The 122,941-nt window shown below is 41.4% G+C and overlaps 3 protein-coding genes across 8 annotated transcripts in view; 1 reads left to right on the top strand and 2 right to left on the bottom strand.

Annotated features, from left to right (window-relative positions):
- Positions 1 to 7,804: 7,804 nt before the first annotated feature.
- On the bottom strand, positions 7,805 to 54,980 carry DCLK3 (doublecortin like kinase 3). Of its 5 annotated transcripts, none has more exons than XR_006168619.1 (6): positions 34,160 to 34,229; positions 20,490 to 22,366; positions 13,319 to 13,451; positions 12,084 to 12,251; positions 9,390 to 10,762; positions 7,805 to 8,978 (listed from the first exon to the last, which is right to left on the bottom strand). XR_006168619.1 is itself a non-coding variant. In XM_042817632.1 (6 exons), the coding sequence occupies exons 2-6, from the start codon at positions 51,338 to 51,340 to the stop codon at positions 10,566 to 10,568; spliced, it is 2,397 nt and encodes a 798-aa protein (XP_042673566.1). In that variant the 5' UTR covers positions 51,341 to 51,546; positions 52,060 to 54,980; the 3' UTR covers positions 9,168 to 10,565. The 5 variants fall into 5 exon arrangements, 2 of the variants coding, with proteins under 2 accessions (XP_042673566.1, XP_042673565.1); XR_006168620.1 differs by having other exon boundaries at positions 7,805 to 8,365; XR_006168618.1 differs by lacking the exon at positions 7,805 to 8,978 and having other exon boundaries at positions 9,168 to 9,507; positions 10,335 to 10,762.
- A 106-nt stretch (positions 54,981 to 55,086) lies between these two features.
- On the bottom strand, positions 55,087 to 107,573 carry TRANK1 (tetratricopeptide repeat and ankyrin repeat containing 1). Of its 2 annotated transcripts, none has more exons than XM_042817628.1 (25): positions 107,517 to 107,573; positions 99,232 to 99,361; positions 98,670 to 98,808; positions 96,950 to 97,073; positions 95,442 to 95,592; positions 95,044 to 95,162; positions 93,106 to 93,189; positions 91,117 to 91,255; positions 85,499 to 85,630; positions 83,553 to 83,723; positions 80,814 to 80,966; positions 80,199 to 80,450; positions 79,221 to 79,397; positions 74,339 to 77,212; positions 73,525 to 73,724; positions 72,937 to 73,074; positions 69,163 to 69,306; positions 68,327 to 68,483; positions 67,648 to 67,736; positions 65,957 to 66,060; positions 64,278 to 64,410; positions 63,172 to 63,317; positions 58,192 to 61,262; positions 57,147 to 57,248; positions 55,087 to 55,981 (listed from the first exon to the last, which is right to left on the bottom strand). In XM_042817628.1, exons 3-25 carry the CDS (start codon positions 98,801 to 98,803, stop codon positions 55,869 to 55,871), a joined length of 8,907 nt encoding a protein of 2,968 aa, XP_042673562.1. In that variant the 5' UTR covers positions 98,804 to 98,808; positions 99,232 to 99,361; positions 107,517 to 107,573; the 3' UTR covers positions 55,087 to 55,868. The 2 variants fall into 2 exon arrangements, with proteins under 2 accessions (XP_042673562.1, XP_042673563.1); XM_042817629.1 differs by lacking the exon at positions 107,517 to 107,573 and adding an exon at positions 106,875 to 107,054.
- An 11,507-nt stretch (positions 107,574 to 119,080) lies between these two features.
- Positions 119,081 to 122,941, top strand: part of MLH1 (mutL homolog 1) — a 19,966-nt gene continuing 16,105 nt past the window's right edge. The window contains exons 1-5 of the mRNA XM_042817030.1: positions 119,081 to 119,221; positions 119,715 to 119,805; positions 120,085 to 120,183; positions 120,733 to 120,806; positions 121,807 to 121,879. Coding sequence (XP_042672964.1) covers positions 119,106 to 119,221; positions 119,715 to 119,805; positions 120,085 to 120,183; positions 120,733 to 120,806; positions 121,807 to 121,879 — 453 coding nt within the window. The 5' untranslated portion in view covers positions 119,081 to 119,105. The remainder of the gene's footprint in view (positions 119,222 to 119,714; positions 119,806 to 120,084; positions 120,184 to 120,732; positions 120,807 to 121,806; positions 121,880 to 122,941) is intronic.

The raw sequence follows: 122,941 nt of genomic DNA, 5'->3' as shown, positions 1-122,941 counted from the left end.
TTGACAGAACAAGGCTCCATGAGCCCATCCTTCCTGCCCCCCTCCCTCATCTCTGCCCAGGGCAGGAGAAGAAACCAAAGAAGGGACAGAGGCAGCTGCTCCTGGGGAGAACCACACTTCGGTTTAGACACAAAGAAGTGCTGAACTGCAGCAAGAAGGTCCAGCCCAGGTGTTGCATTTGGACTTTTTTGTCAAGCCTGGACAATCATCAGTTTAAAACAACAATACAAAAGAAAATCAAAACCGCAGAACAAAATAAACACATTTTCATTTTTAAAAAGAAAAGCACTGATTGTGTCTGTGCTTTAGGAACCTTAGAGTTTGCACGTAGGTTCCCGCGTCCTCTCCCTGCCTCCCGCACACAGAACGCACCCCGCAGCAGGACACGCTGCCCTCAGTGCCAGCCCGAGGAACAGCACCGCACTGCACACACCGCTGGGGCTGCCCCCTTGCTCTGCCTCAGCACCTTCTGCCACGTGGCGGGGATCTTTCACACACACATCATCAAGAAAACAGTCAAGAGCCCCCTTTAACTGTAGAAAAAGTAAATCAGGTAATCAGAAAGCTCACAGTATTTCACCTCTTCTCAACAATTAAGTGGTTAACGTATAGAAATGCTTGAACTGAAAATAAGAATTTTTTGTAAAATTGCAACTCCATTTGCAGCCAACATAAATGCATTCTCTGCAAATTTTCAAATGGAATGTAGACAGTCGCAATCATTCAACTCAAAATTCTGATCATTTCTCTTTACCAGACCTTTATAAGCCCCATCTGACCAGATGGGTGAGTTATCCCACCATGTCTTTGTTGCTCCCTTTTATATTTTAATTAAAAATAAATAAGCAAGTTATTATATACAACATATTACATACAAAGGCTGCTCTGAAAGTCCTGCATCTTATTATGTCAGCTCACAACATCAAAGGTGGATGTTGGGGTATGGCAGAAGAGGCTGAACCTTCCTGCCAATATTCCATTATATTTTGTTGCAATGTCATAGATGACAGCAGAGGGGAAGTCTGAGTACGTTTTTTCCTGACGTTAGCAGGTGTATGATGAACCTCATGTTAGAAGTACCAAAATAGAGAAAGAACAAGGGAGACAGAGAAAAAAAAAAAAGAGAGAAAGAAAGCAAGAGAGAGAAGGAGAAAACACCAAATTATCTACTTCATTCTTAAAGCGATGTGCAAATCTATTCAGATATCTTTTTCTGTCCTACACCATTAACTTGAAGGTAAGAGATGAGTTATCACTAAAGCATCATCTGCTTTTAAAACACAGTAGCATTATTGTATTTTACTTTGACACAAGTTGTGATTTCAAGAATATTTGCAGCGTAACATTTTTCAGCAAGTTAATACAGTATTAATATCTAAAGTATGCCCTCTCTTAAACATAATTTTTCATACTGCATTTCATACTGAAACTCCTGTCAGCAGTCTACAGCCATATCTATTTTTTAAAGCCGGGTTTGCAGGTTGCAGCAATGATGCAGACAAAAAAATGTTTCCACTGCAGCAACTACAGAGATATTTTTTGTTGTTCACTTTCACTGTGAATTTCCACAAAGATTACTTTTCATCAGCTACATTTTGAGAAAAGTTGATGGATTCTTTTGTTCATTTGTGAGCTGTAGTTTACACCTCATTTGTATATCCTTCAGGAAAAGTTTACCCAGGAGGGTCTCCAGAAGCTGCTCCACAGTGGATGTTTTACACAGTAATGGTAATGAGGAGTCTTGATCAGCTCAAGCCACTGTTAATACCTGAGAAAGTGATAGCAATCCTGCAGGAGAACAGACTTTACCCATCTCCCCTGTATTTCCTACCTAAAGCCAGCCTTGTTATGTCTCCCAAGAAGTGACTGTGGAGGAACAAAGACGTGCAGAGAGGCTGCTGCAAAGAGAAAGGGAATAAATAAGCTGCTCTCCAAACCCATTCTGTATGTGGGAGCAGTGAGCTAAGATTTTGTCAGAATACTCACTTTAGAAAATTAGAAAACTCTTTCCAGCAGCAAGAAGGGTAAAATTCTATTTCTGATTGCCTGAAAAGCATATGTGATCCTTCTTCATCAAGATGCTGACCAGTGCTTGTCAGCGTTGGCACAGACATCTTACCTTGGAACAGGAGCAGTGACCTCCTGAAATGCCTTCCTGCCTTCTGGAGAGTCACATTAAAGGCTGAGGGTGGGTTGACAGACAACAGGCTCTAAGATACATCTTCAAGCCCAAGATTTCCTCTTGGCAACCTCTGCCAGATCAGGTGAGGCCTTTGTGACTTTTTTGCCCTTCTCCACACCTTGGAGCTGTGGCACATGGTTTCAAACACTGGAGTGTAGGGTGTGGGAAGTGCAAGGAGGGAGCTGAGTTCAGGAGTTCCACACTGGATGCACAAAGCCAGGTGGATCTGCTCAGCATTCTTCTGACTCGAGTTCACTGCAGAGCCGTTGGCTGGCCAGGAAGAGTGAATAATACATAATGCTTATAATGTACACTGATATATTTATGTGGTTATAACTAAAAAATGCCATTTGTCAATCAGTCTCCAGCTGCCCTTATACTCACATGTCCTAGACACCCAGACAGAAGATGTTTCGTCTTTTAAGTATAATCTACTGGCACCCCAAGCATCAACTGCCATTTAGCTCTGCAGTAAGAAATGTTTATCTCGGTACACATCAACCTCAAGCAGCTTATATGACAACATCTTGCAAGAAGGCAAACCAACGTTCTTGAGCAGAACAAGAATTCAGAGGAGGAAGTCTGTGCCTTTTCTTGAAGACAGAGCAGCCTCCATGCATCCCTTGCTTCTCTCCCTCCCTTCCTATGGAAATTCCACAAAAAAAGTAGAGCAACATACGCTTTGTGAGGGTTGCAGAGCTGCTGCATGCAGTTTTGAAGCAGTAACTGCCTTCTGGAGGCTTCCAAGTGATCACCCCTTTACCCAGCTAGAGCCTCAGACATCTCTGACCAAAAGCTCTGAAGCTTCCTTTCTATGAACTTCTTGTGCTGAGCCTCACTTCGATGTCTGCCTTCAGATGCTGAACTTGCTTGGGGAAATCTATTTAATTAGAGATTTAAGTCAATTAGGATGACTGACAGCAGGATTTTGTCTAGCACACTTTTAATTATAAATGCAAACACTCAGCTGGAATAAATACCTGCCTCATAAGGACTCAGTGAAGCTTAATTAGTTAACGTTTGTGAAAAGTTCCTAAAGAACAAAGTGCTGTACCAGCACTAAGAGCTCTTCTTACCATTCCCAGTAGCTGAGGCTTCAAAGTTGGAAACAGAAAGGGTGAAGTGGAAAGATTTCAAGGAGAGTTGACCCTGCAGCAGTGCTGCTGCAGACCACAGCTGCAGGAGTGAGAGAACAAGCTTACGTCAGACTTTGCTCTAACAGCCTCTGCTCTTCTGTAGTCATGAAGTTTTCCTCGTGCCTCTGCCGGATGGGAACAGCTCCTGACCTCCCCTCCAGACCTCCACACCAGCCTTTTTTCCCAGCTCCTGAGCCATCAAGGGATGGGAATCAGACACATCTGGAGGCCAGCAGCCCTCCTTGCTGGTTCTGTGTAGGACAGCCTCTGCTGACTGCACAACTCCTGATGGCCAGGGCCTCCAGCCAATGATGACATTGCTCCAGGGAAGGAATTAAGGTTGCTTTGCTTTTACAAACAGCCTATTGCAAAGCCATTTACTGAGGCATCAAGGTGCTAATATCTTATTAATAATCAGGGGCTAAGTTCATTAAGGCTTGTGAGGATCCCCAGAACTACCATTACAGTTACTAGAAAGCCAAAGGGTAAGAAAGCTCCCTGTTAGCAAAAGACATCCACACACCTCAGCAACACAAACCATTTCTTTCTCTTCATACAAAGCAGCATGTTCAAAATGAGTCACGTTGGTGTTCAATATTAATTCTATCTTGCTAGTGGTGTTCAGCACTAAAAAAGATCACATCTAAAAACTAGTAACATTACATGAAAATAGAAAATGCTTTTTTAAGAGCACGCAGAACTGTCCTTTCCAACAGTGGAAATGGGTACGTATATGTGAACTGGGAAGATTTCAGTTTGGGATTCACAAAATCTAGTTTGGACATAAACTAAATAAATGAATAAATTCCTAGAGCAAAATTGCTCAGGCCTGCCAGCAAGGAGTCTTTTGCTTGAAAGCAAATCTCTTCCAAGCTTGCTTTTCTTCTACCAGTTCATCTGACATTGGAAACAAATTCAAAGGCAGCAAATCCAGATTCCTGATGATTTACCTTGCTGGAATGAAGTTGCTGAATTCTTTGCTATCTTGTTAATTGTCTAATCTGTACTGATCTCACCAGTGGTTCATGACAATACAAAACAATGACCTAATGACAGTTACTGTTAGCTCATTTTGAGTAAGGTATTCTTGTTTCTGCTACATGGAGAGGTAGCAGTAACAGTGGCCAACTGCGTGACTTCAGCAGCAGCTCCATGAATACTACAGAACAGCAGTCACACATCACAACATTCATATCATCAGCACAAACTTGCACTTGCCAGAGAAGCTGCTGACCCAAGAAACCTCAGGGGAATACTGAGCACCCTGCAGAAAAACAAGAAATAGTCAAACACAACTAAAGCTCAAAAGTTTCCACCAGCGTACATCAGTTGCAACCCAGTGAAATCCAAGAAATATTGTCAGAAACATTGAAATATCTTTTGATTTCAAAGTATGCATTTTCAAAGATGTTTGTGATGGAATCTGTAGTGATGGCAACTACATAGATTTCTATGGCACTAAACTCAGGTCCTGTCTTAATAAAATCTTAAAAAGACCAACAATCAGCAGGAGATGCTTTAAATGAAGAGCGGGATTTTCAAAGCTAATTATTGCAGAAGCAGAAAGCTTGTCAGTAACAGAAATCTTACCACTGTTACCACAGAAAGTGATCAGCTGAACCCTTTGATGCTAGTTTTTAAGTTCTTACCCTCAGAATTTCACTATATTAAAAACAAAAAGCAAAACAGGATCATTTGCAGTCACATTCAGCAACCTGCTTGGCAATTAAACAACTGATCGGTTTTTCTGGACATGAAGGGCTTTACCTGCATTGTTTTCCTTGTACTTCCTGAATCCCTTCTGCAGGTGAACTGTGCACCTAAACACAGTGTCTGAAATATTCTCATTTTACAACCTTACCAGACACTTGCCAAATTTCTGTGAGGATTTATCTGCCAGGAGGAGTTTATTACTGCTACATTCCAGCATCCAGCTCTATTTGTACCTTGCACATTAACTGTGTGAGTTATGAAAGCATTTAAGTATCAACTTCTATAAAATTCACTATCTACACGGTGGAGCAGTTTTGGTTTTATTTCTTTTGAGGGACTTAGCTCTGGTACCATTGTTAGGGAGCCATGATGCAGGTGGAGGATGTGAGCAGTTGCTATAGCATCTGCTTCCAACCAGCTATCCCCAGGGCACACTGAGATCACTGGGGAAGCATCGCAGGAACTCTACACACCAGTGAGAGTGATGACTTTTGTATTTATTTATTTCACTGGTTAAACCTTTGATAGACTTCTCTGCAGATTTGCTTCAAAAAAAAAAACAACCATCTGAAAAAAAGGGGCTTTTGTTGCAACTTTTTCTCCTGCTTTTTTTTCCAATTTTTTTTTTTTTTCACAGTCATATTCTTAGTTTCTTGGGGCTACTTTACACAGTTGCTATTTTTTTGTTGTTGTTAAGTACATTGAAATGACACACTGGAATATGTGCTAGCCTTTATCTAAACAGCCTTAAATGCTTACATTTTTAAAGGGAGCAGTATTAAACTTCCATTTTAAATGCCAGTCAGTAATAATTTTCAGTCACCCATCAGTCACCACATGCATTTGTCGGTAAGCTTCCAGCAAAACTGAAACACATAAAATGTATCTGAGCCATTTAGTTCCATCATTCCACTATGGGTAAGCTTATACGTTGAAGCTTTACAATATCATTAAAATAGTCAATGCTGCAAGATGTGTAGTTGCAAATGTCCAGCATGATGGAAGGGCACCTTTTGAGAAGTCAGTAATAGTTTTGCTAAAATATAGGTTTGCTAAACACCTCACCATAGCAGTTAACAATTGTACACTTCCATTTTCTGGAAAAATTCCCATCACTAAGATCTTTGACACTAAACATTTTTTATAATGTTTTACGCTCGTTTTCGTTCCCATAAGAAAGGCAGTCTTACAATATGATGTAGTCACTGAAATCTAGAAAGCATTACCAACACAGCAATAACAACACAGAAACAGCCTTTTGTATATGATGTGCTCCATTTTTCCAGTGGTTAGAAAGAACTTATTATTCTTTCTAATCAGTCCTACAATCCTCATTCAGTACAGCATTCTCCAAGAATTTCTGAAAGTTGATTGTTGCAGCATTTCTCTCTAGCAATGTACTGCATGGCTCTGTATTTCTAGCAGGCAAATAAATGCTCCCATTGCTTGGATTGCTGACTTGCTTACTGCAGGAATACTTTTTTCTTTTCTCTACATTTCTAGTTGTTTCAGTTCTTCATTTCACATTCCACATTCAGAAAACAAAACTTACTTGCAGTAACAGTTTAGGGTTGTTAACTTTTCCATTTTTCTAATTGCTATGCTTTCAAAACAGCTCTCACCTTAAAAGACAGAATTCTGCAGGAATACAACACCTGTTTATGAAGCAAGGCGCAGAGTGAATCAGCAGGCTGGATGATACAAGGGATCATCCTTTCTGAACAAACAACACACAGTAGTGACAAGGCTCATTTCAATAAAATATTGCTGGACTCTGACTTCAGCTATTAGCAACATGGGAAATACCCCTAACAACAAAGCATTAAATCAGTTTTAATTAGCCCCCTATATATATAACATTTAAAATGCAGAGCAATAAATTCATGTGGCTACCATAAAAGTCAGTCATTCTTAACAGCCTGCCGTCATTCTAAGAGTAGTGAGGTGGCTGTGGTCTCTTTAATGACCAATATGTAATAAATGAGAACACGTACAGGTTCTCACTAGCACACACTTCATTCCACATGCCCACATCCAGAGAAAAGGCAGGTTCTTCTACAACATCACTGATAGATTAAATACATTTTTATTTCTACAGTTTCAATCAAGATTACAGACCTGCAGGAAAAGAGCATTTTTAACAGAAGTCATACACAAGCAACTAAGAAACTCTCTCCTTTGAATCAGACACTCAAATAACTCAATTTAAAATACTATGCCTGTTTCCCCAAATGAAATCTATTTTTAAATAAATTTGTATCTAACAACAACAACAAAAAATCTTTGACAGAATGCAGTTTTGCAGAATAGCTGATGTCAGAAAACCATTAAATCTGCATCTCTGTATAAGCTCTAACCGGCACCATAGGTGTACCTGCTGTATCTGTTACTGCCATTTTGGCTGTGGGCTACAGGGACAGTGGAATCCTCCACTTCCCTTATCTATTTGGGAAGTGCATCTTGTGAAAGGTTGACAATTTGATTACACATCATGTATACCTTTGTGCACACCTACAATCACCCATTCTAGTGCTACAGATGGTGTAGAGTCTGGAGGGCAATACATGTGAGGAGCTGCTGAGGGCCCTTGGTTTGCTCAGCCCAGAGCAGAGGAGCTGAGGGGAGGCCCAATGGCCGCTGCAGCTCCTCACAGGGAGCAGAGGGCAGCGCTGAGCTCTGTGTGACAGCGACAGGGGAGGGAACGGCATGGAGCTGTGCCAGGGGAGGGCCGGGTTGGGGTTAGGGACAGGGTCTGCAGCAGAAGGCGGTGAGCATGGAACAGGCTGCCCAGGGCAGTGGGCACAACCGAAATCCATAGTTCAAGAAGTGTTTGGACAATGCTCTCCGACATAGGCTTTGAATTTTGTGTGATAGGGGCAGGGGTTGGACTTGATGACCCTTGTGGGTCTGTTCCAGCTTGGGATATTGTGTGATTCTATGACTTTTGTGACAGCTGTGGCTGGAAGCTTTGATTCCAAGTGTTGGCATAGTGAAAAGAAAACAGGAACACTGACTGGAGGCATGGGCGTTGCTAGGAAATGAAATACAGACGACCCAGTTCTATGAAGTGTATATTTGGATGTTGGTGTCTCAGAAGTTAAAGGACACTAAAAGCAATGGAAGAGGCATTTTTCTCAGTAGGAAAGAAAGAGGAGGTGGCAAAAGCCCTGAGAAGCACCCGGAAGCTTTCTGAGCCTCCAACCTGAAGAAGGAGGGCTTAGTGCCACATGTTAATCAAAACCAAAGCAGTCCCTCAGTGCTGCCACAGCAGCATTGGTGCTTACAGACACTGGTGGCAGCGCACTGTGCTGTCTGTATTTGATCAGGCTGGGACCTATAGAACGTGAGAGAAAAAGATCTTTGAAAAAAATATTACTTTCATATTCATCACATGCAACTCCTCTACCTTGAGCACCATGAATAAAGCTGTGGACAGGTTCTTAAAGGCAACTAAGAAACCTGTAACACAATATCAAAGCCCTAAGCTTAATTGTTGATAATAGTTCCGTTTTTCCCCACTTCAAACTTGATTCCTAAACTACTATATTAAAAATAAGTACAAAATATAATATTGCAAATCATAACCTGTTTTTCCATAGTTTCATATCCAAGACAGACAAATTAGCACAGGAGATGTTATTACTAGCAATCAAAGAACACAACACATTTGGAATATGAGGTTACACATAGGAAAAGCTCTCAAATTCATTCTTCTTTTCAAGAAGTCTTCTTAACTCAGGGCCTCCAAAGCAGAGGTATGACATGGAATATAAATACCACTTGGGCACACAGTACAGTTTTGATTTGTTTTACAAACTGTTGAATTCCCCAACCAGCCTCAATCCAATATGTATTAAAAATAAGTCAGCTTGACTGAAAACGCAGTTCTGTTGTATGAACCAAGTTGCCTCTGCTCTCTTTTCAATCTTGAGGCAAAACTGTCAAAGCTTGAAACAGAAACACAATGACGGCATCACACACAACTTAGTAATTCAAAAAGTTCACAAATGTTAGCACTCAGCAGAAATATTCTTTCTTATAGTTATGGAAGTGTTCTACTGATTCTAAAATGCCTCTGACGTCTGTCATTTTGAAATACCCGCATTCAATTCTAGAGACTATGAACTTGATGCTAGTAGAATTGGTAGTTTTATTGTGTTATTTGCTACCATACAACTCATGGACAAAGCGTTATCAGACAACTGAAGTGCTTTTTTGATTCGATTAGTTAACCAAAAGTTCTGAGATTCAAAAGATCTCCCAGGTCACGGTCTTTCTCTGGATGGTAACGTTCCCCACCAGACTTCTTAAAAACTCCAGTTATAAGTAACATAAGCAATGAAGCATTTGACACATACCTTGGGAAACCTTCCCATAGACTAACAAGAAATTGTTTTTCCTGAGTAGAATTGTAATGTCATTTCATACCATTGTGCATTCTCGTGGAATTGAGGAGATAGAGTCCTCAAAGATAACCTGGAAAAAAGGAGTTTGTTGAACTACACAGAAAAGTGTATAAAAGCAATTCAACTGTGAATCGTGTTGATAACAAGGAAACCATGAAGGTAAGAGCTAACTTAAGACAAAGAAGCAGCTTCCCAGCTCTCTATTCTCCATCAACTTGAAAAAGTCACAGATCCATGTGGATGGTTCCTAAGAAAGAATTCAGTATGAGAAGAAAGCTTGGGTTAAAATTCTACAAATATACTTTTGGGAAAAGAACTAATGCTTCCTCAGCACCATTAACTTCCCACTTTCCAGAACAGAAGAAAAGCACTGTAAAAGGTATTACAGTCTTGAAGCAGTATCAGCCATGGTATCTTCCCACTTCTTCTTGTAAAGAACTGAAACTATTGTACTATACAAACTACAGCAGTTTAACAGAACTCTGATCCTGAGAACACCCCATGAAAAGATGTTGCCAAGGGAGATATCATAGAATAGCTAATTTCAACTATAATGATTTCTTTTTCCCCTCACAACTTAATAAATAGTATTTTTTATCTTACATATCCTATAGCTAAATATTTATTCATTTATTTATATTTCTCTCACCTTCTAAATTGCTAGCAGGAACTGGTGAGAAATCAGTTCAGAGTATTAGCGCCAAATGTGTGAGCAGACAGCTATTTTGACAATGCTACAAACATAACACAACTTCAAAGCAAAAAGAAGAACTCATGAAAGAAGATGCCATATGAAAGGAGACAAGAGAAAGCATTTCACAGTCATCACTGAAGTTAGACAAAAAGAAACATTTGTAATCTAAAAAAGATATACATTAAGTTCAAAATAACAGATACCTTCTGGGAAATATTTAGTACCACTGCTGTCAGAGACACTTGCAAGTAAAAATACAGGGAGGTGGATGCAAATTTGACCTCTGTCCTTCTTCAGAATCTCAGAATCAACAAAAACAAAAGAGAGGCATTAGCAATTGCCAGCAAAATCCATAAACTAAAGGCCAAATCCATTTAGAAAACATAAATAATTTTTTAATTAATAAAAAAGAAGGGTAGATGAACTCATTGATTTCACGTGTCTTTATCCACAGCCTCCTTCCGGCGCTGGGTCCGGAAATGACGCTCAATGTTTATCGTTACTTCCCTTTGCAAATTTCTGTTGTTAGTTTTTCCAGCTGTTCTGATCCAAGGATGCTGAAGTACTTGCCGTGCTGTGTAGCGCTTCTGGGGATCCACTATCAACAGCCTGGTAATGAGGTCTTTTGCTGCTGTTATGAAATAAAGAGGGGAAAAGAAAAGCAATGTTATGATTCTGAGAGCTACGCCTAACAAAAAGGTCCTCATTTTTCTTATTAGTTTTATCATAATGCGTGTTCAAAGAAGGGCAACAAAGCTGTGAGGGGTCTGGAGCACAGGTCTTATGAGGAGCAGCTGAAGGAGCTGGGATTATTCAATCTGGAGAAGAGGAGGCTCAGGGGAGACCTCATTGCTCTCTATAACTATCTGAAGGGAGACTGCAGTGAGCTGGGGGTCGGCCTCTTCTCTTGTGTAACTGGTGATAGGACCAGAGGGAACGGCTTCAAGCTGTGCCAGGGGAGATTCAGGCTGGATGTTAGGAAATAGTACTCCTCTGAAAGAGTGGTCAGGCACTGGAATGGGCTGCACAGGGAGGTGGTGGAGTCACCGACCCTGGAGGAGTTCAAGGAACATCTGGATTTTGTGTTGAGGGACATGGTGTAGTGAGAACTATTGGTAAAAGGTGGATGGTTGGACTGGATGATCTTGTATGTCTTTTCCAACCTTGGTGATTCTGTGATAATGATATTTTTTTAATGGCCATCCCCCGGAGTATTGTAGCAACTGGATCTAGAACTAGTGACAGGAGATGTTAGAACTCCAGTACATTCTTTACTGATTCCAATCTCCCCTGAGCAATGACAGAAGAAAGGGAAGGGAATTTAATCGTGAAGGCATCCTGAAGGCATGTGGCTAGGTGTTCTAATTCATAGGAATTAGCATTGGGTATCTTGTCCCTCAAAGAACACAGAAGTCATACAGCACTGTTGAGCACGGTTTCTAAAAGATAACAGGAGAGGTGGGTTTTTGGGGTGTTGGATTTTGAAGAGTGCAGAAAAGACACTACTAGCCTGCAAGAGGAAAGAAACGACCTCAAAAATTATCTCCACAGAAAACTCACACTGCGTTCTGCAGAGCAAGAACTTGATTCTCAGCTTTTGAGATTCTTTTACACACATCTTTACAATAGTGCAACATAAGCCTGAAGATAATTTTGATGCCTTTTGTTCTTCAGGGGCAATTCTTACAAGTAAGGTGAGCAAAATCTTTGTTCTTGCCTCAGAAAGGGAGCAATCTGTTGTATAAATCAGACCTGATATTCATATTCACAGCAGATGCTACTTTGAGAGGATTAAATTCACACGTAAAACATGTAATCATATAAAACAAGCCTGTAATATACTCCAAAATCCACCAAAATCACTGTTCTGAAGAAAAGAGGAGTTTAATGTGTTCAAGCCACTCTAGGTAAGAGCTTTATCAATTTTCAGAACTGGTATACATGAATCTTACCTGCAGAAATATTGTCCCAGTATGGGGAAAGGAACTCATAGTGACCCAGCTGTATGATTTGAAACAGCTCTTCTTGATCACGCTCCTGACTGCGAAATGGGGGAAAACCACAGAGCAGAATGTAAAGGATCACACCAGCTGCCCACATATCTACTTCGAGCCCATAGCCTAAGGAAGAAAAAACAAATCACAGCTAATTACCTTTTACTGGAAGTTTTGGTGTTTTATTGGGGTGTTTTCTGGTTGTTTTAGTTGGTTTGGTTTTTTTTTTGTTTGGTTTATTTTACTTTTTTGAGGGAGGGTGGGGAAGAGGAAAGAAGACAGTGAAAAAAAACAACCTTCTTCTCATAATTGGTAAGGAACTATTTCTTTTTTCATTCCATCCTCAAAGAAACAGAGAAGCTTTGCCCAGTTTCTAAAAAAGATGAGGTCAGCAGAAGAATAAGAGGCTGGTACACCACACTTGCAAGCTGATCCTCCCTGTTAATAATCACAGTTCTCACACAATGCCTCTCTTCTCCAGCATGTTTCACAAGTGTTATCTAACAAGACCAGAGTCAACTGGGGATTAATTGAGAAACATGCAGGATATATTTCTGAAATAGCACTCTCATTATTTTTAAAAAGAAAAAAAAGAATTAAGAGAGTGCCAAGTTTCCACTGAAATGTAATGTAGTATGAGATGTGCAACCCAGCTCCACAGAACAAGACACAGAAATAGCTTTTCTTGAGTAATTAATAAAAATTGACTCCTTTCCAGGTCTGAATCTTTCTGGATATTAAATACCAAAAATTCTCTCTGATGTAAACCATGCTTTGGTCTGTGAAATAAGTTTAACATACACGTTCAACATCCTTGTGCACTATTACAGGGCCTTGAAAAACTGTTTGAGTTACAGACACGAAACAAGGGTGACCATCCTAATGTTCCAAGATAAAATTTTGCTTCTTTCCCCAATTTCAGCAATTGTTATCTATGATGCTGTAATGCTTTGTCTGCTTCAAACGCCTTATCTGCTTCAAAAATCACAGCTATATATCACATAGACCTTAATAAAGAAAATATGACTGATACCATGCTTGTATTTGTCAAAAGCTAAGAAATGTTTTATTCTTTCATAGATTTTGCTGCTAGCCAACCTACCAGTAGGTTGAAACATTCTGGAATATTTCCATGACTACAAGGTTAGAAGTAATTTTATGACTTGCCAGAAATCAGATATTTATACACTCACCCTTCTCAGCAAGTATCTCAGGGGCAACATAGGTTGGTGTTCCACACACAGTAAATATGGGTTTTGTAACCAGCTTTGCAAGGCCAAAATCTGCTAGTTTCAGTGTAGTAGACTTATCTGCGTTGTGCTGAACCTATACTCAATGAAAAAATAAATATTTAGTTTGCAGGCATTTCAAGATTGCCTGGTAGATAAAGGAAGTAGTACTTTTATAGTAAAGAGTAAGAGGTTCCAGTAACGGTACCTGCAAGTAAAAGAGAAAGAAATGGAAACCACATTTTGACAAACAGTATTCAGAAACTTTTCTCTTTCCACATAAATAGATGGCACATGTAGTTAGGAGGAAAAGCACTAATGGAAAAGGACAACTTTGCTCTACAAGTTCTGGCACACATTTCCAAGAAATGAAAAGGAAGAAGACCGAAAACAAAGGGGAATGAAGCACAGATTTATTTTTCCCTTTAGGAAAGTGAAGAGGAAAACTGTGGGCCTCAAGATGTACCAAGACAGGTTTAGAGTAGGCATTAGAATTTCTATACAAAAGGAATGGTCAGGTGTTGGAATGGGCTGCTCGGGGAAGTAGTGGAGTCCCCACCTCTGGAGAGGTTTAAGAGATACATCTAAGCTTCAGTGAAGGACACGGTTTAGCGATGGGACTTGCTAAGTTAGGCCCATGGTTGAACTTGATGATCTTGAAGGTCTTTTTCAGCCCAATTCTATGATTTTATAAAAGTGATATTTCCAAACACGCCACAGATTTTATGCAGACATCTGAAAAGTTTACCTGCATTGCAGGTCTAAAGTGAGAAATAGGGTTGAAGGAAGTGTTTTATTTTCTTTCCAAATTACTCTGCAAATACCTGCTGCCCTGAAAATAAGAGTCACCGTAATCACACAGTAAGAGCAGGAAAAACTGATCCAACAGAATGCTCTCCAACACGCCTTTCCAGCAGTTTCCACCTCCTGCATCCACACAGATTCTGTGTGCATGAGTGTTTAGCATTAATTTGTAATGCAGCTAATGAAACATTATTTTGAGAGAAAGTACTGAAAGGTCAAGTCATGAATAAGGTAGCAGGATAATCAAACACATCGGTATTTTTAATGCTGGTTACTGAAACTCAAATATTCTTTAAGTAAAAACAAAAACATTTTTAATGAGAAATTACCTGTCTCTAACTGCGAGGCAAAAGGACTTCACATGACTACAGGAAAACCAAGAAAATCTGTTTTCAGGTTTTGAACACACAGAGCAGAATATGATGTGACAGAAATGCTTCAGGCTTTAACACCTCATACTTTGCCATCAGGCAGTGCTTGAGGCAGCCAAAAATTCAAGATGCTCATTTATAACTAGGGGTACAGACAGGATAAAATTTGCACTGCCCTACATTACAGCCAATTAATTCCCATTTATCTTCCTTACAGAAGCTGTAAGCACTCTTCCAGTTCTAACTAAACAAAAACTTTCGAGGTTTTTTCCTGTTTAAAGAAAAAATGAAGTGTTTCTCAGTGTGAAGAAGAGCTGTGCAGACAAAGCTTCCGTAGGAGAAAGATAAAATGCTACCTTCTCTTTTATTGAATTTGTTAATTTCATGAAGGTTTTTTTTGTCATCACACAATGCAGGCTCCACAGCTAACAAAAATGAAAAACAACTAACAGTTATTTTCTAGAGCAGCATCTATCCACAAAATCAATATTTTAATCATGTGGTCAACAGTGGTAGAAAGTTACCAAAAAAAAATCACAATTGAAATACTCAATTTCATTTGTGCTACGTGAGCACAAATACACTTTTTGACCATGTATATGAGGATTTTCAAATTACATAAGGAAATGATGTCACACATGGAATTTCTACTAATATCCTGCACTGCACCAGCACTAATAACCCTGGAAAGTTTATACAATTGAGTTTTTTGGTTTGTTTCTTTTAATCAAATCAGCAAGGGGAGAATATACAGGTCTGAAGTCCAACCTGTAAAAGCCAGTAGTAATTTTGCTTGAAATATACAGTTACACTTTTTACAAGAAAGCCATAGCCCTAATCTCACATCGGAGCACAAGGTGGCAATACTGCACCACATGTTTGTGAGCACAAAAATCACTGAACTTTCCTTTTACTTCACCGAACAGCCAGGAACACCATGCGACGCAGATATATTTTCACAGCTTTATGATAATAATTTCTAAGACAGCATGAAATCTGTCAGCATGTCTGGAAACCTCAGCATAGAACTCCTCAGCATCCTCACTCAAAATAACTCAAGGGCAGCACAGACCAATTGGGCATACACTTCATCCCAAATGTTGTGTTCTCCAGTTCACCTTTCCATCACCTGGCAGCAAAACAGAAACTGAGGCAAATATGCTTTTTTCAAAGAAAGGCTTCTCAGGATATTCCCTCTTGAGCGTTTACTTACAGAGTAACACAGAAATCTCTTCTCAAAAGAGATCTAACCCCTGACTTCTGCCATATATGCTTTGAAATGGTGCAAAGCAAAAACTCTAACATTAGAGGGTCATACTGCCTTTACCACGATACCTGTTACAGCATCTGTATTCAAGACTACACAAAAACGGTTCCACAAGTTCTTTCAAAAGTGCTGCCTCATCTTACCTGCCTAAAGAGCTAACTGAGATGAGGAAGAGCAGCATTCAAATACACTTTGTCAACAGATGGCCAGCTTAAGCCAAACAAGTACTTGTGCCATTCAGCTGCAAGGTAAGCCAGCAGTGGTAGCCCCAAATCAAAGGGAATCAGAAATGCTTGCTACTCTCTTGAACACAGGATATCCAAATATTGTCTGTGGATTTCTAGCCATACACCTGAAAGATTGTATTATACTAACACAAAACAAAGCTTGTTTTCAAAAAGGGATAAATCTGGTCTTTTCCTTTTTTTCCTGTTTGCTGATAACTCCAAAGTTCTTGTTTGTTTTCACATCTACATTGGGAAATCCATCAGGGTGTTTAAAAGAGGACTTAAAACATTAATATTCCTCTTTATGCATGTGTGTTTAGTAGTCCAGATCCTCATATCAACATAATGAAATCAAGCTGATCCATGGGACTTCTTGTCTATTACAACAAGAGCTAAGGAAAAAGCACTTCTTACGCATTGGAGCTTTCAGTCATCCCACACTGGTAGACAGAAGAATCTCTCCATCTCTCACGAAGAAATATCTCAGAAAATAAGCTGCCTAGCTTTATCATACTGAAAGCACCCAGCAGGACACTTTTTTTCTTTTTTTAATGTCTTTATCAATGACTTAGACAGGCATACTGAGCACACCCTCAGCAAGTTTGCTGATGACACTAAGCTGAGCGGTGCAGTTCATGAGATTCAACAAGGCCAAGTGCAAGATGTTGCACTTTGGTCGAGGCAATCCCAGATATGCTACAGACAGGGAACAGAACTCATTGAAAGCGGCCCTGCAGAGAACTTGGTGGTCCCAGTAAATGAAAAGCTTGACATGAGCTAACATTGTGCATTTGCAACCTACTGAATCCTGGGCTGTGTCAGAAAAGGGGTGGCCAGCAGAGCAAGGGAGGTGACTGCCCCCCTCTGCTCTGTCCTTGTGAGGCTTCGTATAAATCACTTGTGTCCAGGCTGGAGCTACCAACACAGGAAGGATGTGGAGCTTTTGCAACAGGCCCATAAGAAGGCCGTGAAGATGATCAGAGTGCTGGAGAAACTCTCCTACAAAAAACGGCTGGGCTTGTTCAGCTTAGAGATGAGAAGGCTCTGGGAAAACATCAGTGCAGCTTTGCAGTATTTAAAGGGAGCTTATAAGCAGCAGGGAGATTGACTTTTTACAGTCTGATAGTGAAATGACAAAGGGGAACGGCTTTAAACTAAAAGAGTGGAGGTTTAGATTAGATATTAGGAGATCTTCTAGAGGGTGGTAAGGCACTGGAACAGGTTGCCCAGTGGATGCCCCATCCATGAAACCTATTTAATGCCAGGCTGGATGGAGCTCTGGGCATCCTGAGATAGCAGTTGGCAACTCTGCCCACAGCAATGGCATTGGAACCAGATGACCTTTAAGGGCCATTCCAACCCAAGCCATTTTCTGATTCTACAGTTAAACAGGATTTTAACTCCAATGCACTTGGAAAACTGTGACAGCGTTTTTTGTATTTGTAAATAGTGTCACAAAACCAAAGTCACTTCATAAAAAGGTTATGCTTCACAGTGTCATACACATGAAAACATGAAGAAAAAAGGAGGAGCAGGAAGAGAAAGAAACTCAAACTCATAAGCAGCTACAACACTGTTACTGTGCTTGGGACTGGTACAAGGATATAAGTTTACGGTCACAAATACAGAAATATGCATGCCCAACATCAAAAAAAGGGGACAGGGATGTGGCTTTACATTTTCTATAATTTTAACCTGGAAAAAGATTCTCTACACTAAGTTTCTGACCCACAAGACCACCTGTGACATTAAACAGCAGCCCCTTAGCTAAAAATCTAGTTAGGAAATTCCACTCCCATGCATTTCCAGTTAGCCCTAAAGAGGGGCCCACCTTATTTTGTGAGACCAAATACACCACACTGCAGAAGCTTGGTAGCAAAGGCTTTCTTGCTGAACATTTAATCCTACGCCAGGTGATTCTGTTAGTGGAAAGGGTGGGTTTCAAAGCAGGTGTCTTCACACCAGCTGTCACACAGATTTTGTTTTGGTAGCACAAGTCACCACCTTTCTGCCTCACAGCTATGCTGCAAGGAGTTTGAAAGCTGTGAGCAGACACAGTAATGAAAGACGGAGGGAGAAAGGCAAAAAGGATACTGGAGGGCTGTCACGGAAGTCTTTAACTAGAGAATATTGCCATAAGAGCAACAGGAATAGCACAGCAAACCAGTAAAATCAGGTTTCAAGTTCCTGTGTGAACAATTTCACAATTCACTAGACATCAAAGTATATTTGCACCTTTTCCTCTGTAAGGAGGGAAATAGTTTCTCTTCTTTCCCTGGCTGCTTATTTTTAATCAAACCTCTGGACTAGATTAGATTGGATATTAGGAAGAACTCCTTCACAGATAGGGTGATGAGGCATTGCAACAAGCTGCCCAGGGAGATGACAGTTGCCATTCCTGTAGGTAATCAGGAGCCATGTGGACATGGTATTAAGGGAGAGGGTTTAGAGGAGGAATTCTTAGTGTTAGGAAATGGTCAGACTTGATGACCTTGAAGATCTTTTCCAACCTAAATGATTCATTAAAAAAGTAAGGGCCTATTTCTGTCCTCTGTGCACAAATTGCCTAGGGAGACCAACCGAGACAGAAATCTGTGGTGTAACAATGTGACGTGAAGCAAGAGCTATCCCAGAACCAAGGACAAAAAGGAGACATTGCAGGATGTCAGCACTTCCAGCAGACAGCTTCCAGCCCTTCGCCCAATAACAGCAGATAAACCCATAAAATTTGCTTCACAAATGGTCGTTATGGTTCAGTTCTGGCTGTCACTAAGCTCAACTGGAGGTGTCCTTCTACTCTAAGGAGTCAGCACACTAAAATTCAAAAAGCCAGAAACCTGCTCAAATGGCCTGTATTTTTAGGGGCACTTCTTAGATATCTGATGAGCTAGCCAATATTACCAACAATCTACAGAATCATTTGACTTTTTGAATATACTAACTTAAAAAAAAAAAAGCTGTTTCTGAAACAGCTATTCAACCAATTAACAAACAAGGGGAAACCGGAAGAGGTAAAACGTTCTTTCTTGTTTTGTTTGTAATGCAATTCTTACATGACAAAATACCTCAACAGTGGGGGGGCAAGGCTGTCCTTGAAATACATTTTCTGTGCTTTCAGCCAGAGCAGGCAACAAAATGACTTCTGTACTACAAAAATTCGCCACTGCTCATGGATCTTTGTATGGCAGTGCTGTGAACTACAAGTGAAAACCATCAGATGAGACCCGAACCATGCCTCTCTTTACACTTATTGTATCACTGTGAAGATTACACATGATACACAGAGAAGCATCTGGTCTCATATGTTTCATATGCACCAAATTAATTTCAGTAAAGAGGAAGGAGCAGAACCTGGCTTATAATTGAAAATCAGCTTCTGGAAGAAATTCCTTCAGGTCTGAGTAAAATTTTGCTCTAATAGCAGAACAAGGGAAGATGGCAGGGTCCAGAACCATACTTATTTCTGCAAACCAGCTACTTGCACTCCCTTTTATTTATGCAAACACACCACTTAAGCATTTCGTCAGACTAATCAGAATGTGTAGCAGGACCAAATATAAACACCACTGGTTAATCAAAAGGTCTGGATACAAACCTTACAGGCCCGGCTTTGTTCCACCTTTGCACAGCCTACAGGCTACACTGCTGCCTTTCTCCAGAAATTCACACTTGCTAACATTAATTCCCTTAAGGAACTGACTGGCACATAGGACTAAATTGTCTATTATCCTTTTTTGGCTAACTACAATCTTCCATCAGCAGATCAAATTAGCTCTGTTAGAGAAAAGCAAATATTTGATGACTGCCTGTGATGAATTTTGGAACCTAGGAGAAGAGCGTAACAAATGACTGGCAAGGAACAGTTGTTTATTTTCACACTCCTATAATGGGTGTCATACCAAGAGTCAATATTGAAAACATTTCTGTGCATATTTACATGAGAGTAAGTCTCCTACTTCAGCAAAGAACATGATAGAAGAAAAACTTATAGAAATCACTACAGTAGAGCACTACCACAGTGCTCTTCAGGACGGGTGACTGCAGTGGACAAGAACTCTTACCAAATGTATTAAAATGGCTAATGTCACTTATTAATTTTGATCCACAAGGAAAACAGCTTATGATTCAGTACATGCTTTGTGAATGCAAAACATTGAAGCTTGGGTACCTAAATCCAGATGACAAACAGCATGGTAGAATTTCAGAAAAATACAAATATTCACTAGCCCTGAAAGCCAGGCTATTTTCATTTGAATTTCTACTTGCAAACATCATCATCTGCAGCATACTGTAGATGTATGCAAAATGATCTGAAAAGCTAATTTCATTTCAAGGTTGCATTCACTTTCCCAAGCAGTTCTGCGACAGTGTATTCTCTCTGCATATTCTTTGCATAAAACTATTCAAACATCCATAATAAAAAGGAAAATAAATGCGACTCCTGCACAATGTTTGGAAATGCTTACCAAAAGGTTCTCTGGTTTGAGGTCCCTGTGGACAATGTTCTTACTGTGAATATACACCAGGGCTTCACACAGGTCAGTGATCATGACAGCAGCATCGTGCTCTGTGAACTTCACACTTTCTATGATTGCATCAAATAAGTCCCCTCCTGGGACATACTCCAGGATTAGATAGATCTCAGCCTCCGTCTCATATACTTCAATTAAGCTTACTATATTGGGATGAGAAAGACTCCTAATGATCAGAATTTCACTTTCCATCATGTCCTCCTTCCCCTTCAGCTTGGATTTATCAACAATTTTCATGGCGTATATCTGATTTGAGTCACAGCGGCGACATTCCTTCACCACTGCAAAATTCCCATCCCCAATAGTCCTGCCAATCTCATAGTGGTTTTCTACATCAGTTCTGCTTTTTATAGCATGCCTTCGGCTGGTGATTTCCAGTCCCTGAGCCTTGTTTTCTTCCTTATTCAATCTACGCTCTCCTGTTTTCTCTCGTCGTGTCATGTCACTCTCCCTATGTACAGCATTTCCCTCCCTCCTGGCACATTCTTCTTTAGCCCTTTGTCCCTCTCTACCATCCTTATGCGTTTTAGATGGTTTCTCAGCATCCCTTGGAGTGTCTTTTATTAGCCAACCACTTTGGTTTGTTACACAGCTACTTCCATTTTCTTCCTTCATTTCATGAGCTATCTGACGCCCTTCTACAGCATTCTTCTTTATTTTTACTACTTCCTTCTCACGGTTTTCATGTTTCTCCAGATCCCTTTCCTTCTCAATGCTCCTTTTTTGTTTTTCCAGTCCTTCATTAACACTCCTATGTAGAGGCTTCCAGGTCCTCCTACAGCAGTTATCTTTCCAGCCAACGTCTTCATCCTCTAGAGGAATTTCTGAAGCTTTCTGGCAATTCCTGATTTTTGCATTTCTTTCTACGTGGTACCTCTGACACGCACGTGCATTCAGGTCTGTGCTGTCAAATGAAGCCTCCGCCTGCCTTTCCCTTTGCAACTTTTGCCTGGCCTGCCTTTCCCGTTCACACTTCTCACACCTCAGTACCTCCACTGAACTCTCTTCTAACCCTTTCTCAGGACTCCTATCTTGGTTAAGGTACCTCTCATCTTCTCGAGCTTTTCTAGAAGGCCTCACTCCTTGTTCACCATTCCAACTCCCTCTGGTCCACTTTTTTTTGGTTCTCATTTTTTCTTCTTGCCTCGTCTTGGATTGATTTTTTCCAGCTACCATTTTGGGAGACACAGCATCACTGCAGGTCTTGGCAATTTCCACCTCATCGAAGCCACCATCCACTTTTGAAGCTTTATCACACAGCCTGCTCTTCAGTTTTTGGGACTGCTCCTCGTTCTGCTGAATTGCACTGGCAGCATACGGATTTTCAGGACAAAGTTCTTGTATTGCCACTTCCAGGTTCTTCAGTGTAAGGGGCTCCCTGCCCAGAGCTATGAATGCATCACCTTCTCTGAAGAAGTCAGAAACACTTTGGATTTCTCTGCCCCTTAGACTGTAAAGCTTTCTCACACGATCATTCTTCCAATGTGGAAATCCCAGAGCTTCTGAAATGTCAGCCATCAGCTGTTCAAAGGTCTGCACTGATCTCCTGTTCAGAAGCAAGGTTATCTTTCTCAGCATATGCCCACAGGGTCTCACCACTGTAATAATCCTTGGCTTCACAGGACTGTGTTCTGAATGTACAGAGTGAAAATCATTCCGGGCATTAAAACATGAAGATCTACAACTGCTTGCATTCACACATTGCTTTCCACAGTTTCCACGACCAACAGGAGGACAAGTCCCACGCAGTTTCCTCTCTGTTACCTTTGAGCTTGCACTTTGTGACATATGCTCAAACATGCTTCGGTGTCCTAAAGCAAAGAAAGAGTGGGTATGTTATTCATTTTGCATCACTAGATCTTTATGAGTAATATTTCCTATGTAAGTGCTGAGGTTATAAACTCAAAGTCAGGATACTTGCATTCAGTGCTTCAACGAAGCCACTAAAAAGTAACTTCACACACAGGCAACTACAGGTGCTGTTTGTGAGGAAATACATACTTATGTTTGTGAGAAAACATAAATACAGGATTTACAACAAAGAGATTGTATTTAGAAAAAATACAGTGCCTAAATGCCTTCATCTGCTAAAAATCCCCCTAAAAAGAGGCTTACTTGTTTAACATCCTTTTACAAATTTACCTCCCACAAACTTACTAGTTTCCTTCCTGAACCCAATTACAATTTTCACCTCTAAACCCTGCAGCAAGTTCTATAGTTGTACTGCATGAATTAAAAGATATTAATTAGTTTTGTTTTCAAACTGCTATCAGACGAGTATGTGTGTGCAACCTTATACTCTTTATAAGTACCTCCCCTCTATGTTCCCTGGACCACTTGCTTAGTTTCTAGACTTCTATAGCAATTATATTAAGTTATTTTATAGTTATTTTTATACTATTTTTTTCAGTACTTTTATTGTATTTTTTTCCTTAAAGAAAGGCCATCTTAATTCTGTTTGATATTTTGGTTTGACATTTTCTTCTAAAAACGTAAGTAAAACTACAGAGTCTTGAATAACTTTCAAGGACAATGATTCTTCCAACATTTCACCTTTGAACACCAAAGAAAACACAAAGAAAATTCTTCACCATTCTTCACATGTATTAATGAAAAGGAAGATCTAAAAACACGATACATGGTTACGGCCAAGTCATCGCATAATTCAGTTTATAAACTCAAGAACAAGCTAAGAATATCACTGTAAGTATTCAGATCTCATGTACTTATTAAAACTTGATTGCCAGGCAATTCTTTTCAGTCTCAGGAAATAAATGTCTATGATGAGATCACAGAATGCTTCCAACTCCATTTAATAGTCTTATAATTCAGTAAGGAACAAACATTTAATGAATTTGAACTAACAGGCTCAACCCAAAGGAAAAGAATCACAGTGATTACTGTACTTTACCAGGAAATTCCCATGCTTATCTCCCAGAGAATCCCACCCACTTTTAATACATCATTATGACTACACAGCCACATGACAGGGTTACAATCTGCAAAGGAAAACTCATGCATTTGACAGCTCCTCTTGGGGCTACAGGTAAGACAAGTGTTCAAGAGCTCTAGCAAGCTGAAACCTATCATGTTTTGGTTTTCAACTGCTGAAATGCCATTTTCAGTATTTCAAGCTCTGTATTTTTTCTTTCTTCAAGGTAAAACAGAGTGAAAAGCACCTAGGAGAACCAAGAGATGTTGCTGCAGGCCCCCCCCTCTGCTACTGCCTACTGTTTAGTGCTATGATGCTGGCATTCCTTCGTTGTGATGCTCTCACCCCTAAGTGCTGTGTCCCCCTCAGCACGTCCCATAGCTCTCGGCTTCAATCCATCCCTCTGCCAAACAAATATGTATTTTCTTCTCCAGATAAATATTACGAAGACACCCGGCTGCCAGTATGCTGATCGAAGACGTAAGCAATTATATAAGAGCTATGTGACTAATGCTTGGTGGTGGCACAAGTTATTTCTGTCTTCATTCTAGTTTGTAAGGATGATCTTGTTACTGAAAGATGATAACGTGCTAGTAATTTTTAAAGCAGGTATTTACATCGTACTCAGAATAAAAGCCAATTGTGAATGGGGGGGAGGGGGTGAGTCAGATGTAATAATAGTTCTTGAAATATTAATCAATTTCAGGCTACGCTGGCTATCAGGAACTGCTGAAACTCTGAATTTAATCAGCGCTTTCAGATTCTTGTATACCCACTGTCAAAGCATCACCTTGCTTACAGGAACAGCACGTGACATTTTTACAGCTTATTATCTTGATGCAACACACAAACAATGCTGCACTAAGAACGACTTCCCATAGATTACGTTCCTCCCAGCTCTGTTAGCATTACCAAGCCTTTTGCAAACCATTCATTTTAAGTGCCTGGTTACACTGTTGATTATTTCAATTACATCAATAATGTTTCTTCTCTTCACTATGTCAGCTAAGCTTCAAATGGAAACCACATTTATTTTTTATTCTATAGCTAACAGAGCAAGAGCAGTTTTATTCAATTAAAACGAACAACCCAGGAACGTGCTTTTGTGCTTGTTAAGCTGCCTTCATTCCTAGCCAAAACAGCTTGACACAAATCATAAGTTAAAACACATATATAACCATTTAAGGAGTAAGAATATTATCACATCTTTTTCTAACAGGAAAAAAAGAAGTTACATGAATGCCTAAATAAACACAAAGTTATCTCCTACTGTTTCCTGAGGGAAGTGGGAAGTGCCAAACTTTGTCAAAGCGGTTGCAATGACTAATCTGTGTATTACATAAACTAAAAGATAATTTCAATTGCCTGTTGCAGCTATGCATTTTATTCATTTTCTAGTTAAGCAAATTTTAATTATCTGATGTGAAGCAAGCCCCAGTCTTCCAGGAAAGAACAACACAAAGCAACAGCAAACATTTCTAGAAAGCCTTTAAATATCCTTAATGAATCCTAAAGCTTCAAATCATATTGCTTGAAACCTCGTTTCTATATTTAAACAGAAGTGGGAGAGAAAGGAAGAAGGAGGTGGGACTAGAAACACACTTCAATGAGTCTGAGTGCTGGCAACTGATACATCAGAGAATAAAACTTGTTTTCCTTTTCACTGTCTTTGTGAGAGCTAATGGTTATTAAAATTTATAAGAAATAAGTGTATTTTATATGCACAAATGCATGCAAATGGAGTGGTTATTCTGTTTTGCTTTTTAACTATATACACTTGCAAACCACTAAGTATTAAAAAATAGGGCGATACAGAAGATGAAGGCAGAGACGTAGGGGAGCAGCAGGGCTGAGACTGCTGCTGGAAGGGCAGAAGCACTGTGTGTCCCACCTGAGCCATCCAAGCTGGCACTGAGAAAAGAAAACTAGGGCTCAGAGCAGTACAGCCTTCCAGATGAAGATGACATGATGGTCTTGTGGGGTAAATCGATCACATCAAGTCCTTAAAGGAGCAAGGAGGATGAGACAGAGGCATTTGAGGACCCAAGTACATAGCAGGAAGAGTTCAGCTGTCTGCTGACCATGGTGCAAGTGCTTCCTGGAGAAAATGTTGGTTACTGCATGGAGCACAGCTTCTGGGGTTCATTTATAAAAGCCAATTCAAAGCCCACTTGAAAAGTCACAGTCAATTCTAACGGGAGTGGAAGGTGAGTGTGAAGTATACGATGGAAAAGCATTAAATTTCCTTTAGAAGACCCCCCCTTGTAGGGGTTTGGTTCACTTAAGCACTGAAGAACATGCGCAACAGAGTTTGCCAGAGGTGTCCAATCATGACAATTAAAAATTTATTGCTGCTGTTTACCCTTCAAAAGTTACCCCTTCCTTTGGCTAGTCCAAGATTTGCTCATTAATTAAAATATTTCCACTCATCTTACATTCCTTCTTGGCTCTCCAGTTGGAGATCACAGTTTCAGTAATTAACTGAATGGTTTACCCAGCAGCTAATTCTGCTATCAAGGCACAGGTTGTCATGCAATTAAATTTTTACAAGGAGTATTACAACACAATTGAAAGCAGAAAGAAATACTGAGGTAAGACTGAGTTATGGCATCACATTCTGTGAGTAAAATGTTGCTACTTAAGCCCTGTACTTTATTTTGAGGACTTTGGATCCACATGAGAGTCTTCACTCATGAAAGCTCCCTAAAAAGTTATGAGGATTACTCACACAAATAAAGCTGCACATGATAGAAATTGTGTATTGGGAGTGGTTTTGATGTATTGGTCCCAAAACAGCATACTTGAGGCACTGTTTCAAAGAGGAAGTGAAAGAATAGCACTAAAAGCTGCCTTTCCCTTAGGCCCCAGAAATTCCTATTGATGATACACAAAACAAAGATGCCAGGGTGGGAGAACAGTCTCAATCTGAACCAACTCTTCAATTGTGCTGAAGTAATAAAAGCATCTTCAAGTAGTTGGGAGCAAAGAATCTCCTCAACCTTGAACTCAGAACAGCAAAGTGCATAACGGAACAGGTTACCAGCGTGCATCAGCAGCCAGATGCCCTGGAAGCCTGCTATCTTGAGCTCCTTTACTTGCTGGAAATCATTAAATGTTGCAAGTTTCAGGGCTAGCCTACACCGTTAATGTCCGAGACTGAAGCAGCAGCATGACCAGTCTTAAGGCACTAAATTAGTTACACGGAAACAAAATATGATCACAGGCATCCTTTTACAGCAAGTAAATTTTACATGGGCATTATTTACAGCTCTACAATTGGAAACACTGGTGTTAATTTTTTTTTTCTTCTCTCTCTCCCTAAATAGCCATAGCTCCCTGTCTTTTCTGCCTTCCTGATCACTGTGCCTCCCTGCCAGACTTTACAGCATTTTAAGAGATTTTCTTTGAGTCAAGAATTTATTACAGTAACAATGAAAGGCTGCTACCATGCATCAAATAACATCCTATGCAGAAAAAGGAAGTCAAAACTCACAAGGTGTGGATAGAGACAGTGTTAAAGACTGCAGGGCAATCCCAGCTGGCTCCTGAGAAAGCTCTAAAGGCTTACACGGCTGAGATCCAATGAAGGCCTTTAGGACTCAAGCATGCCTTAGCCCTAGCAGGATCAGGAATTATTTGTGAAATGTGGGATAAAGCGGCCTGGAAAATGGGTTAAAAATGGAAGTTGACAAGGGAGGAATGCAGAAAAAAAAAAAAAAAACCAGAACACCACCACAAAAGGCAATGGGATGTAGAGTTTGTAGGGAGAGAACAAGATTGGGAGTAGGAAAAGGACCTTGCTCTTCTGATATCACCATTCAAAAGCCAGCCTCCAAGTAGCTGAAGAAGGAAACCTAGCTGAAGTTTGCTATGAGACAATAAGAGAAAAGAGAAGACCAAGTCACAAGTGGGGACTGGGACAGACTGCAGAGAACATGGCAAATAGGCCCATGGTTAGATCCTGACTAGCAGCAATTTCTGGGAACTTTGCTGACCCAGTGAGAGCAGATGGAGACTGTAATTTGGATGCAATAAAACATGAGAATATGAGCAGGCTGGGAAGTCAACCTAGGTGCTGAACTTTGGCAAAAGGACAAGACTGGGAGCTGTAACAGAACCACCCTCACCCCCTGGCCGGCTTCTCTGCAGTTCTGGTTATCTACCTCTTTCTATTGCCACTTCATTCCTTTGTAGATAAACTGGAATCAGGACTGCATGGACAAAAAGCACTCTCTATAGAAACTTAATCTCTGCAATTTGAAGAGTTGAAAAGAAGAATATAGGAAGAAGAGTTATACTGCCTAAGGGAGCACAGGCCTGGAGAACTGGGCAGTGTCGGAAGCAATTCTACAGAGTTTCAAAGCAACCAACTTAATCTAGATTTTTCAGAGTGAATTACATTCTGGTGACCCAAACAACATCCGGAGAGTTGATCTGCAGAACTGCTCAGTGCCCATACTTGTAAGGGAAGTTGCTAGAAGCTGTATGTCAGACACCAAGTAATACAACATAACACATATGTAACACTAAGCCAACCCCAAATCCTCGGCCTGTGCATCTCAGGTGACATTTCTGCCCACATTAAAGTTTTTTTCACTTCATATTTTTGTATCTTCCGCTGAACAAAACGCAGTCAATGTCCTCCCTTTAGTGCTTTCACAGAGATATCAACCCACATTTGCTGCTGGAGCAAAAGCCACAGCAGAAAATCCTACAAGTTAATAAACCAGCAATAAGAGCAGGGTTCAAAAAGCATGCAGTGAAAGGCATGAACAGCCAGGGTAAACTGCGAGCAGATGCTCATTATTACAGCTTCGTCCATCCTATGCACTGATGGAGCCAGAGACCCTGGGGAAAAAAGCAGCCTCTGATAATTTAATTAATGGTTATATCATAATACACAGGAACAGGAGTAGGTGGCAGCACCACTCATCAATAGTCATAAAGGCTTGACTTTGTAACCTGAATAATGTTAGATTCTAAGTACCTGGCCTGCTGGAAGTATATTGAGTAACTATGCACGTTTGGAATATCTTTGATGCTAAGACAGCTCTAAAACATACTACATTATAAATGTTACTGTAAATCATACTGGATCATAAACATGATCTACAAAAACAAACAAAATAAGCATGATCTAAATAGTTGTAGATGAAGTGTATTTTATCAGATGACAACAGAAATCAATCCATCATGCTGTTTGCATGTATTCCAATCTATTAGCTATTGGTGCAGCAGGAAAACAAAAACACATTCAATCTTCCAAATACTCCTTATCACGTGGACACCTTCAAGAACAGCTGTAATACTATCACAATCAAAAAAGGAATTTAGTTTAATCTCTACAGGCATCACTTCAACTACCCTAGTGGGCATCTCCAATCAAGCTCATGCCAGCATATTCGTGTTCAGTTTGTAGAAGCATAACAGAGATAACTGCTGACCCAGTCTAACTCAATCTACAGAAAACTAAAATCCCTCAGCAGCTCAGGCAGCATTCTAAGTCCACTGAAGAAAAAATAATCTGAACTTATCCACAAAAAGGAGAAACAAACTAGAATAACACATCTGCCTCATAAGTATACAGTTTTAGCCTTAAAAGATCCTATAAAATTAGTAAGATGGGCTTCCAAGTTCATTGTATTTCATGATTTCACATCAAGCATGCTTAACTTTGCATGCAGTATTATTTCTTAACTGTCAGCCCTGCAAATTCAGCTGTGTGTCAAGTTGGGTTCCTTCTTTCCCACACCTCACCAACAGAACTAAAGTTTCTGCTGGGCAAATTATGCCTGGTCCTATTAAGCAACAGCTAACGTGTCAGCTGTGAGGAAAGTCAACATCCTTAGAACTGATCATGAAGTACAAAAGAGTGGGAAACACACACATTCGCACCCACTCCCTGATCTCAGAAGCCCTAGGCAGGCACTGAGCAAGCTTTTGATTTTAAGAATGAAATAAACATTATGCCATGCAAATCACAAGCTAGACATCTCCAAATCTTTCTGTTCCCAAAACGTCTATTCTCATTCTTTCACATATTTACTTCCTTCTTGTCCATTTCCCTCTCTCTGTTCACTAACAGCTGTGGGACAGCAGCACCCAAAAAGCAGGCAGATGTAGAGATGTTAAGATGGGAAGGACTGTCTGGTGGGACAGCCTGGCTGAAGAATCTTGTATCCAACTGCACTACAGGCAAGGGAGGAAGCCTGAGGGATACCCACCCTGGATATTTGCTGTACCTACACGATCTCTGGATTCTTCCATTCTGAGGACTGATGCTGCCTCTGTGTCACCCACAGCCCAGCGTGGGTGCCAACCTGCAGTGAAACACATGTAGGAGGCTCAGCACGCAGGAGCATGTGACCGTATTTACTGTATTTGGGAATCATGAGGGATAAATGACATTTAGCAGCTATCCTTCCTTCTTTCTCCTTAAAGAAGGTAAACTTGACCGTTTTCCTTTTCTCTTCTTTATCTTCCCTGCACTTCTGTGAAATGCCCAGAGTCGCTGCTGCCCTGTTCCTTTCCCATCTGGCTCCCCCCAGAGACTGCTGCAGGGAGGCCAGATTTGCCCTGACGGTTTTACACTCCCTTTCCCCATCTGCCAATGGAGCTTGGGCAAAAATAACCCTCCTGGCCGCTCATCTGCTCCCCCTGCAGGCCCTCAGCAACCCCACCACACTGAGATTTTCTAAACCAAGCCATTTGTAATTAAAAAAATAAAATATTTACAGCAAACACAGATGGCTATTGCCATGTTAGTGTTAAACTGAGCTGAATCACTCAGATCAGCAGATGAAGGTAAAGATTACATGTAGTCTGGTAATGAGTCACAAGTGCCATCACTTTTATGGGGTTTTTTTTAGAGTAGAACTCCACTTTCATTATATATTCTTTCTGACATTTTAAGGGTAGAAAAATCAAAAAAGTGAGCATGAAGAAAGTCCTTTAAAGAAGTATACAAATGCATAATCTGCAAAGACTAAGTGCACTACGTGTGAAATCAATCAATGCTTTCAGACACACGAAGCTTGTTTAACTTATAACCCTGCAAAATGCCAAAAAAGGAACATTATGAAACTGCTCATTTCTTTCTTTTTTTTTTTTTTCCCCAAAGATGACAGGCAGAATATTTTACTGGGAAGAGACTTGCCTGCTTTTTGGCTTTTGACAGGTTTAGGGTCAGCCTCAGTAAGCAGAAAAGTGAGCTCTGCAGTCTGGGACCTTCCAGCACAAGAGGACAGAACTGATGGAGGGAAACAAAAGCATCTTACACAACAGCAAGGTTTGCCAGGATCCAGCTGGCAAAATTCTCCATCTGTTTCTCAAGGCTCAATGCACAGGCAGTTTCACTTCCACACAGATGCCCCTGACCTCTAAACTGCCACAGACGTAGGTTGCTCCGAAAGTAGTGCCTCCTATTTATTTCCATGGAAACTACAACAGATCCAAGGAGCACAATGACACCACTTGATAGAGCCAATTCTTAGCTACAAAGCACTGTTTTTCAACATCATCACCACCATCAGCTATGTATTTTCGCCAGCAGCAAACAAGAGCCTGCATGCCATGCTTATAAACGTCTGCACCAGCAGAGTTGACCTACTGTTGTGGTCTGCTAAAACACATCACTCGCCACCTCTCTGTGCTCACATCTACTGTTGGGTCTCCATAGACATTCAGCTAGTGGCAGTGAATGTCAGTTGGTGCCATGTTTTCCATACAGATGAATTCAGTGACACATCTTTGCTTCTTACAAGATTCCACATCAGATGCCTATTGGTCAGACTGCCTGTCTGCTGCCACCTTTCACATCACAACAAAAAGTAATGGGGTATTGGTGGGAAGATTCAACCCCTACTGCCACACCACCAACACGCACCTCTGACATCGTGGGCCAACATAACAAAATGGGAGGCATTACTTTTGGAGCAGCACTCATATTTCTAATTAATTGCTGCTGTTTCACCACAGGTAAGTTTCCACTGCTTTTTGTTACTCTTAGCCAGCTTTGTCTCAAACAAGTGAGCAGGAATCCTTTTCTTTCAGTTTGGGATTTTACTTCCATTGCTTCCTAAACCTCAACTCGATGACTAATCAGTTGCAACTGAGCAGACCCAGTGGAAAAATAGAGAGCATGCAGAGGTGTCACTGAGGGTTTAATTAGGCTTCCAGATCCTTTATTACCAATAACTTTGTAGCATAACTAAAGGAAAGACCTGCCAGAGCCTGATTCTTCATCTGCTTTATGAAAGGGCGATTCACCCGATTTTTTTACTTGAAAATCCAGCACATTCAGGAGAGGTTAACACACAAATGTTACAAACCTCACTGTTACAGAACTGTGTTTTCAGAGAAGAGTCACATACTGAAGTAAACATGGCAAAACAAATGGTTTTGCAATACTTTTAGAAGAAAATGGGTTTCCTAGGCAAATCTCTCAGGCCTGCATTAATTATACTTACAACGACAAGCAGAAAGATCAGGATTTGGACATTGCTGGACATTTCTCTGCATTTCTACTTACTATATCATTTGAGGTGACAAGAAAACTTAAGAAAAAAAAGGAATCTGAGTTCATGTGCAGGCTATCAATACTGACAGAATAAGAGACAGCATTTTCAGAATGATTATTGAGAGCTGCTTCTAAGAATATATGACATTGGCAATTGTTTTGCAATCCTTACCACAATTAGACAAGTAAATTACACTAGTAACAGAGGGAAACAGGTAAATGCACCTGACTTTCATTTGCAATGACGGTAAATTGCTGCTAGATAAGATGAAAAATTTGCAAATACTACCAAAGCCTCACATTTACATTAGAACCAGTTGAGGCAGAAGCTCTCCTGCCCTTTGGTTAGTATTTCCATTATCAGATGAACATTCTCCAAATGGAGAACGGAGCACATATTCTGAGAACAAAAAAAGCCTGGAGAACAGTATGACTTTACAATACAAGAAATGTCACATTCACCTTTCAACCATCATGTTCTCAGCTCTGATCCAAGTTACACTGGAGCTAATTAAAAGATCCACATTATCTTCAGTAAGAGCAAGAACAGAGCTAAGTGAGATTGCTAGTCACCATAATGTTCTTGTACTAATTGCATGTACAAGAAAATCCATACAACGCTGACTTGAAATGTTTTTAAGTGTTTAGGAATCAAGTCAAAGCAAAAGGGCAAAAGCAGCAACAGAAACCAAGTCAATTAGCCCTGGAACTGTTGGAAAAGAAGGAAGGACCACCAGCTTCCTTGTTTCCTACCACACGGCATGTATTTCTGTAGAAAACACACTGAGCTTAGTGATCTGAGAAATGGGGAAATGAATGCCACACAACTCCCCTCAGTCACCACGTGCTGAAAGCCCCACAGATGCCAAAAAAGTGAAGCTCCACAGAATGCAACTAGAAAAAGCAGCGGTGCAGCCATTACAAAGCAGACAGGGTCAGTGCTAAAGATACATTCAAAATGCAGCTTAGGGTGCCTGAAGCAATTACCTTGAAAAACAGCTAACAACAAGACAAGGTGACTTCTGCACAGTTCAAATTCAGAATCTTGAACAGTAGCCAATAAGCTGAATTAAAACCAAGTTATCTTCCCCGACAGTTTAAGCCCAATTATCCAATTCAGGTTAATGAACCACAGATGGAGATTCATCAGAAGCTATCTCTCAGCGGAGATGTGTCGGCATCCTATGAACATCTTCATGGCAAGTACTGAGCCATTCTGGTAGATCCACACCCACTGCACTGCAAGAAAGAAATTCTGTGGGATCAGTCCTACCCAAAGAGCTGCAGGATAGCTGTAAAACACAGCTGCTTCTTCAGAAGACTGTGACAAAGTTGCTGTAATAAGTGCACTTGCACCACAGAAAGCAGCTCTAACATGTGCTGTAAGCTTTGCTCTGCCTGCTGTTCTGTCAGTCTCTGCTGGTTCTCAACGTTTCAGAGTCAAAACTGCATTTCAAATACATAAAAAACACGTTGAGAGGAAAAAGCGGAGCTGAATAAAAAGATAAAAAGGAGGTGGGAAAAGAAACCCATATGCAACCAAACACAGGCATATGATTTTATTTCTACATAAAGCCCAAAGCAAAAGCATGCAAGATGCACTAGCAGATTCAGTATTAAACTCTTAGATTGGTCCCTCACAAAATAAATTCAAAAAGGCTCAGAGTTCAGTTACACTGTTGTTAGGTTTGCCTTATCTCCGGGTTTCCCCTTTTAATGAACTTCTCAGTACGCAGAAGTTTCTGTCTGTGAGGTTATTCCAAGCTCAGCATCTCACAAGATGAAAAACACCAGCCCCAAACCAGCAGCCCAGCCACATTCAGGGGCATTGCTCACTGTACGCCCCCAGAGCAAGGCAGAAATTAAGGCTGTGCAAAGTTAAGGGGCACCTCTCTTAGAAATACCGCTTCTGTTATTAAGAAACGAACACAACCGATCCCGCTACACAAGGCGACGCAACCGGGGAGGTTCGGCTGCCTCACGCCTCAGCACCCCGACGTGGGGCACCCCGACCCTCCACACCCTCCGAGCCCGCGCGGAGCCCGCGGGGGCGACTTCCAAGCCCACCAGCACTACCCTGCAGCCCGGCTGCGGCGCTCCCCCACCTCCCCACACGACCCTCGCGGGCCGCGGCGAGGCGGGAAAGGCACTCACCCGCGCAGTGGCCGTAGGGCCGGCAGCAGCCCGCCGCGGGGTGCAGCGGGGGCGGCGCGGCGGCCGGCATGGCGCGGAGCTTCGGCTCGTCGTCTCGCCAGCCACACCGCGCCTCCCGGCTGCGAGGGCTGGGAAAGGGACGAGAGGCGGCGGCGGGAGGCGGTGCCACGCAGCGGTCACACAGACGATCACGCCCCTCCGCCTCCCCGAGGCGGCCCGGCGGGCGGCTCTGCGTCGTTTGATTTGGGGTGGGTGAAGAAGGCGAGCGCTAAACCGTGTAAACAAAGCGTGTATTGAATGAGCGGATCTGTTATTGAGGTGAAGGAGGTGTAATTTTATAGCTGTGTGTACGTGTCTGCGCAGGGGAAAAAGCCAGGAGCTGAAAGGTCCTTTCATCTTGTAAAGAATAAGGAGAGTCGATGGCTGGAAGCTGAAGTCAGTCAAATTCAAATCACAGATATTATCAGTGAGAGTGAATAATCGCTGGCACAAATTACAGAATGAAGCTGTGTTTTCTTCCGCTCCTGAGATCTTCAACTAAGACAAGATCTCTGGAAAATACGCTTTATTCCAGTAGCAGTAATCAGACTTAGCACAGGGATAACTGGATAACATTTAGTGGGCATGTAGTAGGTCACATTAAAAAACTTAGTACTCCATCATCCTGGCCTCAAATTGTATAAGCAAGACAAAGCAGAACATGCGAAACATATCCCTTATGCTCCTGTTTTCTGAAAGATTTGTCCTGCTACCCATTTTAACTAATTTGCCTCCAATGATTTTACTTCCAAAGTGCTTCATCAATGCAACCTGACACACATTTGTTTTAGTTTTCATTAGTATCTATCCTGAAATGTAGTTTACTGTCCTTCTAAAGAATTGAGTGGGAAGACCTGGACAGAAAGCTCAAATACCCTCTCTGGCTCTTTGAGAAAGTGTCTAAATTTTGCTAGACTGTCTGGTAAAGGAAACCACGTAAAACAAAGTCTTAGATAAAATCTATAACATAAGCTAGTCAAGAAGTAGACTGTCAAAACCTGCATCATGTTATGATACCAAATCAGCATGTTGCTAACTAGAAGCTTAGCATAATTACACTTCTATTTAAAACCTGCCAGTTTGATTTCTAGTTATTTCTTGTTCTGTGCTTGTTTTTTTTATGTTTCCTTTGCCCCACTGTTTAAAGCTTGTTAAGCCTACAGTCATCATTTCTTTGCCTTGAGTACCAAAGTTACATTAAAGTCTTCAGGATTAGAACTGCCTGTCAGAGTCTGGGCTCCAATAAAGTCAATGGGAGTTGGATTCTGCTACTGCTCATCTTTCCTTTGGATCTGTAAGCAATTTCTGCAGTTCTTGGCATCTTGCTGCCTTCTGGATGAAGCAACTGTGACGCTGTTGGCATATTACTGGGGCATATTACTGTTTTAATAGCGATCACAATAGCAGAAGTATTTCCATAGTGGTAAAATAAAATATTTCATCTTTCCGAATCTATAAACAAAATACAGACAAAATATAAATTTAAATACACTCTAAGAGATGATTTCTCTTTCTCAACTTTCCTATGCATTATTAAGAGCGTGACTATGTCCAAAAAAGCAGACCAAGAATACGTCACTGTCTTGAGAATTCAGGGACTGTGATCTATTCCTGGCTTTCTAAATGCTACCATCAAATTACTCCAGATTTGTAAGTGACCTTTTCCACCTGTAAAATGTTGGTAATTACAGCTATTAACGAGATCTGCTGTAGATGCAAAATCCTTAGAAGGATCTTAGTATCAAGATCTTCAATTAGAAGACCTACGTATCAATCCTAATTATCTGGTTTTACTCCCTACAGCTGGTTTCCAAACTAAGAATGCAACACTGAAGCACTCAAAAGTCAGCATTGCTTGGCGACATGCACGTTCTTATGGCAGAATAAAAAGAGGTAAAAGGAGAATGCAGACTTCTGAAGACATCTCATTCCTATGAGCTTCTGGAAAATCGTTACCTCTGTTCAATGGACAGTGAAGCCTCTCTTTAATCCACTTTTCTACTAGCCAGTATCTCAGCCATCCCATCCCACTGCTGGATCATTTGCAACTTCCTGTCTCTGTCTTCATAAGCATAAATGAGACCAAAAGATTTGTTTCTCAGTGGTAGGCTTTTAATTTTTGAAAATACTTCGTGTCTTTGTTCACAAACTGAACTTACAGGCTAACAGCCCCATTTCCAGAAAGCTGTCAAATACATGTCTCTATGTGTTCCACACCCAGGTCATACACAGTCCCTAAACGTGGCAAGATGTAGAATAGAATAAAATAATATATATTATTTATTATATATATTATAATATATATATATTTATGCGGATATAACCTCAGAAAAATATGGTCAAGCTCTTTTAGAAAGAAAACCTGCTTTGTCTTGACCTTGTCCTAAATTCAGTGACTTCTTTCTGTCTTAGAAATCACCTGCTCTTTCCCTGTCCTCTTCCTGTCCCCTGAGACCCAGGCTGCTGCTGGCACCTGTTCTGTTTCAAGGATTGTATTTAAATTAAAGGAGATCTGTAAAAGAAAAGATCCTGCTGATCCTGTGGAGGAATTATTCTCTCTAAATGTTCATGCTCTGGCATTGCATTTGCGTGTTTCTCATCATGCTCTTAGGAAAATTTAATTAAACTAAAACCCACTTATTTTTCTTTTCATAATGGATCTATTAAGTTGTACCCCAGATATGACAATTCTTTCTGATATCACAGCATACTACTTTGAGAATGTTAATTCACCCCTACACATATCAAGTCTGGAAAAAGTAGCAAGAGCTGAGGGACAAATGAACTATGTATATTTTTTTGCCTCTGTTTTCTGTGTAAATTAAAAGGCATTACAATTGCCAGAGACAAAAAAAAAAAGCAAAACAAGAACAAAACAAACAACTAAAAACACCCACACACAACAACTTTAAGCTTAATTTCTTCTTCATTTTCAGTGTCTGATGAGGGTTGTTTTCCAAATGTCCAGACATCTGATCTAGAAAAATGAACAAATCAGCATCAAAGTAGCAGTTTCATCATACATTTTCAGTAATGAAAATGTTAGCTTGTCATTTCTGTGAGAAAGTCATTTGTACACAATGCTTTCCAGCTTGCTAACAGTCCTCGACGAGGCAATTTAAGCTCAACATCTTGAGACCCTGCACTGTAACATAAGCTGCCCTCAGTCCATGAAGAAAAGTTTGTGTATCCTTTTCAGATGAATCTCAGCACTGTGGCACAGGGCTATTCTAAACACACAAGAGCCAGTGGCTGCCTTGGGCGTTTTAAGCTTTGTCCCATCGTGTGGCTCCAGCCAACACAGAACTTGAAATGCAGGCATCTGTGACAGGCATCCTGACACAGCTGCTATTGGCAGAACTACAGAGATGATTTCATATTTGCAAAATGTCTGTATTTTAAGTAAGACAGCAGTTAATATGTCTGTCTTTAAAAAAAGAACCCGATGCATTTCATACAAAAATAAAGACAAAACATTTGACCTTTAGAGAGGGCTGGAAATAAGACTAAAATATATCTTAACTGAGATCTCACTGAACCATGTTTCTATCTCCTGTTTTATGGCTTTAATATATGAAATACAAGGGGCAAAAGATGAAGGAATTAATATGGATGAAGGTGAGAGAGGCCAATGAAAGTCAGGTGCTGTTAGAACTCTGGAGGCAATTTTTTCAGGCATTCTCAAGAAGTAATAAAACGTCAGTAAAAAAGTGAAACAGGGAGGCATTATCTAAAGCGCAATAAAATCATGCCTCACTACATGGAACAGGATGGATTTTAGCCTCCGTGCTCGACAATTATTTTAAAAAATCAGAGTTTACATCTATGCTATTCCATAGATGTGCACCAAATGTAATGAAGAAAATAACTGCCTACAGAAACTGAGTCCTAGTACCTGAATGGAACCAAGAAAAGGTATCATTTGGCTAAAGCAATGACATTACAGTCATTTACACAATAGCACTGAAAAAAATCACAAAATCAAGACATCCAAAACTTCATTCACACAGTAGACCAGACTCAAAGCAAAACCCCAACTTTAGCAACTTACCACTGTGCAACCAGGAATAATTGCAATTTACGTAACCCTGTTCTTCTTTTACAAAATCACACAGGATGGCCAGGGTTGGAAGGGACCTCAAGGAATCTCCAACCCCCTGCCACATGCAGGGCCACCAACCTCCCCATTTAATACCAGCCCAGGCTGCCCAGAGCCCCATCCAACCTGGCCTTGAACACCTCCAGGACGGGGCATCCACAGCCTCTCTGGGCAGCTGTCCCAGCACCTCACCACTCTGTGTAAAGAACTTTCATAGTAAAGAACTTTTCAGAACTAACTTTTCGTTTAAAGCATGTATTCAGAAAAAAAAGCACTCTAGTTTCACAAAGTAAGCTGTGTTATCTAACATACTGACTTATTTCAGTTTCTAAGTCTAATATCAGCATCAGTTGCAGATTATTAGAAGTTGCAGTGGAAGGAGTTTTGATAATATTGCAATTTAGGCAATAGTTTGATGTGGTGGGGTGATTCTCAATAGATTGCTTTCAAAAGCAGTTGGTATGTTTTTGGAAGACAGACTTAGTGGTATCAAATCAGTAGAAGCGTGACTGACTGATGTTCCCTTGCACCCTGAATTTGTGTAATTCCTGTGCTAAATGAAGAAATGCTGGATTATGACTCTTGCCCTCTAAAAAGACTTGCAGGGTAGCATGATCCTCATTAAGGCTCTTTTCAGAGGAGACATTTTGTATACTAATGATGTCCTTCACTTAAAGATCTCAAAGCTTATCAACATTGACTGAAATCTCATACAGTGAGGTAATACATGTAAGATCTTCATTAGCAGGTGACCTGATCATAATTTGGAGATAGAACAAAACAGTTACGATCCGTGGAAGTTATTTAGGTTAATCTGGAATGAATATTAGAATAGAGAAGACTGAGGCATGAAGAGCCCTGATGGGGGCCTCACAGCAAGCCACAAGCAGATAGAGAACTCAAGCTGCCTGACTTTCTGTGCCTCAATATTTATCATTACTGTTACAGATACTTGATCCTGGATGCCTTTTCTGAAAGTACTCTGGATTTTCAAAGGTACTTAGACACCTACATGCACATATATCTCCTTGTGAATTCTTAAGAAGCCAAATTCCCTGGTTGACAACATAGCTTTAAAAATATTCTCCCTTCCTTGCTCAGAAGTTGTGAACGTTCTTCCTGCTATGAATATCTCTACTTGGTACATATCTGTTTACCTCATGCCCTCATATTAATTGAAGAGGAACCTTAGCTTATAGGAGATATTGATTTTCGTTGCCAATAATGGCTCAGGCAGCAGAGAATTTAGCTGCAAACAGCATGAGATAATGTTTGTACTCACATATTTGTAAATTACACAATTTACAGCATTTGGAAGCAGCTAGTGTGTAGTTTTTAATCATGTCTGCATTCTTACTGTAGAAATGGAATACTATGAAGAAAACAGGAGACAGGAAAAACAGATCAGTAAACTCTAAGCGCTGGCATGACACACAGTTTCATCTCAAGGTCATTTAATCTAGCATGGATCAGCACTGATGAAGATGTCTGACTTCTGAGCACTGCCAGAGCCAAACAGCTGCTACTTACAGAGTCATCACTGATTTTCTAGGCACTTCTTCAGGATCCTTGATGGCAGTATATGTTCTTCTTGATGGGAAATTCAACTCCTCACTTCCTTATCCACTGAAAAGGCTGAAACAGGAAATATTTCTGTTTCCAATAGTGGGTGGATTGGACTCAAAACACCCAGTCTCTGTTGCATCTCTGGGAAATGTGGCAACTGCCTGTTATCCACCTAGATGTATAAGAAAGGGATGCACCAACATATTGCTGTTTGTCTCCTGTGTAACACAGCTGTAGGTTATTCCTGAAGTAATTCTTGCTCAAATCAACACATCTTTTAAAACAAGGACTTGTCTTGACTCATGTTTGGTGGGAAAAACAAGAATTTGAAAACTGGAGATTTGATCTGAATAATTTCCCAAATTATATGAAACAAGGGATGACATACGAGTACGATGAATACCTTTGCATCATCCTAAGAAACATCTTATTTCTTGTGCCTTCATAAAGAACGTTTGAAAAGTATCTTTTGAGAAAGGTCCAGTCTGGTTAAGAATGCTTATGGTTCTTAGGAAATATGGATAAGTAATCCGTATTTTCCTCCTCACTCTTGAATACAGTCAGTGCACCTAACATTCAGATCGCGAGTGAGGCACCATCACCACTGCTTTCTGCTTGTTTGCGTCATGCCTTTTGTATTTCTTCTCCAGGACAGAACTGATTGCTTCCTCGTGTTTTTGCAGTGCTGACTATAGAGGAGACTACAGAGGGTGGCCTTCTCAGCTTCTCCAAAAGAAGCATGAGTGATGCAAAAGGATCATAGAATCACAGAATCACGGAATGGTCAGAGTTGGAAGTGACCTCAAGGATCACGAATCTCCAACCCCCCCTGCCACATGCAGGGCCACTAACCTCCACATTTAATACTACACCAGGCTGCTCAGGGCCCCATCCAAATCTTAGGCCAACAAACTGATTCAGCAATTTGCCACCCCTTCCCAAGGAGAATTCATGAGATAAATCTATACAGGTGGTGATCTCCCAGACACAGGCCTTAGGGAGAGTCCTCAGCAAGTACTTCAGGCTGGGAAAACCATGAGGGAAGACATTTCAAGACCAGCCAGCTCTTACTGTATACTTATGAGAGCTGAAAATGGCCAGAACTCTGTACAGAACTTGTACAGACAAAGAACCTGCAGCAAGTGGCAATCTGTTCTTTTGTAACCAGCAGGGAAGAGAGTTCAGAGCATGAAACATCCCTTTACTTGTACTACCCTAATACCCCCAAAAGATTGTCATGCAATCCTAATTATTCCATTCTTTATCATCGTAGTACAATACTGAGAGGTGGTGATGTAAACTAGAGTATCTCTGTACATCAAATTATTATGAATGCATTGAGACCACAGGATGTGGTGTGATGAGGATAGTGTGAGGAGCTGGGACCAAAATTACACTTCAATTAATTATGGTTTGTCAGTTCTGATAGGAAAGAAGTACAGTGTTAAACTACATGGAGTAAGAATGTTTTTAATGGATTACAACCTACACATGGAGAAGATATTTGTTTTTATGACTCATAACCTCTTTCATATCCATAGGAATTTACATTTAGCTATTTAGTTCAGAAGAATAGAGAAATAAAGATCATTTGCAATCCAAGTCAATAACAAAGAAAGAAAAGTTCTACAAGAAAGGAAAGCTTATTAAGAAAATAATGTGATGGGAAAGCAGTTGTATCTCTTTGACAAGGCCAGGAGACAAGACAAGCCTGTGCATGGTTAATGTATGGAGTGTTCATGTATTTGTGCTAATGTATGAACTTAACAGGACTGCTACTCTCAGGAGATGTCACAGCAGCATGACATGATTGAAAAGCATGAGAGGTAGCTGAACTCTTGAAATAAACTTACATCTTTTTCCTTTTTCCTTTTTTTTTCTCTTCTCTCGACAGAAACTTTAACAACACTGCACAGAAGATAATGAGGGCAGCAGAGCCATATTCTAAGACACGGTGTATTTCAAGCACTTCACACAGCTTTCTACCTTTTAGGTATTTATGTTTCCTAAACTTTCGAGTTCTGTAAAGACATGCTCAAAATGCAGCACTTTCTGGGGTCCTTGTAGGGTGGCAGAGTCCACAGAAGAGATTCTGATGGAGAGGCAGAGACTGAGCTCTATTCCCAGCTCAGACACTGAGCTGCTTTGGAGTCTGGCACGAGTCACTTTGTGGTGCCTGTCTTTCCTCATCCACCCTTTGCCTAATTAGCAATTATGATATTTCGGGGGAAAGGGATAGGGGGGAACTGGAGAAAGGATTATCTCCTGCTGCACGTAAATACAAAAAATAGTATCTTCAGTCTCTACTTTCAGCTAGGATTTCTTGGCATTACTCAATTATAGATCAAAATATTACATTACAAAGCATCCTTCAATATTTAGGGAAGATGTCTAAAATCAATCACCAGCTGCTGCTTTTCTACATGCTTAGGATGACTGGTATATCCAGATATTCCATATCTCTTGGAAGCTCTGGTTAGAAACAGCTATTTATTCTGGACTCTGATGGAAAGACATCAATTCACCAAGAGTTTTTCAAATCAGGAGAACCACTTCTGGCAGCACTTTAAAAAAAATGAATCTCAGAATACAGCAGTGATTTTTTGAAGCCTCATCTATGGTTACATAAGTAAGAGCACCTTGAAAATAAGAGCCCTAGAGATAGAAGAACAAGTAGACAAATACACGATACAGGCATTGACTGCTTCAAGCTTGACTTGCTGAGGAAGAAAGAAATCCTGGCTGTGATTTTCTCCACCTGCCTTATTTTGAATTTCCCTCTTCTCACCCAAAACTAACAAGAGGGCAGATATTTGGAACGTAACTGTCTTGCATGTATTCTGTGAAAACATGAAGCTAGATGGAACACAGTAAGGCAATTTACTTTCTCTCATGAGGGAAAAGTAGCCCAGATGTTGCTGCTCCTTGCTTATGGCTGCCACCTGATTGCTGGGTGAGCACATATAGTCAGCCCTGGGTAGATTTGCACAAGCACTGTCCCTGTTTTTTAGTGCTGGCACCAACAGCTGCTGCACTAACAGCTCGCAGTAGAGACTGACATTACTCTAATTGAAGCAAAGCTTAACCTGAGGCAAAGAAAGTTCATAGGGAAACCATGACTGCTGTCTGCTCAAACAAAACTTGCTCATTGGTTATAATGTAGGCGCCACTCCACAGCCCAGACTCTATTCCAATTTTAGAAGACCAAAAGCAGTGTAATGCACATGGCATTGATTTCAACACCACAAAGAAGCTTTAAAAGCCATGCCACCTTTTTGGATAGCACTTTCCTTTGCTTCCTGTGTCAATATTCAGTGTTACATTATTTACAAGCTTTTGAGCCTTTTATGCAGTCATTTCATTTGCTTTCATGACTTAGACTTGGAAAACAAAAGTGCAAGAAATGCAGATGGATGAGGTGAAATATCATGAGAAAGTATGTGCTTTTCCACTGGCCTTACTGAACTTTGCTCAACCCCAGAGGACAGAGCTGAAGTACTGGAAGTGCTTCTACACAGCTGACAAGTTATCCAGAGCCAAGCAAAGGAGAAAGACTCGAGAGGTCAGAGCAGGCTGTTAAATGCTTTACTGGAATCTTGGTGCAGGTGGTGTTTCAGCACACAGCCACATGGCAGCATGCCATTTTTCCTCTGATGTTTTGCCCTTCTCCTTGTAGTGCAGTGAAAGAAAGTGGAGAAAAAAAGGCTGAGGGGTCTTCCAAACCAAGGCCATCCAGACAAAACTGTACCTAATACAGCTTTTCCTGTGTTGTGCATCCTTCTGATACAGTAACAGACCCATGGGGGAAAGGGGAAATGATCTCCTTTCCCTGTTCCTACCCACATATGTTTCACATGCACAATCCTCTGTTCCCCTTCCCAGCTCAGTTCAGACCAGAGCTTTATATGCTGAATAATGAGGAACAGTGCATTGATGTGAATGCTTTTTCAATCTCCTCAGACAGAAGACATGGAGGAAGTACTAAATCTACAGTCTACGCTATTTATCGTTACAGCCACAGATGGCTACAACCTTTCATTTATACTTTTCTCACAGTCTCCATCTATGCCACGGAAAACCTGACTTGACATTTCAGTGGTGAAAAGGTGACAAAGGAAAAACAGGTGGCAATTTTCTTCCCACTGAGAGAACGACTGTCTACAAAGCCGGTATAAATCCATTGCAAACCGCTTCAGAGGCCACAAACAGCACCTCACTTCATGCACCACCAGAGCAGTGCAACCTGTGTCCTTTCATCTTGTCTAAGTCACTCAAAAACTTCACTTCAAAATTTTCCCCTGCAACAAACAACATTTTTCCTTCCCTTAAACAACCAGCAAGTCTCACTCGAATAAGGAAGCAGAAGAGAAACAGATCAAAGTAAGCAACTGGTTTCTAATCCCTCTACACTTGTTAAGAACTGGCCCACAGTGGAGTATTTGCTCATACCCTGGGAGCCTGGGGACTGTATTTTGCTACCCAGGCAACTTATTCACATCATCAGTAAAGCCCAATGGACGGTATCTGCAAACTGATTTGAATGAAAAATCCTGCATCTCACCAGCTGTCTGTCTTTTCTTTACATAACAAAATACAGTGTCAGTTTGAAGGCTTTTATAGACAAAGTAGTGAAGATCAGAATGAAAACATGAGCAGACTGGTTAGACATTGCTTTATCCTCTGGTGTTTGTGCTGCAGATCGTCATAAGACTATGAAAGGATGCAGTTCCCTTACGTGAAGCTTGTGCTGAGAAGTGGCGTGCCTTACACCCTCGAGAGAAATGGAAGATTTGATTCCAAACACCATCAATGTATAAAGGTGTATCTGCAATGATCTGTTTGAGTTCTACCATTAGAGGTGAACAAAAAGAGCAAGATGTGAAAATTCCTTGTCTGCCCGTTGAATGAGATGCCTTTATGGATAACTTTGATCTTTTTAGGCACAAACCTAGAGATGCTGCTCTCCAAAGAGAAAATAAGCGTTCCCTGTACGCATTCTTCGCACTTCATGTACTTGATGAAGCCTATCTGGAGTTTCAGCTGTTTTTAAATACTGTCTGGATAAAGTGCATAGGCCGTGCATGTGAGAATGCACACCTTAGCCATATGCCAGCACCATACAGTGTGTGACAAGTTGCCAGGAATCAGTGCTGAGGAACTGAATGCAGTCGATGCAGAGCTGCCTTTAGCATTATGTTCTGAATACTGTCTAGGCAAGCTGTTCCTTTGCCCTTTCGTGGGAAGATTTAAGGAGGCTACAGCCATTATTTCACTGTACTTAGTGTTTCGTGTACCACAATGAGTATGAATTGCACTGGAAAGTCAAGCCTTTCACAAAAAAACTCCCCAGAACACCAATCAGGCAAAGAACATCACCATGTGAACAAATTCTTGCTTTACATTTTCAACATTGTTTTAAAGGCAGGAATGGGTGTATCTTTAGTTTTGATATTAAAAAAAAAAATGTTTCATTCAAATTTCAATGTTGCAGTATTAAATACACCTACATTGTGAGAGCATAGGAGCATCTGGAGACAACATTATTCCCTGAGCAGTTTGGAATACTCGCTGAGTGCTCCAATGGAGGTTCATCTAGAGAGAATCACGCTGTAGTAAATGCTGAAGGTTTTCAATCAGAATTCTTTCAGAATAAAGTCAGTCTGAGGCTGGGTTTTCCTGCAACCATTTGCTGAGGTGATAATTTAAAGAAAAGCTGAACCTCTCTGTTATAAAATCCACAAGCGGGTTCTGTTAATAACAGGATTATTATATGGGATAGGGATGTTTCCACATGACTTAAAGCTGTGTCTACTTACAGAGTACTTCTTAAAACAACACAGCCTAACTCCAAAGGGAAACAATTAGTAGCCATCTCCTGAGAAACAAAACTGTGCTGGTCCCAGACTCTCAGAGGAGTGACCAAGGGCTAGATATAAGCAGGAACTGAAAGGTGCAGAGGCAAGGCTTAAATTTACTGAACCAAAATGATGTTTTTGAACATCAACTCTTCCCTCAGCCACCTCTAAATACTCTCAGCTCCTGCATTCTGGGGACCTGGGCAGCCTGGTCTGGTATTAAATGTGGAGGTTGGTGGCCCTGCCTGTGGCAGGGGGGTTGGAGATTCATTGATCCTTGAAGTCCCTTCCAACCCTGTGATTCTGTGATTCTCTCCAGCAGCCTTTTAAGTGTAAGATGCAGAATCATCGAGAAGTGTGTGCAGGCTTTGTCACGAAGTGACCTCAGTGCTAGTCCTGCTCCCTGCATCCCGTCCCCTGCTCACCTAGTAAATCTCTTAATGACTCTTCACGTAAAAGAGCCAAGTGGAAACCTTGCGTTCAGCTTGGCTTTCTGTCATGGTGTCAGGACGGGAGATGTTGCTTTGAATATATGGGCAAGGAAGAGTTTGACTGTAGTCCCATTTTCTGTCCAAATGCTCCCCCAGTTCCATGTTGTTCTCAGGATGGAACTTTAGAGAGATGGATCCTGTGTAGACCGAGGCAAATCTAATGGAGTCTCATTCACCTCTCCAGCATTTCCACGCATTTCACTTGAGGCAGCTGTCTGTGTGTTTTAGTGGTCTCATAAGTCAGGGTAATGGCTGCACTGGGTCACATCCTCAAGCACCTTATGCTGTATTTGAACTGTGTGCATGTCTGAACTGAGGATTCTGGATTTCACTGCAGAGCCATGCACTTAGGATTGGAGTTGCCTAACACATTTGCTGGAAATATTAGCTGTAGTGTGCTTTGAATGGAAAAGAGAAAGAAGCAGGCTTGAGGTCACGCATCATTTGAGCCCAGCGGTTAATTCTTCATTACTCAACTGGTATCAGAGAGAAATCCTAACAAAATTAAACTCAACAATGCAGCTATCATCAAATCCACACAAAGCCTCCAGGAGCTCAAATAGAAAGGTACCATATGGGTAAGGCTGCAGAAGCTAATTTTAACATTATTCGGTTCAGCAAAGAACACATCCTGATTCAAAATGCGGCTTTATTCTTAGCTCACATTTGTTATACTTATTTTTTCTGAAGATCGATTCTCACTTTTAGTAATTATTAAGACATGCTTTTTTGATAGTAAGTGAGGTGTTTTTACTAAATCTGGTGCTTTTTCTTTGATAACTAGGAGAATGTATAATTAGGTATCTTAATTTTTAGACTGCATTCTATTAGGAAAAAAGCAGATAATGCTTCTCATTTCTAAGGGGATTGCCTTTTATTCATTATTTAAGGTAATCTGGGTGGAAATTCCAATTACAATATGCTTTAATCAGTTAAATATAATTACACAGAATATTATGAATACAAAATATTTATTGAATGATATTTTGAAGTAAAAACTTTGAATTAGGAATTCTTTCTGACCATGTGCCCTTCAAGATGCCCAAAAGCAGAGGAGGTTAACTACTTATTTTCTAGGCTTTGTTATATGTCATAAGCTATAAACACATTCCAGTAGAAAACATTCATTGCACTTCTTTTTGAAGCCATCATTTTTTCAGCCTACCTTTTCTCACTGAGTCAGAAAAATAAACTTAAATTTTAGTTCCTTTGTTAATCTACTCCTAAGTCAGTCTGGACATCAGTCAGTTAATATTTTTTTATTTTGCTGAAGATTTATTTTTTTTCTTATAAATGATGAAAAAAAAATCTGTTTGTTTGTAAAACTGTTTTGGCTCAAGGCTCTGTATCTCTTCATATCAATCAGCCAACACTAATATGCGTGACAGAAAGTAGGACAGAGATCCCCAAAGAGGGATGAAAAAATGAAATGACAAACAAGTTGGAAAAGATGCAGGGTCGTTTCCCTTTCAGCTCCAGTGAAATACCTTGCTTTATGAGTCAGCATTTGAGATGCAAATAGTTTGCCATTATAAAAATAGTAAGATGATGAATGCCAGATATTTGCAGAATGTATTTTGGTAGCCCAGTTGAGTGAAGCTGGAACAAACAGAACTGATTTTTTAGAGATAAGCATTAGAAAGCACCAACCCAGGAGCTGTTTCCACTTTGGATATCTGATCAAGCAATCAGAACATCAAGCTGTTGTGAGACAGGAGTAAACACCTATCAGAGAAAAACAGCCAAGTCTCGTTTGGGGAACTCTGTTTCAGAAATCACTGTATATAGAGAGACCCATTCTCCTAAGATACTATGATCAATTCCTTCTAAAGGCCACTGAGAAAGTTAGAGTCCTTGACCCAAGGCCTTCACCAGCAGTTCTGTACTGTCAACGTCAGTCAAAATGCCAAGAGAACATTACTTTCCCACAAGCACAAATGAACAGCAGAACTTGCAGATCCTTCTGAGCCCACGTTTAAACATTTCACCCAAATACATCTCCACACAGTCATGGTACTGACCTTTTGTCTTTGCAGCAGCAGCCCAAGTCGGCAGGGACCCACTAGGATCACCAAGTCCAACTCCTGGCTCCACACAGGACCATCTGAAATTCAAACCCTGTATCTGAGAGCTCTGTCCAGATGTTCCTTGAACTCTGGCACTCGGGGCCATGCCCACCCCCTCTGGTGAGGAACCTTTTCCTAATGCTCTCTCTGTGGAAAGCTGATGGATTTATATTGCAACAAGTTATCAGAGATACTTCCTTCCTCCACCCTTTCCCCCATTCTCCTGTTCAAACAAATTCTGAGAAGAAAAGATAAGATTTTGCAGGTTGTAACAGCACAGATACCCTCACATAGTGATTTTTTCTCTACTGAAAACTCATTTTCTAGGAAAGCTTTAAAGTCATCAGCTCTAATGAAAGTGACAGATAAATTAAGCTTGATTTGGGAAAATAAGTGATGGTGTATTCCAGGGGAAGGCTGGGTCAGGCACATGTGGAATTGCTTGTGTTAATGCCAGGCAGCTTGTCTGAGTCTGAACAACATGTATCAAGAGTGAGGTCCTGTACTGAAAGCAGAGGGAGCCAATCAGATGAGGTCCAGCCCTACAATCAATATCCTTGTGCATCTAAACCTCATCACATCGTTCCCAAATGTCTCTATTTCTAAACAGAATGATCGATTCATGCCTACTGGGACACCGTTAAGCTCAGCTGCCTAATGTTTGCAAAGCATGTTGATAGCCCCAGGTGAGATCTGCTCCATAATTACAAGAGCTGCACATATCTCCTTGATGCCGTTGCACTTTTTAACCCACCCTTTTATCACCCGGTATTTCCTGCACCCTCCCCTGCAGGCAAAGCGATGAGTGAACAGAAATGACAAAGTGCGCTCCCAAACTTCCCTCCCACTCTCCTCTCCTCCATCTGTCGGAGAGAGAGATTTTATTTGCTGCAAGAGTACTGTCTGGCTAAAAATGTGAGCACTTTTTACAGCATGATCTCACTCTCTCCTCCACGCACACCCACTGCTCAAGGGCTTCGTTTTGAAGTATGACATTGCTTCCTAGCTAACACCCAGTGGAAGAAGAGACTTCTAAAGATGTTCTATTAGGTGCTGACTAAAAGGTGGCTTTAACATCCCACATGCTGTTCACCGCTGATCATCTCCACGCTACCTCTTGGGAACAGAAAGGAGCGGAGGATATCCGACAATTAAGGTTATTTTGCTTTCTCTTTCCCCCATCACAAACAGTCCCTTTCAGTCATACACCTCACCATTTCCAAATTTCGAGGTGCAGCCCCGAGTCTCATGACAAATTGGTACTCCTCTTTAATTCCAGGTACTCCTCCTGGAATGAAATGTCTCCTCTTCCTTTGAAGGAAAGCAGTGCACAAGTACAATTTGGGACTTTCTTGAGGGTGATTGGCCAAATGAGCGATCCTTCTACGGCATGTATAACGCTCTAGCAACCTAGATAGATTTTATCCCATATTTTTCTTCTTCGTTTTATAGTAGCCTTAGCAGAGGACAAAATGGGGACTGTTGGAAGACAAATGTCAAGAAGAAGTGGCATTTTTTCCTGAATTTCATCCCAGTTTTGTTAGCAGGAATATGGAGATGAGAGATCCATAGATTTGGTCAGACAAAGATTGTGTCCTTTCCTTCCGAAGAACACAATTTCTTCATATTATGCTCTAGCAATTCCTATAAAAAGGCTTCAACCAAGAAAGCAGATGTATTACTGATGCCAATTAAAGGCACAGGCTGTATTACCAGATGATTACAGCTCTTATTTAAAGCTTGTTACACCTGGAAGGAAATGGTTTCCAGTTGGGGAATGATAACCAGACAACTGGTGACCCCAGCTTTGGACAAGCTTGAGTCAAATCCTACCACTGCTCAAGTCACAGCTCCTCCAGGCCAAAGGGGATCGCCCAAAGCACTACTTACTGAAGTTTCAGCATCATTGACATCTTGGCAACTCAGAAGCCACAAAAGATTCAAGAAGATGCCCCAGCAAAAATAGGCAGAGAGAACAATTTATGAATGATAAAACACAAAATGAGCAAGGTGAAGGGAAGAGGAAAGATTCACAGCCTTAAAGCAAGGGGTGGAAAGAGGCAGTATTCTCCTTTCACCCTTGTTCACAGCTCTGTGAAACAGAGAGCAAGTTTGAATTGCCATCACAAAACTACTCCACACAACAAAGCCTTTCCCCCCCCCACTGCAACAAGACTGCTGCAGAGCTATGAATACCCTGGCTCACAGGTACAGCTCATCGTACTACAAGTTTATTCATTCTTTAAGCATCAGTGACTCCTCTAGCCAAAATAGAGTGGTGAGAAACTGTGAATGTAACATATTGGGAAAGTCCTTCCTATTAGCTGGTGTTTAATCTTATTTGAACAGCATCGGACTGAATAGAAACACATCCAAAGTGACGGGGTCAAAAAGCTGTGAGAGCTGCCCAGGCACTTTATTTACCAAGACAAGCTGAGCAACTGGAAGCTTATAGCTTTTTCATTACTTCCTTATGCATTTCAGGTTGATTCCTCTGCTCTCTATGCAGGTCTCAAGCCAAGAGTTCTTTGTAACAGTGTAAAATACATCTGTAAGGAAACTTGTCTATGATTATATCTATGAACTGTGGAAAACAGTTCTGCATGATTTGCTCAAAGATTTAAGTGCTTTCTATCTGTCTGGCAATCATGGTTCAAATGAATACAACAGCACTGATAAGCTACTGCATCACTTTTAAAGGAGGAAAAAAAAAAAGATTGCAAAGGATTAGTTGTCCTAAAACTTCACAGTTCCAAGAACTGATGGAGTTGTGTAAGCAGTATTAATACCCACATTTACTGGACCCAGTGCAGGAGTTCCTAGCCTTGAATGTAACGTCACATCATAGTTGATCCTGTCAAGGAGCAGATTGAGTGAGGAAATGGAAAGAGCTTTTGAAGAAAATGGGTAAAATCAGCCATCGTCCAACGCTAAAACCAAGACACTGGGCTGCATCACCATTGGTACGACCCAGTTCTTCTCTTCCTAAACATGCAGAAATGTCATAGTATGACAAGGCTGAGTAGCTCAACAAATTACCTACCTGTAAGTCCAGCCAGGTCCATATGGCAGGCAGCTCCTTCTCAGCTTCTGCCTCCACCCTGTGAAGCATTCCCAGAAATGTGTGCGCAGCAGTAGAATGAGGGTCTCCCTACAACGCATGGAAGGGGTCACCATTGACAAGTCCCTGAATCAGAGTGCTCTCCCAGGAAACAGGGGATCCAGGCTTAGCAGAGGATGAGCCTGGCTTCTAGGCTGCTGGTATCTCCACCTGAGGCAACAACAAAAAAGTTCTGCAGTCTCTTATCAGAGAACAGGTGCTCAACCTTACCCTCACAAACACGATCCACTGACACAGGAGCTGAAGATCTCTTTTCAAGGCCCAGTTTGTTGGTTTGTTTTAAATTCAGGACTACTAGTGCTGACATCTGCAATTAGAGTGTACATCCTCCTTTCCTAAATGAGTCCCTCCTCACTCTCCCTTCGGCCAAAAATACCCCTCATTAACTCATCTTCGTCAATAGCTGAAGGCATATCAGCATGTAGCTCAGCATCCTCCCGGCAGAGGCCAGTTTAAAACCTGACTTCCCAGAAAACAGAAGTACTCATCATCATTTTGTCCTCTAAGTCTCATTTGGCTGCCTCTAAATGAATATAAGTAACTTTGATCTGTCCTTTTGAAGGAAAGAGTAATGCAAGCCTCTAGGCTGTGCACTACAGACACCCCGGCTCCCTGATTCCCCCACTCTCAGTTCCAAAGACAGGGAGGGGATCTGAAACCTACCTTGACTCAGTATCTTCCTTTCTACATGCCTCTTGCAGACACACACCATTTCAGATTGCCAGCAGCTCTCCTCTTAGTGCCCTTTTTCTCTGCATCTTGCATCTTCTTAATGGGAAAAAGCGACTTCATCCACTTCTGCTTCAGTGTCCTTTTAGGCAACTCTATGTTCAAGGGCTCCTCTCTTTTTAGGGACCCTGTTTAAGACTACTAAAAATGTAAACTTCCCAAGAGAAAGGCAATACAGTGCATGCAAAGTGCCCCAAACTATATAGATAGTGACTTTGACTGTGATATCATTAATTATATTGGAGCACCTCTGAGCTCAGCATTATTTAAACTGACTACTTGGTAGCAGATCTCCTTAAAACGTTTCGCTCTAACCTATTCCTATGGAAACTGCCAACTTTTAAACCACTCAAACATTCTATCCCAGTTTGAAGGCAAAACAAAACAAAACCTTAATCTCACAATTTCATAATGCATTTCTAGCACAGGACAACCAAATATTACAATTAATAACTTGCAGAGAGGCACAAGTCACTGAACTTGAATGACACAGCTTCAGTGAAGTTGAATTCATCCCTTTGCAAAAGTGAATTGCAAGCTCTAACTACAAGATTACAAGATTTAAAGAAAACTGCATTAAAAGTAATTTGTGAATGTCTGAAAAATTGACATTATTTAAATATACACAATACATTCTGGAGAGTGGACTAAAAGCAGTGTCAGTGGACTAAAACCCATGCTGGCTGGGCTAGATCCCCTGGTAGTCTCACAACTTCTTGCAGAAGTACATTTCCACACACCTATACATTTCTTCATGGGTGTTAGGTGAGACACACAGAACTGACATATCAGCTACACCAAGATAAAGAAGCAAAGAGTATGTATGTTGCCTTGTGCTTTGCTAATACATTTCTGCATTACATGGTAACTGAAAGCCTGAGTGACAGAGTTGCCATAAATCCAACACACAGCAAGACCTGCAGATGCTTTTGTAATTGTGGGTGTGAAGGTTTCCACAAAAACTGAATGCTCCCAGAAGCAAGGCAGAAGTCAGGCAGCAATGTCTGTTGTCCCCATTCCTGGAAGGAAGGGGGATTCACAATCGGTTTGGAGCAAATAACTTCATAGGGTTTGCTGGCAGGAAAACCTTTTATTTTATTTACACTAAGACAATTTCCTTCCTCCTACATTTTCTGTGAGCTTAAAGGCAATAGGTTTCCCTGTGAGAATGAAAGCAAATACTGAAAACGTAGCAAGTGCTTGAATGTCTTGCTGAGTTGGAGTTTCTAACAGATGATTACTAGAAGAGTGTTTTGAAATACAATTATGTGCACACTTACACAACAATGCTTTTAAGAGGTGTACAGGAAAAAGTTGAAAAGTGCCCCTCACTAACCACACATCCCCCAGCATTAATATGAGGTTCAAATAAATAAGAGATCTTTTACTTCTTGGGGAATTTGGAATTTTAGACCCAAAGCTACCTTCCAACTATTTTAAGTGGGTGTTCCTTCTTTTTCATTTTGATGTCATTTTTGTATCCCCAGGGAAAGAGATTTTCAAGCCATCGGTTTCTGTACTTTTGAAGCCTTCTCTAAATTCTTTTCAGCTCAATAAGGTTTAGACAGGCAGAAGTGGGTGGATCAGCTTGACAGCCTGCATCCACTACTCAACTCCAAGGGTTTCAGTGCAACATGCATCTTGCATGTACCAAGGCATCTGTCACAGCTCTTAAACCTCTTAGAGTCAGGGCTGTTAGCTGGTCTAGAATGCTGTGGCTTCCACCAGGGGCCAGAAGGATTTTTAAGTAAGTGAAAAACCAAGGGTGTATCCCTTTTTGCTAATTAAACACTCAAACAGGATTAACACACACAGATAATTATTATCTGAATAGACTGACGTGGAAAAGAGAGGTCTGTGTTTATTTAAGCGCAATGACACTGGAGGAAAAAAAATTGTAAGCACTCACTAGACAGGAAATCCAACTAGATTTCCCTTTTCAGCTTGAATATTGCTCACGTCTTGGTCTAATATGTCTCTAAAACTGTGAGTTTGAAATTTAAATTGCCTGTAATTTTGGCTATCAGCAATCCAATGACCAAGGATCTCGGGTCCCTGCACTAAAGAAATGCACTCCAAACGAAGCTATCAACACAATGTAATTTCTGTTCTTTCTTCTCTGTGCTTTCTTTTTGCTTAGTGTTTTACAGTGATACTTTTAAAGCTTCCCTTTTCCTGTAAAGGGAAAGAAAAAATATGATCCCTGGATCTTTAAACTGAAGAGTGAGGAGTTTTAAACTGTAATTACCTTAGAAAGCGCAGGTAACATTTACTGCCACAAATGAGTAAATACTTGAGTAAACACTCAGGTCAAGAAACTAATCAGCAAAATTTCTAAGAGTAATTTCAAATGCAAAATGCATTCTGTTTAGAAAATAAAGCCAATGATGTTACATGAATGCTCTAGCTTGCCTAATCCTTGATTTCTACAGTGCAAGTGACCAGCACTACATTTCATGCATGAGTATTTTTAAACCGCTTTCTAGACACTTAAGCAACAAGGCTTCTTTAATAAGCAGCACTTAGTAAAGAGTCTTCTGGCACACAACAGCACTTACAGTGCAATAGAAAACCATCACTGCTGCTCACGCTGCTCCATTCTTCAGCAGCACTTCATTTTGATCCATAGAAATTATCCCACTTTGAAAACATCAGGCATAAGAGCCAGCTCCTGAGCTTTCGGCAAAAGGGAATTATTAAAACAATTTGTTAAGTATACAAGCAGCTCACTTTTCAAGAGAAAATATTTCAACAACTAAATAACACTGTAATTACGCACGTGTAACATACAAATCCATCTAAAATGAGGAGATGAGAGCACGTTGGAGATGCTGAAGTCCCAGAAGTGAAATAGTGTCATCGTGAACTGATACTCTGGCCCAAATTGTGCCCTGCTCACATGGTTGGTCAGTCAGCTGTGGCTTTCCCAAAGCATTCAAAAATAAGACAAAAATCACACAGTTTTAACCATCTTACAAATTTTATAAAATGTTATTGAACATTACAAAAGGCTTTCTTTGATTGAAATTTATAAAACACCATGTAATACTTTTAAAAGAGAGATTATCTATATTTCAATACGTACAGGTAACGGTTTATATCAAAACTTTATGAAAGAGGAGAAACTTCAAGATTTCCTTGCTTATCTAATTAGAAGTATGTACACTGTCAAAAAAAACAAACATGAACAAGCTTAGGAATGATCATTCTTGTCTATAAAAATATGGAAGAGAGGTACCCCAAGGACCTCACCTGGCGACTTAAACACTTCCAAGCACAAGACTCAAGGGACAGTAAGTTTACAATGGTAATCTAAAAACAGAAATTAAAACCTCTTAAAATCAGAGAAGCTGTCTTTTTTTCTGAGTGTTCCAGCTCAGAAGAATGATTATGTCAATTAACAGAGAAGAAAAAAAAAATGAAGACTTGGTAGAAAAATACCCCTGAGATAAGGCCAAAACATGACTGCTTCTTCCTACTTGCTGGTTTCTTTGGCTTTTGGTTACTTTCAAGAGGCAATGTAGATGTGAAAGGAAATCTGTCCTCTCATAGGTTTTATCAGCTACATCATCAGCACAAATCATTACTCTGACAGAAGTGTTAACAACTGAACAAGTTGCTTTTTTCTTCACATTCTTACAATTCCCGACCCCAACACTCTATTCTTCTTTTTAATAAGCCTAATATTTTATTCTAACATTAGATTACCAGAGGACAGAATAGCAGCTGCATATTTTTTCTGATCACCATTTCCCACATCTTCCTTTTTTTCTTGATGGTTTTTTATAAGCAAGTTCTTCAAAAGCCATGCTTTCATCTTCTACTTCATTTTCCAAGTCTCTATCATGCACAAAGTCTGTATTTAAAGAGAAAACAACAAGAAATTGGAAAGACATGACATCTTTTCTCTCTTAATAGTATGACAAGATCTACCACTAGGATTTTATATCAGCAAAATATCTTCATACACATACTGTCATGTTTAAGTGCTGTGTTTTACATGACAAAGCCTTGCTGCTCTAGTTGTTATTTTTACACTCAACATCTGTTTTGATGCTATAGCTTTTGGCTTTTTTAAGAAGAGTGTCTTTCCCCTCTCAAGGTTCAGTTTCAGCAGTAAATACATTTGCTTACTGACTTCTAAAGAGGGAGTGACAGGGTATAATGTTGCTTGTAAGACCGTGAGAGCATTCTCATGCAGTCTTATCATTCTGTCATTATTGGAATAGAAAATTGTAACACAAAGCTTTATCACAATAAAATTCTCTAAAATAGAGTCACTTTGGTACTTTACATACCGTGCAACTTGTAAGCACTTTATTTCTGCTTTTTTATACAGTTCTTGCAATTCTACCACTAGAATATGTGCTTATCCTTAAACATATGGGTAGGCACAATGAAGTCTTAAACTTGCCTAAAAGTCTCTAATGCAATTGATAGCATCCAAGCATATTACTTTTGATCTAATACAAAGTAAAATGACCAAAACCAAAAGAAATCTAACTGCATATATTTTTACTTCACAGAGGTCTTAGAACCAAGCTGAAGATCAGTTTTATTAGGACACTGGTTTTCAAGTACTCGGGGACCACTTAACTGCCAGTAAAAGCAAAGCACAGTTAAAAGCAGGTGTAATAAGTGAAAACGAAGACAGCTGCTCTTCTGTCCCCTCGCTCGGGTTTCTGTCCTAGGACTGCCCCTGAGCCATAGGTACACACACAGCTGTATGCACACACACACACACTCACACACACATGCTCCATGCAGGCTGGGACAAACTGAGTGCCAGCAGTGGGGCCCTGCTCAATCTGAGTCGCCCTGCAGCCAGCTGAAGACCAAATACCTCACACTTTCCCTAACCCCCTGTGCAAGTGCCTGTTTATCATTGCCTAATGTTCTGTGTTGCTGTGTGAATATCCACAGCACTGCTGACCAGGGGAGTGAAGCAACTAAAGCTAAGAGACCATTACCAAACAGAGACCACTAGAGGGCCCAGAAATCTGTGTAATTTCAAAACATACCTTCTTCCTTTATTCTCTGTAAATCCATTTTCTTCAGCCACTTACAAGCCTCATCAGTGACAGCAAACAATTTGTTGGCATGTTCAGTTATTATTTCTTCAGCTGGAATGGAGCACAATTAGCATTCTGTAAGAACACCTGAGTGTTCTGAGTGACAGACAGGAGCTAAAAGCCAAGCATGCTGACACAAACGTGTGTACAATAGTGATGCAAAGCAAGAAGTCTTCATCACCAGTGATTTCATGTACAGACCAAAGTCACTACTGGGGATGAAAAGGCTGTATGTATTACTCTCCAAGCCAACTAACACTGCTAACACAGAGAGCAGAAGATCACCTCTCCATCCTTGTGCGGCCCTTTCAAGGTGTACCTGAAACTCTTGGACGTATTCTGGTTTATCTATTTTTGGAGAATGAAAATTTCGGGCTTTCATTATCCCTCTGAAATTCTACGTGTCAAGCAACAAGGACAACTGTCATGGTTCACTGAGCAGAAACCTAACTAACGAGCAAAATTTGCACATTTTATCCTTATTGAAAAGGTTTCAGTTAGGAGTGAAGATAAAGCTTTTACAGTAAAGTGAAGACCACAACCTAACATTTAGTTACAGATTAACGTATTGTGCTGGTAAGAGCTGAGGAACACATAGAACACTACAGTTTTTCATTACTGCCAGCCATCACAGTGACAACTTGACAGGGTTGCTGGATTTCTACGCTAAAGCCAGTAACAATATTTTGATGTAAGATGTCACTTTTGCAGAGCAAGTACCCCAAACAATTTTGCTTCTAGGCTACCCCCTTGGTGATTCAATTTTGCTTGCAAAAGTCATCACAGAATGATGATTTAAGCAATGAGAAAGAAATCCTATATCAAAGTATGTATCTCCTAAGTACCAGAACTTACTGATCTCTGTACTGAAACATGTAGTGGTTTTTTATTTCTTTTGACCACATTAAGATTTGTGAATGGAGCTTTGTCACGTCTAGAAGTTTGGCCACAAGTGACATATTTCATTGTTTAAAAGAAAAATGAAAAGCCTCACCTTCAGCCCAGGCTTTTCTCTCATAGATTTCCTCTACTGCACCTGAAATCTTCTTAATATTCTCTTTGATTTTTCTCTGGCGTAAGTTGGAACCTTCTTTATAGGCTAAATGGTCTTGAGTGTAAGTCTTTTCTGTAATGGCCTCCACTACATCCAGTCCGTCACGTATTTTCGGATCTATCTTTCTTCTGAAAAAGTCAGCATAGTTTTTGTAGGCAGCATTATTATTTCTGTGTTCATCTGTGTTTCTGTGCTCAATATAGGCCTCGTTGGCTGCAATCATTGCATTTCCTTCCACCTGCATCTTTTCTTCTGTCGGTGTCACAGCTTCGGCAGTGTCTGCCTCCACGCTTTCAGCCTGGCCGAAATAGTTCTCAGAGCTCTGGATAAATCTGACTCCACAGAGGTCACACTGGGTTTGGTCAATATCTGCTTTTTTGAAGATATCTGATAAAAATTCCTCTCCTTTCACTGCTACAGGCTCTGCTTTGCAGCAGGCCTTCCTTTTCCACCTCATGCACACAAAACCAAAATGGAAGACGCGATACAGCTGGCGTAGAGCAGATGCTTTCTGCTCTTGCTTCTGTTGCTTGTTGAATGCAATCACTTCCAGGGGATCCTTCTGGTCCTCTAAGCACTGATCGCTTTCGAGTTCCTTCTCTATCTCATCAGCATATTCTGTTTTATCCAAAGAGGTTATAAACCTGTCAAAATTTACGTTTTCATACAGGATACCCCGGATGGGTGCATAGCCCTGAGTGTACACACAGTCCCACCTCCATCGGCAGTCAAATAAGTACTCCTCATCTCGCTCTATCAGAAGCTCTTGCAAGCTTGCAGCGACTTCTCTTACACTTGAAGCATCAGCCACTTGTTCCACAACCTTCAGTAATCTTACAGGCACTTTTGAGGGAGAGTCTTTTCTCATTGATTTCAGCATCGCCTTTATTTCAGGAAAGAGTTGGCTTAGCAGATATTTACACGTAGAATTCTGCACCTGATCAGCATTCAGTATCATCACTAAGCTCAGCACTACAGTTCGCTCAGCCTCTCCTGAAGTTACACAATCGGGATCCTCAAAAGCATCCAGAAGGACGCTGAAATTCTCATGAACTCCACACAAAATTTTTGCCAGGTAACAGAGATGAAATCTGAAATTCTGTTCAGCTACAAGTACGTCTTTTGGTCTATACTCTTGTATAATGGAAAACGTCTCTGTGAATTCTTTGCTACGGCCCTTGTTTCTGAACAAAAAATCCCAATAATGAACGAGAGCAATGTAACTCTTGGGAAGGCACAGAGTCACATTCTTGTTGAGTCGCATCAGCACAGCACAACAGATAATATACTGGAATTCCAACAACATTACAGTATTTCCTATGCTTGGAATCAGGTACCTTGTGCATTTCTTGACCAGGACGTTCATAAATCGGAAAAACAGCCTTTTACAGCTTTCAGGGTTCTTATAAACATAGAATTGTTCAAATGAACTTTGAAGGAGTCGAATGAAGCACAAGTGTGTTCTTCCTGCATTTTCAGTTTTTTTGTCAGGTTGCAACATACCATGCCTGCCATCTATTCCTTTGATCTTTCCTCCTTGGCTTTTACTTTTGGGGGCGTTTTTTGCCTTTGACAAAGCAAGGCTTAGCTCTCTGTTATAATCGTCCTCTTCCTTAAAAAGCAGCTTCTCAAATTCTTCAGGATATCCGGAAGATAAGAGAAAAACTTTCATGGCACTTAGCCACAAGTCACTTGATTCTCTTCTGGCTCTAGCATCTTCATTTTTGAACTTAAATGAGATGTATTCATTCAACATTGCTCGACATGGTTTGGAAGTAATGTTACTAAATCCCAGTATTTCTTTACATGCCTTTGGGTTCTCTGACAGTATTCTCAAATGGAAATGATTAGGGAAAAATGTTTCGAGAAGGGCTTTACATGACACATACTTGTCAGAAGTCAAAAGACCATCAAAGCTTTTGCAGTGACTCAGCAGCTCTTTAGGGAAAGTGTGTGTGGCTTCCAAGAGCAGTCCATATATTGCTGATAGATGCATTTTACACTGAAATACCATCCTTGCTTCATGGCGCATCAAGGGCTTATGAAAATCCTCACAGGTTGTATCCTCACAGTTCAAGCCAACAATGAACTTCATACAAATATCGGGGTAATGCTTGTTCAGTAACTCATGGGTGATAGAGCACAACCTGCTCAGCAAGTGCTGCTTCAAAGCTGATTTTACTGCCTCTGTGCTTACTGAGAAATTGCCTTTTGTTTTCCTCTCTTTTAGACTTGCCTTATCTAACAAAAACTTGAGGATGGGTTCGGCTTCATTTTGAGACACCTGGCAACAACTGTCACCTGTTGGGATGATACCAAAATAGGCAAAGCATGACTTTACCATATCTTTCTCTACATTGGTGGTTGCTTTCTTTAAACTTTTAACCAGATCCAGGAGAGCCATTAAGCCATGTGTCGCCTTACAGAGGATATCCTGGCTTGGTGCGCTGCAGTGAGAGAGCACAAAGAGAACTTCAACTGCACCAGCAGAATGATTCACAGATAGAAACTGACAGTATGCGTTGCTCAGCTTTTCAAAGTCTCCCTTCAGAGCTCCCTGCAAAAACAAAGCCTCAGCAATGCCTGACTTCTGATTAGTTTGTTCACAAAGCTCAAGGGCTTCTCTTAGCATGACCTCTCTGTCCACCAGGTCAGAGGTGGACTCTGAACAAGTTGTACCAGCACGAACTGCAGCAAGCAAACAAGATGCACGAAACTCCTTTACTGCTGTGAGGTTAGCTGCTTCAAGAGCAAACCCATGTTGTTTCATTAGTTTTGCAGCTTCTTCTTGTCGACCTTCTCTTTTCAGTAAGTCTGCAGTCTGGTGCAAGCATCCACGAGACTTCAGAAACTCAAGCTGATCCTCTGTATCAAGTTTTGAGAGGACCTGCATCATTTCCTCAATTCTGTTCACACACAGGTACTTTGCAGCTGCTTCCAAATACAACTGGTTTGCTGTACATGAGAGTTTGGATACCATTTGTCCTCTTGCACTTAAGATCTCTTCATATCTGAAATAAAACATACGTCAATTTACTACTACAGATGATCAACCTAGACACAAAAATCACTGCCTTTTTTAAAATTGCCCCAACAAGGAACAAATAGCTACCCCTAGACTCTCTTCCATGAAAAATGACAACTAGTTCAACTATGACTATTGTTTATCATGCAAAAAACAATCACGTAATCCCAAAAGATTTTAAAAAGGAATTTAGTTAAAACAACAGAAGGTTGCCTGAAACAAGAACATTAAAACTTCTGGTAAGAATAAGATCACGAGGTTTACAGCATTAATTAATCTTTCTCCACACTGACAAATTACTTCAGTCACATTTTACCAGTAATAATCTTCTGTTTGTTAAAGTCACCCTCGATGTAGAGTGGTTATTTACATGAACAGGGACCAGAAGGAAAATTGTCTTACGAGGAACAGCTGACAGTACTGGGATTGTTTAGTCTAGAGAAGGCTCACGGGGGACCTTACTGCTCTCTACAACCACCTGAAGGGAGGTTGTGGTGAGGTGGAGGTCGGCCTCTTTTCTGAAGTGACCAGTAGCATGAGAGGGAATGGCCTTAAGTTGTGCCAGGGGAGGCTCAGGTTGGATATTAGAAAGAAATTGTTCTTAGAGTGGTACGTCACTGGAACAGGCTGCCCAGGGAGGTGGCAGAGTCACCCCCCCCCCCCCAGAAGTGTTAAAGAATTGTATACATGTGGCACTGAGTGACACGGTTTAGTGGGCATGGCGGGGATGGGTTGACAGTTGGACTAGATGGCCTTAGAGGTCTTTTCCAACCTTAATGACTGTATGAAATTAGAAAATAAATCAGTTCTTCATGAGGCCAAAATAGATGGTATTCTGCAAAATGAACATACACCAGTCAGTGTAGAAAACTGTTTCAAGTCTGTCATACATAGTCTTTGCTGCTTACTGAGTGCCTGAGCAAAGTACCTGGCTGCATCTTTCAAAACACATACTTTGAAACATTCAGTTATTAATTACTTGTGGCTGATGTCAATTTATTAAGATACTCTATAAGCCAGTCTTGCAAAAGGATTCTCTCTTGCATGCTGAGAATGAATAATGTCCTGATGAGTGTCTCCAGTTGCACTGCCTGCTTTTCTTGTTGCATCTTTTAGCAATCAAGTTCCTGTCACCTGGGTATGCACACTGGCTGTGTGGTGGCTGTCTTTTCCACAATAATCCCTGTAATCCCTGCAGCCTGACCTGCCCTTAGAACTCAGTAGGCAGTAGCAAAAATCAGTTCTCTCTGGTTGCTCAACTCCATGAGTAGCTGTTGAACACAAAGGCTTGCCAAGCAGGATACTTCTCAGATGGGTGACACTCAACAAACTTTGTGACAAAAATGCTCCATAGAAATCTCTTACAGTGAGTAAATTGCCATTAGCTTTTCATTACTATTACTTTTTGTGATAAACGTGGGAGTGCAGATCTTTGTACTTTTGATGATGAATTCATATAAATGATTTGGGGAGGCTGGTTTAAAAAACAATCATTAGTAAGGTGAGTTTAATGCTTGAAGCTTTGGACCAAACTATCTCTACACACTAAACCAGCTTTAGTCCTTTATTACTATTATTAGACGTTTTTGTTATATTTACCATAGAAACCTAGTTCAGAGGACTGGTCAAAGAAGAATTTACATGAGCAGTAACACAGGACTGGAAAAGAATTCTAGGAAAATCAAACTAGTTTCCGGGCAAACTGTGAATGCAGTAGAATGTTTTGCACATTATCATGACCCCAGTGAGAATTCTGACAGTTAATAAATTTAACTTTATATAAAACAAAGTCACCAGCCAAAATTCTCATTAAAACCTTACGGAGAGCCAGCTGTATTATGCTGAGGTTGGAGATGGAAAAGAGAATTATTTTCCAACACATTACTGAAAGATACCTTTCAACTGCCTTCGCTGCTTCTTCATAGAGCTCCTCTTGACAATACATCTTAACTGCCAGATCAAACTCCTCGATTTGTTCGTAACATTCAGATGCTTCTTTGTAGCACTGGTTTTTCTGATAGTACACTGCAGCATCTTTCATCTGCAATGCAGAAGTCAGTAGTGAAATCAAAGGGCTCTAAACAGCCAAAACTACACGCATAGAATAAAATTAGTAACTCTATCACTTGGGCGTCTCATAGACAAGCACACTCTAATAAAATGTAATCAAAGCCTTTTAACCTAATCAAGTACTTACTAAGTAGCCACCAATAAAACTGAAGAGATTTTTTTTTTAAATTAAAATGTAAAAAGCCTTCAAAATACTTGCATTGGAAAAATTAGGACTTAAAATTAAGGATTTACACAGTATTTGCCATTCTCCACTGCCTGTTATTGAAAAACACCACACATACTTTTGTTGAGTTTCACGCTTCTCAAAATCAACAGGAGTAAATTAAATGAGAACAGTTCCAGCTGCCTTAACCTTGCATCCTAAATTTTAAATATTTGCGAGCAATCATTTTAAGATATTTTGGTGGAAATACACTGCAGATAAAAACAAAAACCCTCACAAGCCTAGGAAATTGTTGTTCTCAGTACATTTCTTAACCCATGCAAATTTCAACGTTCCATTTAGACGTCTGTAATCAGTGAAGCTGCAGCATCATCACAGTAACATACGAGAGAAATAGCAGCTTGTATTTTGTGAAATCAGTCAAAAATCAACTTTCAACTGCAAAGCAGAAATGACTGATGCTGACATTTGAGGAAAGCCAAAGAAATAAATCTAGACTATATAACTGCATTGTCCTCTTCATTTCTCTTAAAGCTATTCTGTGACAAATGTTTCCTTGTGAATGTGCTCATCTTGAATGGCCTAGCATAAGGAGCTGCTTTAGTTCAGCTAATACAGGTCACAGAAACACACTGTTGCTTTACGAGCTCTGAAACAGATCACCTTTAAAAATTCTATAGGGACGTACAAGCACCAAATTGGAGGGGAAAAAAAGCTGTAGGAAAATGAAAGAGGAAAGCAGAGTGCAGGATAAGGATGCAATACCTTTCCCAACTTTTTACACAGTTCTGCACAAAGCCGGAACTCCTTTGACTGAAACAGACATTTCAGTGACAGTTTTGGTTCTCCACATTCCAAGTAAGTTTTAGCCAATGTCATATATTCCATCTGTTTTTCTCTGTAGAAATAAGTAAGAGAAAATCATCCAAATTAAATGAAGTTTAAGATCACAAGATTATAACAAGAATGCAACCAACACTGACATAATGCATTCCTCTCCATAATTAAACTGATGAGGCATTACTTCACAATTAGCTGGATTTTGGACAAATGCTGCTCTGCCCAGAAGGCTGTTTTCCAGAATTTCATGAGCAGTAAAAAGCTCTTTTTCAAATTCTCGAACCAAGTATAGTAAAGGCTAGTATAGTTTTGATTTCTCATCTTGAGCTTAACTTGTTCCTTCATCCTTCCTGCTGTTTAGCCCCTATGTCATTAAAGACAACAATCAAATTTGTTCTGTCTTTGTTTTATATGACTAAGCCTTCTTGGTGTCCATGCAGCCTATCTTCCTCCCAAAACTACTTTGAATTCACCATTCTTGAGTCGAGAGAATCAGAACTGTACAGAGCATCTCATACCACAGAGCACACAGGAATTTTATTCATGCTTTGTACGAGAGCATTAACATTTTTAATTTTAGAAAGCCACGTTTACAGCTTCATTATTACGTTCTGTCAACACATCTTGTTCTACACCAACTTTCTTTGTATCATCTTGTATGTCATCCTACCCTATGTCGATTTATTTTACAAGTTATCCTAGTTAACCTAACTTCTCAAATTCTGCCCAGCTGACAAGCCAACTAAAAATTTCAGTCCCCTCAACAAATTTTGATCACAGAATTTTATGCCTATGCTTGTTCTTCTTGCCAGTGCTATTAATACAAAACGAGCCTTTTACAAAAGCAAATCCTTAATAAATTCCAGTCGTAACATTTTTCCAGACTTTCCTTCTTCTTCCCTCAGTGCTGTGTTCCTCTGCTCTGGTCACATTCTGCTATAAGCTTTTTCCCCTGTCTTACACACATCAAATCTCAAACAGTTTTTCAACCTTTGACTTCAGAGAACTGCAAACTTTCTCTCCAGTCCAGCCCTGGAGCAATTTTGCACAGCTGACAGAATAAATAAATGATTCATCTCAAAATCTGTCCCCTTTTTAAAACTGTTCTTTGGTTCAGATGTAGTTCAGGTTGTTTAATTTAGACTGACTCAAACACTAATTCTATTTGAAAGCTCACTCTTCGTTAGCAGCTTTTCTTCCCAAATGTAAAACACCATCCCTTCTTCTTGGCTAAGCAGTAGGATTAATTGAAATTGAGAACTGCTGATAGTATATGCTTTCATATCTTCATCTGAGAAAAAAAACCTCTTCTGGTAATTCAAATTCTGTTGCTTTTTCTTACGGAATCCTGCAATGGTCACATTTGTTTTGGACAGCCTACAGTTTACAACTGCCTTCACTTCTTCCCAAAGGAGGCAGCAACTCAGATCCTGCAGCAGCTGTGCTGAACTTTCCAATTTCTTCACAAAAAGCCGTAACAGACACCTCACCTACATGCCTATTCCAGGTCTCCAGTGTGGTCTCACAGCTGTGGTGGGTATCCTCCCCAGCACACTTTCATCAGTCTGGCACCCCAGAATGATGCCCACCCGTGTTATACTCACCTGGGGCTGCTTTTCTTCGAGTGCACTTTGAGAACAGCATCGTGTGCCAGGGCCAGCTTTGACTTCTCAGCTGCTCCTCCCTTTTGGTAACATTTGGCTGCTACCTAGAGTGAGATCACACACAGAATTTACCCATGTGCATCCAACCTGCAGCTTATCACATAAAAGCAACTCTTAATTTTACAGTCGCTGTAATGGAAAACAGAAAGACCTCAGGGTGCATGGAAGAAGGAAAAGGTGAAAGACAGCATATTCATAGGAAAAAGGAACAGCTTTAAAGTCAGTTCACATGAGACTGTGTCACAATTAGAATTACAATGAAAGCATTTTATAAAATCGACACGGAAGCAACAGAAGCAAAATTCCTGAGAGGCTGATGGCACAAATAGCACACATGATTTTGAATGATGATCCAAGTCATTAATTGGCAAGTCACCAGGCATTAATAAAAACTAGGAAAAACAACTTGTGCAAAGTTAAATCAGGCAATGTGGAAAGTTTATTCATGCTTCTACCATACCAGTCCCCCTGTGTGATAAGTTAAAGGGGATCATTGAGAGTTAAATATGCACCTAACAAGGCTGGCTTATTTATCACCTTTCTCATTTTCCCACATCATATTTCTTTATTCAAACCATTCATTTTGTGTTTCATTCTGGTTGGAAATTCCACATCGCAAGCCATCCACACAGACACACTGTTGCCCAGACAACTTCCTTTTGTGAGCAGAAATAGTAAAAAATCAAGGTTATGAAAAAAAGAGAATGGCAGATAATACGGGTGTTATATTTGAGGTTTCAAGATTAATTTTTTTTTTCAACTTTTTAAATGAACAATTTTCTGTCCATTTAGAAAACTGCCTTTTTTCCTCTCAGAACAGATAAATACCATCTGTACAGAGGTAGTTTATTATTCTAATTTTTGCCTTCTTACAAGTATCTATTTTTCAGTGAAAAAAGACTATGCTGCCATCATCAAAAAGTGGAAGTTTTTCTTCTTCTATCACCAAAATAAGTATTCAGAACTGCATTTGCACTCTGTTAGTTGTCATGCCAAATCTGAATTGTGTAAACTAACAATTTAACAAGTAAATAAATGTAAAACCTCCACGTTCTTTAAATAGTAAGGGAATATAACAATAATTTTGCTGCACTTTTTCCAGATTTCTTGGTGTAGCAAATTCCCTTAGTTCTTACATGTTGTTCCTCAATATGCATTTTGTATCCATCCCTAATTACTGTTAAAAAAACAAACAAACAAACATAGAAGAGCACTGAGATCATCCCCAAATCAATACACTTCAAATAAGTGCCTACAGGAATCAGTGTGTAATGGTAGTGCCATGCATGTGGTTTAGATTCACAAGCTCCAGCACTTTGTATTGTTGCTGACAACTGTTTCCAATCATCTTCAATCTGTGCATATTAAAAAGTTTCTCCCTCCCTGCCCTGCGCGTTTCTGTCTGTAATTTACAGACAACAGGCTGCTCTCTCCTTGCTTATTTCTTGCAAGTTGTTTATAATTTGTCTGCAGACATCTATAGAATCATAAACCATCAAATAAGAAAAACACTGCAATTGAGCCACTGAAGGTTTACAAATAGTTTTACAGATGTACAAAATAAAAAAAAAAAGGAGGTTTCAGAATAGGCAAGAATCCTTATTTCAGCACATGCTACCACGTGCTCTTACCTCCCAGAACTGGTGTTTAGCATAGTAATCTCCCTGTGCAATCCATTCTTCTGGAGATGAAGTTTTAGCAAACATGCTATCATCCAAATCTAGAACATTATGGGAAAAAAACTGTTGTGTTAGATGAGATAAATAGCAGAAATCAGTTGTTAAGCACGAAAGCTAAGCACGAATATCTCATAATGTTCCAAATTCTATGTTTTGTGCTCACATCAGTAATGGTAACTGTGAGTTAAATAAATTTTTATCTCTTCCAGTCTGTCCTGGAAATAAACAAATAGTTTTGAAAAGCCTATGAAAATTCTGCTTCTTAATGGATAAAACTAAGTAAATCCACTGTCTTTATAGAAACCAAATTCTCTGATTTGGTAAATCTCTTTCAGCCAGCATGGTAACCCACAAACTACCTTTAGTTCTGTGCAGGAAAAAATTATACCTATGAATTAGCAATTCTGTTATTTATTAACACATACAAATGATCTTTAGAGCCCAAACAAGTAAGACCCACTGAAATCAGTGAACATTTGCAAGGGCAGTATCAAAGCAGGGCAAAATCAATGGTCCCTCCTAGAGGGACCAAAGAAATTAACATTCTTTATTATACAGCTTGAAAGCAAGAAAGCATTCAGTAGGTTGTCTTGTATTAAACTCTTTTATGGAAGCTTTAGTATAACTTTACCTTTATTTTCATCTGTTTTGACAACTTGAACAAATCCTCTTTTGATGAAATACTTAAAAGCTGGTGCTCGTTTTTCACTGTTTTCATCAAAGATCCAAAGATTGACCCTGGCTCTTGTAATGGCAGTATACAATTGCTTCAGTTCTCCATTCAGCATCTGAAGCAGAAATCACCACACACACACAAATAAAATAGAATAAAATAGAGCAAAGTTTAAAAATAATAAAACAAATGCCAGATTACCTGATTTTTTATGAAGTGTCATGCTTTGCAGTTTTAAGAAAACAATGAATATGTACACAGAATGACAAAGACAGTAGCTCCAACTAAGCAAATCTAAATATGAAATACATGATTTTTTAGATACCTAAGCAACTGTTCATACAATATGCAAGCATTACCAGGAATCCAGTAGCTGCATGTGTGACAGTCTGTATTGTTTCTAATTAACTGCACATGCAATTACTTGTTTTTTTCCCCAGTACAATTCTGAAAATACCTGATTCAAGTGAGTATAAATAGAACATCCTTAATTTTGAAGTAATGACAATGATCTGAAGCCAGATTACAGTAATAATTAACACTGACAAGATGGTTTGCTATTTGTTTTAACTGCTGTACATATACCTGAAAGTCTAGTTTTTGTTTCTTACCACACTGCCCTCACAAAAAAATCTTTAAAAATCAAGTTTAGATTATACAAGTAGGAACTACCAAAAAGATAACACAACCTCAATAAACACGTAACTAAAAGATTAATGTAATTCTTGAAGAAATCTCCCTACTTTTAAGAGTTCAGTGTAGCCTTGCTATTTGCAATGTTATGAAAAACTCACCTTGTACATTTCTACGTTAAAAGAAGTAGGTCTCTTCTGCATAGCAGTAGCATCCTCTAAAGGCATTTCAATTAGCAGTTTGCTTCCTACTTGCACTTCTGAATCAGGAATGTAAGAAGAAATGATTTTCCATTCTTTGCTAGCCTAAAACATCAAAAAAAAAAAAAAAAAATTACATGTATACAGCAATCAGTACTGCCCAAAAATGCAAAAGATAAGGTCATATTTTGTGAACAATAAACCCCCACAACTGAAGACAATTTCTCAGTTTTCTCAAGGAAGAACCTAAAGACAATCAAAAAAGTGGAATTCCATCTCAACACATGGGATACTAGAGAGTAACCTTTGAGACACATGTCTGTATCAGGTCATCATCAGGTTTTTCTGACATAGCTATTACAAAATGATGTCTCCCTGAGCTTGTCAGCCCAACACAGGGGAGGTAAGCAACTCAGCTGAACACAGAATAAAGAAACAGAGCAACAAACAAAGCAAACCTGGATGAGAGTAATTGGCTCGAGCTGGCTTCAAGCTACATTCTCCTTTCCAGCAAGTGCAGATGTCTAAGGCTGCGACAGTGGAGCATACAGGGACTGTTTGGGAACATACAGGAATCATGTCTGTATGACATGGCTCCTCTGTGTACTGCCACTGTTGTACCATGCTTCTCTTGTCATTTCAGCATACTGCTGAATTAGACTTCGAAATCCAAATCACATATGGCACCACGTGTATCAGTTGTCATCATCTGATATTAAACATGAAATCCTCCTTGGACAGCTAAAGCTGCAGATACACCCCTACAATGGATGGCTCATCAAGGAGTACATCAGCTTAACCTCACCATGGACAAGGCTCAAGCTGTGGTCCTGTGGCCAAGGATTCTTCTACAAAGCCCAACACTGCAGCAGGCAGACTTACTGTGCCTGCTCCCTGCCTGGGATGGGTTTCAAAGACACTGGGAGAATGCTGACAAGTTGCAAACTGCTGTGCTAAAATGTGCCATGTAAGAAATGTTTTCATTGGATGAGCAGCTGCCAAGTTTCTTTGGTACTACAGGGCTGACAAGCTCAGTGAATCAGTGAGTTGCAGACAGGCTGGCCCACAACTCACTCACTTCATCCCAGAAGCACCAAGGAAACCTGCAGCAAGCAGTATCCAGGCAAGCTAAGACAAGCAGCTGCTGTTCTTTGGATGGTGCACTTAAGAGGCATTTCACTGAACCACTGACTCAGTAGAAAAAGGCTGTGGATTACAAAAAGGGACATCTGGGACATTACCTTTCACAAACAAATCATCTGTGGTGATTTAAATCATGATGGGCTGGAGCCCATGGACAAAACAAGGGGGCTGAAGTCATGGAGGTGGATCCACCAGTAACGTGTATAGGTTTATGTTCTCACCATCACTGTGTACATTCATGAGATCTGGCCAGTCTTGCAATGAATTTATTTAGGCTCAGTGTGCAGTGCTGGTGATTGCTAGTGCTGGTCTGAGCCACAGGGTTGACCCTAAGTCACCAACACATCCCCCTCCTTGAAAAAGGGTTAAAGAAGAGCAAAAAAATACTCGTGTGGAACATCTAAAAGAGCCTGGTTGGATTGTATTGGATTGTGAGACAGGTACATGTGAGTAAATATGAACCTGCAAATGTGCACAAACTTGCTTGAACATACATTCATCATGATTCAGCACGGCAGCAGATTTCTGTTGGCCCTCTCACGCCATGTAACAAATGCCAGATCCCAGTAGCACCTTTTGCCTGATCCCCCACAAAACTAATAAAAAGAAAATCACATTCTAAAACGTTGTGTTGATTTTATTTCCTTTTTGGTGTTCAAGGGAAAGCTGACTACAAAGTGCTAAGTTTGTGCCACAAACTTAAAAATACACTTATATGGCTAAAACAGCTTTGTTTTCTGCAGCCCAGAGCCCTAAGCAACCTAGCAAAAACGCAGGACATTTGCAAAACCCATCCTGAAATTCTGCTTACAATAAATTATCAGTCAAACCATTTCTAAGCCTGTTACAGATTATAAAATGACAGCCAGATAATGGAATAACTTCGGGTTTTAGAAGTTTGGCTAATTTTTACTTTTAGATTCTTCATTTAAATCCACATCTTGGAACAGGACTCATTCCAAATCTCATTTTCAAGCTCCATCAAAACAAAATCAAGCAAATGATAAACAGCACATAGCAACATTTGCTTTCTTCACAACAGTTCAGAGATTCACCTTTTCAAATCAGAAAACTTCAGTGTGAACTTCTCTTCCCTACTTGTTTAACTACTCAATTCAACTCAAATACTCATGACTTGCTGAAAAAGTGAATATTTATATGAAAGCAGTTCTCCTGGTCTGACATAGAACAGTCTAACTAAATTAAAAATGCCCAAAGCACTCAACTCTGTGTTCTGCTATTAGTTCTTGTTTTTCTAAGCTCAGCTCACATCATTCAAAACATATCAACTTCGAGAAATCTGTCATGACAGCCAGTATCGCAATGTCCCTGAATCTCAGTAAGCCACATTCAAGTCATTTACCTCAAGCTCCCTCTTTTCACCCTCACCATATAGTGCTTACTTTATGAAAAACCACCAGCAAGCTGCCCTCAGTTTTAATTTATACACCTGTGGTTTTCAGTTGCTGCTAGCCATCTCTGAAACACTGTTTTGAGAGCTCTAGCCCAAAGGGTATCTGCAAGAGAGATATTCACACAGAATATTTAATTGCATGGTAACTCAGTCATGGGTGTTTATGAGCCAGCAGGCACCTCCAGTAAGGATACTGGCTACTGCCTGGCCACAGAGGTTCAGTGATGCTTCAGCAACAAGTGAGACTGCTGTGGTCAATAGCTCCTCATGGGGAGCCCTGAGGTTGCATCCCTCTGACTGACAACTCTCTCAGACACATGGTTTGACTTTTGGTAGCCCTATGTGAAGCCAGGAGTTGGACTTGACGATCCTTGTGGGTCCCTTTCAGCTCGGGATATTGTATCTCCACTAGGTGCTACTGGAAAACCTGGGCAGGGTCTGAGCTTCCTGGAGAACCACAAAGGGGAAAACAGGAGTAGACAAAACTGTCAGCACCTCCAGGAAAGAAAGCCTTCTTCATCCAAGGCCATCCTAGGGAAGATGGTCTATGCTGCAGACTGTTAGACCTTCGAAAGTTTTTGGAGTTAATCCACAGACTGCTATAGAGCATACTTTTAACACACACACTTCCACCCTTCTGAACATTGTTGTTTTAGAAAACCTTCAATTAAAACAAAAACAAAACAAAACAGCATTCAATTTGTTTTAATTTGTCCCCAGCTGACAAATGATTTCAAGTCTGTAAGCTATCACACACCAAAAAAAAATCACTCTGTGAACACAGTAGTGATGCAAAGTAGGGGATATAATGTGCTTTTTCAGCAGCCTTGTAAAAGGTGAAAGGTATGCAGGGATAGTAGAATGTCACTCCAATTGCTGTGACCTGAACAGGTCTCAGGCAAGGAGGGACACGCTGCAGGCTAACAGTATTCTTGGCAAGTGGCAGAAGCGTGATCCCTAAGGCTCTCCCTGAAATTGCAACAGCCAGTCTGAAGAAAAATTCAGAACTAAGGGAAGTCAGGCTCATTTCATAAAACTCCGAGTCTGTTTTCTACTGTGATGAAACTACCTGTCTTCAGAGGAAACTGTGAATCCTTCCCCAGCTGGAAAGCCAAGTAGATCGCATGTAAAATCAATACATTAAGACAAAAGGCAGAAAAGGGATAAGAATTAAGTACCTCTGAGTCTGTGAAAAAGTTATAAAGGAGCACATCATCAAATTCCAAGCCCTTTGCTTCATAAACTGTCAGTACAAGTGCCAAACTGAGTTCCTCGGGTATCTTCTCCTTTGCTGTTTCATTTGCAACTAATACTACCTATAATAAAATACATTAATAAAAATAACATGTTAGAAAGCCACAGACAGAAGGCATACAAACATGTCAAGATAATGCAAGAGGTTTCCCAAAACCAGGCAGCATTTAACAGAGACATTCCAGCACGCTACACAAAGCTGCCCCTAGAAGACTGACAAATGTGTGGTATGAGGGGACAGCTGCAGATCTGGTGTAGGATAATTTGGAGTTAGAAAAGAATGGGACAAGAATCACATGATGCAATAAAGAGCTGATAGAGCCAGAAATGCATTAGGAAGAAAGAAAGAGAAACCAATAAAACAACTGTTTCAGAGTTTTAAAGGCATAACTTATCAGTAAAATGGAAGGGATTAAGAAAAACCCCTGTGGGCAGCCCATATAAAGTGATAATCTATTTAGCAGCACAGCTGGAACAATCTGCAAAAAGCCGTATACCTAAGAAAAGCAAACCTGATGTGCTCCAAATTCAATAGGCTGTGTTTTCCTTTTGTTGCCCCTCAGCAGAATTGCCAGGTCACTGAAACTGCAGGACTCCAAAACTGTAGGCTTTGGTCCATCAAAGAGACCACAGTCCTTTGGAAGCCGATCAAAAGATTCTGGGAAATAGTACTGAAGCAAATCAACCACTCCAGATGCAAGGCTGAGAATACCTACAGTAAGCAGAATATAGATTTTAAAGTTCAATCAGACTGTCTCACACTCACTTGCAAGAGACACTTTTAAAAGATTTTATTAAAATGTTGATTTTAAGAAGTATAATTACAAAAACAAACATGAGTGAGAGAAGAAAGAAGCTGTAAGGCCCACCTCATGTTTCTGATATTTTGAGTAGACCTCATTCTTGAGCCTGTAAAGATCAGAAAGTTTGCTACAAAGACTTAGCAGTGCCCTGCTCACAAAATGAAGGTCAAATGCAAAACTAATATGACAAGCAGAAGCAGCTCATCAATCCTGCAAAACCTAGCAATTTCAGGAAGGAAAGGAAGTGCATACAAGGGCATCTGATTACCTTTTGAGAAGTTACCTTCAAACAGACAAAACATACATTAAGCATGACTGTTCAAAAAATTACAATTTTAATAACATTTGTTGGTGTTTTTTCCAGTTGCCACATCGAAACAAAAAAGCTGATCATCTGATCTCTTAAAAAACAAACAAACAAACAACCAGCTGATTGAAGATGCTTTGAAATGGCCAGCAGCAAACCTCAAACGTTAGAGTCACCTGAAAAGCACAAGCTCAGATGATAAATTTCATACTCTACCTGAATGAGACCTGTAGTTTTGGTACAACTGATATATCCTTTTTGGTTTTCTAACACGCTGCTTCTTGTCCACGGTGTTTTTGCTTGCATAATGGAACAGTGACCTCAGATCACTAAACCGGAAAGCGACTCCTTTCATTATGCTCTGGGCAGTGTCACCAGTTAGAAACATGGAATTAGGGTCATTGATGCATTTCATTAACAGTGCTAATTCAGCCTGTGTGAAATCCTGAATCTCATCACCATAAAACTCATGGATGGACCATGGCAGCTCCCCAAGTTTTGAGAGCCTTTGAGATAAGTTATACAGCAAGTCTTCTTCATCAAAGTAGCCTCTCTGAGACCTTATCTGTTGATAAAGACAGAAGAGGTGATAGATTTCACTTCTGTCTTCTGTGAAGTTTGGTGATCTCTTCCGGCCCAGTTTTTTGTACTGCTCCTCTGTAAGTTTACCCCCGAAGCAACTCAATGCCTCAAAAGAGCCTTTCAGAAAGGACTTTATTTCTTTCCAAACAAGTGCAGGGTTGTACAAGCTTTTACCTTTTATCATTTTTGGCCAAATTTCATTTGCAAACAAATCGTAAGTCACAAAAGTCCGAAGGTCACTCTCCCTAGAGTATCCATCAGCAGTTCTTTCCTCATCACCATCTTCGGCTTCAGCATTACCCTCTTCGTCTTCATCTTGCCAATTTGGTATCACCAACTCTTCCTGGGGGCTCCAACCAACAATGGTTCTCTTAAGGCTCCCATCTTCATTCCTCGGAAAAAATGGGTCAGGCATAGATGCATCCAGTAACAGCAACAACTGCTTGGAGGTGACGAACAGTGGGAAATTTTCATCTTTAACGTCTTGTAGCCTGTGAACATTCGGCTCCAGAGGCTTGAAATGACTGGTTACCTTAGAAGACTTGCTGAGTTCAATGAAATTCTTCTGAACTTCTTGGCACAAGACGGGATTTTTTGTTACAAAGATCTGGTGCAGATGCTCCAGTCTGTTTGGTTCTTCTGAATTACACGTTTGGTCTTCTTCATGGTCATCACACGGATTTGTTTCCGTATCAGTTGTGCCCGTAGCAACTTCTTCATCCTCAGTGTCCTGGTCTTGCTCCTCACTCACCTGCTCCTCACTTGAATCATCGCTGTCCTGTTTTTCTTCACACTCCTCGTTTTCTAACCTAGGTTTTTCAACATCACTGCACTGTCTCTGCCGCCAAGTTTGCCTCTCCAGCAGAGGACTACTTGCCATGGTGGATTTTTCCCAGTACGAATAAAATTTCTTCCAAAGCCTATACAAGCAGCAAGTTGTCTTCCCAGTCCCACTTCGCCCAATTAAAATGATTGGTTCCATGGGCTTTGGATTGAGGTCAATTACTGCGTACTCCAATTCCCCAACTCGGAAAGGGTACTCAACAGCAGAATGTACGTCATTTATAATGTTAAGTGCCATGTTAGTACTGAAGCTGTGAAATTTCATTATATTGTATTCCATTTCTGCTGCACTGGCTGGAGGGAAATACTCAGGGATAGTATGTTCTTTTGATTTTTCCCTCTCCAAGTCTTCAACATAACAACGTGGAACACGCTTATGTGTTGTCACATTGTAGTTCTGATGTCCTTCATTTATGCCTTTGAGCTTTTTCCTTAAGATGCAAGATAACCCACGATTGTAGGACAAGCATATATTGTCCAAAACACGGTTCAGCTTGCAGTGATCAAGAACAATGGCCCAAATTCTGATCATTTCTGTGTAAACTCTTCCTGATTTTTCTAGAAGACTTTTTGTCTGTTCTGTCTCCATAATCTTTTCTGCACTCTCACTGCAACGAGGAGAAAAGTCAATTGCAAGTTCCCATAGCATTCTTGCACCTTTGCCCAGTTTGGCTTCATAAAGCTGGATATCAGCTTTTAAATGTTTCAGTGGCTTCTGAAGACCCCTAGTCCATTCCCCGTTGCCAAGCCTCTTAATTGTCATTATAGTTTTAGTTTTCAGGTAATGAGGTACATCTTTGCTGCCCAAGGTCTTCAGTGCTTCAGGAGTGCACTCTATTTCCCAAGTCATGTTATCAAACTCCTGCACATATGCCTCAACATCCAGAATCTTCTCTTCCTCTGGTTCTTCCTTCTCTCCATTAGACAGGCCCACACTAAATTCCTGCACTCCCTTCTTTTTCTCTCTGTCATCTCCTTTTCCTTCAGAATAAACTATACTTCCACCAAGCTGCAAGGATGCACTTTTTCCCTCTTCCAAATTGGTCTGGCCTGAAGACTGTTTTTGTACCACAGAATTATCCTTCCTCGGGGCATCACCCCATTTCAATTGCTGAATTAGAGTTGCAATTTCCTGCACTAGACTTTCCTGCATAGTTAAGGGGTTGTTTATCTTTTCCATTTCTTGCTTTGACAACTGATCATTTTTTGTCTTTACAGAAGACAGAGTTTTTACATCATTACGTGCTGTGTTGCCAGATGGTACTTTCAATAAGGACCCAGAAGACGAACGTCCTCCATTCTTTGTCTGTGACACATCAGAAGCTGGAGTAGGCTTAAGTGTTTTAACTGACTGCCCTGCCATATCCTGCCGGTACTTCTTCTTCTCTGATACAGCAGTATTCCAGGCAAGTAGCAGTGGGTCATTTTTCTTAATTCTGTGCCTCACATCTCTTCCTGATTTGTTCTTTATATTAAAGTTAACATCAAATTTTGCCAATGAATCCATTATTCTCTTTGTCTGCTTTGAAAATCCTCTCTGAAAAATAACATGCATCACTGTATTTCCACTATCATCCTGTATATTTGGATTAAGATACGGAAAGTCAGAAGGTCTTGAAGCAAAGAGATCAAGCAGATAGTTCAGGATGTTTATGCCAGTGCCATCTGAAAGCGAGAAAAAAATAAATCAGTTGCATTCATTAAATAAAAAATAAATCAGTTCAACGATTCATGGTAGGCCAAGAATTTTTAATGCTTTTTTTTTCTGCAAAATCAATTTGCTTTCAAAAGATGAATTTTACATCCTGTGTTTTTAAAACAAGTTTGTTTGAAATAGCTTAAAACAGCTTTCCTAAAGTTCAGAAGAAATCATATGGTGGCAGCAAAGCTTTAAAAATCTCTAGTTTTGTAGCTGCTTATGGAGCATCAGTCAATTTAATTCCTTTTAAACCTCCAAGTCATCTTCCAGTATCAGCCCTGACAGCTACCAAACAGAAGATGGTGACTCTGGTCATCAAGAAAACAAGCAGCTCTGATACAAGACTAGGGTCATCTGGTTCATTTTACTACACTACCCAGAAGGAATTTGCAGCACATATTCTTGAGTTACGTAACTAACCTGTGGCAAATCCCAACTATTTCCTGATACCTGAAGTTCCTAGTGCAGTTTCTTACTGAGTAAGATTAGCCTGATGCTTCTTTAGGAAAAAAAGAGAGAGAAAAAAAGAGAGAAGGAGAGAGTGCTAATGCTACAGCGTTCCAGTTTTAATCCAAATAAATATGTATATGTGTATGACTTAACCCAGATTACCTGAAACATTTATTTCCTAATGAAGACAGTGATTCATCAAAATCATTATAGAGGAATTTCACCTCCAAAACTTTGCACAGTGGAAAATACTTAGAGAAGATACCAGGTTTAAACTCTCGATTTAAAGTCTATAACTGACCTATGTTGTTAATCCCTCTAAAACTATTAATGAAATGTGCATGCTTTATAAATAAATAAATACAGTGCTTTAAATTATTTTACCCCTTCCAGTCAGAAATGCATTTTTTACTAATTTAAAATTAAACCTAAACTTGGGGCTTTATTTGACAGATTTTCAGATTTTCTCACATGTTTATGTAAGCACTACAGTCCTTTCACTCACTCCTCTGAACAAAACTCTGCTTGAGTTACAACTGAACAAAAACAGTCAAATGGATTTCAGATGTCATTGTCAGATTTCCTTCAACGTCTGCTGATTAGCCCTGCTTTTTTCTTCGTTTCTTGCTAGATACATCATATTTAAACCATTCCCATTTAATACAAATTTTACAGGTTTTCAGAGAGGAGCTTTGCTTTCTAAATCAGCTTGATTAAATAATAATACAGTCAGAAAAAAAATAAAAAGTGATGGAAACGTTACAGCTGCCTCAATCCCATCAATCAATTGACCAGCCATTAACCCTCCTCACAGCTCCAGGCACTGCAAATTAAAAGCAGTACATATCAGCTTAATAAAGTTTTTTGTCCATACCCTTTGGCCTACAAACTCTGGGGACTGAGATACGGCCAAACATCCTGGTCTGCTGCCTCTGCTATCACATGAAACAAACAGCAGAGGAAGTGGCACTGAGCTGGACAGGTAAGAAATGAGATCATGAATCATCGTATCACAGAATAACTCAAGTCTGAAGGACATCATAAGGATGATTGAGTCCAACTCTAGGATCCACACGAGATCAACTCAAAAATCAAACTGTATGTCTGAGAGCCCTGCCAGATACTTCTGTCTTGGGGAGCCTGTTCCAGGGCCTGGCCACCCTCTGGGGCAGAACCTTTTCCAATATAAACTTTCCTTGATGCAGCTTCATGCCATTCCTTTGAGTCCTGTCACTGTCACCAGAGAGCAGGGATCAACACCTGCTCCTGCATTCCCCCTGTTAGGAAACTGTAGGCCATCATGAGGCCTCCCCTCAGTCTCAGTGGCTGAAGAAACCAAGGGACTTCAGACACTCCTCATACATCTTCCCCTCTAGATCCTTCACCATCTTTCTAGTCCACCTTTGGATGCTTTCAAGTAGTTTTACGTCCTTGAGGTATTTTCAACATTTGGTGTGAAAATGAGTGATGCCTTCCTGCTAGAGATATTTGTGTCCCCTAGACTTAAGCACACAAAAACTTTACCTCTTTTATCTAAACAGATGTGGACTGCTGCATGCAAAGGAGTATCTCCTTTTACAAAGGAGACATTCTGAGGATCTGCACCCTTGGTCAGCAGCAAATACACCAGTTCAAAGTAATTCTTCTTCAGGCAGACATGCAGTGGTGTTTCAGATTTGGCTCCGGTCCCATCTGGCAAAGCTAGTGCAAAGGATACGAAAATAACAGGGGTTAAATATGATAAACCAGATCTGCAAACTACAGGAAGTGCTTATCAGAGAAATGTACAAATTGATTACTGAGCAGGCAGAAAGAGTTTTTGAGAATGAAAATCTTCAGAATCCCCTCTGGTCTCCCAATAATCTAAGCAGCCAGTCCTCCTGTTACAGCAGAAAAACACAGGCCAGAACTTCTTCAAGTAAGTTAGTCACTGAATGAAATAAGAAATCTCTTTGCAACCCCAGACAGTCACAAGGCTGCAGCAGGACCACGTGTCCCTAATTTATAGCTAGTATCAAGTTATAACGTGAAGTGAAAAATGGCAGAGTAATTCTAGCAATAGAACCTATGCAAAACAAGAAAAATGATCATGTTCACAGTTACTGAAAAAAAGATACTTGGTCATGCCCTTGAATTCACTGAAGTAGCCAATTACTTGTGACATGACAACAGACTTAACCCCAAGACTGTGAATCACATTTTCTACCAGGCTCAGGACAGGGGAATTAAAGCTTAAGAAAACTATAAACAAGGAAATGAGAATCTTTGGCCTTTTACCTCCTAATCTAACTCTGACAGCCAAAGATTTGAAAAACATCTTCCATCCTACATAGCCCTAATAGGTTTCCAATTAGCAGGTGCAGGAAAAGGTACTACACCTCAACAAGCTTCAGCACTTACACAGAGCCACAAAAACTATGCTTTCATATTTCTGAAACTATGCTGCTCCAAACATGCAAAAGAAGATATCTTTTTAAAAAAGTAATATGCTAATTTTTTCACCTCCTCTTTCTACCAAACATCTTATGAGGTGGACTCGCTCATCCAGTCTGTCACACTGCTGGATAATGCTGCCAATGTCAACATCTGAAAGACTGCAGGTTTTTAAGAGTCCTCCATCTGACGTGTTTTCCCCATTGGCTTTCCCTGTTAGCAACAGCAAAACTTCATGCCACATTTGCTTCTTCAACAACAGTTTTATGATGCTGTTAGCACAGGCCTGGGAGATGTTGCAAAGCACCCCTTCAGGAACTTCTGCAAGGCAAACAGAACAAAATAACTCACTCAAAAACAGGCAGTAAAATCCATCTCAATGTAAACAAATTTCAGAATAACGAGCTCATTAAATTCAAATCACAGAACAGCAAAATTCTACACTTGTATCCTTTAGTCTTCATGCTGACAGACAAATCATTTTGAACACTTTTATTCATCATACTGAATTTCCGTGCGTGTTATTATGGGTTTTCACTGCAAAATACAGCAGTACAAATAAGTAAAAGTACTCAGTTCCAGTAATATCAACTGTAGAAACAAGGAAATGAAGGAAGGATAAGAGAGCAAAAGCTGTATGTTAGCATGAAAACAATTAAGATGAGAAACGGGAACTCACTGTACCTTTCATAGAAGAAAGCAGCTTCAGAAATCTCTGAAACACATCTTCCTTCAACATATTTTTATGATGCAACCCATTTTCAAAACTGCAGAACTTGACAAACTGTTCCAGAGCATCCAGGAAAGAATCGACTACGGCTTTTCTTCTGTCTTCCTCTGCAAAACATTACAAGAATTGAAAATCCAGTTCTTCATGGTCATGTTTTCAGGGCAGGGTTGTAATACACCGTGTTATTATATTTTGTATCCCAAAACACATCCAATACACTCATTAAACACTCTTTACATTAATACATCAGGCTGAAAATTGCAATAGTAGGCAAGCTGCTGTACATGCAGACAGGACATAGCTGCCTTGCAATTATAAGAATTTTCAGAGTAGATGACTTAAGAACAGTGACAACTTCCAGCATACATTTTTAATCAGATGCCCTGAGCTTGTCTGAATCTTCACTGGCATTTAACAAATACAGCTGAAGAGCAATTTGCCCTTTTAAAACTAAACCAAAAAAAAAAAAAACCCAAAAAAACCAAAAAACAGAACAACCAACAAACCCATCACAGCAAAATGACACCTACAGGTTTAAGATATTTGGGTAATGCAAAATTGCTGATTCTAAATCATGTCCTGATAACAGTTTTTAAATGAAAGACTTGGCATGAATTTCCTGTAATTTTCAGGGAATTTAAGTACATCAAAGATAGACAAAACAGTAGCTTTCCCCCCTCGGACAAAGCAAAGGGTAAGTTACCTTTTTAGCAACCAGAATTATCCCCAGGGGTAAAGCAGTGTCTTGCTCTCCAGTCTCTCGCTTTACATTAAGCCTAGAAAACTCCTGGGGCTGCACATAGGGGAAAATAAACTGACCCCCACAAACATGCTGAGATACATGGAATGCCAACTGAAATGGTTACCTCTATAAGGGCAGCGTTGTAAACCTGAGAACCACTGAGCTAAGACCTGCTCTAGGAGAAGGGCAAAAGATCTCTACAGTAAAGAAAGAACTATGGGAATCTGCTTGCCAGGAGCCAGAAAATGCAACTGCAATGAAATACAAAGACTTCCAGTAAACTTGTATGTAATACACATGTGAAACCAGAGATATAGTCTATAAGTTTCACCTTTTCCTGAGTTTGATCTGCCTGTGTAAGTCTTTTCCTTCATGTATGCCCTAAGAGCTGCATAACACAAATAAGTACTGGTTTGAAAAGGGCATGCTTTGAGTTAATATGGTGACACCACTAATACAGACATTACCTTGGCTAGGAAAACACGATCAGGCACCAAACCAACTCAGAAAGACTGTACTGAAGAAATGGTTTTAAGAAGAGCAAAATCCATGTTTGGGGCTTAATAATCTTCTTTTAAACCTTTCCATCATTTGCCACCTCAGTTCCTGAACCTCTTAAGTTCTGCAGGAACATCCAACCTAACTGGTAAGTCAGCTCTCATGTGGACACACAGAAGAGCTTCTCCAAACAGACTTCTACAGTTGGATCCTCTGCTGGAAGTGTCTGTGCTCCCCCCCAATCTCCTTCAGAGCTAGAATGCAAGTACCAAGCAAGCTGCCATGCTGCCAAGACAGCACTTTCTGCAGTAACCCTTCAGTTCTGTGGGAAGACAATTCTCCATCTCATGTCCTAACCAGCATCTCCCTGAGTACACCGCAGTACTCGGAGAGAGGTGCAGCTCAGGCTTATGCCATTTGTTGAAAAAGACAGGAAATTATCTATGGGTTTGTCAGTACTGATAGTTTGACACTGAGGTCTTATTGTACAATTCGCACGCTTTCTGATTTATTGATGTCAAAGCAGAATTCCCTGTTATTTGGGCAATCATGCACTAGTTTCTAGAACAGAAAGTTACAGAGAACTGAGTCCTTTTCAGAACTGATGGGCATTTATAAGACTAGACTGAAAACCAGTTTAGTTTGTCAATTCATCAAACTCCATGTTAGCATTGGGAAAATTAAGATCAGCACCTTTCTATAAGACAACTGATCTTTCACAAACTGCCCAGAAATAACAGTAATAGTTTTAAAAATAATTTGCAGTTTGCCCTTACTACAAGAGTGCAACTAAATTTTAGGTTCACTGCTTTGGTTATGGGAGGCTGTCCAGTAGTCCACTCTGCTGTTCTTGTCCCTTCTCATGTGAAGAGATTGTAAGTTTCCATGTAACACAGGAGTTTCAGCTGCATGTCACCCATGTGGAGCAATGACGACTAAAACTTTCTGAACAAGGAGGATCTCTCACTAAAACATTTTGTTTTCAAAATAGGTCATTATCTTTTCACATACATGTTCATCACTTCAGGCCTCCTCTTTTTGATCAACGCTTTTTCTTTATTTAAATCATTTTAAATATGTCACGGGTGTTTTTACTAAATGTTTCATTTCCCAAACACTAAGGTGAAGCTAAGCGGTCAAAACTGATAAAAGGATCAAAAAGATGCAGTTTCTATGGCAGGAGGGGAGCCTTGTGCTAAGGAAAAAAATCCAGCAATGGCTTATAATAACTTGCAGCAATTTGTAATTACTTACTGCATGATACATTAAGAACAGTAGCTGGACAGCAGACACCTTCAAGCAAGGACAAAATGTCCAACGCTGTCTCACCAGGGTGACAACACATACAGAAAGTTACATAAATTCCACCTACTACTGCCAATGACAAATAAAGCAATTTTGTATCCAAAGGTTTTAATTTAAAAACAGAAAAAGCACCGAGTCCATACAGTACCTTCCAGTTCCACAGAGGAGGAAGTGTGTTTCTCAATGTGACTGCTGACTGCTTTGACAGCATCAAAGTTTTTATTCTTTTTCAAAATATCTATGACAGTTCTTGCCCGTGCGTCTGGAATGGTAGGATCAGCCCCAAAACTCAGAAGCATGAGCACATCTTCTGTTTGACCTAAAGCATTATAAGAAAAAGCATTAGAGGGGGAATAATTCTCATTGTTCAGGGGCTGCTGTGTTTTGTTTTCTTGTTTTCAACTGTGGCACAATTTCTAGCACACACACACACATATATATATATATACTCACATATATATATAAAATTCATCCAGTGTCTTAAGAATTGTTAGCTATTATACCAGAAGAAACTCAACAAACTGTTAAAAAATAATTATAAACTCTCTTTGTTATTGTAAGTTGGGAAGTGGGAGCAATGAAACACAAAGTGATGGGGTGCCTCAAGAGCGTGCCGTTGATCAGAGGCAGTATGTCAAAAGCCTCTCCTTTGCTATGCCCCAATCCTTTCTCCAGTTTTTAGGCAAACTGCTCTGTACATAAAGAAAAAGCAAAACAGGAGATTTTTCTATTATTATTGTTATTCTGTAAGTCACAAGGTGACTTAACAAAACTGTCTATTTCACATATTCAAGCATGAATATGTACACCTGTGTACTGATTTTCTTTCCTGTGCAGCAGAAAACACTTTCGTGGTAACAAGCCTTGTAACAAAGATTCCTAGTTTAACTAATGGTGTCATTGCTTTTAATAGATGTCACTTTAAGCGCTTTGAAATGCTATCCAGAATTACAGAACAAACAAAGACAAATATAATAGTGACTGAAAGTTTTGACACATTGTTTAATAATTATTCTCGAAGATGAGAAGCTTTCCTCTTACAACTTCCCACTGCACTTTACAGCCCTGCAAGCAGCAGTAATGATCTTCCAACAGAACAGCTGGAAGAGCACAGGGACACCAAATCATGCAGTGCAAGGGAAGATGAAGAAACGCTGAGCAAAGAATTGGTAGATCATTACACTTCCAGAGGCACAACTCCACAGAACACAATCTCTTTAATTGCATGCACTGAAGAAAAAATCTGGATGAGAAAAGAGTGATGCAGACTAATCCAGCTGCCATGCTTTGCCTGTGCAAGTCTTACCATTCAAGCCACCTTAGGAATTATTTTTTGTTAATGGGTGGAAGCAAGGGTTTAAATATATTTATAAACATATCTCTAAATACGTACATGGCCTCTTCCAGAAACACAAGAGTCTTATAGTAAAAGATGTTGCAAAAGAAGTATGACTTCTTTCCAGGAAATGAAATTTGTTAGATAGGGACTGCCTGCATCTCATTCATACTATTAAAGAGAGCTATCAGAATATCACTGTGTTCAACGACCTCGAAGAGTGCAATTATCTTGGCGTTGATGCTTGTTTCCTGAGGCCACCTAGCGGGCAGCGTAAGAAATACAAGGAAGAATGCCAGGCTAAGTTAACGTAAAAGACACCTGACCAAAAACTTGAAGGACACCATTTCATTTTTCATCTCTGACAAGATACACTGCTACTTAGGTTTTAAAGCTTCACCTGGTCAAAACAAAATAAGAAGCAAACAAGAGAACAGAAAGATAGGATAGGTCTCTAGGAGGTCAAGGCATGTTTAGATTTAAAAGGTAACTAAAAACTGCAGGGTACTTACTGGAAAGCCATAACCAATCAAATCAAGAAGCAAAAATTTAAAAATGAAGCATACAGACTTATAAGGGAATTACTGAAATGCTTATATTTAAGTTATTATGTTCAGATAACAGGGCTTTCTCATTTTCTTCCTTGTATGTAGTAGTAAACACTGGGGTCTGAAATTCTCTGTCATTCTTCACTTTTCCATAAGGAAAAAAAAAAAACAACACAGGAGTAAGAATAAAGAAAAAGGAATTGCATTTACTGCGTTTCCGGGAATAGTCACTGGAAGATGCCACAATGTGCAGGAGAGTGCATCCATCTCTGTCTTGCTGGTTGATTCTATCCTTCAAGTCTGGCCTCTGAGACAGTAACCATCTGAAAATATGGTTCTTTTCTGAAATGATAAAAGAAAACATTTGTTATAGTAAATAGATGCAGTAGAAATAGATACTGGCTTTCCCCCTATGGAAAGTAAAGATGCACCTGTATGAAAGCTTTTCTCATACATGGGGAGTAAGGGAGGTAAAAAAAAGTAAGCAAGAGAAATGATACCATGAGCCAGCTGCATTGTGGGAGACCCGACACTAAGTTCTCACTGATTCTCAGCACGCATCACTTACTTGACTCATGAATCTTCAGCACATACAGAAAATGTTGTTCCACACTGAGGTGGCAGGAAGAAATACTTAATTTTTGTCAAAGTCGGCATGCCCAGGATCTGAAAGAACCTCAATCACACAATAGCTCCAAAACACAGAAGAGAATATCCATATTAGGTTTTTATTGCTAACAAGCACAGATAACGAATAATTACAAAATTCTTAAAAATCACAGAATCATAGAATGGCTTGGGTTGGAAAGGACCTCAAGGATCATGTCAACGATTTACGGGCTGGTTCTGGCATGTACCAATGCCTCTGTCAATGGCTGAGTCCCTAGCAATGCCACCCAGTTGGCGAGCTTCTCTACTATCTAGCCACACGCTGTTGGCCCCATTGTCCCAGCATTGAAGTAACCAAATAGCAATAGGCTCATTTGGGTGACGTGAGAAGTCTTTTCTCAGACCTCGAATTTCATTCATTCTCAGAGATCGATCAACAAGGGTAACGATATCTTGCTCACCTCTTCCTCTTCCAGGACTTTGTGTTGCCCTCGTAGGCGTTGGTGACCATGGTCTTACTGAGGGCCCCTCCCCTAGACTCAGGGGAGCTTCTCCTAGACCTCGGAGCCACTCCTCTGGACCTCTTTCCTCCTCTTTCTTCTGTTCTGAGTCGAGATTTGTTTCGTTCTCCATCCTCTTACAGGGGCGACTGACATCTGCTGTGGTGCCTCCTGTGGTTGATCAGGCTGATCAGTTTTGATGTTCTCACCCTCTAGCTCTGCTTGGAGTCTGTCTTGTTTGATTATGAGAGTATTTAGTTCAGATTGGAGGGTGTCTCGCTCAGTTTGCAGGCTGTCCTGTTTAGATTGGAGGGAGTCTCGCTTGGATTCGAAGGCATCTCGTTGAGATTGGAGATTCCTTCTCTCAGCTCGGAGATTCTCCCCTTCAGCTTGGAGACTTTCTTTCTCAGCTCAGAGACACTCTAGCCTGGTTTTGAGATTTTCTCTCCTGGCTAGAAGACTCTCCTTCTCAACCTGGAGATTCTCTGTCTCGGCTCGGACTCTCTCCTGGAAACTCTCCTTTTCAGCCTGGAGACTCTCTCTTTGGGATTTCAGGGAGTCTCTCCCAATTTGGAGGGCATCTCTCTCGGACTTGAGGATATCCCTCTCAGATTGGAGGTCTTTTCTCTCAACCAGGGGACTCTCCGCTCAGCCCGTAAATTCTCCCTCTCAGCTCTCAGACACTCTCTCTCAATTTCACAAACTCTCTCCCTCTTTGGGATACTACTGAATAAGGCCCGATAAGCATTAGCCAGGCCCCAAATCATTTGTGCCTCCTCAGATCTGCCTGAGCCACAACATTCCTGTCTCAAATAGCTGTTTAAGCTCTCAGGGTCTTTCAGGTGTTCAGGAGTAAACTTCCATGACACCAAAGATGTCCATCTCTCTAAAGTCTCTCCCAAGCCTCTCCACACTCCCTGCCATTCAGTATTCTCTGGTTTTGGGGAAGGCTTCCTCAAAATACAATAAATACAAAAACTGACTGAAATGATGAACAGTAAATTCAGGGAGATCAACAATGCGATCAGGTGAGCATTCAAAAACTGCATAAAGGATTCAAAGGAGAGACTGGGAACCTGTTTAAAAATCCCAAGTTCTGTGAAATTAGCAGCTCCCTCTTCAAACAGGTTTAAAAGAGAAAGCAGAATCATTTTTTTTTCTCTTTACAGAAGCAAGATAGCAGTGCTCAAAGTTTACAAATATCCCAGAACACTGGCAGTCCGCCTAGACTTTCAAGGTCAAGTTTTCAGTGAGCACCTGTGGAAAAGATAAACTTTCCCAACGAAGCTCTCCGTGAGCAGAGAGAGATTCGCTCTAAAAAGCTAAAAAACAGCCTTTGCCCGCATTCTCCACCAAGAATGTCAACGGTTTACGGGCTGGTTCGGCCCGGTTCCATGATGAGCGGGGCGGAGGGATCTGCAGATCCGCGCCTCCGGTAAAAGGGAAACAGGGGACCCCAAAATAATTTAAAAAAGCAGCACCGATCTGAGGAGAAACAAACTAATTTACTCAGTATATTATCGGAAGCAAGATGACGCACTATAATACAATATAATCAGAATTGAAGCTAATAAATCAAATATAATGAGAGAGAGAATGTCCGAAAGGGCAGATAGGCCTCACCACAAGGCTAAGGTGAGATGCGCAGTCCAGTTGAGCAGCAGGGAGACGGGAGCAGCGCCCACGACGAAGGGCAGGCGAGAAAGAGCAATCAGGTGACCTTGCCAGGAGTTAAACCTCCTCTCCCTGACCGCAAGGTCCCCTGGGGAATGTAGTTCTTCTTCTCTTCAGGGCAGGTACCCAGGACTTGAGCATTGACAGTTAAAGTCCCAGTGCCCCACATGATGTTATGATGTGGAATACCAAAAACCAAAAATCACAAAACCATGACAGATCATCAAGTTCCAACGCCTCTGCCACAGGAGGGTTGCCAACCCTTAGATCAAGTACTAAATCAGGTTGCCCAGGGCCCCATGCAGCCGGGCCTCAAAAGCCTCGAGGGATGAAGCATCCACAACACCTCTGGGGAACCTGTTCCAGCACCTCACCACCCTCAGTAAAAACCTGCCCCTGACATCTAATCTAGATCTCCTCACCTTTAATTTAAAACCATTCCCCTTCGTCCTTTCACTATCTACCCTTGTAAAAAGTTGATTCCCCTCATGTTTATAAACTCCCTTTAAATTCTGCAAGGCGACAATGAGGCCTCCCCACATCCTTCTCTTTCCCAGGCCAAACAAGTCCAGCTCTTTCAGCCTGTCTTTGTAAGAGAGGTGTTTCAGCCCTCAAATCATCTTTGTGGCCCTCCTTCACATCCTCTCCAAAAGCCCCACATCTTTCCTGTGTTTCAGTGATACATGTAAAGTCATGCCTACATGATATGATTTCATTATATTTGCTTTTGTCATGGTTTTATGACGTGATGTGGGTGACGTGAAAAGTCTTTTCTCAGACCTCGAATTTCATTCATTCCCAGAGATCAGTCAACAATGGTAACGATATCTTGCTCACCTCTTCCTCTTCCAGGACTTTGTGTTGCCCTCGTAGGCGTTGGTGACCGTGTTCTTATTGAGGGCCCCTCCCCTGGACTCAGGGGTATTTCTCCCGGATCTCGGAGCCACTCCTCTGGACCTCTTTCCTCCTCTTTCTTCTGTTCTAACTCAGTCGAGATTTGTTTCATTTTCCATCCTCTTACAGGGGCAACTGACATCAATGGTGGAGCCTCCTGTGGTTGATCAGGTTGGTCACTTCCGATGCTCTCACCCTCTAGCTCTGCTTGGAGTCTGTCTTGTTTGATTATGAGAGTATTTAGTTCAGATTGGAGGGTGTCTCGCTCAGTTTGCAGGTTGTCCTGTTCAGATTGGAGGGGGTCAAGTTTGGATTGGAGGGACTCTCACTCAGATTCAAAGGCATCTTGTCGAAATTGGAGATTCCTTCTCTCAGCTCAGAGATTTTCCCCTTCGGCTTGGAGACCTTCTTTCTCAGCTCAGAGACATTCTTGCCACGTTTTGAGATTCTCTCTCCTCTCTACAAGACTCTCAACCTTGAGATTCTCTGTCTCGCCTTGGAGACTTTCTCTTTGGGACTGCAGGGAGTTTCTCTCGATTTGGAGGGCATCATCTCTCTTGGATTGGAGGTCTTTTCTCTCAACTAGAAGACCCTCTTGCTCAGCCTGAAGATTCTCCCTCTCTGCTCAGAGTCTCTCCTGGAAACTCTCCTTTTCACCTTGGAGACTCTCTCGCTCATTTTATACTGCCTCCCTGAGACTCTCCCTTTCAGCTCTCAAACACTCTCTCAATTTCAGAATTGAGATCTCAGAGATATCTCTCTGAGATAGCACTGAATAAGGCCCGATAAGCATTAGCCAGGCCCCAAATCATTTGTGCCTCCTCAGATCTGCCTGAGCCACAACATTCCTGTCTCAAATAAATGCTTAAGCTCTCAGGGTCTTTCAGGTGTTCAGGAGTAAACTTCCATGACACCGAAGATGTCCATCTCTCTAAAGTCTCTCCCAAGCCCCTCCACACTCCCTGCCACTCAGCATCCTCTGGTTTTGGGGAGGGCTTCCTCAAAATACAATAAATACAAAAACTGACTGAAATGATGAACAGTACGTTTAGGGAGATTGACAGCGTGATCAGAGGAGCATTCAAAAACTGCATAAAGGATTCAAAAGAGAGACTGGGAGCCTGCTTAAAAATCACAAGTTCTGTAGAATTAGCAACTCCTTCTAGAGCTGAATGCCACACTGTATGCAGATGCCAGGTACATATTTCCATCAGTGTTTTCAGTAGACTCTACATACCTATGGCTCCACAGAGCAGAGTGGCAAACTTAATTAAGGCCCAGCATGTTCTGAGCATTAAAAGAGAAAAAATTATGGAATGCAATCCCTTGAAGAGCAGTTTTAGAAGAGAAAGCATTTTTTTTCTCTTTACAGAAGCAAGCTAGCAGCACCCAAATATCCCAGAACACTGGCAGTCTGCCTGCACTTTTGAGATCAAGTTTTCAGTGAGCACCTGTGGAAAAGATAAAGAAAGAGCTTTCCTAACAAAGCTCTCCGAGACCAGAGAGAGATTCCTTCTAAAATGCTAAAAAGCAGCTTATGCCCGCATTCTCCACCAAGAGTGTCAACAGTTTACGGGCTGGTTCGGCCCAGTTCCATGACCAGCAGGACAGAGGGATTTTGCAAAATCCACACCTCTGGAAAAAGGGAAACAGGGGACCCCAAAATAATTAAAAACAGTGGCAAAGATCTGAGGAGAAACAAACTAATTTACTAAATAGAGTATTGGAATGCAAGATAACGCACTATAATACAGTATAATTAGAATCGAAGCTAATAAATCAAATAAAATGAGACAGAGAATGTCTGAAAGGTGGGTAGGCCTCACCATAAAGCTGAGGTGAGATGTGCAGTCTGGTTGAGCAGCAGGGAGATGGGAGGAGAGCCAATGAAGAAGAGTAGACAAAAAAGCGTGCATCAGGTGACCTTGCCAGGAGTTAAACCTCCTCTCCCTGACTGCAAGGTCCCCTGGGGAATGTAGTTCTTCTTCTCTTCAGGGCAGGTACCCAGGACTTGAGCATTAACCGTTAAAGTCCCAGTGCCCCACTGATGTTATGATGTGGAATACCGAAAGCCAAAAATCACAAAACCATGACAGCTTTTTCTCTGAAGACGACAACATTTGGTTCATTTTAACAGAGGATGTCACTTACTTGCTTTGATACACAGTCTGATAACAGCATGAAGGGGATGAACTCCAATGGATTCAACTTTCGCCCCAATGGAAATCAGCCATTTGACTAATTCTGCTACATTTTGCATCGTCTCATCACATCCATACAACTCAAAAGTCTGATAATGAAGAAAAGAATTACAACATGTTATTTTATATTCACAAAAAACGTTCCTTTAAAAACACAATTCCACAATATCATTTTTTTATGAATTGGTCTGGAATTGGTGGAACAACCAAGAGTAACAACCAAGTCCTATTCATTGTAAAATGAAACATTTACAACAAAAACGTAGCAGATCCAGTAGAAGTTCAAAGCAAATACATTTCTCCAATGAGCTGTTTGTGAATTTTGAAAGACTCTTCTCCTGCTCTGAAAAGCACTGAATTTGAAGCCTATTTTGTAATACATATTTCTGTATTTCTTCCCTGTAATTGATGGCAACTTTCTGCTATACAAGTCTATCAAATGTTACTACATTCCAATGCACATGTTGCTGTAAATAGGTATTGTACTGTTTAAGCTCAGATGAGGCAGCTTCTGCAAGCAGTTATCCTAAAGCAAGAAAAGACTGAAGAAATGTTTTAAATTGGAAAACAGGAATTACAGACTGAGGGAAGGAGGTATAGACAACCCAGGTAACATCTCATACAGCTCAGGAATCCCAGCAATAGAAAGAAGGGCAATGCCTCATTCCCTCATCCAGCCCAGGAAGCATCTGGCATTATTAAGACAGTAACGATAATGAAACTGTTCACATAAAGAAAAGCTGTATGAATTTTATGAATTGTATGAATTTTACAGGGAAATTTACACACCAGGACTGAAAGCACACAGTCTGAGAAGAAAAATCTTGAACCAAAAAAGGATGTTTTATCAGGGACTTAATGAGCTTCAAGCACAGCCTACAAGCAACAGGGACATTGACACAGGAATCAGGAGGTGAGCAGAAGAAGCTCAGAGGGAAATTGAGACAATATGCCAGGAAGGTCTGGTCACGAGGGGGTGCTCAAAACCAGTGTTTAGACATAATTGCTTCTCTTGTGCCAGTCATTTTTTAAATAGCAGGCTTTGCACAGCCTTCCAACATCCACAAATAAATCTTTCTTTCTACCACCTCATGCCAAATTTTGACTGGCAAGTATTACTGTTTGTGCACAGTCACAAAAATAAAACACAGCAAACTACAGGGTGGCAGCAGGGGAAGTTCCAACTGTCAAAAACCACATTTTCCTCTCATTTTTGCAAAAGATAAGCAGTGCTCATTCATTGATCTTTCAGGGCCTGGACTCTGACCCTCCTCTCTCCCTGCAAAGAGCTGATCAAATGCACGAAGTGTGAAAGCGGGTAGCATGAAGTCCCACTTAAGCTCCTCGAGTGACATTACCATGGCACACTTGTCCAATGCTAGCTAACCATGGCATGCTTGTGTAAACATACCTGCTTTGTAATGGTCCACAAGAAATGCTTTACCTCAACTCTTATTGAAACAGAATAGACAACCACTGCATAGTAGCAGATACATGCACTGTGTACTGCTTTCAGAAACTATGCAAAACATAATACCACCCTAACCCAGGAATACTAAAAGTCATCCTGTTTGGAAAACACATTCAGCTTAACAGATGTCAAACATTTTTCTACATTAAATTTAATGTCAGGTTCCAGGTCTGACATGAATAGCTTGCTGCACTTGAGAGGAAGATATCTTTTGGCGACCAATAAAAAGGAAATACTAAATTGCATACAAAAACTATACAAATTAAGGATACTTCTAATGATCAATGAAAAGAGACAAAACAGATTATTTAACATTATCATATATTATTTAACATAACCACGTATTATTTTTCATTTTATTTTTCTCTCTCATCTGCTTTCACTTTGCCCACAGGATGGATAATCTTCCACTGAAGAGAACAGAAAGAAAAGAAATAGACACAAAACTTAAAAAGCTTGTCACTTTACCTCAAAGAGATTTTTCAGTGGTAACTGGTTGACTCTGAGATTGGTGGGCAAGTCTTTCTTCTTGGACAACAACAACAGAAAAGACTAGGAAACAAAACAGTGGTGATAAGTGCGCGTAGAAACTTTGTTTTTCACTGCATCACTAGACTTTGTAGAGAGCGAAACATGGGCTAACATTTCAGATCTTTTTTTTACGATTGTAACACATCACTGAATTTCCCTTTTCATTTATCAATTGAGCTAATGTATTTACAGTGGACTGTGGGAACCTATGACCAATTAAAACCTCATCAGAAATAGAAACCATATGGAAAGGATCACGTCCTAAAACTATCTCCAGTACACCTTTGGTAGTGATTCTTTTTCAAGGATAAGAAATATCTACGTAATAACAGGCCTGTCAGTTCTATTTCAGTGCCTGATAAAATTACAGAGAAGATCATTCTGGGAGTTACTGAAAAACACATGAAAGACAATGCACTCACTGCTCACAGCCAGCACAGGTTCATGAAGGGAAAGTCCTTGCTAATGAATAATTCTTCCTTCACAGCAAGATTACACACCTAGCTGAACAAGGGAAGCCAGTAGATGTGATGGTTTTGGATTTCAGCAAAGCTTTCAGTACTGTTTTTCATGATGCAATGGGTGAGCTCAGGTTGGGCTCCAAGGGTTACAGTAAGCAGGATTACATCAGGCTGGCAGCCAGCCATCACTGGGGTTCCTCACGTAAAGCTTCATTTCAGGGCCAGTTCTCTTGAGTGCTTTTATCAATGACTTGGATACATGACCTGAAGGCATACTAAAGTTTGAGGATGACACTACATCGGGAGGAGCTGTGGACTTCCTCAAGGGCAGAGAGGCCTTGCAGAGAGATCTTAACAAATGTAAGGGCTGAGCAGTCAGCAACCACATGCACTTAAACAAGGCCTGCATCTCCTCCCAGGGAGCGGAGGGCAGCGCTGAGCTCTGCTCTCAGTGACAGTGCCCAAGGCAACGGCATGGAGCAGTGCCAGGGGAGGGGTAGCTGGGCACTAGGGAAAGGTTCTTCACCAGAGGGCAGTGGGCACGTATTGGTCATGTATTGATCCACCTAAGTGTGTCTTCAAATCCTGAATTGCACTCTTGTGAGTTGACCTTGTAAGGCTGCCAGATGCTCCTCTTTTTCGATCCTGGTGCTCACAGGGCTTTCTCACACTTTTTCCTCACTTTGCCATGCAGCATTTTGCCTTTTCGTAGACAAGTTTCCCCTGAGGCTCCTGCCAGTGGCCACCGGACCCAGCCATGCCCTGCAGTGTGGCTGTTGGAGCAGGCTGGAAATTGGCTTGCCGAGCATGGGGCAGACTTGGCCTCACCACACACTGTAGCCCCGCAGCCCCCTGCCAGCACCGTGCCACCAACACACTGTAATTATGGCAATGAACCATTTTTCACACAGTTATTGTTTAAAAAAGAGGGTTAGTATGACTTCAGGTGATTCTCCTTCTGATTGTCCAAAATAATCCGGCTTTATTGAACAACTGTGTGCTGAGTGCTGTGTGCTGAGTGGATCTTTCATCCAAAAGAAAAAGACATTATAAATAAACACATTTTTTTATCCCTTCAGCGTGTTTCAAGAATAATGGAGCCCCTAGGTAGGATCAAAACAGAGACAATAGCAGGAGACAAGTGGGATCTTAACTTTGTTGCATACCTTTGAGAAACGAATTTTGGAAATTACTTTGAACTAAGAGTATTTTTCAAGTCTAAAAATCATGACAATTGAATCCAGGAGCACTAAAATTAATTGTTTTTTTTATCTTAGAGGTAACACAAGCTTTCCCTGAACAGGTACCAATGACTACGTTTTTGTGCAGCACTACTACACTATACTTGATCTTAGCCAAAAGACTAAGCAGCGAGTATGTAACATTTGTTTTCTCTTCACTGGGACAGACTTACCTGCCACTTCCCTTTCTGAGCCAACTTTTCCATCACAGATTGCCAAATCAGTGCATCAAACCTTGCACTGAAAATATAATCACATGCAGGGTAGAAAGTTTGTGGCAAGACTCGTTCATCTGCAAGAGTAAGCAGTTATGAGAAGTATGTAGTATATGCAGTGCTTTTAAAGTTGTGGTCTCCAACTAAATCGCTTCACTGCAGAGCGACAGCTTTAGTATTAATACTCAGGAGAATGCTAACAGGGAGCAAACATCTGACTTTTTTAGTGTGACAACCCCTGGCCACCAAACTGCACCTTTTTATCACCAACCAGTGTTCTTTAAACACAGAAAAAAAAATGAGTCCATCACCACTGAGGGGTTCTTAAAATACTTCAGCTTTTAATTTGAGCTTACCATTGACACTCGTGAAGATTCCTGCTATAAAATCAGCAACTTGAGCTTGGTCTACAGAAGCATTTAGAAGAGTCAAACCTCTATGAAACATAGAAATCGCATTACAAGCGTTTGATAACATGATCAGCGAGTGGCCAGCTCTATAATAAGCCTATGAAAAAAAGAAAAACAAAAAAGACCACTGTTAGGAAAACATTCAGAGATCCTGACAACAGAATCTCAGGGGTTAGAAAAGATCTCTAGAGATCATCCAACCTCCTGCTAAGGAAGGCTCCCTGCAGCAGGCTGCACAGGTAGGCATCCAGGTGGGTTTTGAATACATCCAGAGAGGGAGACTTCACAACCCCCCTGGACAATCTGTTCCAGAAAAGTTAACAAAAAGTTATCAGTTTCTCTTAAATTCATTAAGTATGGTATAAAATGCCACGTAGTGCTATTTTCACAGCTTCTCACACACATACACCCTCCAAAAAAGCAATCGAAATCCCTTGTAATTCACACTGTGCTACTGATGGCATTGTGCATGCTATGAAAAAGCAATAAATAGATACAGATATATATGGAAAAGATAAATAAAACAGTAGAAAATATCTTGGAAAATAACTGAAGGATGAGAAGACATACTTTTAGCAACTATCCTGGACAGAAATGTTTCTTGTCACAAGGTCCAGAATATACATTCATGTCATTGCACAATCAGAGGCATACAGTTGTATAATCAACAGGTATACAGAGGTTAGGCTTGGTAAGATTATCATGATAGAAAGATAATCAAAATAAATAGAAATGCCCACAAGAGCACAATAAACTCCACAAGGAATGAACTCCAGCAAGAGATCCTTCCTCAGTGATGATCAGCACTTAAATGGGATCTAGAATAGGTGCAGCCAGGCTCCCTCCTTCCGGTAGCACAGGTGAATTGCCTTCACCTGTGTTCCCACAGCTGACTCACTGCTTGTCTCAGGAGGTCAATCAGAGGTTTAGGCTGTGATCAACAGTTCCCATACAGTCATTATGATGCTGCTCAGTAGCATTGTGCAGTATTTAAAACAATGCAGATGTTCTTCAGCAAATGGCACCTAAGCATATTTATGTTCACCACTGAAGTAGGTTTTACTCTCTCAGACTCACGGTGGAGTCAACTTGTTCAAAACATTTCCTGGTCAATCCTGCATCACCCTGGGTCCCCAGCATCAAAAGAGTGCATAAGATTTTATTACTTGCTATCACCTCATCTGTAACATTAAAAAGCCAGTTATCTTCTCAAAAGCATTAGTACCTTTCCTGCTGGGATGAGAAACAACAAGCAAGCAAAAGAGAGCTGCTTAATTTTATTAGTAGTATTACAATAATATTAGAAGTCATTTTGATGTTCGTGTGCACAGCCAGATACTGATTCTGTAATTTTTATGCTATGGTACACCTTAAAACACAACAAAAAGCAGATATTGGCACTTGGTTTAAAACATAATACAGGCAAAAAGTTGCCAGCTTCAACATGTGAATACCTTAACATACTCTGGATCCCAGCGTAAGCTCTCAAAGGCTGAATGCATTGCTTCTCTCCATTTACCAAGATTGTACAAGCAAGTTGATCTGTTGCAGTATAATACAGCTATGTCCCCAGAACACCTGAAAAAAAGTTACCAGCATTACTGCTTAATCAATTAAAAAAAAAGAAAAAAGGATGTAAGGTACTTTGTAGTTAGTAACAAGAAAAAGTGCACACATCACCCACCTAACAAACTCAGAGGGTAAAACAGAGCTGTAGAAAGCAAATGCAATTTGAACATCAGCTACAAAATCTCTCAGTGGCACCCTAATGGTATCTGAATGACATTCTTGTCCCTTCTGAAGCAGAAGGCTAACCCACTGGACTACTGCAGTAAGTGCTGAACTCCATGATCCTTGATCCTTTCCAATGCAGTATGTTCTATGATGCTATGAGGGTTTAGTGACAGTTTAGAAAACCTAGAGACATCTGGGTATTTAGTGAAAGGCAGTAGCCAGGAATGGAAGAGAACGGACAGGAATGGGAGGAAAGGTGAAACAAATGCTAGACAGACTTTAGTCATCAAAGCATAACCAAAAAGTGTTTTACTGTATCATCAGTTGATGATGTCATCAAAATTATATATATTTATGTCAGAAAGAATGAAGAAATAAACATATTTCAGAGAACTGAACATTCTGAAATACCTGCATCTGGGTGTAAGAATTTCTGGAAAAAGCTTCCCAAAATTTACAATACTACACAGGGTAGGAGGGAGCCTGAAAAGTCTGTCTCGTCTGTGCTCAAATAGCTTGTGGCATGGTGCTGCATCCTCTGTCTTATTCCTACCTAGCAATTTACACTCAAGAAAGTTGTTTCAACTATATTGAACATGTTCAGAGCACACTCTCACATGTATGCAAATCTTGCCAAGGCAGTCTACAGCAAGGGGAAGGGGAATGCTCTGGAGCAGATCCCAGTGGGAAGAGAAAGCCCTGCAAAGGGCAGAATCAGGGCCTGGTGGAGATGGCCTTGTTGGCTCTGTCTCACTCCCAGCACAGCTCCAGACTACATTTTAGCATCCTTTGTCTAATGGCAAACAGTCAAACCAAATCAATGGCTGGTGTTACATCAGGTTCATAGCGTCGCTAATACATGGTAATAATGAATATTTAAAAGTTAACATAATGCTCAGCTACTTAACCATTAACCATCACATTAGCAACCGGTGTTAACTGAAGACAACAAACACTTGGCATTTGGAAAGAAATAGCCACAGAACTCTTTGGCTGAAGCTAGTTTTGAGCAGATTTTACAACACCAGGAAAGCTCAAATACCAAGAACAAAGTAACCTGCATGAATTGCTTTCAAAACAGTCAACGATCCATGTAACAACAGACACCCACATTCTCCCAGTAACTGGCACAGCAACATCAATCCATAACATCTCAACTGCAAAGCTGAACTAATTTAACACGAGCCAACATAATGTTTGGAAAAATAGTTTGGACCTTAATTATAGTTATTAATAATGTTCATAAAAAAAACATTTAAAGTTGCTAACTTACACATCAAGAACAGCAATTTCTCCTTAATTACAAAACTGATACACCAAAGAGTGTGACAACAGACATAAGAAAATCATGTGTCAGGGGAAGAAATACAGTTCTGAGTTAACCACAGAACTGAACACATTTAATTACAAGCTTACAGCTTGTAATTAAAGAATACTTACAGGCCCCATTGCCTTAACTGAACGAGCATATACAGAGCTTGATCATACTTCCTGATGGCCAGGGTGTAATTTCCATTTTTAAAATCCTGATTCCCATCTTGTTTCATAAACTGTGCATATTCCATGGCATCCATGCTAACTGCGAGAGGAAAAAAAACAAAATAAAACCAATAACCAGAGATCCATGAGACACATCATTCCCCAAAATCCACTTCAACTTTCATTTTAGGTTTTGCACCTCCTTGAAAAATAGGACAAAAGAGTACATCTTTTTGCTATGTTGCAGTTGGAATAGTAAAATGTAACTCAGGTACCAACCTCATCTATGCTTTTGATACATCAACTTTCCAGCTATTTTTTAATCACATTTTTCTCATTGTTTCCTTTGGGTCTCGAACTTTCTTTTTTAATATTATAATTATTAAAATTATTTAAATGCATTCACCCTCTTTAAAAGCAGGATATGAATCTGAAACAACGCAGCTCATATAGTTAAGAAATACATGAAGCTGCACTTTTCAATTAGTTAAAGACAAAACTAATTAACTTGCTTTTTATTTACCTTTATGACTTTTCCTTTATCCAGCCTTTCCAGCAAGACATTTAATAATCCAATGTACACAAAATCGCTTTGAAACTTGATTACTGCATGAAACTGCTGTGATGTCAGTCTATTATCAGTGCCTGAAGACCTTCGAAGAAATTGAAAATCGTTGCTAAAATAAATACATCCAGCACTCGGAGAAATCAAAGGTTGAAACAGGCATCAACTGCAAGTGGTAGAAAAAGCATTTCATAATTAAAACTGTAAAATTAATCTCCTTACATAAAAGTAATCGCCGTTTCAAGAAGCAGGTAATCAAATACAAGGGGAAAAACAGCCACACGCATGCTGTGAGACAGCACGTCAGGATCACAGACGAAGCAGAAAGTCTTGAGCAGAATCATTCTCCACAACTGGATCAGACTTTTAAAAGCCATCGCCGTTACCTGTGAAAGTCTCTTTTAGTCTCACAAATCTCAGTACTAGCAAATAAGATTAATAACCCCAGAAGGAAAGCACAGGTTTACTAATTATCCTGGTGTTAACCAGCATGGAACAGAACCAGAGACAACCTGTAACATCACAGCCTACTGATAGAAGCTGTAAAGGCTTTTCACAGCAGACCAAACGAGGTATTTTTAAGTATATGAGCCCACAGACAAAGCACCAAGTAACGCTGACATCTTCTCCATAGGTTCTCAAGGCAAACCCAAAAGGCTGCTGTACTGTCCAGAGGATTAAGAGGCGTGCTCTGGGTGGCACTGTGCCTTGTCTGCATGGAGATGCTCCATCAGGTGAAATGCAGTGAGCTCACAGGAGAAGCAGTGCACACCTCTGCAAAGGCAACAACAAGAGAACCAGGTGCTACAGCGAAGCTCAGAGCAAGGCTGCTTCTGTCTGGCTGCAGAAAGGCCACTCAGAAATTAGGCCCTATTTATTTCAAGGAATAATGCTCCGTGATGATGTATGCAATGCAAACGCTGCAGGAAGAACTAATTAAGCTCCTGGATATAGACTAAACTGACTATAAACTGACAAATAAAAGGTTCCATCTATGCAAGGTCAGGGGAGGTATGATGACAAGGCAGTACTGGAGGAGTAATTATGACAATTATGCCATGCAAATTAAATCATCACTTCGCTGAACCACATGCATATAATATAGAGTTTCAAAACGCTCCTTATGAGACAGCAAGTCAAGTGTTCTCATAGCTTACGTGGGTCTTCTGGACACTGCATAGTATGAACATTACTTAAGGGGAAAAATAAAAAAGGAGGAAATAAAAAACAAATGCTAAAATATAGTTCCATCTTTTTTTTTTTTTTTTTTACACCCTCAGAAGGTTAAATAAGAACCTCCCCATTCAGAGCAGATTTCCAGCTGAACACATATTCCCATGCTTTTCCAGCTTGCCAGCCAAAACCCCAAACCATAGGCCATTTAAATCACTGGGATGCCTGCTGAAGGCTTTAGCAACAGTACCCAAGAGATGCACAGACATGCAAATCTGACATGTAAGTAAATTACCTAGAAGAACTGCTGTACTGACTAACACAGTACGTCTTGCTATTGCCTAACATCTTCTTGAAGCATACACAGTTTTAACTCAAAAAACAGAAGACTGACATCTAGTGCTTAGTGTTGAGTGTGGCTAGCATTGAACAAAAATGTCACCCATTCCTATGCCTCCCATTGGCACAAGGAAAGAGAAATGCCTGGACCACAAATGCATCTGAACATAACTAATAAAAGACTTCGCTTTGGTAAGAAAGGTTCCTTTCCAAAAGTAGGGGTTCCATGACACCGAAGATGTCCATCTCTCTACAGTCTCTCCCAAGCCTCTCCACACTCCCTGCCATTCAGCATCCTCTGGTTTTGGGGAGGGCTTCCTCAAAATACGATAAATACAAATACTGACTGAAATGATGAACAGTACATTTAGGGAGATTGACAGCGTGATCAGAGGAGCATTCAAAAACTGCATAAAGGATTCAAAGGAGAGACTGGGAGCCTGCTTAAAAATCACAAGTTCTGTAGAATTAGCAACTCCTTCTAGAGCTGAATGCCACACTGTATGCAGATGCCAGGTACATATTTCCATCAGTGTTTTCAGTAGACTCTACATACCTATGGCTCCACAGAGCAGAGTGGCAAACTTAATTAAGGCCCAGCATGTTCTGAGCATTAAAAGAGAAAAAATTATGGAATGCAATCCCTTGAAGAGCAGTTTTAGAAGAGAAAGCATTTTTTTTCCCTCTCTTTACAGAAGCAAGCTAGCAGCACCCAAAAAGTTTACAAATATCCCAGAATACTGGCAGTCTGCCTGCACTTTCAAGGCCATGCTTTCAGTACAGGACCTGCAGTACTGATAAGATTTCTAATGAAACTCTCTGAAAGCAGAGAGAGGTTTGTTCTGAAAGAACGTCTTTTCCCAGCCAACGTGGGCTATGCCTGCATTCTCAAAAACATCAATGGTTTACAGGCTGGTTCGGCCCAGTTCTGTGAGTAGTGGGGCAGGGGATCCATGGACCCACACCCCAGGAAAGGGGAAGGTGGGAAAGGGTAGGAAGATGGGTCTAAAAACAAAACAGCGGCAATGATCTGAGGAGAAACAAACTGATTCACTAAACATGATCTCGGAATGCAAGATAGCATGCTATAATACAATATAATTAGAATTGAAGCTAATAAATCAAATAAAATGAGAAAGAGAGCATCCAGAAACAGAAGGCCTTACTCTAATGCTAAAGGTGAGACAGCGAGGGAGCACACGTGCTGCTGAGATGATCAAGAAGGGAAAAGGAGTGTCTCTTGATTTACAGTTTTATCTCTCCCTCTGAACAGACAACGGAAACAGAAGAGTGAACAGTCCTCCGGGAGATGTAGTTCTTCTCTTCTGAGACAGGTATGCCCACAACTATCCATGATCCACAGAACTGGAGCACTGGCTCTTTAACTTCCAGTGCACTACATGACGTTATGATATGGAATACCAAGAACAAAAACGACAACTTGCCACCCGTTAACTTTTTTGTACGGCTCCTGAAACCACTAGAATGACTGTGGCAGCAAAATGGAGGACATCCCCTTACACTTGAGGAACTGCAACACAAGATTATGGAGTTAAATCACAAACAATCAGCTCCAACTTCTACTGTTGTGCCCTGCTTTTTGCTGGGATAGGGTTAATTTTTCTTCATAGTGCCTGGTATGATGCTGTGATTTGGATTGAGGAGAAAAATGGTGTAGATAACACAGCCATGTTTCAGCTGATGCTGAGCAGCACCGCACAAGGCCAAGGGCATTCCAGCAATTTGTACTGTCCTGCCAGGGAGGGGCTGGGGGACAAGGAGCTGGGAGAGGACAGGACTGGAACAAATAACCCAGACTGGCCAAAAGGCATATTCTGTGCCATATGTTCTTGTGTTGAGCAACAAAACCGGGGGAGCTGGCCGTGGGGCTGCTGGCTGGGCATTGGTCAGTGGGCGGTGAATAACTGCATTGTGCATCACTTCCTTTGGGCACTTTTTGTTGTGATTAGAGTTTTAGTTTGCGTGGTTGGTCTTTTTTCTTCTTTCTTTCTTTTCAGTTTAGTAAATGTCCTTATCTCCTACCACAAGTTCTTGCACTTCTCAGTTCTCTCCCCCATCCCTCTGAGGGAGGAGTGAGCTGAGTGGCGTTCAGCTGCCTGCCAGGTTAAACCCAGCATACTGCCAGTGTGCAAAACGCCCATTTACTCCACTCTTGAGTTACCACAGTACTCTACATCCCACTGAACTGCTTCAATCAGACTGTCCTCAAAGGCAGGACTGTTTGGGGGCTTACAGAGCTAAGTGTGATTCCTCTTGCTTCAGCAGATAAACTTGAAAACCCAAACGCTCTGCCACAAAACTGATTTTTCATCCTTGAAAAATGTGGTGGTCCTTACACTGCTTCCAAGAGGCCATCTTGTGCTTTCTGAAAACTTCATAAATCTGAAAGTGAACCTGAGCAGCTCACTTGTTCCATCTCCATCCAGTTTACATGCTCTAAGAGACAAAACCTCCTAAACCCCTTCTCTCACATTTTATCATTGAGCTTGACGTGGTACAGCACAGCGTATCCCCTTGGCGTTATCTGCCTGTTTGTGTCCCCTCCCAAAGTCTTGTGCACCCCCAAATCTATTCATTGGAGGACAAAGTGAGGAACAGAGAAAGCCCTGATGCTGTGCAAACACTGCTTCAGCAACAGCTAAAACAGTGGTGTGCCATCAGCACTGTTTTGGTCACAGACCTAAAACACAGCACCCTGCCAGCCACTACCAAGAATCCACGTTGGTAGTGAATTAACTCCATCCCAGCCAGTGCAGCAAGTGCTTGTTTACAGAGGAAAAGAAGAAGTTTCTACACAGCAAGGCTTTTAATTATTGTTGGTACTGGAGGTCAAGCCTACAAGTCTCAATCCTATGGTGTTACCCTGACTTAGAATGTTTTTATTCTTGAGGCACAACCGCTTTCCATTTCACATTTCACCAATGTTCAGGGAGCCCGTGTTTCCTCACCAGGCAGCCTCTAGGCACTCATTACCTGCCTAGTAGCGAGTTTAGAGAAGTCTACCTTGAATGCGTGCACTACCTCTCTCAGAGTGAAAAGCAGAAAAATACTTCATATGGCAGCTTTGCTTTTCCATCTCGTACTGAAATGGCAAACAAAAAGTCTTGAAACAGTCTGTGCTTTGAGAGGAAGCCTTGGAAAAGTGGCAGAGATAAAACACACGATTTCTGCAAGCAATATGAACGGGTTTGAAGTTACAAGGCCTAAGTGGACATATTAAGAGAACTCATGTGGAAGAAGAGAGATGAGATTTTGGCACAGCCATTCTCAAGGATCTATTTGGACTGGAAAATGTCATACTGATATTTGTGGATACTGAGACATTTTAATCCAGTGTTCTGGCAGTATCTCCTACGGGCTGTTTCTAACCCTTGCCAAACATCAGCTCATCTTGGAGAAGCTGCTCCTTTCAAATTGTTTCATTCAGAAAGTAAAACACCTTCTCACTCTGCAATGCAAAACAACAACTTGCTAACAGTTACCTTTCTAGGTCTGTACCAAGAATCCAGACAAAACCATCAGTCCTAGAGGAAATTCTTCACTACAACAGTGGTGAGACAGTGGCACAGGCTGCCCAGAGAAACTGTGGCTGCCCCACCCCTGGACGTGCTGAAGTCCAGGTTGGATGGGGCCCTGGGCAGCCTGGTCTGGTGGGTGACAGCCCTGCCTATGGAAAGGGGTCGAAACTGGGTGCGTTTTAGGGTCCTTTCCAAACCATGCCATTCTGTAATTCTACAAACCCACCAAACCCATGGGCTATTGCCACGTTTAGCACCATGTCTCACACACAAGTGCTATGCCTGTATCTGGAAAGTTAGCTGTGAGACTTTTCACCTCCACAGTTTTGCTTTTGAGATATTAAGCAGTTGCTGGTGCCTGAGCTAGATGAAACATCCCTGACCAGCTTGCACTGAGCTTTCTCCAGGTTCTGGATCAAATTGCTGACTGTAGGGCACAGACTTATTGACCTGTGGCACATGCACACCACATACCCGGGTACAATTAGCACAGACGTCTCGATGTTCCGTTACTATCTCGAATGCTGTGTACAAAGCAGATAAGCAGCAGATGTGTGCAAGGCCTGGGTGAAATGAGGGAAGCTGAAGACAAACACGAGCAGACAGACTCACACACTGCTCCAGGGTCCTGCTCTGGGCAGGGCTAGCCACAAAAACCTGAGGTCCTCTTCTTCCAGATAATGCTGAGCACCGGTTTCTATTTACGCACACTGTTACAAAGCAATTATTACTCATAACTAAGCCCAGCTGACTGATAACTCCAGCTCCTCACACACCAAGCGCACGTAACCAGCCCTGCTTGCAGCTCAGCTCCCTTCAGAAGCACAACCAGCAGCAGGGCCACCAAAAAAGGACTAAGCCCAGCCCAAGCACAGAGTCAGCCTGCTGCCTTGCAGCAACTTAAAAAATCTAAACATAAAGTTGCTGCTAAAGTGTTACCAGTGAATCCTCAAGAGGCTAGATTGGTGGCTGACACACATGCAGGATAGGCACTATGCCAGGAAGCAATATTCAAGCTCAAAGAGGGTAGATTCAGGTTAGACATAGGGAAAAAGCCTTATACAGTGAGAGTGGTGAGGAACTGAAACAGGTTGCCCAGTAATGTTGATGCCCCAACAGATCCAGCCCAAGACGAGGCTGGATAAGGCTCTCGGCAACCTGATCTAACTGTGGTAACCCTGTTCACTGTGGAGGAATTGGAATACGTGGCGTTCAGAGGTCCCTTCCAACTCTAAGGATTCTATGATTTAAACATGGCAAGGCGACAGCAATCAAAAGCATGCTACCAGAACAAGACAACATTTTCCAATTTTCATCCCAAGACGCAAGACAGGCACCCCCACAGCAGGACAGCAGCTCTGCACCCGCTCTCTATGGAATCAGAGCTTCATATCCATTAGCTGCACTGCATAGTCCTTGCAGGCTGGCTCTCTACAGTCCAAATTTCCTGGGTCCATCCTTAATCCCATATGGTATCTTCATATCATCAGGACTGCATCTCATTTTGGGAAAGCTCCTGGAAAAAAAGCCACTGACAGAAGAACTGCATCTCTCAGCTTGCAGGCAAGACCTTCACGTGTTGCTGACCAATCTGGCAACAAAGGTCTTCAAACATAGCCATGCCCTATCATCCTTGATTTAGGGTGCTCTCAGCACTCTTCCTCCTTCCCTTGCAGCCTTGCACATGGGATCTGCCCCTCTTTGAAGGCTGCCTTGCAGTTGGCAGTGGTGTTGGGCTTGGCTTTGCTCCCCAGCAAACCTTGTTTTGCTAAGTGAAACAAAACAGAATTTTTTCTTTCAGTTTCAAATGGTCCTTCCCCTCTTTGTAATCCATCAGTAACAAATTACACCTCAGAGAAAGGGTGGTAAATACGGCAAAGGCAGCGTTGTGTTTTCTGGAAAAACACAGTGAATACATACAAATATTTACAAACTAGCACTACTTTAACAAACTCAGGACCTGCAGCTCCCATTTTATATACTCACACTGAAAACACGTCCAACATTCTATCTAGGTGTCATCACTGTTTTGCAAACATTAACAACAAAAATTCACAGAGCAGTGGAAATAGTTAATCTCACTTCCTATGGCCTGAAACAACAACCCCAAAATCCACCATCCAGCTCTGCCACACCAGCCCTAACCCAGTCCAAGAGGGAGGTATTTACACTGCTGCTCTTGTTTACTCAGCCTGATGATGTTCCTGTCATCAAACAGTGATGACCCAGTAAGAAAGCAATGGTAACAAATGGGCTCTAGATCAGTTCAAGATAGCAAAACATCTGGAAAGGAGAATAAAAACTGAAAACTAACCAAAAAAAAAAAAAAAAAAAAAAAAAAAAAACCAGCAAGATTTCCCTAACAGCAAAGTCTTCAAGCCTGTGCACTTGGCATGTTTATTTGCACACAGGTAAAAGCTCTGGTAAGAAACACTCCTCTTTGCACGTTTTCTTGACAATGCAAAGCCTGTTCCCATTTGCACTAAAATCATGTCACCAACCTGAGGTTAATTTTCTGTAAATCAGGCACTAAATAAAAAGGTAACAGACCTTTTGGGTTTTGCTCTTCTGAAGCGCACACGGTGCTCCAGCTCCCTCTCAGATGAACAAGTCTGCTTCTAAGTGACCATTCCACGACCTCAAACACAGCACTGCTCTCCGGAGAAAGGATCCAAAACCACTGAAGACAACGCTCAGCCGGGGGGCCACACGGAAGCTCTTCCCTTTCAGCAGCACGCATCGCCCCCCGCTCCTCCGTGCAGGACTGCTGCAGGAAGGCCGGAGGCACATCCAGCTGCAGGGCAGGAGCAGCACGAACGCACCCCGCCTCCCCTCCGGCCGCCCCACGCACCGCCCGGCAGGCTTCCACCCCGCACGGCCACCCCTCATCCGGGAACTACGGCCCCGCTCCGGCCGCGGCAGCCCCCCGGAGGGTTCAAGGCGAGTTCGGGCGGCCCCAGCGCGGCGGGACGCCGCCCCCGGGGAGCTTCTACCCGCGAGACGCAAGCGGAGCCGTGCAAGGCACGCAAAGCCGCGCAGGGCCACGCGATGCACGAAGCGGTGCAGGGCCGTACCACGCACGCAGAGCCGTGCGGCGGCCGCCCCGACCGCCGCTGGAGCTCCAGCCCCGCACGGAGCGGGCGCGGGGCAGGCGATGCCGCACCGCTGCGGACGCGGACCGTGGCCACTTACCCGCCCGCCGCCGAGCGCCGAAGCCCTCGGGCTGCGAGCCCGCTGCCGCCCCAAAACACGGCGGTGTCGCGGCCCCGCCCCACGCCCCTCCCTGAGCATCGCGTCACCCGGGGCCGCCCGCGGGAATCGAAACCGGGAGACACCGGGCCCGGGCCTCGCGAGCCGCGCGGACGTTGGCGGAGCGCCGAGGGGCGGCACTGAGGCGCGAACCGGCGGGGCTGCGTGTGGGGAGCCCAGCGCCGTGCGCCTCGTCTGCGCTACCGCGAGGTTCTCGTGGGCTCCTCACGCAGGCAAAGAAATCGATAAACAAATGATTAACGCTTCGTGAAACAGTGTCAAATAACCACGTCCAACCAGCACACGATACTGCCAAGCCCACCGCTAAAACGTGTCTCTAAACACCACGTCCACACGGCTCTGAACCACCTCCAGGGATGGGGACACACCACCTCCTTGGCAGCATGTGTTCCAAGCCCTCACCACCGTTTCTGTGAAGAAATGATTCCCAGTATCCAATCTAAACATCTCCTGGCACGACCTGAGGCTGTGCCTCACATCTTTTTTCACCTGACAAAAGAGACTGGTGCCCACCTTGCTGCAGCCCCGTCAGATAGAGCACAGTAAGCTCCCCTGAACCTCTTCTAGACTGAACAGCCCCACTTCCCTCAGCTGCCCCTCACAGGTCTTGTTTTCCACTCCATCAGATTTGGTGCCCTGGACACATTCCAGGAATGGAATTAAACCCCTTCTTGCAGTGAGAGGCCCAGAAGTGGACACAGTGCTTAAGGTGTGGCCTCACTGAAGTTCATACAATAACTTACTCTCCTTGAACAACGCTTACACAGGTCTATGGCACTGAGAGCCACAGTCTGCACACAAATTTCTGACTAAGCATCTGTCAGCTGCCCATGTAGTGGCTAGAGAACAGGTGCAATGCCAACCCTGGCATGGGCACTGCCCTCCTTTCGCTCCATGCCGAATGCTCAAAATACTGGGAAAAGCCACTGTTTAAAGAAGTGGTCAACACTACTGCTAATAATGGTGTTTTGGAGCAGCATGGATACCCAGTGGGAGAACTGCAGCTCCCCTGCATGCACTTGTTTACTAACAGGTCTAAATCAAAGTCCTCAGGTGGGATTTTTCAGTTCTTATGCAGCAAAAGTGCTCGTTCTTAAAAAGGGTTGGTGGGATAGAAATGCCTGAGGAAGGACTGGCTGACTGGGACTGATGCACCTGGCATTCCACTGAACCCTAAGCTCCCTCTGGTTGTCACTGACAGGATGCTTCACTTCAAGAATCCTGTTGGTTCTGCTGCCTTTTGGTTCAGAGAGGACTCTGACCTGAACACTCACAGGCAACAGCCTTTTCTACATCTATCTGCTAGACACTGACTTGTTTGTCAATCTCGTCACCAAACAGAAAACGAAACTTGGGTTTCTCCAAATGAAACTTGGCAGCTTGCAATTCTTCCTCCTGGGGTGTTTTCCTCCTGTGCAGGTCAAGTAATTTCCCCATGCTGTGTCCCTGCCACATACACACTGCCAACGAGTGTCTGAGTCTGCAAATTATGGCATTTCCTGATTATGAACAGGCATGTAAGGAATAGAAACTGGAAAGTGTGGACTTCTTTTCAGAGGCAGCTTTGCATATCTGCATGCCCAGAGGGCAGGGCAGCCACCAGGCACGTGGGGTGATATGGGTGCTTCAGAACAAGAGTACTGGGTGGAGGTGCTGATAACATCCAGCAAGGCAGCACATAATGATGCACAAAGACTTTCTACCCAGCTCCTAAACACCTTGGGAAATGTTTCCAAGGGAAAAATATTTTTTTTTTAGATGGGAAAGTGAGAAACAGATCATTCCACACATTGCTCACCAAGGTACCCCATCTCACGCCATCCTTGACACCATCCCAGGAAACACATACATTTCTTGTGTACCTGCATTTCTGTCAGTGAAAGTACACTGCTCACAAGTGATGCCTCCAGGTACAGCAGCTCTAAGGGCTGAAGTTTTCAGTGTGAGTGTGGTTCCATGAAGGTATCCACACTGCAGCTTCTATCAGTGAGATTACTTTAGGATGCTTGTTTGATTTTGACAGGTATCTCCAAACTGATGTAGTAGATGCTCCTGATGAACCCATGAGACAAAAACTTGTCCCAGATGAATCAGTATTACTTCAGTGTGATAGCTTTAAAAGAACTGCAGTGGAATCTTAAGCACATAATCAGCAGAGGATAATGCAATACAACCAATGGCAAACACCTACCTATTTCATCACTTTGCTTCTACTTGGCCTACTGCTGAAAAATCCCTTCACATCTCTCCTGTATAATCCTTCTTGCTTATTATCCCTTCCTGCTACTCCATTTCCTAAAAGCCTGGCTGCTTAATTCTACCTGCATCAGCATCATGGGGACTGGTCCTTTTGCAAACCATCTGAAAGCCTGCTAGTGCACTGAGGCCTCCTGGTCTGTGTTGCTGTACAAGCAGTTGTCTGTGACACACAAAATACTTGCTGCTCTTTGCAATACAAAGGTTTTTTTTTTTTCCCTTGGGTTTGCCACCTCCACAGCCTGCAGCCATTTTCTGGTGTTATTCTTTATACATGCAAAACAGTTGTGGCACAATACATCCTTAGCTGGGACTGGAGTCCTGTGACAGGTAGGAAAGCAATGTAATCTCTAACACCTGTGCCTGCTGTGCATGGAAAGACTGGTCCAGGGATGTATCTCAGCTGGACTTTAGCCTGGCATTAAAATTATAGCGGAAGAAAATGAAACTCGTTTAGTATGGCAAATAGTTATCTGCCTTCTCTGCTATGAGACTTAAGAGGAACTGACAGAAACAGATGACAACAAGAGGGCAGGAGGAGCAACAGATGTGTGTGCTCCTTCTGTACGTGTCCTCTCCATCCATATGTTGAGGGGGGAAAGTAGCTGAGCAAGTGGGAACTGGGGCGAAGAATGAAAGATAGAAAAGTAGAGAACTGAGAATGCTGGGGAAAGGCAGTCCCTGAGCTCATAGCACAGGCTGGCACTGTTGAGTTGCCCAGCAGCAGCAGCTGAAGGAATGTGGAGAAAGGGCAGTCACCTGCCAGAGGCAACAGAGCAAATAAAAACATGGGGCTTGTCCTCACAGATGAATCATACTGTGAAAAACAAAACAAAGATGCACACTTCTGTGTTCTTTTGTTTTGAAGAAAATCATCAAGCCTCAGTTCTATTTCTGGTAATTTTATATTCATGTCCCTGTGCTTCTGTTATTACAAGGTGCAGACCTACGGATGGTGTGATGCAGAAATGCAAAAAGTCCTTTTTTGCAGACAGATATCAAAGATTGCATGAAGTCAATCATGAAACCGTAGGAAAGGGCCACCGGCTGCTTTGGAACATGGAGGTGAGAAATCAGCTGGTGAAGCACATCTCTAGCTGAACATGTCTTTATGCAGGTTGGCTATTAAAAAAGGTTCTTCACCAGAGGATGGCCAAGATCTGGAATAGGCTTCCCAGGGCAGTGGTCACAGCCCCAAGCCCCAGAGTTCCAGAAGCATTTGGACAATGCTCTCAGACACCGAGTTTGAATTTTGGGCAGTCCTGTGTGGAGCCAGGAGTTGGACTCAGTGATCCTCGTGAGCCCCTTCCAAATTGGCACATTTTGCAATTCCACACTCTAGGACAGGAATATAAAGCGGATGGGGTCTTATCAAGAGAGAGAAGCAATGAGCCTTACTCCATGAAAAACAGAGGAGTGAGCCAGGGTGACAGAGATGAAGAGGAATGCTCCCATAAGAGATGTCCAAAGGCTAAGAGATGTTTGTGCATCAGGAATATGGTCAGGAAACTGCACGGGCTGACCAGGACAGCTACCTCAACTCTGTTCTAAGAACAAACATTTTTCTCCTGGCTGCAATCCAGACGAGATTGGCAGGGATTTCTTTCTTTGCTTTTGTAATGAGAGCATGCCAAGTTTTAAGCAGCAAGTGTTTGTTTTTACTGCCAACAGCAGGCACTGTTATGGGTGCAGAGAAGCAAATAAACTTTCCCAAATTTCTCCTTTTCACCTAAGCAACTCCACCTTCCAAAAGAAGCTTCTGACACTGATTACTACCTGGCTGGAGAAGGACACCTTCTGCCACCTATCCTCCAGGGCTCTATCCCACAGAGCCAGCACAAGCCCTCCACCCCAGGGGCACAGTGCAGCTGTCATGGCTGCTGCTGCAGAACAGCAAGCATCCAGCCACCAGGGCACCTACTTCAGCTCCATCCATGCAGGTTGCTTCCTCTGGCTGCCACTGTTTCTTCAGGCAGTGTCTAGACCTTTGCCTGGTTCTGTGGTTGCTCATAGTCCTAATAGAGAGATATGCTCAGCCCTCTCCCACTCATGTAAATGTCTGTTGTGTTAAATCCAAGAAGGAAGTGACAAAAAGGAGACTGGTTTTGTGTCTATTTCAGTTTGTCAAGGGAAGAGCCTTATCTTGCAAAAAGCCATGCCTTGCTTATATAGTTATACAGAAGAAATCTGTTACACTCTGATTACCTTGAAGAGTGAAAGGGATCACTTTAATGCCTGAGTACTACATACTCAAACATCTCACCAAGTTTTCCACGGTACTTTTAATTCTCCCATGCTTATATACCTGCTTAGCCATAGCACAGGCAGGCAACAAGTTCTGAATTACAAACTGAGGGTATTATTATCTAAAAGGCCCGTAAGTCTTTGCAAAATGTGATGCAATTTTTCCACAACTCTGCTTGTGCCCCGGTCACCGTGCTCTTCTGATTACATGAATCCTCTGAAAAACAGCCACGTCTGCAGCACGTGGGCTCCCTCTGATAGAGCATGTCATTATTTACCTTACGGGTTTTTGTTTGTGTTTCCATTTGTCATTTGAAGCAAGGGCTCTGCAAAAGTGAAACTCAAAAGTGAAAATTGCCGTCAGCAGCCCGTTTGCCCTCTACTCACACTAAAGCCTCTTTTTACTTCTTACAGTTTCCCCCTTCTTCCTCTCTTTCCCCTTCCTGCTCTCTTCACCATGTCTGCCTTTTGCAACCCACCCTGTGCAGAGTACAGCACTGCAGGTAAACCACATGCAAACCACACGTTATGTTTATTCAAATGCTGCTGTCAACACCATGGTCACGGCGGTGCAAACATCGGTGCATCCAAAATTCTCTATGTGCTCTCAGCTGGTTGAAGTCCGTTGTGCTGCTGCTAATCTTAATTTCCATCACAGAAATTGAAACAGCCTGCAAATAGCAGTGATAAAAATTCCCTGGGCCCTTCCTAGTAATTGAATACAGTTACAGAAGTATTTAAATAGGATTTCTAAATTTTACAGCATGCAGGTCACTGACTGGAGATGAAAGACATATCTCATTTTGATATATCTGTATTTAAATTTCATCTTAAAAAGTTCAGCAGTGTGATGTTGGATTCCAGAGGCAATTAGAGAACTCTTGGACCCAGCATCAGATATCCACCAAGAGCTAATTCCTCTACTACAGGAAAGGCATTGAAATCTCAGAATATTTTGCCCATTCTTGGGAGGTATTTAACTTACAGCGAAAAATCAAATTGGGCCTTTTTTATTCTCTAATAATCACAATCAAAATTAAGTTAAAACACCCCAATACTTGCTGCAAAAGAAAAGTACAAAGCAATTCTTCTTCCCTGCAGTCCAGTCCTGCAGTAAGGGCAACTGTCTATAATTTCATGTATATTTTTATTCTTCAATTTCATTAGCTTATCATAATTCCATGTAGTTAATATAGCACTTTTTAAGAGTTAATGTAGTCATTTTATGTTTGTCTTAACCTTCTCCTAACTGAGACTGCTAGAAAAACTGGTCTTTCAGTTCTAGATCCAGAAGTAAAAACCAGGACACACAGAGCAGTAGCAGAATGCCATCGTACAGAACTTAAGCACCAAGAGCTCACAGAATGCTCTCTAAAGTCTGGAGAAGTTTTACACTCTGCAAAACAGTCACACAGAAAATAAGTTACAAAATGGAAGGAAGAAAATGGGACTTGTGTTTCATACTTCCCAAGCAGATTAGGTTTTTGTTTGTTTGTTTGCTTCAAAGGAGAAGATGAATAGAATATCATATAGAAAAAAACAGCATCATCGTTAGCTTGGAAAAATCTATGGAATCATGCCATTTGTGCCACTGGAAAGAGAAAAAAATAGTTTGCATATATTCAGTCACAAGATTTCCTTGGTTATGATGGCCTAAGTTAATTTTACCTTATTTTAGCAGTGAAAGCAATTCTCCAGTGGCCAGGTTGGGTTTAGTTTACTATAGTTTGTATTGACAACGTGTAGCTTTCCTTTTTTTTTTTTTTTTTAATGGATTGCATTATCTGTTGTCCTGGAACACATGAGAGGTACAAGAATCAAAACATGGAATGCTGCCAGGGTCCCAGCCCAAAAACAAAAATCACGTGGTCATTACAGGAGTAGAGTCTTGCTAGATGAGTTTAGCTATAAAAGAAAGAACAGGAAGACTAAATAATTGAAAACCAAGGAAGAGAAAGTTTACCTACACAGATTACACTAAAAGAGTACATAAACAAAATCAAGCAGTCTCTAAGACAAAGGAGGAAATGACCTCCAAGAGCAGCACCCAGCTCCTCCCAGGGAAGAGCCTTGACACTCTTTGTGTGTGTGTGTGTGTGAGACACTCTTTGCAGCTTCAGTGCCTCAGCACAATGGGGTCAGTCCATATGGGGACCAGAGAGACACTGCAGGAGGGAGCACGATGCCAAAGAAAGAGCGCAGGTAGCAGGAAAATTCTGCTGTGGAACTACATTAACTCAGTATGTATCACTCAGACTTTCCTGCATTATTCTGGAGTATGAGCAGTAGGAGTATTGCTACCAGGCTAATGTTAATGCATGTTGGTTAGTCTGCCTTCAGCTTCTATAGCAGAATGATATGTTTTTTCAAAGAAATGCAACTCTGAATGTTTTAAGGTCCGTACAAATGTTCCATATAAGCAAGCAAACACAAAAAGAACTAACTTGGACACAAAAAGAGCTAAAAAGGACTAACTGTTCCTTCCTTCCTTCCTTCCTTCCTTCCTTCCTTCCTTCCTTCCTTTCCTTCCTTCCCTTCCCTTCCCTTCCCTTCCCTTCCCTTCTCTTTCTATCTCTCTTTCCCTTTCTCTCTTTCTTTCTGAGTTAACATCAAACATTTAATTCTCTGCAGCTGTGTTTAGTAATACATAACAAGTCATCAGTAGCTGCAGTACTATTGCGTGGCTAGCTTTTCAGTTTAGATAGATAGATAGTCAATCATTTTAAAAGAAATTTGCATTAATATTTTAGCCTGTATCCTAAAGCTGCATGAAATTCTCTGCAGGACAGTGGATCTGTATTCAGCAATGCGGAGAGTTAAAAGAACTGTGTGGATGTGCTGGACATTTGTCAAGACAAGCTGAAAAGAAACAGTGCTGTGAATCAAGGCAATTCGGTTTGCATTCTTTCAGCTATCTCTTTTTAGGTAACTGGAGGCAGTTTTAAGAAGCCGTCATAAATGTTGCCTCTGCTTGGCAGAAAACACTGTAAGAAGGCTAAAAAATACAATTTTCCACTAACTCATAGTTAGAAGGGCAATTAAGAAGACATTTCCATAGGTTGGAATATCACCTATGAAGACAGCTTGAATTGCATGAATTTGATAAAACTCTTGGCACATGGAAAAAAAAAAAAAGAACAGCCAACAAAAAACCATGGAATGCTGCTGAGCTTGTTTCTCTTTTAGAAGGAGAAAAACCCAAGCTTTTTTTGCTGGAAATGTCTTCATGCTGTAGCTTATGCTTATGCTGCAGCCTAAAATTCTACTAATTCTAACCTTTAACTTGATTTAATCAAGTTATAACTTCAGCAGATCTACGATAATCTTTCAGCACGTTTTAAACAGAGCAACAGTTTTGCAGATAGAGAAAAATCAGCCCCTTCCATATTTTTGCTGTAGTGCTGCACTCCTCAGCCCTTCCTCTGCCTTTTTGTGGCCTTGTGTTACGCTGTGTAGTTTGGGAATCTTGTTTTGTAGGGAAGGCAGCAGTGTGCCAACCAGGATCTCATTTCCTCAATGCCATAATCCTGTGTTCAAATTCTTTCTTAAACTGTATTTACTGTTTCTTAATACTGTATTTTAATTGCTCGAGCCAGATAAAGCAATGTTGATTTTGAATGGGTCACTGACAAATTACGAGTAAATTAAAAACTGCTTTCTGCTCTTCTTAATACACTTCAGTTGGATACTGTGCATGCTGCTGGGCAAGACTTGAAAACGTTATACAACATAGCAGATTAATCTTACCACAACAAAACAAAATGCACTTTCTATTAAAAATAAAAGAATTTTAAATCCATGTTATCTACTAGCACTAGGACAACCTCTCCTCAGCAGTATTCAGAGACAACAAACTGCTTTTTCTGTCTTTTATTTTTAATTTCTTCTCAGAATCAGACTGAGAGGTTGATGTTTGCCTCCCAGTCCACCCGAGCCATGCTCTGCCCAGCAGAGGTGTGCCAGCCCAGTGCTGCCACCTCTGCCACTTCTTGTGTTGAGGGCCTCCGAGACTTGGCTGCAGTTCTCACAGCCAGACCAAGGCCATACTTGCATAGGAAGCCCAGAATTATGCTGTCCTGCGTGCATCTCCCACCACCCATCAACAGACATCCTCCTGATCTCTTGTTGGAGCCATCAGAGCAGGGATCTGAAGTCTCTTAGATGTTGATGGAAAAAGGCAGTCCAGAGCTCAGGTGGGAAGCTGTGCTCAGGAGCCAGGAGCACTGGCTCTGCAGGCCCCTGCTCACGAAGCTGTGCTCAGGAGCCAGGAGCACTGGCTCTGCAGGCCCCTGCTCACCTGCAGGCCATAACCTGAGCATGTTGCAGGCTGCAGAACAGCAGAACACTCAAGAAAACTGTCATCTGACCTCACTGAGTATCAAATGGTTTTACCTTATGACCGCATACAGCACAATTCAGCTTCTTTGCCCACCAGAGTGCACAGCTGTGGCAAAGCTTGTGGATACAGGGGATCACATAAGCTGCATTGTCCCAACTACGCCCACAGATGGGTCATGTCCAGTCTGATGCCACCTCTGCGGTGCCAGGCGGTGTGGTGGGCTGTGTAGAGATGAGGTCAGGAAGCTGCTCCTCTCACAGGCACTGAAGTGGGCAGAGAGGGTTGCAAAGAGAAAAAGGCTGCAGTCACTCACTGTCCCAGGGACAGGCAGCAGCAATGCCCTGGTCCATCAGCAACAAACTCTCCTGGCTCCTGGTCCCCATCAGCTGCCATGGGTTGATGTACCTGTACCACTCACCTCCACTGCTGTGAGTGCACCCCACGGAGCCCCAGCTCCCTGAGCCAGGCAGGGACAGGGAAAGGCTGGTGATGCTGTGGGATGGGCACTAAGAACTGCTGTTGGCATTCCTACGGCATAACGCAACCAAGGCCTCATTCAGTGCTCCAAGTCTCACAGCTGTGCTCAATTGGAGTCCAGGAATGGATTCACACTGGACTCTGCTGGTGCCTGAATGTATAAAGCAAGGGTCAGTGAAATCACGGTCACCTGTCACTGACTTACAACCCCTTGGTCAGTGACCTCACAGCCCACTGATGCATGTATTTGGGCACTGGCCTGGGCCTCCATCACTCTCCATCATTCAGTGATTTTCCTTTGAAATGATGACACATTCAGGAAAATAAAAACCACACATTTACTATCTCCACGCTAATCCATCTTCTGCGAACTGTTTCCACTTTCTGAAACTTCTTTGAGAGACACTTTTTTTCTGGTTCTGGTTTGGATGCAGTACAAATTGGTGACAATCTCTGTATCAGGGGTACTTTTTGCAGGCTGTTTGCTCACACTTTCCTCTGCAACTTACTCTACATGACCTGCTTCAGCAGGGGTTGCACTGGAGGATCTCCCTATGACTCTGTGATCTTCTTGATTTTCTACTGGAATTTTTTTTCTTTTTTTTTCTTTTTTTTTTTTCTGTTTTCATTAGATTATCCTTTGTGTCCCCCACGGAAAAACTGACCACACATCTGTGTGACTATGGCACTGTTTAAGTTTCTTATGTTCTTATTGGAAGAAGTAGAGCACAATGTATATTGTAACTTGTTTTTAGAAATAGATGACTTGAAAAAGTAGAAATACCATATATTTTAGCAGTGTATTTTAGAAATATAGTTGTTGAATTGTTGTATTACGTGATTAATTCTTGCTTGCAAAATTGCAATAGCCTTTAGATGTTGCAAATGGTATGGATGCATTTCCCTACTGAGCATGCTTCAATGAAGAAAGTTCACATAAAGGACAAGGGAGGAAGATAATTGATGAAATAGAAGACTGTTGGTTGGACTGTCACGATGCTAGAAGGATGCTAGATGGTAGAAGAGACCAAGGAATAGAAGACTGAAGACCTCATAAATCACTACCTGAGATAGGCGTGCGTATGTTAATTGCCTCACGTGTGATTGATGAATGTGTACTACCTGTGGAAATACAGTGGACTCTGAATCATGTGATGTTTGAATACGATTATGGTGCAAATATCCCCAGTGCTTCTGGTGCTGCTAATAAAGAATATCTGATATAGTGGTAACAAAAGTTTGCTGTTAAGTTTCTATGCATCAATTTCTTTGATTCAGCTCCTAAGAAGCAAATATTTCTCCTCTTTGTCATAAAAAAAAAAAGTAAGATTCCAATCGTCATTTTTCATTATTTCTTTGCCACTTCTGAGCCATGGCATCAAAACACACTGGTTAAATCTTCCTAAAACGTTCAAAATGAAATCTGGATTATTTGCTTTTAATTCACATCAGTAAAACCGAATTTGTCTACTTCTCATCCTCCCAGCACCCAAGGACAATCCAAAGCAGCCTATTTCTATGGCAATACATCACGTACGTCTCATCAGGCTTTCCTGGTAATTATTTTTAGCGACTGATCTGCGACTGATCGGTGCCAGCACGGCCCGTAGGGCACCAGCAGCAGCGCCGGCCGCCAGCGGGAGCCGCTGAGGGACGGACGAAGGAGCGCTACGACGGATGTGCGCTGCCAAGCAGGAGTAAGCTTCGACATGCGTGTGCTGCCTCCATGAGGAGGCAGCAGGTTTATAACGCTGTTTACTGGAGCCAACGCTCTTCCAATCGAAACGACTCTATGGGTCTGTGGCACTACGAACAAACCCCGCACGCAACACCAGCCCCATCGCGGCTGCGCACAGCGCCCACAGCCGTCTGTCACGACGCCTCCTCCACAGCGCCCCCGACACTCGGCGGCGCCCAATGGCAGCTAGAAGCCCCGCCTCCGTAGCGCCTCTCCGCCAATCGCCGCGCGGCCCCGCCGTGTCACCTCCTCTCGGCCCCTTCTCTCGCCGCGGCCGATTGATGGACACTTGTTTCGTCCGATCGCAGAGCTCCGCAGCGCCGTGTGGGTGGTGCGGGGCAGCGCCGTTGTTTGGCGCGAGAGTGCAGCGCGGCGCTCTCTAGCGCCGCGACCGCTCGCCCCCCGCAGCGGGCGGTCTTGCGCTGCGTTCCATTGCCTCGCGGGCCGGGCTCCTGCCATGGCTCTGGTAGCTGGTGTCATCCGGCGGCTGGATGAGGCCGTGGTGAACCGCATCGCGGCCGGCGAGGTCATCCAGAGACCGGCAAACGCCATTAAGGAGATGATAGAGAACTGGTAAGCTCTTGCGGCCCGCTGAGGGGACGTACGGCGGCTGTGGGCACGGCTGTGGCGCTGCTGGCCGCTGTGGCGTGACGTCTGGCGGCCAGGGCAGCTGCAGCTACTGCTGGGGCTGCTGCCGGCCGTACGGCTGTGCCTGCGCGCAGCTGGGGGGCGGCAGGAGATACGCTTGTGCTGAACGCCTGGAGGGACGGCTCGCCCCTGGACTCCCTGGACGGGGGTTGGCTCAGTTTGCTGCTGTGTTGGATGTGAATCGTTTGCACTGAGCGCCAGGTGAAAGGTCTGTCGAGGATACAAGTCGTGGAATTTCACAGTTTCACCTGCACGTCCCTTGGTACGACAGCTACGCGATTCTTGCCGACACCTCCCTGGGCAGCCTGTGCCACTGTGTCACCACTCCTGGAGAGGTGTTTCCTGACGTCCGACATGATATATGCGTATTTATTCTCTAGAATTGCTGTTCTGTAATGTGCTTTATTGGTTTCTGCAGTTTGGATGCTAAATCTACAAGTATCCAGGTGGTAGTCAAAGAAGGTGGTCTGAAGCTCATCCAGGTCCAAGATAACGGCTGTGGTATCAGAGTGAGTGACGTTTAAAGCAGATGGCTGTGCACTGATATTTTACACATAATGCCTCTTAAAACTTACATTGGTTTGTAAATATTTATGCTCTTGAGTAGACATGGAAAAAATTGGAGGTGCTCGAGGCCGGGTTGGATGGAACTCTGTGCAGCCTGCAGCCCTGCCTATAGCTACGGGTTGGAACTGGGTGGGCTTTAAGGTCCTGCCTGGCCTAAGCTGGTCTGTGATTTTTACAAAACAGAAAGCAACTGTTACAATTCTTTTATCTCTTTCACACAGAAGGAAGATCTGCACATCGTTTGTGAGAGGTTTACTACCAGTAAACTGCAGAAATTTGAAGACTTGGCTAGTATTTCAACATATGGTTTTAGGGGTGAGGTAAGCTCTCCATCAGGGTTTTGAAATTGTTCACTGTTTATAGTTATCCTTTTGCACTGCTGTTTGTGTAATTTCTCATTCTGAACACACTTTACAGGAGGTTCTGTTTTCTGAGAGTCTGTCTTGTGAACATAATCAAGATATATTTCCATGTCTAAATGGATTCCTAGGGAGAGGTATATGTTATTGTTTTTTGGAGTAAGAAAACTTTTAATTTAGGCAAGGCCCTCTTGTGACATGTTGCTTCAGGAGTCTGCAGGTGAAAGACCATGAAAAACTTGACAGGATGTAAATCCTTGATGACAGACATTGGACTAAATATGATAATTAAAGGCAGAAGAAAGTCCTGGATAAAAGTCAGTTTTTTGGGTTTCCATAAACCCACATTCATGAGAGCTCTACTGACCTGCTATTTTCTGGTGCATGTTCTTATTAGTTGCTTGCAAGGAGTGTATAAAAACCTTGTGATGTTCTTTAAAGTGTTTGCACTTGTTTAGCTACCAATGATCTCTAGAGCAAAGTTTAAAAAGATGCTTTTTCTTTCTCTAGGCATTGGCTAGCATCAGTCATGTTGCCCATGTTACAGTAACAACTAAAACAGCTGATGCAAAGTGTGCATACAGGTACGCTCATTATTATCCAAGTAACTTATGCTGTAGGTGATAATGAACAGATTCTCTTTACAGCACTTGGTGGCGGCAGGAATGGATACTGAGGGAATATTTTGTTTCTAGAGTAGTTGTAAACAAGGCCCAGAAACACATAACATATCAGAAAACATAGCTTGGGTAATTTTTGTTCCAGAATATAAAGGTAAACTTTACCTAACAGTACCGTTTAAAAGTGGAGGGGATCTTAAAAGGCGTTGCACTTCAGCAGCTAATGTAGGGTAAACTTGTCTTTTTCACAATTTGGGATAAAATATATGTACTCAGTCAGCATTTCCTGCAAATTTCCAAAGTCTTTGAGCATGGGAATTTGCTTCATGTCGCCTGATCAAAAGAATTTTGAGTACTCTCCTCAAAACTCAAATATAAGTAAAAATATTTCTATTATTATTATTTTTATTAAATTAAGTTTGTAGGGTCTGTGAAATGTCAAAACAGAAAAAAAAAAAAAGAATGCCCCTTGAAATTCTAGTCTATATAATCTGCTGAAATAACTGAATGGATCAGAAATCATTTATGCCAAAATCCTTTTCTGGACAAAAAAGAAACACACCTTATATGTGAAGTCAGGAATGTCTTAACAGTGTAACTCAGGTATAAATTTTAGGGGAAGAATTATTATTAGTGCAGGTGTAAATATTAAAGAGACTAAAGGACAATAATCCTACTGTTGCAGGAAAGTCTGAGTAGTGCGATTTCAAAACACGTATCCTTTTATCTGGTACTTTTTCTCTGCTGTTATTCTCACTCTCCTGCTTCTCCTGTGTGTGCAAAGGTTATTGAGGACTACTTTTCTCTAGCACAAAGTGGGGAGTTGCAGTTAAGCTTCAGCAAACTAAGTTCTGTACTGGTAGGAGTATGATGATGACAGGGTTTCTGTCCATTTAGTTTTTGTTTCCTCTCCCCCCTCTCCCACCTCTATTAACTGTTGGACAACTTTTTATTTTCTGTTTAGAGCTTCTTACAGTGATGGAAAAATCAAAGCTCCCCCAAAACCCTGTGCTGGAAACCAAGGGACACAAATCATGGTAGGTTGGTTGATTTGTTTTTGCACATTCTCCTACTATTCCCAGGTCTTTGTACCACCTATTGCTACGTGTTGCATTGCAAGGTATATGACAGCATCACTTAGAATATTTTTGAAATGTTTTTTTTTGTGTGCCTTGATTGCAACAGCTGTTTCAGTATTTATTTGCATTTCATTAAAACAGTTTAGTTGGAGAATCCAGTGCTATCTGCAATAGAAGAAATGCAACTTTCAATGGAAAGCAGATGTTTGTGGTGTTGTGGTGTTGGTTTAAAAACAACAAAGAACTGATGTACTAAAATACTTAAACATTGCATTTTACTAGGTGAAACTAAGCAGGTAAGGAAACACTGAACGTTGATCCTTTATAATGGGTCCTTCATGCTAGGCTGTGTAGGGATGGGGCCAGGAAAGCCAGGGCACAGCTTGATGCCAAAAAGAATAAGAAAGGCTTCTACAGGTATCTCAGCCAGAAAAGGAAGGTCAAAGAGGGTTTACCCTCTCCTAGAGAGTGACACGGGCAGGCTGGTGACAACAGACAAGGAGAAAGCTGAGGTACTTAACAACTTTTTTGCCTTGGTCTTTCCTGGTAACTGCTTGCCAAGCAGGTTCAAACGTTTGGTTTGGTAAGAGGGGATTGAAGAAGCAATGTTCCTTCCACTGTAAGCAAAGGTCAGGCTCACAACTGCCTGAGGAACCTGAACATCAACAAGTCCATGTGGGTCCCAATGAGATGCATCCCAGAGTCCTCAGGGAATTGGCTCATATAGTTGCCAAGCCACACTCTATGATACTTGAAAAGTTGTAGCAATCAGGTGAAGTCCTGGGTGACTGGAAAAAAAGGTTACAGTCGTACCCATTTTTAAGAAGGGTAAAAAGGATGACATCAGGAACTACTGACCTACGAGACTGACCTTTGTGCTAAGATCATGGAATAGATCCTTCTGGAAGCTATGTTAATGTATATGGAAGGCAAGGAGGTGATATGGAAGAATCAGTATGGCTTTACCAACTGCAAATCCTGCTTGACCGACTAGTGGCCTTGTCTGATGGTGTCACTGCA

Source organism: Centrocercus urophasianus, unplaced genomic scaffold (genome assembly GCF_019232065.1).
Source record: "Centrocercus urophasianus isolate 14NV4802_14NV808 unplaced genomic scaffold, USGS_Curo_1.0 seq_16, whole genome shotgun sequence".
Lineage (NCBI taxonomy): Eukaryota > Metazoa > Chordata > Aves > Galliformes > Phasianidae > Centrocercus > Centrocercus urophasianus.
This window is presented reverse-complemented; position numbering and strand designations above follow the sequence as displayed.

Coding starts and splice junctions, on each gene's coding strand:
- DCLK3 (XM_042817631.1), bottom strand. CDS start 34,229: ATGCCGGCCGCCGCGCCGCCCCCGCTGCACCCCGCGGCGGGCTGCTGC. Junction 22,367..34,159: donor GCCCTACGGCCACTGCGCGG/GTGAGTGCCTTT, acceptor TCTTTGCTTTAG/GACACCGAAGCATGTTTGAG. Junction 12,252..13,318: donor TGAGATACTTGCTGAGAAGG/GTGAGTGTATAA, acceptor TTTCTTCCTTAG/GCTATGGGCTCGAAGTAGAT.
- TRANK1 (XM_042817628.1), bottom strand. CDS start 98,803: ATGGATGCCATGGAATATGCACAGTTTATGAAACAAGATGGGAATCAG. Junction 69,307..72,936: donor ACTTTTTCACAGACTCAGAG/GTACTTAATTCT, acceptor TTGATGTTTTAG/GCTAGCAAAGAATGGAAAAT. Junction 67,737..68,326: donor CAAAACAGATGAAAATAAAG/GTAAAGTTATAC, acceptor ATAATGTTCTAG/ATTTGGATGATAGCATGTTT.